The sequence below is a fragment of the Cetorhinus maximus genome, unplaced genomic scaffold, assembly GCF_964194155.1.
Source record: "Cetorhinus maximus unplaced genomic scaffold, sCetMax3.hap1.1 HAP1_SCAFFOLD_457, whole genome shotgun sequence".
NCBI lineage: Eukaryota > Metazoa > Chordata > Chondrichthyes > Lamniformes > Cetorhinidae > Cetorhinus > Cetorhinus maximus.
In genome coordinates this window covers 207,443-331,297 of record NW_027596401.1, presented here as the reverse complement: position 1 = coordinate 331,297, position 123,855 = coordinate 207,443, and the positions used below count along the sequence as shown (strand labels likewise).

The window sequence follows — 123,855 nt, the reverse complement described above, 5'->3', positions numbered from 1 at the left end:
CCCCACACACTCTCTCTCTCTCTCCCCACACACTCTCTCTCTCTCTCCCCACACACTCTCTCTCTCTCTCCCCACACACTCTCTCTCTCTCTCCCCACACACTCTCTCTCTCTCTCCCCACACACTCTCTCTCTCTCTCCCCACACACTCTCTCTCTCTCTCCCCACACACTCTCTCTCTCTCTCCCCACACACTCTCTCTCTCTCTCCCCACACACTCTCTCTCTCTCTCCCCACACACTCTCTCTCTCTCTCCCCACACACTCTCTCTCTCTCTCCCCACACACTCTCTCTCTCTCTCCCCACACACTCTCTCTCTCTCTCCCCACACACTCTCTCTCTCTCTCCCCACACACTCTCTCTCTCTCTCCCCACACACTCTCTCTCTCTCTCCCCACACACTCTCTCTCTCTCTCCCCACACACTCTCTCTCTCTCTCTCCCCACACACTCTCTCTCTCTCTCCCCACACACTCTCTCTCTCTCTCCCCACACACTCTCTCTCTCTCTCCCCACACACTCTCTCTCTCTCTCCCCACACACTCTCTCTCTCTCTCTCCCCACACACTCTCTCTCTCTCTCCCCACACACTCTCTCTCTCTCTCCCACCACACTCTCTCTCTCTCTCCCCACACACTCTCTCTCTCTCCCCACACTCTCTCTCTCTCTCTCCCCACACTCTCTCTCTCTCTCTCCCCACACTCTCTCTCTCTCTCTCCCCCACACTCTCTCTCTCTCTCCCCACACTCTCTCTCTCTCTCTCCCCACTCTCTCTCTCTCTCTCTCCCCACTCTCTCTCTCTCTCTCTCCCCACTCTCTCTCTCTCTCGCTCCCCACTCTCTCTCTCTCGCTCCCCACTCTCTCTCTCTCGCTCCCCACTCTCTCTCTCTCGTCCCCACTCTCTCTCTCTCTCGCTCCCCACTCTCTCTCTCTCGCTCCCCACTCTCTCTCTCTCGCTCCCCACTCTCTCTCTCTCGCTCCCCACTCTCTCTCTCTCGCTCCCCACTCTCTCTCTCTCGCTCCCCACTCTCTCTCTCTCGCTCCCCACTCTCTCTCTCTCGCTCCCCACTCTCTCTCTCTCGCTCCCCACTCTCTCTCTCTCGCTCCCCACTCTCTCTCTCTCGCTCCCCACTCTCTCTCTCTCGCTCCCCACTCTCTCTCTCTCGCTCCCCACTCTCTCTCTCTCGCTCCCCACTCTCTCTCTCTCGCTCCCCACTCTCTCTCTCTCGCTCCCCACTCTCTCTCTCTCGCTCCCCACTCTTCTCTCGCTCCCCACTCTCTCTCTCGCTCCCCACTCTCTCTCTCTCGCTCCCCACTCTCTCTCTCTCGCTCCCCACTCTCTCTCTCGCTCCCCTCTCTCTCTCTCGCTCCCCACTCTCTCTCTCGCTCCCCACTCTCTCTCTCGCTCCCCACTCTCTCTCTGCTCCCCACTCTCTCTCTCTCCCCCCACTCTCTCTCTCTCCCCACTCTCTCTCTCTCCCCACTCTCTCTCTCTCTCTCTCCCCACTCTCTCTCTCTCTCTCCCCACTCTCTCCCTGCCCCCTCTCTCTGTCCCTCCCCTCTTTCTCTCCCCTCTGTCTCTCCCCAGGTCTCTCTCCCTCTCCCCCCTCTGTGGCTCAGGGTCAAATTTTTTCTGATAATTCCCCCCTGTGAAGTGCCTCGAGGATAGTTTAGTAAAACGGTAAAGGTGCTATACAAAGGCACATTGTTGTTATCGAGTGTGGTGCCTTAGAGAAACTCTATGGCGAGTTGCACATTTGAGAGAGTTGCGATAATTCCACCTGACCTTATCTCGGAGCATCGGGGGAAAAAAACACCAGGAGTAGGCCACTCGGCCCATCTAGCCTTCTCTGCCATTCAACCAGATCGTGGCTGATCACCTACCTGAACACCGCCTTCCCTCAACGTCATCTGCCTCCAGAAATCTGCCAGTCTCTGTCCTGGACATGCCCAATGGCGGAGTCTCTGGGGGGGTAGAGAATTCCAAAGAGTCACCACCCTCTGAGTGAAGAGATTCCTTCTCATCTCAGTCCTAAATCGCCCGGCCCCCTTATCATGAGACTGTTCCCCCCCCCCCCCGGTTCTAGACCCACCACCACCACCCCAGCCGGGGGGGAGCATCCTTCCTGCATCTACCCTCCCCCCACCTCCAGAAGAATTTCGTACAACGAGACCAAGAGCCTTCAAAAAATCCAGATACACCACATCCACTGGCTCTCCCTTATCTACGCTGCAAGTGACACCCTCAAAAAAAACACCTCCCAACAAGTTTGTCGAGCGTGGTTTCCTTTTCACACATCCACGTTGACTCTGCCCCACTTGGCCATTCTTTTCTAAACGTGCTTATAAATCTCTTCACCCAGAGCCTGTGCAATTTGCAACCACAGGAAAGCAGTTGAGGCCAAAACATTGTATGGTTTTCCAGAAGGAGTTCGATATAGCTCTTGAGGGGGGTGGGGGGTGGCGAAAGGAATCAAAGGGTAGGGGGAGAAAGCAGGAGCAGGCTATCGAGTTGGACGATCGTATCGAATGGCGGAGCAGGCTCGAAGGGCCGAATGGCCTACTCCCGCTCCTATTTTCTACCTTTCTATGTCCGGTTGTCACATCCTTTTGAGCACATGCTAACATTTTCCCTACCTACTGACGTCAAGCTAATGGGCCTGTTGCTCTCCATTCTCCCTCTCCCTCCCTCCGGAAGTAGCGGGGTTACATTTGCTTCTGTCCCAGTCCACAGGAGCCTTTCCAGGGCCTAGGGATTATTGAAAGGTAACCACCCATGCATCCGCTATCTCTACAGCCACCTCCTTCAATAACCTGGGGTGTAGGCTCACACCTGGTAGAGGGGATTCATCAACCTTCAATCCAGTTAACTATTCACGTGCTGCCTCTTTAGCGGTACTGAGCTCCTTCCGTTCCTCAGTTCTACCCCAGCGTCTCCGGGGGACTTCCTGTACCTTCCTCTGTGAAGACAGACGCAAAGTAAACTGTTTAGTTTCTCCGCCATTTCCCTGGTTTCCCCCGCTATAAATTCTCCTGCCTCCACCTGCAATGGACCCGTGTTTGCCCTCGCTAATCTCTTCCATTTGGCATACATAATGAAGCTTTTACCGTCCTCCCTTACGTTCCTCGCTAGTTAGCATTCATGTTCTCTTTTCCCATTTTTCCCTTTCACTATCAGCTTCTTGGTCCTCCTTTGCTAGTCTCTGAATCGCCCTCGGTCCTTAGGCTCACCACCTTTTCCGGCAGCCCTTATAAGCCACTTGCCTTTGATCTACTGTAACCTTTAGCTTCTTTTGTCAGCCACGGTTGATTTAACTTTCCCCTTTGCATGTTTGTGACTTAGAGGAAAGTATATCCGCTGTCGACAGTGTGGTATTTCTTTAAACACTAGCCGTTGCCTGTCTATTGTCAAGTCCATTGGTGTATTTTCCCAATCCACCATCGCCAACCTGCCCCTCATGCCTTCATCATTTCCTTTCTTAAGATTTAAGACCCTAGTTTCAGAATGAACTATATCGCATTCGAACTTGATGCACAATTCCATCATGTTATGATCACTATTTCCCAAAGGCTCCTTTCCAGCAAGACTATTAGTTAAGACCCTAGGTTCAGAATTAACTATATCGCATTCAAGCTTAATGCAAAATTCCATCATATTATGATCACTATTTCCCAAAGGCTCCTTTCCAGCAAGGCTATTAATTAAGATCCTAGTTTCAGAATGAACTATATCGCATTCAAGCTTAATGCAAAATTCCATCATATTATGATCACTATTTCCCAAAGGCACCTTTCCACCAAGGCTATTAATTAAGACCCTAGTTTCAGAATGAACGATATCGCATTCGAACTTGATGCACAATTCCATCATATTATGATCACTATTTCCAAAAGGCTCCTTTCCAGCAAGGCTATTATTTAAGACCCTCGTTTCGGAATGAACTGTATCGCTTTCAAGCTAAATGGCGGCTCCTTTTCTGCAGACCATGAGTATCCTGTTCAAGTGCTGCACTGTTCGAACTGTTCCATCAGCTCCGTGAGCTGCAACTGGCCAATGCTCTGTCAAGGTAAGGAGCCTCCCTCCGCTCTGTGCGTGACTCGCTGTGTCTGTCGGCTGCCGTTTCAGCAGGGGTGGGGGCAATGGTGGGCGCCGGGGTCAATCTGTGCGTTAGAAGTTATCCAGTTGGTGAAGCCAGGCGCAGACGCCTGTGCCGCATCGTTAACCGCGCCTGCCTGGTTTATCCGGTGATGCCAGCCCCAGTCAAATACCCTCCCAGCTGGCAGAACAGCCGGCCTGGTTCCGGAGAGTCACTGGCGCCGGAGGGAGGCGGCAGAGTTTTGCCGCACTCCGCCATTGTCCCAGGGAGACGCCTCAGTTCGTCACGGGCAGAAGCCCCTTCGTAGGAGGAGCCCAGGTGAGACGACAGGTGGGGATTTACTGTCAAACGCTGGACTCCCCGTCTGAGGTGACTGTGAGCACCGGTCTGGACCTCCTCTGGTCTGACCGTCTTCTGTACCTTACAGGGTCATTCCTGTTTCACACCCGCTCCCGGAATGTGTGGGGAAACTGAGATGCCCCTTTCCCTCTCTGCCCCACTCTGCCTCTCTCTCTCTCTTTCTCCGGCCCCTGACATTCTCTCTCTCTTACCCCCCATCAACCCCGCCCATGTGCCTGCCTCGCCCCCTCAGCCTGCCTCTCTCTCTCTCTCTCCCCCCCTCCGCCTACCTCTCTCTCTCTCTCTCCCCCCCTCCACCTGCCTCTCTCTCTCTCTCTCCCCCCCTCCGCCTGCCTCTCTCTCTCTCTCTCTCCCCCCCTCCGCCTGCCTCTCTCTCTCTCCCCCCCTCCGCCTGCCTCTCTCTCTCTCTCTCCCCCTTCACCTGCCTCTCTCTCTCTCTCTCTCTCGCCCCCTCAGCCTGCCCCTCTCTCTCTCTCCCCCCCTCCGCCTACCTATCTCTCTCTCTCCCCCCCTCCGCCTACCTCTCTCTCTCTCTCCCCCCCTCCGCCTACCTCTCTCTCTCTCCCCCCCGCCTGCCTCTCTCTCTCTCTCCCCCCCGCCTGTCTCTCTCTCTCTCTCTCTCTCTCTCTCCCCCTTCACCTGCCTCTCTCTCTCTCTCTCCCCCCCTCCCTCCGCCTGCCTCTCTCTCTCTCTCTCCTCCTCCCTCCACCTGCCTCTTTCTCTCTCTCTCTCCCCCTCCACCTGCCTCTCTCTCTCTCTCTCTCTCTCCCCCTCCACCTGCCTCTCTCTCTCTCTTTCTCTCCCCCCCTCCCTCCACCTGCCTCTCTCTCTCTCTCTCTCTCTCCCCCTCCGTCCGCCTGCCTCTCTCTTTCTCTCCCCCCCTCCCTCCGCCTGCTTCTCTCTCTCTCTCTCCCCCTCCCTCCACCTGCCTCTCTCTCTCCCCCTCCCTCCACCTGCCTCTCTCTCTCTCTCTCCCCCTCCCTCCACCTGCCTCTCTCTCTCTCTCTCTCTCTCCCCCTCCCTCCACCTGCCTCTCTCTCTCCACCCCTCCCTCCACCTGCCTCTCTCTCTCTCTCTCTCCCCCCCTCCCTCCACCTGCCTCTCTCTCCCCCCCTCCCTCCGCCTGCATCTCTCTCTCTTTCTCCCCTCCTCCACCTGCCTCTCTCTCTCTCTCTCTTTCCCCCGTCTCTCTTTCTCTCCCCCTCTGTCGCTCTCTCTCCCTCGCTCTCTCACTCCCTCTGTCGCTCTCTCTCCCTCGCTCTCTAGCTCCCTCTGTCCCGCTCTCTCTCTCACCCCCATCTGACTCTCACCTGCCTCACTCACACTCTCTCTCTCTCTCTCTATCACCCCATTTCTTTCCCTCGCTGTCTCTCTCTCGCTTGCTCTCTCTCTCACCCTCCGTCCAACTTTCTCTCTCTCACCCCCGTCTCAGACAATTTCTCTGTCTCCCTCTCTGTTGCCCTTAATCCCGATCTCTTTCACTGTCTCTCTCGCTCTCTCTCGCTCTCTCTCTCTCGCCCTCTGTCCCTCTCTCTCTCTTTCCCTCGCCTTCGGTCCCCACCTTCCAACCCCCTCTCTGTCTGTCTCTCTCTCTCCCTCACTCACTCTCTCCATTCATCTCTTTCTTTCACTCTCTCTCCCGTATCTTTCTCACGTTCATTCCCTCCCCATTTCTACTTCCTGTGGGTAGACGTTACCTCCATTCCTCGTGGTCTGGGCCTTGCTGACCAGACCCGCAGCTAATGCCCACTGCCCGCAGGGATGTCCAACACTACCCCATGCCTATTAGATTGAGAGAGGGCAGAGACCAGGGTCCCACTGGCTGCCAATTGGCGAACTCCTCATATCTTCCAGGCTTTCAGACCCACCAGAGGAAGAGGATCAGACGAGCGATCGAAGGAAGTGACCCACAGTTGGCAGAGAAGTGGAGAGTGGCTGAAATGATTATGTTCCCCATGATTGCGATTCTTCTGATCGGGGTGTAAGTTCATGATAAAAGCCTGGCCTCCTCCTAATCCGCTCGACGCCCTATCTCTGTAACTTTCTCCGTCACCCTTCCCTCCCTATCGCTGTAACTTCCTCCAGCCACTACAACCCTCCCTAACTCCTTAAAATGCTCAAGCGCCTACAACCCTCCCTATCTCTGTAACCTCCTCCAGCATCAACACTCCTCCCTATCGCTTTATCCTCCCCCAACACCGACAACTCTCCCTTACACTGTAACCTCCTCGGCCCCTACAACCCTCCCTATCTCTGTAACCACCTCCAGCCCTCACAACCCTCCCCATCTCTGTAACCTCCTCCAGCCCCTACAACCCTCCCTATCTCTGTAACCTCCTCCAGCCTCTACAACCCTCCCTATCTCTGTAACCTCCTCCAGCCACCACAACCCTCCCTATCGCTGTAACCTCCTCCAGCCCCTACAACCCTCCCTATCTCTGTAACCTCCTCCAGCCCCTACAACCCTCCCTATCTCTGTAACCTCCTCCAGCCCCAACAACCCTCCCTATCTCTGTAAACTCACCCAGTCGCGACAACGCTCCCTATCTCTGTAACCTCCTCCAGCCCCTACACCCCTCCCTAACTTTGTAACCTCCTCCAGCCCCTACAACGCTCCCTATCTCTGAAACATCCTCCAGCCCCTAAAATCCTCCCTATCTCTGTTACCTCCTCCAGCCCCGGCAACCCTCCTTATCTCTGTAACCTCCTCCAGGCCCCTACACCACTCATTATCCAGTAAACTCCTCCGGCCCCTTTAACCCTCCCTATCTCTGTAAACTCCTCCAGCACCTACAACCCTCCCTATCCCTGTAACCTCCTCCAACCCCTACACCACGTCCTATCTCTGTAACCGCTTCCAGGCCCTACAAACCTCGCTATCTCTGTAAACTCCTCCAGCCCTATTAACCCTCCCTATCTCTGTAAACTCCTCCAGCCCCTACAACCTTCCCCATCTCTGTAAACACGTCCAGCCCCTACAAACCTCCCTATCTCTGTAAACTCCTCCAGCCCCTACAACCTTCCTTATCCCTGTAAACACCTCCAGCCTCTACACCATTCCCTTGTCTCGGTAACCTCCTCCAACCAGTACAACACTCCCTATCCTTGTAAAATCCTACGGACACTACAACATTCCTATCTCTGTAAACACCTCCAGCCACTACCACCCTCCCTATCCCTGTAAACTCCAGCAGCAACTACAGCCCTCCCTATCTCTGTAACCTCCACCAGCCCTTACAACCCTCCCTATCTCTGTAACCTCCTCCAGCTCCTACAAACCTCCCAATCTCTGTAGATTACTCCGGCCCATACAACCCCCCTTATTTCTGTAACCTCCTCCAGGCCCTAATACCCTCCCTATCTCTGTAACCTCCTCTAGCCCCAATAACCCTCCCTATCTCTGAAACCTCCTCCAGCCCCTACAACCCTCTCTATCTCTGTAACCTCCTCCAGCCCCTACACCCCTCCCTAACTTTGTAACCTCCTCCAGCCCCTACAACCCTCCCTATCTCTGAAACATCCTCCAGCCCCTAAAAACCTCCCTATCTCTGTAACCTCCAACAGCCCCTACACAACTCAGTAACCAGCAAACTGCTCCAGCCCCTACACCCCTCCCTATGTCTGTAACCTCCACCAGCCCTTACAACCCTCCCTATCTCTGTAAGATCCTCAAGCCACTACAACCCTCCCTAACTCAGTTACTTCCTCCAGCCCCTACAACCCTCGCTATCGCTGCAAATTCCTCAAGCCCCTACAACCCTCGCTATCGCTGCAAATTCCTCAAGCCCCTAAAACCCTCCCTATCTCTGTAACCTCCGACAGCCCCTACAACCCTCCCTATCTCTGTAACCCCCTCCAGCCCCTACACCACTCCCGATACCTGTAAAATCCTCCAGCCCCTACAAACCTGCCCATCTCTGTAACCTCCTCCAGCCACTACAGCCCTCCCTATCTCTGTAACCTCCTCCAGCACCTAGAATCCTCCCTATCCCTGTAACCTCCTCCAGCCCCTACAACGCTCCCTATCTCTGTAACCTCCTCCAGCCACTACAACCCTCCCTATCTCTGTAACCTCCTCCAGCCCCTACAACCCTCCCTATCTCTGAAAACTCCTCCAGCCCCTACAACGCTCCCTATCTCTGTAACCTCTTCCAGCCCCTACAACCCTCCCTATCCCTGTAAACACCTCCAGCCGCTAGAACTTTCCCTATCTCAGTAACCTCCTACAGCCTCTACACCATTCCCTTGCCTCTGTAACCTCCTCTAAGCACGACAACCCTCCCTATCTCTGTAAAATCCTCCGGACCCTACAACCCTCCCAATCTCTGTAAACTCCTCCAGACCCTACAACCCTCCCTATCTCTGTAACCTCCTCCAGCCCTGTTAACCCTCCCTATCTCTGTAACCTCCTCCAGCCCCTACAACCCTCCCTATCTCTGTAACCTCCTCCAGCCCCTACACCCCTCCCTATCTCTGTAAACTCCTCCAGCCCTTACAACCCTCCCTATCTCTGTAAGCTCCTCCAGCCCCTAAATCACTCCCTTTCTCTGTAACCTCCTCCAGCCCCAACAACCTTCCCTATCTCTGGAACCTCCTCCAGCCCCTACAATCCTCCCTATCTCTGGAACCTCCTCCAGCCCCTACAATCCTCCCTATCTCTGGAACCTCCTCCAGCCCCTACAATCCTCCCTATCTCTGTAACCTCCTCCAGCCCGTACACCCCTCCCTATCTCTGTAAACACCTCCAGCCTCTACACCACTCCCTATCTCTGTAACCTTCTCAAACCACAACAACCCTCCCTATCCCTGTAAACTGCTCCAGAGCCTAAACCCTCCCAATCTCTGTAAAATCCTCTGGACCCTACAACATTCCCTATCTCTGTAACCTCCTCCAACCCCTACAACCCTCCCTATCTCTGTAACCTCCTCCAGCCTCTACAACCCTCCCTATCTCTGTAACCTCCTCCAGGCCCCACAACCCTCCCTATCGCTGTAACCTCCTCCAGCCCCTACAACGCTCCCTATCGCTGTAACCTCCTCCAGCCCCTACAACCCTCCCTATCTCTGTAACCTCCTCCAGCCCCTACAACTCTCCCCATCTCTGTAACCTCCTCCAGCCCCAACAACCCTCCCTATCTCTGTAAACTCACCCAGTCGCTACAACTCTCCCTATCTCTGTAACCTCCTCCAGCCCCTATACCCCTCCCTAACTTTGTAACCTCCTCCAGCCCCTACAACCCTCCCTATCTCTGAAACATCCTCCGGCCCCTAAAATCCTCCCTATCTCTGTTACCTCCTCCAGCCCCGGCAACCCTCCTTATCTCTGTAACCTCCTCCAGGCCCCTACACCACTCATTATCAAGAAAACTCATCCGGCCCCTTTAACCCTCCCTATCTCTGCAAACTGCTCCAGCACCTACAACCCTCCCTATCCCTGTAACCTCCTCCAACCCCTACACTACGTCCTATCTCTGTAACCGCTTACAGGCCCTACAACGCTCCCTGTCTCTGTAACCTCCTCCAGCCACTACAACGATCCCTATCTCTGTAACCTCCTCCAGCCCCTACAGCCCTCCCTATCTCTGTAAACTCCTCCAGCCTCTACAACCCTCCCTATCTCTGTAAGCTCCTCCAGCCCCTAAATCATTCCCTTTCTCTGTAACCTCCTCCAGCCCCTACAACCTTCCCTATCTCTGTAACCTCCTACAGCCCCTACAACCCTCCCTATCTCTGTAACCTCCTCCATCCCGTATACCCCTCCCTATCTCTGTAATCTCCTCAAACCACAACAACCCTCCCTATCCCTGTAAACTGCTCCGGACCCTAAACCCTCCCAATCTCTGTAAAATCCTCTGGACCCTACAACATTCCCTATCTCTGTAACCTCCTCCAGCCGCTACAACACTCCCTATCTCTGTAACCTCCTCCAGCCACTACAACCCTCTCTATCTCTGTAACATTCTCCAGCCCCTACCACCCTCCCTATCCCTGTAAACTCCAGCAATTACAGCCCTCTCTATCTCAGTAACCTCCACTAGCCCTTACAACCCTCCCTATCTCTGTAACCTCCGCCAGCCCATACAGCTCTCCCTATCTGTGTAACCCCCTACAGCCCCTAGACCCCTCCCTATCCCTGTAACCTCCTCCAGCACCTACAAGCCTCCCAATCCGTGTAACATGCTCCAGACCCTACACCCCTCCCTATCTCTGTAAACTCCTCGAGCCCCTACAAACCTCCCTATCTCTATAACGTCCTCCAGCCCTTACAACTCTCCCTATCTCTGTAACCTCCTGCATCCCCTACAACGCTCCTTTTCTCTGTAACCTCCTCCAGCCCCTACAACCCTCCCTATCTCTGTAATCTCCTCCAGCCCCTAAAACCCTCCGTATCTCTGTAACCTCCTCCAGCCCCTAAAACCCTCCGTATCTCTGTAACCTCCTCCAGCCCCTAAAACCCTCCCTATTCCTGTAAGCTCCACCAGCCCCTCGACCCTCCTTACCTCTGTAACCTTCCCCACCCCTACACCACTCCCTATCTCTGTAGCCTCCTCCATCCCCTACACCCCTCCCTATCTTTGTAACCTCCTCCATCCCCTACACCCCTCCCTATCTCTGTAACCTCCTAAAGACCCTACAAACCTCCCTATCTCTGTAACCTCCTCCAGTCCCTGCACCCCTCCCTATCTCTGTAACTTCATCCAGCCCCTACAACCTTCCCTATCTCTGTAACCTCCTCCAGCCCCTACACTCCTCCCTATCTCTGTAACCTCCACCAGCCCATACAACCCTCCCTATCTCTGTAACCTCCTCCATTCCCTACAGCCTTCCCTATCCCTGTAAACTCCTCCGGCCCCTACAACCCTATGTATCTCTATAACCTCCTCCAGACCCTACAACCCTCCCTATCTCTTTAACCTCCTCTAGCCCCTACAACCCTCCCTATTCCTGTAACCTCCTCCAGCCCCTACAACCCTCCCAATCTCTGTAACCTCCTCCCGCCCCTACAACCCTCCCTATTCCTGTAACCTCCTCCAGCCCCTACAACCCTCCCAATCTCTGTAACCTCCTCCCGCCCCTACAACCCTCCCTATTCCTGTAACCTCCTCCAGCCCCTACAACCCTCCCTATCTCTGTAACCTCCTCCAGCCCCTACACCCCTCCCTTTCTCTGTAACCTCCTCCATCCCCTACACCCCTCCCTTTCTCTGTAACCTCCTCCATCCTCTACACTCCTCCCTATCTCTGTAACCTCCTCCAGCCCCTACACCCCTCCCTATCTCTGTAACCTCCTCCATCCCCTAAACCCCTCCCTATCTCTGTAACCTCCTCCTGACCCTACAACCCTCCCTTTCCCTGTAAACTCCTCCAGCCCCTACAACCCTCCCTATCCCTGTAAACTCCTCCAGCCCCTACAAACCTCCCTATCACTGTGACCCAGTGGTTTGTTGTGATCTGGAAGTCGCTGCCTGAAAGGGCGGTGGAAGCAGATTCGATAGAAACTTTCAAAAAGGGAGATTTGGAGAAATACTTGAAGGGGAAAAATTTGCAGGGCTGTGGGGGCACGAGTGGGGTGTAGGGGAGATAGGGGATGAATTTGATCTTTCAAAGTGCAGGAACAGGCACGATGGGCCAAAAGGCCTCCTCCTGTGCTGTGTGCTTCAATGTCACAGGCTGTCCCAAGTGTAAATGTAAATGCACACGCATGGAAACACTCGGAACTATTACCCACCCCCGCACCCCCACCCCACCTCCACCCCCTCCCGGCACTAACCCCGGGTCAGTCAATCTACTTCGAATGTAGAGCCCATCAAGACGGAGCTGCAAACCTGGGGGAAATCAGTCTGAGCTGACTGCTCCCCCTACCTCAGAGCTGTACCTACATGCAGGTTCACACACACACACAGACACACACATACTGACACACACACACTCACAGACACACACACACACTGACACACACGCACACTGACACACACGCACACACACATATACACACAAACACAAACACACACACATACACAGACACACACACACATACACAGACACACACGCACATACACACACACGCAAATACACACATATACACAGACACACACATACACACACACACACATACACAGGCACGGACACACACACATACACACAGACACAATAAAAGACAGACAGATTAACACACGGACAGAATAACACAGACACACACACACACAATAACACACACTGACACAATAACACACACTGACACAATAACACACACTGACACAATAACACACTGACACACAGAATCAATAACACACACAGAGACACACAAACACAGACAGACACACCATTCACTCTTGCTCAGGCTGCAGTCTGAGCGGGGGTGAGGTTAGTTCCTGTAATAGCAGCGACCGGTCACCAGGGGGTGGCGCTGTACAGCACATAATAGAACGGCAGACAGAGCTGCATGACTCTGCCGCCTTTCCCCACCACCAGAGGGCGGCATTTCACAGCCCAACGAAGCACAGTTTTTCCACTGTGGTCGCTGTTGTTATAGAGGAAACAAGGCAGCCATTTTGTACACAGCAAGATCCCACAAAGCAATGTGATAATGACCCAGATCAACGCTTCTCCATTTTAGTGACGTTGATTAAGGGATAAAAACAGGTACCGGGTCTCCGGGGAGAACCCGCCCATTACCCTCATCCCCCCGCCCTACACCCCACCCACTCCCCTCACAAACCCCTCCCACACCCCTCCCTACCCCCTCACACCCAGCTCTTCTTCCACATAGTGCCCGTGGCATCATTTACGCCCACACGATAGCGCTTCCTCAGTACTGACCCTCCGACAGTGCGGCACTCCCTCAGCACTGACCCTCCGACAGTGCAGCACTCCCTCAGCACTGACCCTCCGACAGTGCGGCACTCCCTCAGTACTGACCCTCCGACAGTGCGGCACTCCCTCAGTACTGACCCTCCGACAGTGCGGCACTCCCTCAGTACTGACCCTCCGACAGTGCAGCACTCCCTCAGTACTGACCCTCCGACAGTGCAGCACTCCCTCAGTACTGACCCTCCGACAGTGCAGCACTCCCTCAGTACTGACCCTCCGACAGTGCAGCACTCCCTCAGTACTGACACTCCGACAGTGCAGCACTCCCTCAGTACTGACCCTCCGACAGTGCAGCACTCCCTCAGTACTGACCCTCCGACAGTGCGGCACTCCCTCAGTACTGACCCTCCGACAGTGAGTCACACCCTCACTACTGACGATCCAACAGTGCGGCATTCCTACACTACTGACCCTCAGACAGTGCGGCTCTCCCTCACTACTGACCCTGCGACAGTGCAGCAGTCCCTCAGTACTGACCCTCCGACAGGGCAGCACTCCCTCAGTACTGACCCTCCGACAGTGCAGCACTCCCTCAGTACTGACCCTCTGACAGTGCAGAACTCCGTCAGTACTGAACCACCGACAGTGCAGCACTTCCTCAGTACTGACCCTCCGACAGTGCAGCACTCCCTCAATACTGACCCTCCGACAGTGGAGCACTCCCTCAGTACCGAACCTCCGACAGTGCAGCATTCCCTCAATGCAGACCCTCCGAAAGTGCAGCACTGCCTCAGTACTGACCTTCCGACAGTGCAGCACTCCCTCAGTACTGACCCTCTGACAGTGCAGAACTCACTCAGTACTGAACCGCCGACAGTGCAGCACTTCCTCAGTACTGACCCTCCAACAGTGCAGCACTCCCTCAATGCAGACCCTCCTACAGTGGAGCACTCCCTCAGTACTGACCCTCCGACAGTGCAGCATTCCCTCAATACAGACCCTCCGACAGTGCAGCACTGCCTCAGTACTGACCCTCCGACAGTGCAGCACTCCCTCAGTACTTACCCTCCGACAGTGCAGCACTCCCTCAGTACTGACCTCCGACAGTGCAGCACTCCCTCAGTACTGACCCTCTGACAGTGCGGCGCTCCCTCAGTACTGACTCCCTGACAGTGCAGCACTCCCTCAGTACTGACCCTCCGAAAGTGCAGCACTCCCTCACTACTGACCATCCGACAGTGCGGCGCTCCCTCACTACTGACCCTCCGACAGTGCAGCACTCCCTAACTACTGACTCTCCGACAGTGCGGCACTCCCTCAGTACTCACTCTTTAACAGTGCAGCGCTCCCTCAGTAATAACCCTCCGACAGTGCAACACTCCCTCACTACTGACCTTCCGACAGTGCAGCACTCCCTCAGTACTGACCCTCCAACAGTGCAGCCCTCCCTATCTCTGTAGCCTCCTCCAGCCCCTACAGCCCTCCCTATCTCTGTAACCTATTCCAGCCCCGACACCCCTCCCTAACTCTGTAACCTCCTCCAGCCACTACAACCCTCCCTATCTATGGAAACTCCTCCAGCCCCTACAACCCTCCCTATCTCTGTAACCTCCTCCAGCCCCTACAACCCTCCCTTTCTCTGTAACCTCCTCCAGCCCCTAAAACCCTTAATTTTTCTGTAAACTCCCCCAGCCCCTACAAAAATCACTATCTCTGTAAACTCCTCCAGCCACTACAACACTCCCTATCTCTGTAAGATCCTCCAGCCCCTACACCCCTCCCTTTCTCTGTAACCTCCTCCATCCCCTACACCCCTCCCTTTCTCTGTAACCTCCTCCATCCTCTACACTCCTCCCTATCTCTGTAACCTCCTCCAGCCCCTACACCCCTCCCTATCTCTGTAACCTCCTCCATCCCCTAAACCCCTCCCTATCTCTGTAACCTCCTCCAGCCCCTACAACCCTCCCTTTCCCTGTAAACTCCTCCTGACCCTACAACCCTCCCTTTCCCTGTAAACTCCTCCAGCCCCTACAACCCTCCCTATCCCTGTAAACTCCTCCAGCCCCTACAAACCTCCCTATCACTGTGACCCAGTGGTTTGTTGTGATCTGGAAGTCGCTGCCTGAAAGGGCGGTGGAAGCAGATTCGATAGAAACTTTCAAAAAGGGAGATTTGGAGAAATACTTGAAGGGGAAAAATTTGCAGGGCTGTGGGGGCACGAGTGGGGTGTAGGGGAGATAGGGGATGAATTTGATCTTTCAAAGTGCAGGAACAGGCACGATGGGCCAAAAGGCCTCCTCCTGTGCTGTGTGCTTCAATGTCACAGGCTGTCCCAAGTGTAAATGTAAATGCACACGCATGGAAACACTCGGAACTATTACCCACCCCCACACCACCCCCCTCACCCCACTGCACTAACCCCGGGTCAGTCAATCTGCTTCGAATGTAGAGCCCATCAAGACGGAGCTGCAAACCTGGGGGAAATCAGTCTGAGCTGACTGCTCCCCCTACCTCAGAGCTGTACCTACATGCAGGTTCACACACACACACAGACACACACATACTGACACACACACACTCACAGACACACACACACACTGACACACACACACACTGACACACACACATACACAGACACACACACACACACTGACACACACACGCACACACACATATACACACATACACAAACACACACACATACACAGACACACACACACACACACATACACAGACACACACACACATACACAGACACACACGCACATACACAGACACACACGCACATACACACACACGCAAATACACACATATACACAGACACACACATACACACACACACATACACAGGCACGCACACACACACATACACACAGACACAATAAAAAACAGACAGATTAACACACGGACAGAATAACACACAGACACACACACACACAATAACACACACTGACACAATAACACACACTGACACAATAACACACTGACACACAGAATCAATAACACACACAGAGACACACAAACACAGACAGACACACCATTCACTCTTGCTCAGGCTGCAGTCTGAGCGGGGGTGAGGTTAGTTCCTGTAATAGCAGCGACCGGTCACCAGGGGGTGGCGCTGTACAGCACATAATAGAACGGCAGACAGAGCTGCATGACTCTGCCGCCTTTCCCCACCACCAGAGGGCGGCATTTCACAGCCCAACGAAGCACAGTTTTTCCACTGTGGTCGCTGTTGTTATAGAGGAAACAAGGCAGCCATTTTGTACACAGCAAGATCCCACAAAGCAATGTGATAATGACCCAGATCAACGCTTCTCCATTTTAGTGACGTTGATTAAGGGATAAAAACAGGTACCGGGTCTCCGGGGAGAACCCGCCCATTACCCTCATCCCACACACCCCCCGCCCTACACCCCACCCACTCCCCTCACAAACCCCTCCCACACCCCTCCCTACCCCCTCACACCCAGCTCTTCTTCCACATAGTGCCCGTGGCATCATTTACGCCCACACGATAGCGCTTCCTCAGTACTGACCCTCTGACAGTGCGGCACTCCCTCAGTACTGACCCTCTGACAGTGCGGCACTCCCTCAGTACTGACCCTCTGACAGTGCGGCACTCCCTCAGTACTGACCCTCCGACAGTGCAGCACTCCCTCAGTACTGACCCTCCGACAGTGCGGCACTCCCTCAGTACTGACCCTCTGACAGTGCGGCACTCCCTCAGTACTGACCCTCCGACAGTGCGGCGCTCCCTCAGTACTGACCCTCCGACAGTGAGTCACACCCTCACTACTGACCATCCAACAGTGCGGCATTCCTACACTACTGACCCTCAGACAGTGCGGCTCTCCCTCACTACTGAGCCTCCGACAGTGCAGCAGTCCCTCAGTACTTAACCTCCGACATGCGGCGCTCCCTCAATACTGACCCTCCGACAGTGCGGTGCTCCCTCAGTACTGACCCTCCGACAGTGCAGCACTCCCTCAGTACTGACCCTCCGACAGTGAGTCACACCCTCACTACTGACCATCCAACAGTGCGGCACTCCTACACTACTGACCCTCCAACAGTGCGGCTCTCCCTCACTACTGACCCTCCGACAGAGCAGCAGTCCCTCAGTACTGAACCTACGACATGCGGCGCTCCCTCACTACTGACCCTCCGACAGTGCGGTGCTCCCTCACCACTGACCCTCCGACAGTGCAGCACTCCCTCACTACTGACACTCCAACAGTGCGGCGCTCCCTCACTACTGAGCCTCCGACAGTGCGGCACTCCCTCAGTACTGACTCTCTGACATGCAGTGCTCCCTCAGTACTGACCCTCCGACAGTAGAGCACTCCCTCAGTACTGACCCTCAAACAGTGCAGCAATCCCTCAGTACTGACCCTCCGACAGTGCAGCACTCCCTCAGTACTGACCCTCCGACAGGGCAGCACTCGCTCAGTACTGACCCTCAAACAGTGCAGCAATCCCTCAGTACTGACCCTCCGACAGTGCAGCACTCCCTCAGTACTGACCCTCCGACAGGGCAGCACTCGCTCAGTACTGACCCTCCAACAGTGCAGCACTCGCTCAGTACTGACCCTCCAACAGTGCAGCACTCCCTCAGTACTGACCCTCTGACAGTGCAGAACTCCCTCAGTGCTGACCCTCCGACAGTGCAGCACTCCCTCAGTACTGACCCTCCGACAGTGCGGCACTCCCTCAGTACTGACCCTCCGACAGTGAGTCACACCCTCACTACTGACGATCCAACAGTGCGGCATTCCTACACTACTGACCCTCAGACAGTGCGGCTCTCCCTCACTACTGAGCCTCCGACAGTGCAGCAGTCCCTCAGTACTTAACCTCCGACATGCGGCGCTCCCTCAATACTGACCCTCCGACAGTGCGGTGCTCCCTCAGTACTGACCCTCCGACAGTGCAGCACTCCCTCAGTACTGACACTCCGACAGTGCAGCACACCCTCATTACTGACCCTCTGACAATGCGGCACTCCCTCAGTACTGACCCTCCGACAGTGAGTCACACCCTCACTACTGACCATCCAACAGTGCGGCACTCCTACACTACTGACCCTCCAACAGTGCGGCTCTCCCTCACTACTGACCCTCCGACAGAGCAGCAGTCCCTCAGTACTGAACCTACGACATGCGGCGCTCCCTCACTACTGACCCTCCGACAGTGCGGTGCTCCCTCACCACTGACCCTCCGACAGTGCAGCACTCCCTCACTACTGACACTCCAACAGTGCGGCGCTCCCTCACTACTGAGCCTCCGACAGTGCGGCACTCCCTCAGTACTGACTCTCTGACATGCAGTGCTCCCTCAGTACTGACCCTCCGACAGTAGAGCACTCCCTCAGTACTGACCCTCAAACAGTGCAGCAATCCCTCAGTACTGACCCTCCGACAGTGCAGCACTCCCTCAGTACTGACCCTCCGACAGGGCAGCACTCCCTCAGTACTGACCCTCTGACAGTGCAGAACTCACTCAGTACTGAACCGCCGACAGTGCAGCACTTCCTCAGTACTGACCCTCCAACAGTGCAGCACTCCCTCAATGCAGACCCTCCTACAGTGGAGCACTCCCTCAGTACTGACCCTCCGACAGTGCAGCATTCCCTCAATACAGACCCTCCGACAGTGCAGCACTGCCTCAGTACTGACCCTCCGACAGTGCAGCACTCCCTCAGTACTTACCCTCCGACAGTGCAGCACTCCCTCAGTACTGACCTCCGACAGTGCAGCACTCCCTCAGTACTGACCCTCTGACAGTGCGGCGCTCCCTCAGTACTGACTCCCTGACAGTGCAGCACTCCCTCAGTACTGACCCTCCGAAAGTGCGGCACTCCCTCACTACTGACCATCCGACAGTGCGGCGCTCCCTCACTACTGACCCTCCGACAGTGCAGCACTCCTTAACTACTGACTCTCCGACAGTGCGGCGCGCCCTCACAACTGACCCTCCGACAGTGCAGCACTCCCTAACTACTGACTCTCCGACAGTGCGGCGCGCCCTCACAACTGACCCTCCGACAGTGGGGCACTCCCTCAGTACTCACTCTTTAACAGTGCAGCGCTCCCTCAGTAATAACCCTCCGACAGTGCAACACTCCCTCACTACTGACCTTCCGACAGTGCAGCACTCCCTCAGTACTGACCCTCCGACAGTGCAACACTCCCTCACTACTGACCTTCCGACAGTGCAGCACTCCCTCAGTACTGACCCTCCAACAGTGCAGCCCTCCCTATCTCTGTAACCTCCTCCAGCCCCTCCAACCCCCCTTATCTCTGTAACCTCCTCCAGCCCCTACAGCCCTCCCTATCTCTGTAACCTCCTCCAGCCCCGACACTCCTCCCTAACTCTGTAACCTCCTCCAGCCACTACAACCCTCCCTATCTATGGAAACTCCTCCAGCCCCTACAACCCTCCCTATCTCTGTAACCTCCTCCAGCCCCTACAACCCTCCCTTTCTCTGTAACCTCCTCCAGCCCCTAAAACCCTTAATTTTTCTGTAAACTCCCCCAGCCCCTACAAAAATCACTATCTCTGTAAACTCCTCCAGCCACTACAACACTCCCTATCTCTGTAAGATCCTCCAGCCCGTACAACACTCCCTATCTCTGTAACCTCCTCCAGCCCTTACAACCCTCCCTTTCTCAGTAACCTCCTCCAGCCCTTACAACTCTCCCTATCTCTGTAACCTCCTCCATCCCTTACAACTCTCCCTATCTCTGTCACCTCCCTTAGCCTCTGCAACCCTCCCTATCTCTGTAAACTCCACCAAACCCAACAACCCTCCCTATCTCATTAACCTCCTCCAGCCCCTACAACCCTCCGTATCTCTGTAACCTCCTCAAGCATGTACACCCTTCCCTATCTCTGTAACCCCCTCCAGCCTCTACAACGCTCCCTATCTCTGCAACCTCCTCCAGCCCCACAACACTCCCTATCTCTGTAACCTCCTCCAGCCACTACAACCCTCCCTATCTCTGTAACCACCTCCAGCCCCTAAAAAACTCACTTTCACCGGAACCTCCTCCAGCCCCTATAACCCTCCCTATCTCTGTAATGTCCCCCAGCCCCTACACCCCTCCCTATCTCTGTAACCTCTTCCAGCCCCTACAAGCCTCCATATCTCTGTAACCTCCTCCAGCCCCTACAACACTCCCTATCTATGGAAACTCCTCCAGCACCTACAACCCTCCCTATCTCTGTAAACTCCTCCAGCCCCTACAACCCTCCCAATCTCTATAACCTCCTCCAGCCCCTACAACCCATAATTTTTCTGTAAACTACCCCAGTCCCTACAATCCTCCCTATCTCTGTAAACTCAACCAGCCCGTTCAACACTCCCTATCTCTGTAACATCCTCCAGCCCTTACAACAATCCCTATCTCTGTAACCTCCTCCAGCCCTTACAATCCTCCATATCTCTGTAACCACCTCCAGCCACTACAACCCTCCCTATCTCCGTAACCTCCTCCAGCCCTTACAACGCTGCGTATCTCTGTAACCTCCTCCATCCCTTACAACCCTCCCTATATGTGTAACCTCCTCCAGCACCTACAACCCTAATGATCACTGTAACATCCTCCTGCCCCTACAACACTCCCTATCTCTGTAACCTTTTGCAGCCCCTACAACTCTCCCTATCTCTGTAACCTCCTGCAGCTCCTACAACCCTCCCTATCTCTGTAACCTCCTGCAGCTCCTACAACCCTCCCTATCGCTGTAACCTCCTCCAGCCCCTACAACCCTCCATAACTCTGTTACCTCCTCCAGCACCTACAACACTCACTACCTCTGTAACCTCCTCCAACCCTACAAACCTCACTATCTCTGTAACCCACTCAAGCCCCTACAACCCTCCCTATCTCTGTAACCTCCTCCAGTGCCTACACCCCGCCCTATCTCTGTAACCTCCTCCAGCCCCTACAACCCTACCTATCTCTGTAACCTTTTGCAGCCCCTACAACTCTCCCTATCTCTGTAACCTCCTGCAGCTCCTACAACCCTCCCTATCGCTGTAACCTCCTCCAGCCCCTACAACCCTCCATAACTCTGTTACCTCCTCCAGCACCTACAACACTCACTACCTCTGTAACCTCCTCCAACCCTACAAACCTCACTATCTCTGTAACCCACTCAAGCCCCTACAACCCTCCCTATCTCTGTAACCTCCTCCAGTGCCTACACCCCGCCCTATCTCTGTAACCTCCTCCAGCCCCTACAACCCTACCTATCTCTGTAAACTCCTCCAGTCTCTACTACCCTCCCTATTTCTGTAAACACTTCCAGCCCTTACAAATCTCCCTATCTCTGTCACCTCCCTCAGCGCTTGCAACCCTCCCTATCTCTGTAACTCCCCCAGCCCCCACAACCCTCCCTTTCCCTGTAACCTCCTCCAGCCTCTACAACCCTCCGTATCTCTGTAACCTCAAGCATTTACACCCTTCCCTATCTCTGTAACCCCCTCCAGCCTCTACAACGCTCCCTATCTCTGCAACCTCCTCCAGCCACTACAACCCTCCCTATCTCTGTAACCTCCTCCAGCCCCTAAAACACTCACTTTCTCTGGAACCTCCTCCTGCCCCTGTAACCCTCCCTATCTCTGTAACATCTCCCAGCCCCTACACCCCTCCCTATCTCTGTAACCTCTTCCAGCCCCTACAACCCTCCATATCTCTGTAACCTCCTCCAGCCCCTACAACCCTCCCTATCTACAGAAACTCCTCCAGCCCCTACAACCCTCCCAATCTATGTAACCTCCTCCAGCAACTACAACCCATAATTTTTCTGTAAAATTCCCCAGCCCCTACAATCCTCCCTATCTCTGTAAACTCCTCCAGCCCCTTCAACACTCCCTATCTCTGTAACATCCTCCAGCCCTTACAACATTCCCTATCTCTGTAACCTCCTCCAGCCCTTACAATCCTCCCTATCTCAGTAACCACCTCCAGCCACTACTACCCTCCCTATCTCCGTAACCTCCTCCAGCCCTTACAATGCTGCCTATCTCTGTAACCTCCTCCATCCCTTACAACCCTCCCTATCTCTGCAACCTCCTCCAGCCCTTACAACTCTCCCTATTTGTGTAACCTCCTCCAGCCCCTACAACCCTAACGATCGCTGTAACATCCTCCAGCCCCTACAACACTCCCTATCTCTGTAACCTTTTGCAGCCCCTACAACCCTCCCTATCTCTGTAACCTCCTGCAGCTCCTACAACCCTCCCTATCACTGTAACCTCCTCCAGCTCCTACAACCCTCCCTTTCTCTGTAACCTTCTCCAACCCCTACAACCCTCCCTATCTCTGTAACCTCCTCCAGCCCCTACAACCCTCCCGAACTCTGTTACCTCCTCCAGCCCCTACAACCCTCCCTATCTCTGTAACCTTCTCCAGCCACTACAACCCTTCCTATCTCTGTAACCTCCACCAGACGCTTCAACCCTCCCTATTTCTGTTACCTCCTCCAGCCATGCAAACTTCCCTATGTACAGACACACACACACGCACTGACTCACACACAGACACACACCGTTCATTCGTGCACAGGCTGCAGTCTGAGTGGGGATGAGGTTAGTCCCTGTAATAGCAGCGGCCGGTCACCAGGGAGTAGTACTGCACAGCACATAAGTGAACGGCAGAGTGAGCTGCATTACTCTGCTCCCTTTCCCCACCACCAGAGGGCGGAATTTCACAGCCCAACGAAGCACGGTTTTTGCCCTGTGGTCGCTGTTGTTATCGAGGAAACAAGGCAGCCAATTTGTGCACAGCAAGATCCCACAAACAGCCATGTGATAATGACCCAGATCATCGCTTCTCCATTTTAGTGAGGTTGATGAAGGGATAAAAACTGGTCCCGGGTCACCGGGGAGAACCCGCCCATCCCCCAACACCAACCACACCCCTCCCCACCCCCTCCCACCCTCCTCGCTACCCCCACCCTCCCCCCTTCACACCCCCTCCCTGCCCTCTCCCACCCCTCTCACGCCCAGCTCTTGTTCCACATAGTTGCATCTTTTACGCCCACACAAGAGCACTCCCTCAGTACTGACCCTCCGACAGTGCAGCACTCCCTCAGTACTGACCCTCCGACAGTGCAGTACTCCCTCAGTACTGACCCTCCGACAGTGCAGCGCTCCCACAGTACTGACCTTCCGACAGTGCGGCACTCCCTCAGTACTGACCCTCCGACAATGTAGCACTCCCTCAGTACTGACCCTCCGACAGTGCGGCAATCCCTCAATTCTGACCTTCCGACAGTGCAGCACTCCCTCAGTACTGACCCTCCGACAGTGCAGCACTCCCTCAGTACTGACCCTCCGACAGTGCAGGAACTCCACCCCTCCCTCTCGCTGTAAACACCTCCGGCCCCTACAACCCTCCTTATCTCTGTAAACTCCTCCGGCCCCTAAAACCCTCCCTATCTGTGTAAACTCCTCCAGCCCCTACAGCCCTCCCTATCATTTTACCTCCTCCAGCCCCTACCACCCTCCCTATCTCTGTAACTTCCTCCAGCCGCTACAACCTACCCTATCTCTGTAACCTCCTCCAGCCCCTACACCCCTCACTATCTCTGAACTCCCTCCAGCCCCTACAACCATCCCTATCTCTGTAAACTCCACCAGCCCCCACAACCCTCCCTATCTCTGTAAACTCCTCCAGCTCCTACAACCCTCCCTATCTCTGTAAACTCCTCCAGCTCATACAACCCTCCCTATCTCTGTAACCTTCTTCAACCCCTACCGCCCTCCCTATCTCTGTAAACTCCTCCAGCCCCTACAACCCTCCCTATCTCTGTTACCTCCTCCAGCCCCTACAACCCTCCCTATCTCTGTTACCTCCTCCAGCCATGCAAACTTCCCTAAATACAGACACACACACACACACACACCGTTCACTCGTGCACAGGCTGCAGTCTGAGTGGGGATGAGGTTAGTCCCTGTAATAGCAGCGGCCGGTCACCAGGGGGTAGTACTGCACAGCACATAAGTGAAAGACAGAGAGAGCTGCATTACTCTGCCCCCTTTCCCCACCACCAGAGGGCGGCATTTCACAGCCCAACGAAGCACGGTTTTTGCACTGTGGTCGCTGTTGATATAGAGGAAACAAGGCAGCCAATTTGTGCACAGCAAGATCCCACACAGCCATGTGATAATGACCCAGATCATCGCTTCTCCATTTTAGTGACGTTGATTAAGGGATAAAAACTGGTCCCGGGTCACCGGGGAGAACCCGCCCATCCCCCAACACCAACCACACCCCTCCCCACCCCCTCCCACCCTCCTCGCTACCCCCACCCTCCCCCCTTCACACCCCCTCCCTGCCCTCTCCGACCCCTCTCCCGCCCGGCTCTTGTTCCACATAGTTGCATCTTTTACGCCCACACAAGAGCACTCCCTCAGTACTGACCCTCCGACAGTGCAGCACTCCCTCAGTACTGACCCTCCGACAGTGCAGCACTCCCTCAGTACTGACAATCCGAAAGTGCAGCGCTCCCACAGTACTGACCTTCCGACAGTGCAGCACTACCTCAGTACTGACCCTCCAACAGTGCGGCACTCCCTCAGTACTGAACCTCTGACAGTGCGGCACTCCCTCAGTACTGACCCTCCAACAGTGCAGCACTCCCTCAGTAATGACCCTCCGACAGCGCGGCACTCCCTCAGTACTGACCCTCTGACAGTGCGGCACTCCCTCAGTACTGACCCTCCAACAGTGCAGCACTCCTTCAGTACTGACCCTCCAACAGTGCAGCGCTCCCTCAGTACTGACCCTCTGACAGTGCAGCACTCCCTCAGTACTGACCCTCTGACAGTGCAGCGCTCCCTCAGTACTGACCCTCCGACAGTGCGGCACTCCCTCAGTACTGTCCTTCTGACAGTGCGGCACTCCCTCTGTACTGACCCTCCAACAGTGCAGCACTCCCTCAGTACTGAACCTCCGACAGTGCGGCACTCCCTCAGTACTGACCCTCTGACAGTGCGGCACTCCCTCAATACTGACCCTCCAACAGTGCAGCACTCCCTCAGTACTGACCCTCCGACAGTGCGGCACTCCCTCAGTACTGACCCTCTGACAGTGCGGCACTCCCTCAGTACTGACCCTCTGACAGTGCAGCACTCCCTCAGTACTGACCCTCCAACAGTGCAGCGCTCCCTCAGTACTGACCCTCTGACAGTGCAGCACTCCCTCAGTACTGACCCTCTGACAGTGCAGCGCTCCCTCAGTACTGACCCTCTGACAGTGCAGCACTCCCTCAGTACTGACGCTCTGACAGTGCAGCACTCCCTCAGTACTGACCCTCCGACAGTGCGGCACTCCCTCAGTACTGACCCTCCGACAGTGCGGCACTCCCTCAGTGCTGACCCTCTGACAGTGCAGCACTCCCTCAGTACTGACCCTCCAACAGTGCAGCACTCCCTCAGTACTGAGCCTCCAACAGTGCAGCACTCCCTCAGTACTGACCCTCCAACAGTGCAGCACTCCCTCAGTACTGACCCTCCAACAGTGCAGCACTCCCTCAGTACTGACCCTCCGACAGTGCAGCACTCCCTCAGTACTGACCCTCTGACAGTGCGGCACTCCCTCAGTACTGACCCTCCGACAGTGCAGCACTCCCTCAGTACTGGCCCTCCAACAGTGCAGCACTCCCTCAGTACTGACCCTCCGACAGTGCAGCACTCCCTCAGTACTGACCCTCTGACAGTGCAGCAATCCCTCAGTACTGACCCTCCGACAGTGCGGCACTCCCTCAGTACTGACCCTCTGACAGTGCAGCACTCCCTCAGTACTGACCCTCCAACAGTGTAGCACTCCCTCAGCACTGACCCTCTGACAGTGCGGCACTCCCTCTGTACTGACCCTCCAACAGTGCGGCACTCCCTCAGTACTGACCCTCCAACAGTGCAGCACTCCCTCAGCACTGACGCTCCGACAGTGCGGCAGTCCCTCAGTAATGACCCTCCGACAGTGCAGCACTCCCTCAGTACTGACCCTCCGACAGTGCAGGAACTGCACCCCTCCCTATCTCTGTAAACACCTCCGGCCCCTACAACCCTCCTTATCTCTGTAAACTCTTCCGGCACCTACAACCCTCCCTATCTGTATAAACTACTCCAGCCCCTACAGCCCTCCATATCTCTGTAAACTCCTCCAGCCCCTACACCCCTCACTATCTCTGTAACTTCCTACAGCCTCTACAACCCTCCCTATCTCTGTAACCTCCTCCAGCCCCTACACCCCTCCCTATCTCTGAACCCCCTCCAGCCCCTACAACGCTCCCTATCTCTGTAACCTCGTCCAGCCCCTACAACCATCCCTATCTCTGTAAACTCCACCAGCCCCCACAACCCTCCCTATCTCTTTAACCTCATCCTGCCCCTACAACCCTCCCTATCTCTGTAACCTCGTCCAGCCCCTTCCACCCTCCCTATCTGTGTAACCTCCTCCAGCTCCTACAACCCTCCCTATCTCTGTAACATCCTCCAGCCCCTACAACCCATAATTTTTCTGTAAACTAACCCAGCCCCTACAACCCTCCCTATTTCTGTAAACTCCTCCAGCCCCTTCAACACTCCCTATCTCTGTAACATCCTCCAGCCCTTACAACACTCCGTATCTCTGTAACCTCCTCCAGCCCCTACAATCCTCCATATCTCTGTAACCTCCTCTAGCCCCAATAACCCTCCCTATCTCTGTAACCTCCTCCAGCCCCTTCAACCCTCCCTATCTATGAAACCTCCTCCAGCCCCTACAACCTTCTCTTTCTCTGTAAACTCCTCCAGCCACTACAACCCTCCATATCTCTGAAACATCCTCCAGCCCCTAAAAACCTCCCTATCTCTGTAACCTCCAACAGCCCCTACACCACTCAGTATCCAGCAAACTGCTCCAGCCCCTACACCCCTCCCTATGTCTGTAACCTCCACCAGCCCTTACAACCCTCCCTATCTCTGTAACCTCCTGCAGCCCCTAGAGCCCTCCCTATCTCTGTAACCTCCTCCAGCCCCTACAATCCTTCCTATCCCTTTAACCTCTTCCAGCCCCTACAACCCTCTCTATCTCTGAAAACTGCTCCAGCCCCTACACCCCTCCCTATGTCTGTAACCTCCACCAGCCCTTACAACGCTCCCTATCTCTGCAACCTCCTCCAGCCACTACAATGCTCCCTATCTCTAACCTCCTCCAGACCCTACAACCCTCCCTATCTCTGAAAACTCCTCCAGCCCCTACAATGCTCCCTATCTCTAACCTCCTCCAGCCCCTACAACCCTCCCTATCCCTGTAAACACCTCCAGCCGCTGGAACTTTCCCTATCTCAGTAACGTCCTCCAGCCTCTACACCATTCCCTTGCCTCTGTAACCTCCTCAAACCACAACAACCCTCCCTATCCCTGTAAACTCCTCCGGACCCTAAACCCTCCCAATCTCTGTAAAATCCTCCGGATCCTACAACATTCCCTATCTCTGTAACCTCCTCCAGCCCCTACAACCCTCCCTATCTCTGTAACCTCCTCCAGCCACTACAACACTCCCTATCTCTGTAACATTCTCCAGCCCCTACAACACTCCCTATCTCTGTTACCTCCTCCAGCCACTACAACACTCCCTATCTCTGTAACATTCTCCAGCCCCTATCACCCTCCCTATCCCTGTAAACTCCAGCAGCAACTACAGCCCTCTCTATCTCAGTAACCTCCACCACCCCTTACAACCCTCCCTATCTCTGTAACCTCCGCCAGCCCATACAACTCTCCCTATCTGTGTAACCCCCTACAGCCCCTAGACCCCTCCCTATCCCTGTAACCTCCTCCAGCCCTTACACCCCTCCCTATCTCCGTAACCTCCTCCAGCACCTACAAGCCTCCCAATCCCTGTAACATGCTCCTGCCCCTACACCCCTCCCTATCTCTGTAAACTCCTCCAGCCCCTACAAATCTCCCTATCTCTATAACGTCCTCCAGCCCTTACAACCTTCCCTATCTCTGTAACCTCCTCCAGCCCCTACAACACTCCCTATCTCTGTAACCTCCTCCAGTCCCTACACCCCTCCCTATCTCTGTAACCTCCTCCAGTCCCTACACCCCTCCCTATCTCTGTAATCTCCACCAGCCCATACAACCCTCCCTATCTCTGTAACCTCCTCCATTCTCTACAGCCCTCCCTATCCCTGTAAACTCCTCCGGCCCCTACAACCCTCTGTATCTCTATAACCTCCTCCAGCCCCTACAACCCTCCCTATCTCTTTAACCTCCTCCAGCCCCTACAACCCTCCCTATTCCTGTAAACTCCTCCAGCCCCTACAACCCTCCCTATTCCTGTAACCTCCTCCAGCCCCTACAACCCTCCCAATCTCTGTAACCTCCTCCCGCCCCTACAACCCTCCCTATTCCTGTACCCTCCTCCAGCCCCTACAACCCTCCCTATCTCTGTAACCTCCTCCAGCCCCTACAACCCTCCCAATCTCTGTAACCTCCTCCCGCCCCTACAACCCTCCCTATTCCTGTAACCTCCTCCAGCCCCTACAACCCTCCCTATATCTGTAACCTCCTCCATCCCCTACACCCCTCCCTATCTCTGTAACCTCCTCCATCCTCTACACCCCTCCCTATCTCTGTAACCTCCTCCAGCCCCTACACCCCTCCCTATCTCTGTAACCTCCTCCATCCCCTAAACCCCTCCCTATCTCTGTAACCTCCTCCAGCCCCTACACCCCTCCCTTTCTCTGTAACCTCCTCCATCCTCTACACCCCTCCCTATCTCTGTAACCTCCTCCAGCCCCTACAACCCTCCCTTTCCCTGTAAACTCCTCCAGCCCCTACAACCCTCCCATTCCCTGTAAACTCCTCCAGCCCCTACAACCCTCCCTTTCCCTGTAAACTCCTCCAGCCCCTACACCCCTCCCTATCTCTGTAACCTCCTCCATCCCCTAAACCCCTCCCTATGTCTGTAACCTCCTCCAGCCCCTACACTCCTCCCTTTCTCTGTAACCTCCTCCATCCTCTACACCCCTCCCTATCTCTGTAACCTCCTCCAGCCCCTACAACCCTCCCTTTCCCTGTAAACTCCTCCAGCCCCTACAACCCTCCCATTCCCTGTAAACTCCTCCAGCCCCTACAACCCTCGCATTCCCTGTAAACTCCTCCAGCCCCTGCAACCCTCCCTTTCCCTGTAAACTCCTCCAGCCCCTACAAACCTCCCTATCTCTGTAACCCAGTGGTTTGTTGTGATCTGGAAGTCGCTGCCTGAAAGGGCGGTGGAAGCAGATTCAATAGAAACTTTCAAAAAGGGAGATTTGGGTAAATACTTGAAGGGGAAAAATTTGCAGGGCTGTGGGGGCACGAGTGGGGTGTAGGGGAGATAGGGGATGAATTTGATCTTTCAAAGTACAGGAACAGGCACGATGGGCCGAGAGGCCTCCTCCTGTGCTGTGTGCTTCAATGTCACAGGCTGTCCCAAGTGTAAATGTAAATGCACACGCATGGAAACACTCGGAACTATTACCCACCCCCACACCCCCACCCCACCTCCACCCCCTCCCGGCACTAACCCCGGGTCAGTCAATCTACTTCGAATGTAGAGCCCATCAAGATGGAGCTGCAAACCAGGGGGAAATCAGTCTGAGCTGACTGCTCCCCCAACCTCAGAGCTGTACCTATATGCAGGTTCACACACGCACACAGACAGAAACACACACGCTCTCACAGACACACTCTCACACTCTCACACTCACAGACACACAGACACACACTCGCACGCGGGCACACACACTGGCGCACGCGGGCACACACACTGGCACGCGCACACACACACACTGGCACGCGCGCACACACACACTGGCACGCGCGCACACACACACACTGGCACGCGCGCACACACACACACTGGCACGCGCGCACACACACACACTGGCACGCGCGCACACACACACACTGGCACGCGCGCACACACACACACTGGCACGCGCGCACACACACACACTGGCACGCGCGCACACACACACACTGGCACGCGCGCACACACACACACTGGCACGCGCGCACACACACACACACAGGCACGCGCGCACACACACACACGCACGCGCACACACACACAGGCACGCGCACACACACACAGGCACGCGCACACACACACAGGCACGCGCACACACACACAGGCACGCGCACACACACACAGGCACGCGCACACACACACAGAGGCACGCGCACACACACACAGGCACGCGCACACACACACAGGCACGCGCACACACACACAGGCACGCGCACACACACACAGGCACGCGCACACACACAGGCACGCGCACACACACACAGGCACGCGCACACACACACAGGCACGCGCACACACACACAGGCACGCGCACACACACACAGGCACGCGCACACACACACAGGCACGCGCACACACACACAGGCACGCGCACACACACACAGGCACGCGCACACACACACAGGCACGCGCACACACTCACAGGCACGCGCACACACTCACAGGCACGCGCACACACTCACAGGCACGCGCACACACTCACAGGCACGCGCACACACACACAGGCACGCGCACACACACACAGGCACGCGCACACACGCACAGGCACGCGCACACACGCACAGGCACGCGCACACAGGCACAGGCACGCGCACACAGGCACAGGCACGCGCGCACACACACACACGCACACACACATACACAGACACACACACATACAGACACACACACATACAGACACACACTCATACAGACACACACTCATACAGACACACACACATACAGACACACACACATACAGACACACACACATACAGACACACACACATACAGACACACACACATACAGACACACACACATACAGACACACACACATACAGACACACACACATACAGACACACACACATACAGACACACACACATACAGACACACACACATACAGACACACACACATACAGACACACACACACAGACACACACATACAGACACACACACATACAGACACACACATACAGACACACACACATACAGACACACACACATACAGACACACACACATACAGACACACACACATACAGACACACACACATACAGACACACACACATACAGACACACACACATAGACACACACACATACACACATACACAGACACACACACACACAGACATACACAGGCACACACACACACACACACACACACATACACACACATACAAACACACACACACATACACACACAGACACAATAAAAGACAGACAGATTAACACACAGACAGAATAACACACACTGACACAATAACACACACTGACACAATAACACACACTGACACAATAACACACACTGACACAATAACACACACTGACACGATAACACACACTGACACAATAACACAATAACACACACACAGACACACAAACACAGACAGACACACCATTCACTCTTGCTCAGGCTGCAGTCTGAGTGGAGATGAGGTTAGTTCCTGTAATAGCAAAGACAGGTCACCAGGGGGTAGTGCTGTACAGCACATAATAGAAAGGCAGACAGAGCTGCATTACTCTGCTCCCTTTCCCCACCACCAGAGGGCGGCATTTCACATTCCAACGAAGCACGGTTTTTGCCCTGTGGTCGCTGTTGTTATAGAGGAAACAAGGCAGCCAATTTGTGCACAGCAAGATCCCACACAGCAATGTGATAATGACCCAGGTCATCGCTTCTCCATTTTAGTGACGTTGATCACGGGATAAAAACAGGTCCCGGGTCACCGGGGAGAACCCGCCCATTACCCTCAACCCACACTCCCCCCGCCCTACACCCCACCCACTCCCTTCACAACCCCCTCCCACACCCCTCCCTACCCCCTCACACCCGGCTCTTCTTCCACATAGTGCCCGTGGCATCATTTACGCCCACACGAGAGCGCTTCCTCAGTACTGACCCTCCGACAGTGCAGCACTCCCTCAGTACTGACCCTCTGACAGTGCAGCACTCCCTCAGTACTGACCCTCCGACAGTGCAGCACTCCCTCAGTACTGACCCTCTGACAGTGCGGCACTCCCTCAGTACTGACCCTCTGAAAGTGAGTCACACACTCACTACTGACCATCCGACAGTGCGGCACTCCCTCAGTACTGACCCTCCGACAGTGAGTCACACCCTCACTACAGACCATCCGACAGTGCGGCACTCCTACACTACAGACCCTCCGACAGTGCGGCTCTCCCTCACTACTGACCCTCCGACAGTGTGGCGCCCCCTCACTGCTGACCCTCCGACAGTGCAGCAGTCCCTCAGTACTGAACATACGACAGTGCAGAGCTCCCTCACTACTGACACTCCGACAGTGCGGTGCTCCCTCACTACTGACCCTCCGACAGTGCAGCACTCCCTCAGTACTGACCCTCCAACAGTGCAGCACTCGCTCAGTACTGACCCTCCGACAGTGCAGCACTCCCTCAGTACTGACCCTCCGACAGTGCAGAACTCCCTCAGTACTGACCCTCCGACAGTGCAGAACTCCCTCAGTACTGACCCTCCAACAGTGTAGCACTACCGCAGAACAGACCCTCCGACAGTGCAGCACTCCCTCAGTACTGACCCTCTGACAGTGAGGCGCTCCCTCAGTACTGACTCTCTGACAGTGCAGCACTCCCTCAGTAATGACCCTCCGACAGTGCAGCACTTCCTCAGTACTGGCCCTCCGACAGTGCAGCACTCCCTCAGTACGCACCCTCTGACAGTGCAGCACTCCCTGAGTACTGTCCCTCCGAAAGTGCGGCACTCCCTCACTACAAACCCTCCGAAAGTGCGGCACTCCCTCACTACTGACCCTCCGACAGTGCGACACTCCCTCACTACTGACCCTCCGACAGTGCGGCGCTCCCTCACTGCTGACCCTCCGACAGTGCAGCACTCCCTCAGTACTGAGCCTCCGACAGTGCGGCGCTCCCTCACTACTGACCCTGAGACATTGCGGCGCTCCCTCACTACTGACCCTCCGACAGTGCCGCGCTCCCCCACTACTGACCCAACGACAATGCGGCACTTGCTCAGTACTGACTCCCTGACAGTGCAGCACTCCCTCATTAGTGACCCTCCAAATGTGCAGCACTCCCTCAGTAGTGACACTCCCACAGTGCGGCACTCCCTCATGACTGACCCTCCAATGGTGCAGCACTCCCTCAGTACTGACCCTCCGACAGTGCAGCACTACCTCAGCACTGATCGTCAGACAGTGCAGCACTACCTCAGTACTGATCCTCCAACAGTGCAGCACTCCCTCAGTACTGACTCACCGACAGTGCAGCACTCACTCAGTACTGACCCCGCAACGGTCCAGCACTCCCTCAGCACCGACCCTCCGACAGTGCCGGAACCCCACCCCTCCCTATCCCTGTAAATTCCTCAGGACCTAACAACGCTCCCTATCTCTGTAAACACCTCCGGCCCCATTAACCCTCCCTAACTCTGTAACCGCGTGCTCCCCCTACAACCCTCCCTATCTCTGTAAACTCCTACAGATCATACATCCCTCCCTATCTCTGTAACCGCCTCCACCCCCTTCAGCCCTCCCTATCTCTGTAACCTCGTCCAGCCCCTACAACCCTCCCTATCTCTGTAATCTCTTCCAGCCCCTACACACCTCCCTTATCTCTGTAACCTCCTCCAGGACCTACACCCCTCCCTATCCCTGTAAACTCCTCCTGCCCCTATAACCCACGCTATCTATGTAACGTCACCCAGACCCAACACCCCTCCCTATCTCTGTAACGTCCCCCAGCCCCTACAACCCTCCCTATCTCTGTAACCTACTCTAGCCGCTACAACCCTCCCTATGTATGGAAACTCCTCCAGCCCCTAAAACCCTCCCTGTCTCTGTAACCTACTCCAGCCCCAACAACCATCCCTATCTCTGTAACCGCCTCCAGCCCCTACAACCCTTAATTTTTCTGTAAACTATCCCAGCACCTACAACCCTATCTCTGTAAAGTCTCCAGCACCTACAACACTCCCTATCTCTGTATCATCCTCCAGCCCTTTCAAAACTTCCTATCTCTGTAACCTCCTCCAGCCCTTACAATCCTACCAATCTCTGTAACATCCTCCAGCACCTACAACCCTCCCTATCTCTGTAACCTCTCCAGCCCTTACAACCCTCCCTATCTCTGTAACCTCCTCCATCCCTTACAACCTTCCCTATCTCTGTAACCTCCTCCATCCCTTACAACCTTCCCTATCTCTGTCACCTCCATCAGCCCCTACAACCTTCCCTATTTCTGTAAATTCCACCAGACCCCACAAACCTCCCTATCTGTGCAACCTCCTCCAGCCCCTACAACCCTAACGATCGCCGTAACATCCTCCAGCCCCTACAACACTCCCTATCTCTGTAACCTTCTCCAGCCCCTACAGTTCTCCCTATCTCTGTAACCTCCTCCAGCCCCTACAACCCTCCCTATCACTGTAAACTTCTCCAGCCCCTACAACCCTCCCTATCTCTGTAACCTCCTCCAGCCCCTACAATCCTTCCTATCTCTGTAACCTCCTCCAGCCCCTGCAACCCTCCCTATCTCTGTAAACTTCTCCAGCCCCTACAACCCTCCCTATCTCTGTAACCTCCTCCAGCCCCTACAATCCTTCCTATCTCTGTAACCTCCTCCAGCCCCTGCAACCCTCCCTATCTCTGTAAACTCCTCCAGCCCCTACAACACTCCCTATCTCTGTAACATTCTCCAGCCCTTACAACACTCCCTATCTCTGTAACCTCCTCCAGCCATTACAACCCTCCCTATCTCTGTAACCTTCTCCAGCCCCTACAGCCCTTCCTATCTCTGTAACCTCCTCCAGCCCCTACAATCCTTCCTATCTCTGTAACCTCCTGCAGCCCCTACAACACTCCCTATCTCCATAACCTTCTCCAGCCCCTACAACCCTCCCTATCTCTGTAACCTCCTCCAGCCCCTACAACCCTCCCTATCTCTGTAACCTTCTCCAGCCCCTACAGTTCTCCCTATCTCTGTAACCTCCTCCAGCCCCTACAACCCTCCCTATCTCTGTAACCTTCTCCAGCCCCTACAACCCTCCCTATCTCTGTAACCTCCTCCAGCCCCTACAATCCTTCCTATCTCTGTAACCTCCTCCAGCCCCTGCAACCCTCCCTATCTCTGTAAACTCCTCCAGCCCCTACAACACTCCCTATCTCTGTAACATCCTCCAGCCCTTACAACACTCCCTATCTCTGTAACCTCCTCCAGCCATTACAACCCTCCCTATCTCTGTAACCTCCTCCAGCCCATACAACCCTCCCTATCTCTGTAACCTCCTCCAGCCCTTACAACCCTCCCTATCTCTGTAACCTCCTCCATCCCTTACAACACTCCCTATCTCTGTAACCTCCTCCAGCCATTACAACCCTCCCTATCTCTGTAACCTCCTCCAGCCCATACAACCCTCCCTATCTCTGTAACCTCCTCCAGCCCTTACAACCCTCCCTATCTCTGTAACCTCCTCCATCCCTTACAACACTCCCTATCTCTGTAACCTCCTCCAGCCCCTTCAACCCCCCCTATCTCTGTAAACTCCACCAGCCCCCACAACCCTACCTATCTCTGTAACCTCCTCCAGCCTCTACTACCCTCCCTATCTCTGTAACCTTCTCCAGCCCCTACAACCCTCCCTATCTCTGTAACCTCCTCCAGCCCCTAAAACCCTCCCTATCTCTGTTACCTCCTCCAGCCATGAAAAATTCCCTAAATACAGACGCACACACACAGACAGACCGATCACTCGTGCACAGGCTGCAGTCTGAGTGGGGATGAGGTTAGTCCCTGTAATAGCAGCGGCCGGTCACCAGGGGGTAGTGCTGTACAGCACATAATAGAATGGCAGACAGAGCTGCATTACTCTGCCCCCTTTCCCCACCACCAGAGGGCGGCGTTTCACAGCCCAACGAAGCACGGTTTTTGCACTGTGGTCGCTGTTGTTTTTGAGGAAACAAGGCAGCCAATTTGTGCACAGCAAGATCCCACACAGCAATGTGGTAATGACCCAGGTCATCGCTTCTCCATTTTAGTGAGGTTGGTTAAGGGATAGAAACTGGTCCCTGGTCACTGGGGAGAACCCGCCCATCCCCAAACCCCACCCACACCCCTCCCCACCCCCTCCCACCCTCCTCGCTACCCCCACCCTCCCCCCTTCACACCCCCTCCCTACCCTCTCCCACCCCTCTCCTGCCCGGCACTTGTTCCACATAGTGGCATCTTTTACGCCCACGCGACAGCGCTCCCTCAGTACTGACCCTCCGACAGTGCGGCGCTCCCTCAGTACTGACCCTCCGACAGTGCGGCGCTCCCTCAGTACTGACCCTCCGACAGTGCGGCGCTCCCTCAGTACTGACCCTCCGACAGTACAGCGCTCCCTCAGTACTGACCCTCCGAGAATGCGGCACTCCCTCAGTACTGACCCTCCGACAGTGCGGCACTCCCTCAGTACTGACCCTCCGACAGTGCAGCACTCCCTCAGTACTGACCCTCCGAGAGTGCGGCACTCCCTCAGTACTGACCCTCCGAGAGTGCGGCACTCCCTCAGTACTGACCCTCCGACAGTGCGGCACTCCCTCAGTACTGACCCTCCGACAGTGCGGCACTCCCTCAGTACTGACCCTCCGACAGTGCAGCACTCCCTCAGTACAGACCCTCCGAGAGTGCGGCACTCCCTCAGTACTGACCCTCCGAGAGTGCGGCACTCCCTCAGTACTGACCCTCCGACAGTGCAGCACTCCCTCAGTACTGACCCTCCGACAGTGCAGGAACTGCACCGCTCCCTATCTCTGTAAACACCTCCGGCCCCTACAACCCGCCCTATGTCTGTAAACTCCTCCGGCCCCTACAACCCTCCCTATCTGTGTAACCTCCTCCAGCCCCTTCAAACCTCCCTATCTCTGGAAACTCCTCCAGCCCCTACAACCCTCCCTATCTCTGTAACCTCCTCCGGCCACGACAAACCTCCCAACTCTGTAACCTCCTTCATCCCCTACAACCCTCCCTATTTCTGTACCTCCTCCAGCCCCCACACCCCTCCCTATCTCAGTAACCTCCTCCAGCCCCTACAACCCTCCCTATCTCTGCAACCTCCTCCAGCCCCTACAACCCTCCATATCTCTGTAACCTCCTCCAGCCCCTACACCCCTCCCTATCTCTGTAACCTCCTCCAACCCCTCCAACGCTCCCTATCTCTGTAACCTCCTCCAGCCGCTACAACACTCCCTATCTCTGTAACCTCCTCCAACCCCTACAAACCTCCCTATCTCTGTAACCTCCTCCAGTCCCTACAAACCTCCCTATCTCTGTAACCTCCTCCAACCTCTAAAACCCTCCCTATCTCTGTAACCTCCTCCAGCCACTGCCAACCTCCCTAAATACAGAGACACACGCACTCACAAACACACACCTACAGACACACACTCACATCTCACACACTTACAGACACACACGCACAGGCACAGACACACAAACACACACGCACCGGCACACATACAGACACACACTAACAAACACACACACTTACAGACACAAACACACTCACAAACTTACACACCTACAGACACACACACACAGACACACAAACACCGACACACACACAGATACACACACACACGCACACAGACACACACACACCGGTCACTCATGCATAGGCTGCAGTCTGAGTGGGGATGAGGTTACTCCCTGTAATAGCAAAGACAGGTCACCAGGGGGTAGTGCTGTACAGCACATAATAGAAAGGCAGACAGAGCTGCATGACTCTGCCCCCTTTCCCCACCACCAGAGGGCGGCATTTCACAGCCCAACGAAGCACAGTTTTTGCCCTGTGGTCGCTGTTGTTATAGAGGAAACAAGGCAGCCAATTTGTGCACAGCAAGATCCCACACAGCAATGTGATAATGACCCACATCATCGCTTCTCCATTTTAGTGACGTTGATTAAGGGATAAAAACAGGTCCCGGCTCACCGGGGAGAACACCCCCAGCATTCGACCCCTCCCTCCTCTCTACCGCCCTCGCTACCCACCTCGCTACCACCACCCTCCACCCTCCGTACCCCCTCCCAACCCAATCCCACCCTGCTCTTGTTCCACATAGTGGCCGTGGTATCATTTAACCACCTCCAGCCCCTACAACCCTCCCCATCTCTGCAACCTCCTCCAGCCCAAATAATCCTCCCTATCTCTGTAACCTTCTCCAGCCCCTACACCCCTCCGTATCTCTGCAACCTCCTCCAGCCCCTACACCCCTCCCTATCTCTGTAACCTCCTCCAGCCCCTACAACCCTCCTTATCTCTGTAACCTCCTCCAGCCCATACACCCCTCCCTATCTCTGTAACCTCCTCCAGCCCCTACACCCCTCCCTATCTCTGTAACCTCCTCCAGCACCTACAACCCTCCCTATCTCTGTAACCTTCTCCAGCCCCCTACAACCCTCCCTATCTCTGTAACCTCCTCCAGCCCCTACAACCCTCCCTATCTCTGTAACCTCCGCCAGCCCCTACAACCCTCCCTATCTCTGTAACCTCCTCCAGTCCCTACAACCCTCCCTATCTCTGTAACCTCCTCCAGCCCCTACAACCCTCCTTATCTCTGTAACATCCTCCAGCCCCTAAAAACCTCCCTATCTCTGTAACCTCCTCCAGCCCCTACAACCCTCCCTATCTCTGTAACCTCCGCCAGCCCCCTACAACCCTCCCTATCTCTGTAACCTCCTCCAGTCCCTACAACCCTCCCTATCTCTGTAACCTCCTCCAGCCCCTACAACCCTCCTTATCTCTGTAACCTCCTCCAGCCCCTACAACCCTCCCTTTCTCTGTAATCTCCTCCAGCCCCTACAACCCTCCCTATCTCTGTAACCTCCTCCAGCCCGGACAACCCTTCCTATCTCTGTAACCTCCCCCACCCCTACACCCCTCCCTATATCCGTAACACAGAAACACACAGACACACACACACCGTTCACTCGTGCACCGGCTGCAGTCTGAGTGGGGATGAGGTTAGTCCCTGTAGTAGCAACGACCGGTCACCAGGGGGTAGTGCTGTACAGCACATAATAGAAAGGCAGACAGAGCTGCATTACTCTGCCCCCATTCCCCACCACCAGAGGGCGGCATTTCACAGCCCAACGAAGCACAGTTTTTGCCCTGTGGTCGCTGTTGTTATAGAGGAAACAAGGCAGCCAATTTGTGCACAGCAAGATCCCACACAGCAATGTGATAATGACCCAGATCATCGCTTCTCCACTTTAGTGACGTTGATTAAGGGCTAAAAACAGGTCCCAGGTCACCGGGGAGAACACCCCCAGCACCCACCGCCACACTCCCCCCTCTCTACGGCCTCCCTACCCCCCTCACTACCATCACCCTCCCCCCTCCCTAGCCCACTCCCACCCCAATCCCGCCCGGCTCTTGTTCCACATAGTGGCCGTGGTATCATTTAACCTCCTCCAGCCCCTTCAACCCTCCCTATCTCTGAAACCTCCTCCAGCCCCTACAACCTTACCTATCTCTGTAACCTCCTCCAACCCCCTACAACCATCCCTATCTCTGTAACCTCTTCCAGTCCCTACAACCCTCCCTATCACTGTAACCACCTCCAACCCCCACAACCCTCCCTATCTCTGTAACCTCCTCCAGCCCCTACAACTCTCCCTATCTCTGTAACCTCCTCCAGCCCCTACAACCCTCCCTATCACTGTAACCACCTCCAACCCCCACAACCCTCCCTATCTCTGTAACCTCCTCCAGCCCCTACAACCCTCCCTATCTCTGCAACCTCCTCCAGCCCAAACAATCCTCCCTATCTCTGTAACCTCCTCCAGCCCCTACAATCCTCCCTATCTCTGCAACCTCCTCCAGCCCAAACAATCCTCCCTATCTCTGTAACCTCCTCCAGCCCCTACAACCCTCCCTATCTCTGTAACCTCCTCCAACCCCTACAACCCTCCCTATCTCTGTAACCTCCTCCAGCCCCTACAACCCTCCCTAACTCTGTAACCTCCTCCAGCCCCTACAAACCTCCCTATCTCTGTAACCTCATCCAGCCCCTACAACCCTCCCTATCTCTGTAACCTCCTCCAGCCCCTACAACCCTCCCTATCTCTGTAACCTCCTCTAGCCGCTACAAACCTCCCTATCTTTGTAACCTCCTCGAGCCCCTACAACCCTAATGATCTCTGTAACCTCCTCCAGCCCCTACAACCCTCCCTATCTCTGTAAACTCCTCCAGCCGCTACAACCCTCCCTATCCCAGTAACTTCCTCCAGCCGCTACAACCCTCCCTATCTCTGTAACCTCCGCCAGCCCCTGCAACCCTCCCTATCTCTGTAACCTCCTCCAGCCCCAACGACCCTTCCTATCTCTGTAACCTCCGCCAGCCCCTGCAACCCTCCCTATCTCTGTAACCTCCTCCAGCCCCTACAACCCTCCCTATCTCTGTAATCTCCTCCAGCCCCTACAACCCTCCCTATCTCTGTAACACAGAAACACGCAGACACACACTCACAACGAACACTCGTGCACCGGCTGCAGTCTGAGTGGAGATGAGGTTAGTTCCTGTAATAGCAGCGACCGGTCACCAGGGGGTAGCGCTGTACAGCACATAATAGAAAGGCAGACAGAGCTGCATGACTCTGCCGCCTTTCCCCACCACCAGAGGGCGGCGTTTCACATTCCAACGAAGCACGGTTTTTGCCCTGTGGTCGCTGTTGTTATAGAGGAAACAAGGCAGCCAATTTGTGCACAGCAAGATCCCACACAGCCATGTGATAATGACCCAGATCATCGCTTCTCCATTTTAGTGACGTTGATTAAGGGATAAAAACAGGTCCCGGGTCACCGGGGAGAACTCACCCAGCATTGGCCCCCCCACCTCGCTACCACCACCCTCCACACCCCCTCCCTACCCCCTCCCACCCCACTCACGCCCGGCTCTTGTTCCACAAAGTGGCCGTGGTATCATTTAACCTCCACCAGCCCCCACAACCCTCCCTATATCTGTAACCTCCTCCAGCCCCTACAACCCTCCCTATCTCTGTAACCTCCTCCAGCCCCTACAACCCTCCCTATCTCTGTAAACTCCTCCAGTCCCTACAACCCTCCCTATCTCTGTAACCTCCTCCAGCCTCTACAACCCTCCCTATCTTGTAACCTCCTCCAGCCACTACAAACCTCCCTATCTCTGTAACCTCCTCCAGCCCTTACAACCCTCCCAATCTGTGTAACCTCCTCCAGCCCCTACAACCCTCCCTATCTCTGTAACCACCTCCAGCCCCTACAACCCTCCCTATCTCTGTAACCACCTCCAGCCCCTACAACCCTCCCTATCTCTGTAACCACCTCCAGCCCCTACAACCCTCCCTATCTCCGTAACCTCCTCCAGCCCCTTCAACCCTCCCTATCTCTGTAACCTCCTCCAGCCCCTACAACCCTCCCTATCTCTGTAACCTCCTCCAGCCCTTACAACCCTCCCAATCTCTGTAACCTCCTCCAGCCCCTACAACCGTCCCTATCTCTGTAACCACCTCCAGCCCCTACAACCCTCCCTATCTCTGTAACCCCCTCCAGCCCCTACAACCCTCCCTATCTCTGTAACCTCCACCAGCCCCTACAACCTTCCCTATCTCTGTAACCTCCTGCAGCCCATACAACCCTCCCTATCTCTGTAACCTCCTCCAACTCCTACAACCCTCCCTAACTCTGTAACCTCCTCCAGCCCCTACACCCCTCCCTATCTCTGTAACCCCCTGCAGCCTCTACAACCCTCCCTATCTCTGTAACCTCCTCCAGCACCTACAACCCTCCCTATCTCTGTAACCTCCTCCAGCTCCTACATCCCTCCCTATCTCTGTAACCTCCTCCAGCACCTACAACCCTCCCTATCTCTGTAACCTCCTCCAGCCCCTAGAACCCTCCCTATCTCTGTAACCTCCTCCAGCCCGTACAACCCTCCCTATCTCTGTAACCTCCCGCACCCCTACACCCCTCCCTATATCCGTAACCTCCTCCACACAATAACACAGACACACACACCGTTCACTCGTGCACAGGCTGCCATCTGAGTGGGGTTGAGGTTAGTTCCTGTAATAGCAACGTCTGGTCACTAGGTGGTAGTGCTGCACAGCACATAAGAGAAAGGCAGACAGAGCTGCATTACTCTGCCCCCTTTCCCCACCACCAGAGGGCGGCATTTCACAGCCCAACGAAGCACGGTTTTTGCCCTGTGGTCGCTGTTGTTATAGAGGAAACAAGGCAGCCAATTTGTGCACAGCAAGATCCCACACAGCCATGTGATAATGACCCAGATCATCGCTTCTCCATTTCAGTGACGTTGATTAAGGGATAAAAACAGGTCCCGGGTCACCGGGGAGAACCCGCCCATCCCCCAACACCAACCACACTCGTCCCCACCCCCTCCCACCCTCCTCGCTACCCCCACCCTCCCCCCTTCACACCCCCTCCCTAACCCCACCCTCCCCCCTCTCTCCCCCCTCCCTCCCACCTCCCTACCCGGCTCTTGTTCCACATCTTTTACACCCACACGAGAGCGCTGACCCTCCGACAGTGCGGCACTCCCTCAGTACTGACCCTCCGACAGTGCAGCACTCCCTCAGTACTGACCCTCCGACAGTGCGGCACTCCCTCAGTACTGACCCTCCGACAGTGCAGCACTCCCTCAGTACTGACCCTCCGACAGTGCAGCGCTCCCTCAGTACTGACCCTCTGACAGTGCAGCACTCCCTCAGTACTGACCCTCCGACAGTGCGGCACTCCCTCAGTACTGACCCTCCGACAGTGCAGCACTCCCTCAGTACTGACCCTCCGACAGTGCAGCACTCCCTCAGTACTGACCCTCTGACAGTGCAGCACTCCCTCAGTACTGACCCTCCGACAGTGCAGCACTCCCCCAGTACTGACCCTCCGACAGTGCAGCACTCCCTCAGTACTGACCGTCCGACAGTGCGGCACTCCCTCAGTACTGACCCTCCGACAGTGCAGCTCTCCCTCAATACTGACCCTCCGACAGTGCAGCACTCCCTCAGTACTGACCCTCCGACAGTGCAGCACTCCCTCAGTACTGACCCTCTGACAGTGCAGCACTCCCTAAGTACTGACCCTCCGACAGTGCAACACTCCCTCAGCACCGACCCTCCGACAGTGCAGCGCTCCCTCAGTACTGACCCTCCGACAGTGCAGCACTCCCTCAGCACTGACCCTCTGACAGTGCAGCACTCCCCCAGTACTGACCCTCCGACAGTGCAGCACTCCCTCAACACCGACCCTCCGACAGTGCAGCACTCCCTCAGCACCGACCCTCCGACAGCGCGCCGCCTGTTATTGTCAATCTGAGGGGGAACCCGCGGGTTTAAGGCTCTAACGTTCTCACTCCCCGTCTTGTTCCCGTTTGGCAGGGTGGCCGTCCTGATCATTATCCTGTTGTGGTTGAAGCAAACCCGGGAGAACACGGCGGCTTGTAACCTGGGATTCCGCTACCTCAAGGATGAGAGAGTGGTCCCCACATACTGATAACCCGAGGGTCCGAATCTGTCTCTCCCCGAGAGCCGCAATCTGAAACGCCGTGGCCGGCCTGCAGGAGGCGCTACTCCCGCACAGACACAACAACCCCCCATTCCGGATGTAATGGAAATCCCTTCAAAGCCATTGAAAGAATTATTAATAAAGACACAGTCGTGCACACAAAACCCAACGAGAGATCAAGGGGATTGCGATCGCCCACATTTATTCTTAAACCCGAAGCGACAGCGTCCGAGTCGGGGGCGGGGTCCACCCGCTCGGTCGGTAAGGGTGGGGCCCATCGTCGAAAGAGAGCAGGGGCTTAGCGTTCACCTCCAGCAGCTCAGGACACCCCCCAGCCCCACCACGAAGCATCGGCCCAGCCAATGAAGGTCTCTTTGCGAACTGTGGTCAACGCTGGGGGAGGTGGGATAGAAATAGGACGGGACCGGGTTTGGCTGGGGTAGAGAAAATAAAAACGGGGGGGAGAGACGTTCCTTCCAAGCTTTAGGTCTCTGGCACTCGCCAGGGTAGGTCGGCCAGGACGCCGGATCTCCGAGCTGAACAACAATTTACACCGCCTGGGAAGAGAGTGTCGATGGGTTGGCCAGCGGGCCGGGGGCCGTTGCCCTGGGGGACGCATCGGTGGGGGCGACTGACTCTCCTCCGCCGTTATGTTTGAAATTCGGCATTCTTGCACCTGTCCTGAGGGGGGCGAGAGGCGTCACCCAGGCCCAATGGCTCCCTTTCCAGCCGCGTCCAATAGAGGAAATGGAGCAGCCGGTCTGCGCACAACAAGCTCCCACAACAGCAACGTAATAAGGACACAGCTCGTCTGTTTTTAGTGATGGCGTTTGAGGGAACTGTCGGAGGGTCAGTACTGAGGGAGTGCTGCACTGTCAGAGGGTCAGTACTGAGGGAGTGCCACACTGTCGGAGGCTCAGTACTGAGGGAGTGCAGCACTGTCGGAGGGTCAGTACTGAGGGAGTGCTGCACTGTCGGAGAGTCAGTACTGTGGGAGTGCTGCACTGTCAGAGGCTCGGTACTGAGGGAGTGCTGCACTGTCGGAGGGTCAGTACTGAGGGAGTGCTGCACTGTCGGAGGGTCAGTATTAAGGGAGTGCTGCACTGTCTGAGGGTCAGTGCTGAGGGAGTGCTGCACTGTCTGAGGGTCAGTGCTGAGGGAGTGCTGCACTGTCGGAGGGTCAGTACTGAGGGAGTGCTGCACTGTCAGAGGGTCAGTGCTGAGGGAGCGCCGCACTGTCAGAGGGTCAGTACTGAGGGAGTGCCACACTGTCGGAGGCTCAGTACTGAGGGAGTGCAGCACTGTCGGAGGGTCAGTACTGAGGGAGTGCTGCACTGTCGGAGAGTCAGTACTGTGGGAGTGCTGCACTGTCAGAGGCTCGGTACTGAGGGAGTGCTGCACTGTCGGAGGGTCAGTACTGAGGGAGTGCTGCACTGTCGGAGGGTCAGTATTAAGGGAGTGCTGCACTGTCTGAGGGTCAGTGCTGAGGGAGTGCTGCACTGTCGGAGGGTCAGTACTGAGGGAGTGCTGCACTGTCAGAGGGTCAGTGCTGAGGGAGCGCCGCACTGTCAGAGGGTCAGTACTGAGGGAGTGCTGCACTGTCAGAGGGTCAGTACTGAGGGAGTGCTGCACTGTCAGAGGGTCAGTACTGAGGGAGTGCTGCACTGTCAGAGGGTCAGTACTGAGGGAGTGCTGCACTGTCGGAGGGTAAGTACTGAGGGAGTGCTGCACTGTCGGAGGGTCAGTACTGAGGGAGTGCTGCACTGTCGGAGGGTCAGTACTGAGGGAGTGCTGCACTGTCGGAGGGTCAGCACTGAGGGAGTGCTGCACTGTCGGAGGGTCAGTACTGAGGGAGTGCTGCACTGTCGGAGGGTCTCTTCTGAGGGAGTGCTGCACTGTCGGAGGGTCAGTGCTGAGGGAGCGCCGCACTGTCAGAGGGTCAGTACTGAGGGAGTGCTGCACTGTCGGAGGGTCAGTACTGAGGGAGCGCTGCACTGTCAGAGGGTCAGTACTGAGGGAGTGCTGCACTGTCAGAGGGTCAGCACTGAGGGAGTGCTGCACTGTCAGAGGGTCAGTACTGAGGGAGTGCTGCACTGTCAGAGGTTCAGTACTGAGGGAGTGCTGCACTGTCGGAGGGTCAGTACTGAGGGAGTGCTGCACTGTCGGAGGGTCAGTACTGAGGGAGTGCTGCACTGTCAGAGGGTCAGTGCTGAGGGAGCGCCGCACTGTCAGAGGGTCAGTACTGAGGGAGTGCTGCACTGTCAGAGGGTCAGTGCTGAGGGAGCGCCGCACTGTCAGAGGGTCAGTACTGAGGGAGTGCTGCACTGTCAGAGGGTCAGTACTGAGGGAGTGCTGCACTGTCAGAGGGTCAGTACTGAGGGAGTGCTGCACTGTCGGAGGGTCAGTACTGAGGGAGTGCTGCACTGTCGGAGGGTCAGTACTGAGGGAGTGCTGCACTGTCAGAGGCTCAGTACTGAGGGAGCGCTGCACTGTCGGAGGATCAGTACTGAGGGAGTGCTGCACTCTCGGAGGGTCAGTACTGACGGAGTGCTGCACTGTCGGAGGGTCAGTACTGAGGAAGTGCTGCACTGTCAGACGGTCAGTACTGAGGGAGTGCTGCACTGTCAGAGGGTCAGTACTGAGGGAGTGCTGCACTGTCAGAGGGTCAGTACTGAGGGAGTGCTGCACTGTCAGAGGGTCAGTACTGAGGGAGTGCTGCACTGTCGGAGGGTCAGTACTGAGGGAGTGCTGCACTGTCAGAGGGTCAGTACTGAGGGAGTGCTGCACTGTCGGAGGGTCAGTACTGAGGGAGTGCTGCACTGTCGGAGGGTCAGTACTAAGGGAGTGCTGCACTGTCTGAGGGTCAGTACTGAGGGAGTGCTGCACTGTCGGAGGGTCAGTACTGAGGGAGTGCTGCACTGTCGGAGGGTCTGTTCTGAGGGAGTGCTGCACTGTCGGAGGGTCAGTGCTCAGGGAGCGCCGCACTGTCAGAGGGTCAGTACTGAGGGAGTGCTGCACTGTCGGAGGGTCTGTTCTGAGGGAGTGCTGCACTGTCGGAGGGTCAGTGCTGAGGGAGCGCCGCACTGTCAGAGGGTCAGTACTGAGGGAGTGCTGCACTGTCAGAGGGTCAGTACTGAGGGAGTGCTGCACTGTCAGAGGGTCAGTACTGAGGGAGTGCTGCACTGTCAAAGGGTGAGTACTGAGGGAGTGCTGCACTGTCAGAGGGCCAGTACTGAGGGAGTGCTGCACTGTCAGAGGGTCAGTACTGAGGGAGTGCTGCACTGTTGGAGGGTCAGTACTGAGGGAGTGCTGCACTGTCAGAGGGTCAGTACTGAGGGAGTGCTGCACTGTCGGAGGGTCAGTACTGAGGGAGTGCCGCACTGTCGGAGGGTCAGTACTGCGGGAGTGCTGCACTGTCGGAGGGTCAGTACTGAGGGAGCGCTGCACTGTTGGAGGGTCAGTACTGAGGGAGCGCTGCTCTGTCGGAGGGTCAGTACTGAGGGAGTGCTGCACTGTTGGAGGGTCAGTACTGAGGGAGTGCTGCACTGTCTTTCGGATGAGACATTTAACCGAGGCCCCCGTCTGCCCTCTCGGGCGGGTGTGAAATATCCCACAGCTACTATTTGGAAGAAGAGCAGGGGGGAGTTCTCCCCGGGGTCCTGGGGCCAATATTTATCCCTCAACCAACATCACTAAAAAAACAGACGATCTGGGTCGTCATCCTTACATGGCTGTTTGTGGGATCTTGCTGTGCGCAAATCGGCTTGCAGTGTTTCCCGCATCGCGACAGTGACCTCACTTCGAAAACTACCTCAGGGCGTCCTGAGGGCGATGAAAGGCGCTACGCAAATGCAAGGTCTCCGAATCCTCTTTGTCTTTCCTACAGAGGGGAGGTGGTCCTGTCCATTGTCCACGCTCGCAGACCAGTTGGTGCAAATGCCCTCGAGGGGCCAGGCGAGTTTCCATTCCCGAGCCCGTTCCATTTCTTCCCTGTATCTGGAGACTATAAACCCATCAAACGAGGGCAGTTCCTGAGGGGTGAGGAGGTGAGGGGGTGAGGAGTGAGCCTTAGTGCACAGATAACATGTAAACCCTAACAGGCACCCGCACCTCAGGGAGGATATATTGTCCATGGAGGGGGTCCTGTGCAGAGTCACCGGGACGATCCCGGGGCTGAAAGGGTTAAATCCCGAGGACAGGTTGCACAGACCAGTCTTGTGTTCCCCCGAGTCTCAAAGATTAAGGGTTCATCTAATCGAGGGGTTTAAGTTGATTTAAGGATTCGATAGGGTCGACAGAGAGAAACTATTTCCCTCTGGTGGGGGTGAGGTGAGGGGGGTGGGGGTCCAGAACGAGGGGGCTGAACCTTTAAATTGGATCCAGGCCGTTCAGGGGGTGATGTCAGGAAGCACTATCTTCACACAAAGAGGGGGGTGGAAATCTGGAACTCCCTCCCCCAGAAAAAGCTGTCGAGGCTGGGAGGGGTCAATTGGAAATTGCAAAACTGAGATTGAGAGATTTTTGTTGGGTCGGGGGGGTTAAGGGCCACGGAACCGAGGTGGGTGGATGGGTCTAAGACACAGATCAGCCGTGATCTGATTAAATGGAGGAGCTCGAGGGGCTGAATGGGCCTCCTCCTGTTCCTGTGTATCAGGCTCGAGGGGGCTGAATGGGCCTCCTCCTGTTCCTGTGTATCAGGCTCGAGGGACTGAATGGGCCTCTTCCTGTTCCTGTGTATCAGGCTCGAGGGGCTGAATGGCCTCCTCCTGTTCCTGTGTATCAGGCTTGAGGGGCTGAATGGCCTCCTCCTGTTCCTGTGTATCAGGCTCGAGGGGCTGAATGGCCTCCTCCTGTTCCTGTGTAACAGGCTCGAGGGGCTGAATGGCCTCCTCCTGTTCCTGTGTAACAGGCTCGAGGGGGCTGAATGGGCCTCCTCCTGTTCCTGTGTAACAGGCTCGAGGGGCTGAATGGCCTCCTCCTGTTCCTGTGTAACAGGCTCGAGGGGGCTGAATGGGCCTCCTCCTGTTCCTGTGTAACAGGCTCGAGGGGGCTGAATGGGCCTCCTCCTGTTGCTGGTTTGAGTTGAGGAGAGGCTGTTTTGCAGGAGAACTGTGCACTGTGACAGGGAGATGTGCTTCAGCATGTGAGAACTGAGGACTGTGCTTCCTTACTTATCATTCCCAGAGCTGATTAGAAGTTTCTATCAAAAGCAAGAGTAATTGCCCTCTCTGACAGCTACAAAGTAAAATGCAAAGTCCATGGGCTAGTTTTTAATTAGTCTCCTCCAGAGAGACCGCGTTTTGATATCAAACACTGCTTTAATCAGCGGTATCCTGTAATCTTCAAACATTCACAATATCAATAATACATTTATCAAACTGAGAGCGGAATAGAGAGGAGAAATTAACTGTACCTGTTCTGGGAGAGTTTAGTGGGGACAGTGTAGAGGGAGCTTTACTCTGTATCTAACCCTGTGCTGTACCTGTCCTGGGAGTGTTTGATGGGGACAGTGTAGAGGGAGCTTTACTCTGTATCTAACCCTGTGCTGTACCTGTCCTGGGAGTGTTTGATGGGGACAGTGTAGAGGGAGCTTTACTCTGTATCTAACCCCGTGCTGTACCTGTCCTGGGAGTGTTTGATGGGCACAGTGTAGAGGGAGCTTTACTCTGTATCTAACCTAGTGCTGTACCTGTCCTGGGAGTGTTTGATGGGCACAGTGTAGATGGAGCTTTACTCTGTATCTAACCCCGTCCTGTACCTGTCCTGGGAGTGTTTGATGGGGACAATGTAGAGGGAGATTTACTCTGTATCTAACCCCGTGCTGTACCTGCCCTGGGAGTGTTTGACGGGTACAGTGTAGAGGGAGCTTTACTCTGTATCTAACCCCGTGCTGTACCTGTCCTGGGAGTGTTTGATGGGGACGGTGTAGAGGGAGCTTTACTCTGTATCTAACCCCGTGCTGTACCTGTCCTGGCAGCGTTTGATAGGGACAGTGTAGAGGGAGCTTTACTCTGTATCTAACCCCGTGCTGTCCCTGTCCTGGGAGTGTTTGATGGGCATAGTGTAGAGGGAGCTTTGCTCTGTATCTAACCCCGTGCTGTACCTGTCCTGGGAGTGTTTGATGGGGACGGTGTAGAGGGAGCTTTACTCTGTATCTAACCCCGTGCTGTAACTGTCCTGGGAGTGTTTGATGGGGACAGTGTAGAGGGAGCTTTACTCTGTATCTAACCCCGTGCTGTACCTGCCCATGGGGAACACCACCACCTGGAAGTTCCCCTCCAAGCCACTCACCACCCTGACTTGGAAATATATCGGCCGTTCCTTCAACTGTCACTGGGACAAAACCCTGGAACTCCCTCCCTAACAGCATGGTAGGTGTGCCTACACCACACGGGGACTGCAGCGGGTCAAGAAGGCAACTCACCACCCCCTTCTCAAGTGGCAATTAGGGATGGGCAATAAATGCTGGACTCAGCCAGTGGAGTCCACATGCCATAAATGAATAAAAGTTCAATCAGGAACGCTCAATAAATGATAGCCCAGCCATTGATGCCATAAATCAGTTCAACATGAAACCAATCTCCAGACCATTTGTTTCCAGCAATGAGTTACAATCTCGCTGACGGTTAATAGTTAAACCGGTTTTGCTAATTTGTGGATCGTTAACCGTGTCCAGGATGCCCTCACCCCTTAAGCAAAAGGGTAAACCCTCAAACAATCGTGTTAAACGTGGCAACAGACGAATTGCGCCCTCCCCTGTTGCTGTGATGGTGAAGTTGCCGTGGATACCACTCGGAGCTCGATTTGACATGAAAGGGTGTTGCAGTTTGAGGAGGGCGCTGGAGAGAGAGTGAGCGAGATATTGAGAGAGAGAGAGAGAGAGGGACACACACACAAACACAGGCACACAGGCAGTGAGCAGACCTTGACCATAAACTCCGTTCCCGCTCACTCCCCACACAACTGCCCTTCAATCCGACACCCGCCAGTCTAAAACCCGACTGGCTCTGGCGTCGGGAATCATGGGATCCGCCTCGTCAGCTGTTCGGCCGAAGGTCATCCACCTGGATGTGGATGGGAACATCCAGAAGGTGAGTTGTTTGTGCAGCTCGCAGGGTAACCTGTTTCCCTGCCTGTCTGGCTGCTGCACACATTAATGATTAGACAGGGTACGGACGGTAATTAATACCTTCATTGTCCCTTCGAACAATCAATCAGGTTCAGGCTGCCGGGGACAGTTTGTATAGTTCAGCTTCCTCAAAGTGCTAAAAGGACATGGACACAGGCATTTTGGAACCTTACCTGCCCTGGGAGTGTTTGATGGGGACAGTGTAGAGGGAGCTTTACTCTGTATCTAACCCCATGTTGTACCTGTCCTGGGAGGGTTTGATGGGGACAGTGTAGAGGGAGCTTTACTCTGTATCTAACCCCGTGCTGTACCTGCCCTGGGAGTGTTTGATGGGGACAGTGTAGAGGGAGCTTTACTCTGTATCTAACCCCGTGCTGTACCTGTCCTGGGAGTGTTTGATGGGGACAGTGTAGAGGGAGCTTTACTCTGTATCTAACCCCGTGCTGTAACTGTCCTGGGAGTGTTTGATGGGGACGGTGTAGAGGGAGCTTTACTCTGTATCTAACCCCATGCTGTACCTGCCCATGGGGAACACCACCACCTGGAAGTTCCCCTCCAAGCCACTCACCACCCTGACTTGGGAATATATCGGCCATTCCTTCAACTGTCACTGGGTCAAAACCCTGGAACTCCCTCCCTAACGGCATGGTAGGTGTGCCTACACCACACGGGGACTGCAGCGGGTCAAGAAGGCAACTCACCACCCCCTTCTCAAGTGGCAATTAGGGATGGGCAATAAATGCTGGACTCAGCCAGTGGAGTCCACATCCCATAAATGAATAAAAGTTCAATCAGGAACGCTCAATAAATGATAGCCCAGCCATTGATGCCATAAATCAGTTCAACATGAAACCAATCTCCAGACCATTTGTTTCCAGCAATGAGTTACAATCTCGCTGACGGTTAATAGTTAAACCGGTTTTGCTAATTTGTGGATCGTTAACCGTGTCCACGATGCCCTCACCCCTTAAGCAAAAGGGTAAACCCTCAAACAATCGTGTTAAACGTGGCAACAGACGAATTGCGCCCTCCCCTGTTGCTGTGATGGTGAAGTTGCCGTGGATACCACTCGGAGCTCGATTTGACATGAAAGGGTGTTGCAGTTTGAGGAGGGCGCTGGAGAGAGAGTGAGCGAGATATTGAGAGAGAGATAGAGAGAGAGAGAGAGGGACACACACACACACACACACACAGGCACACAGACAGTGAGCAGACCCTGAGCATAAACTCCATTCCCGCTCACTCCCCACACAACTGCCCTTCAATCCGACACCCGCTAGTCTAAAACCCGACTGGCTCTGGCGTCGGGAATCATGGGATCCGCCTCGTCAGCTGTTCGGCCGAAGGTCATCCACCTGGATGTGGATGGGAACATCCAGAAGGTGAGTTGGTTGTGCAGCTCGCAGGGTAACCTGTTTCCCTGGCTGTCTGGCTGCAGCGCTGCTGCACACATTAATGATTAGACAGGGGGGCGGACGGTAATTAATACCTTCATTGTCCCAACGAACAATCAATCAGGTTCAGGCTGCCGGGTACAGTTTGTATAGTTCAGTTTCCTGAAACTGCTGAAAGGGCATTTACACAGGCAGTTTGGAACCTTACCTGCCCTGGGAGTGTTTGATGGGGACAGTCTAGAGGGAGCTTTACTCAATATCTAACCCCGTGCTGTACCTGCCCTGGGAGTGTTTGATGGGGATGGTGTAGAGGGAGCTTTACTCTGTATCTAACCCCGTGCTGTACCTGTCCTGGGAGTGTTTGATGGGGACAGTGTAGAGGGAGCTTGACTCTGTATCTAACCCCGTGCTGTACCTGCCCATGGGGAACACCACCACCTGGAAGTTCCCCTCCAAGCCACTCACCACCCTGACTTGGGAATATATCGGCCATTCCTTCAACTGTCACTGGGTCAAAACCCTGGAACTCCCTCCCTAACAGCGCGGTAGGTGTGCCTACACCACACGGGGACTGCAGCGGGTCAAGAAGGCAGCTCACCATCCCCTTCTCAAGCGGCAATTAGGGATGGGCAATAAATGCTGGACTCAGCCAGTGGAGTCCACATCCCATAAATGAATAAAAGTTCAATCAGGAACGCTCAATAAATGATAGCCCAGCCATTGATGCCATAAATCAGTTCAACATGAAACCAATCTCCAGACCATTTGTTTCCAGCAATGAGTTACAATCTCGCTGACGGTTAATAGTTAAACCGGTTTTGCTAATGTGTGGATCGTTAACCGTGTCCACGATGCCCTCACCCCTCAAGGAATAGAGTAAACCCTCAAACAATCGTGTTAAACGTGGCAACAGACGAATTGCATCCTCCCCTGTTGCTGTGATGGTGAAGTTGCCATGGATACCACTCGGAGCTCGATTTGACATGAAAGGGTGTTGCAGTTTGAGGAGGGCGCTGGAGAGAGAGTGAGCGAGATATTGAGAGAGAGAGAGAGAGAGAGAGAGGGACACACACACAAACACAGGCACACAGACAGTGAGCAGACCCTGACCATAAACTCCGCTCCCGCTCACTCCCCACACAACTGCCCTTCAATCGGACACCCGCCAGTCTAAAACCCGACTGGCTCTGGCGTCGGGAATCATGGGATCCGCCTCGTCAGCTGTTCGGCCGAAGGTCATCCACCTGGATGTGGTTGGGAACATCCAGAAGGTGAGTTGTTTGTGCAGCTCGCAGGGTAACCTGTTTCCCTGGCTGTCTAGCTGCAGCCCTGCTGCACACATTAATGATTAGACAGGGGGGCGGACGGTAATTAAAACCTTCATTGTCCCATCGAACAATCAATCAGGTTCAGGCTGCTGGGGACAGTTTGTATAGTTCAGTTTCCTGAAACTGCTGAAAGGACATTTACACAGGCAGTTTGGAACCTTACCTGTCCTGGGAGTGTTTGATGGGGACAGTGTAGAGGGAGCTTTACTCTGTATCTAACCCCGTGCTGTACCTGTCCTGGGAGTGTTTGATGGGGATGGTGTAGAGGGAGCTTTACTCTGTATCTAACCCCGTGCTGTACCTGTCCTGGGAGTGTTTGATGGGGACAGTGTAGAGGGAGCTTGACTCTGTATCTAACCCCGTGCTGTACCTGTCCTGGGAGTGTTGGATGGGGACAGTGTAGAGGGAGCTTTACTCTGTATCTAACCCCATGCTGTACCTGTCCAGGGAGTGTTTGATGGGGACAGTGTAGAGGGAGCTTTACTCTGTATCTAACCCCATGCTGTACCTGCCCATGGGGAACACCACCACCTGGAAGTTCCCCTCCAAGCCACTCACCACCCTGACTTGGGAATATATCGGCCGTTCCTTCAACTGTCACTGGGTCAGAACCCTGGAACTCCCTCCCTAACAGCGCAGTAGGTGTGCCTACACCACACGGGGACTGCAGCGGGTCAAGGAGGCAGCTCACCATCCCCTTCTCAAGCGGCAATTAGGGATGGGCAATAAATGCTGGACTCAGCCAGTGGAGTCCACATCCCATAAATGAATAAAAGTTCAATCAGGAACGCTCAATAAATGATAGCCCAGCCATTGATGCCATAAATCAGTTCAACATGAAACCAATCTCCAGACCATTTGTTTCCAGCAATGAGTTACAATCTCGCTGACGGTTAATAGTTAAACCGGTTTTGCTAATGTGTGGATCGTTAACCGTGTCCACGATGCCCTCACCCCTTAAGCAAAAGGGTAAACCCTCAAACAATCGTGTTAAACGTGGCAACAGACGAATTGCGCCCTCCCCTGTTGCTGTGATGGTGAAGTTGCCGTGGATACCACTCGGAGCTCGATTTGACATGAAAGGGTGTTGCAGTTTGAGGAGGGCGATGGAGAGAGAGTGAGCGAGATATTGAGAGAGAGAGAGAGAGAGAGAGGGACACACACACACACACAGGCACACAGACAGTGAGCAGACCCTGACCATAAACTCCGCTCCCGCTCACTCCCCACACAACTGCCCTTCAATCCAACACCCGCCAGTCTAAAACCCGACTGGCTCCGGCGTCGGGAATCATGGGATCCGCCTCGTCAGCTGTTCGGCCAAAGGCCATCCACCTGGATGTGGATGGGAACATCCAGAAGGTGAGTTGGTTGTGCAGCTCGCAGGGTAACCTGTTTCCCTGGCTGCAGCGCTGCTGCGCACATTAATGATTAGACAGGGGGACGGAAGGTAATTAATACCTTCATTATCCCATCGAACAATCAATCAGGTTCAGGCTGCCAGGGACAGTTTGTATAGTTCAGGTTCCTGAAACAGCTAAAAGGACATGGACACAGGCAGTTTGGAACCTTACCTGTCCTGGGAGTGTTTGATGGGGACAGGGTAGAGGGAGCTTTACTCTGTATCTAACCCCGTGCTATACCTCTCCTTGGAATGTTTGATGGAGACGGTGTAGAGGGAGATTTACTCTGTATCTAACCCCGTGCTGTACCTGTCCTGGGAGTGTTTGATGGGGACAGTGTAGAGGGAGCTTTACTCTGTATCTAACCCCGTGCTGTACCTGTCCTGGGAGTGTTTGACGGGGACAGTGTAGAGGGAGCTTTACCCTATATTTAACCCCGTGCTGTCTCTGATACGAGAGTGTTTGATGGTTTGACGTGTGCCTAAACATGGAAAATGTGATGCATCGAACATCTCGGAAGTGGGTGACCTTCAGTGAGGCTGATTGCAGTTCGGCTGCTTTTGTGGGGACTGTGTCTCTCTTGATTTTATCAGCATAATCAGAATTTCAAAACCACCTCATGTACTCAGGGTGCAAATTTTCATCTGCTGCAGAAATACCTGTCGATGCAAGTCATTCAGAAACTGACACAGGAAGAACGCTTATCTTAAACAGAAAATCACCCCGGCCTTTTAGTAATAATCTCACCACTGTACCAACTTAGCATTGAGTAAGTTAACAGTCGCATGCCAGATATAATTAGCTCCGTCCACACTGTCCCCATCAAACACCCCCAGGACAGGTACAGCACGGGGTTAGATACAGAGTAAAGCTCCCTCTACACTGTCCCCATCACACACTCCCAGGACAGGTACAGCACGGGGTTAGATACAGAGGAAAGCTCCCTCTACACTGTCCCCATCAAACACTCCCAGGACAGGTACAGCACGGGGTTAGATACAGAGTAAAGCTCCCTCTACACTGTCCCCATCAAACACTCCCAGGACAGGTACAGCACGGGGTTAGATACAGAGTAAAGCTCTCTGCATGTATAATGCTAGAAACATGCAGTTCTTTTCTGACATGTAACCAGCATTTCCGGTTTTCTATATTCAGCAAACACTTTGAAAGGTCTAACCAATTAGCCCCCTCTCTCCCCCTCCACCCCAGCTCTGTCCCCCACAGACCTGCAAATTTTTCCCCTTCGAGTATTTCTCCAATTCCCCCCTTTTTGAAAGTATCTATTGAATCTGCTTCCACCGCCCTTTCAGGCAGCGCCTTCCAGATCACAACAACTCGCTGTGTGTAAAACAAAATCCTCCTCATCTCCCCCTCTGGTTCTTTTCCCCGATTCTCTTCAATCTGTGTTCCTCTGGTTACCGACCCTCCTGCCCACTGGAAACACTTTCTCCTCATCGACTCTATCCAAACCCCCTCCTGATTTTGAACGTCTCAATTCAATCTCCCCCTTAACCTTCTTCGCTCCGAGGAGAACGATCCCGGCTTCTCCCAGTCCCTCCACACGGACTGAAGTCACCTCATCCCCTGGAAACCGTCCCAGTAAATCTCCCTCTCCGCACCCCCTCTCTCCAATTCCCCATCACCTTTCCCAAAGCGTTGGTGGGAGACACATTTCTCCCTCCCCGCCGTCCCCTCTATCGGGTTCCCCGCATTTCCATTGACTCCCTCTGGGCTCCCAGACCCTGAAGGTCTCCAGATGGTCCTGGTCTAGGTCTACCCCGGAAGAGGTGATAGGGAGAGGACCACTCGGGATTTCCAGCAGAAGGACCCTGTGTGAATTGAACAGAATTTTGGGATCTACCTCCGGGTAATTCCCCTGCTCCCCGGGACCCTCCAAGTCCCCCTCCAATCCTGAGTTAGAGTTGGTCTCCTCTGTCCAATTTCCAACTCACCGAGCTGAGCGGTTACCCATGAAATGTTGGATCGGAAAATGCTCTTTAACTCCTGGGTAACTACACAACTGCCCCCCACCCTCCAATTCCCCCACCCCCCCCTCACAAACTGCCCACCCGACCCCGATTAACCACACCCTCCCCCCTCCTGACCCACCGACTGCCCTCCTGACCCACCGGCACCCACAAACCCCGATCCCCCCAACTCCCCCCCCTCGACCACCAACCCCCCGGCCCTCGCATCTGCCCTCCCGCTTCCACGCCAGATCCAACCTGGACCGGGCCCGTGACCAACCCACTGACCACCTGACCTCTCCCCTCACCCGACCTGACCTGACCTGACCCGACCTGACCTGACACGCACCCCCCCTCCCACCTCCCCCCGATCCAACCTGACAACCCCTCCCCACCCAACCCTGCTACCCCCCTTCGCACCTCACCCAGGCGGGGGAGGGGGTGGCGTTGATGGACGGGTCATCCAGCCGCCCAGGGGGACTCTCTGGGGACCCGGGTTCAAATGCCACCCAGGCAGCTGGTGAAGTTTGAGCTCAACAAAAATCTGGAATTCCAAATCGAATGATGCCCACAAATCGATTGTTCCCCATCCTCACTCTCCACCCCCGACACATTTTACCCAGCGATCCACTTACCCACCCTACCCCCTCACCCACCCTACCCCCTCACCCACCCTACCCCCTCACCCACCCTACCCCCTCACCCACCCTACACCCTCACCCACCCTACCCCCTCACCCACCCTACCCCCTCACCCACCCTACCCCCTCACCCACCCTACCCCCTCACCCACCCTACCCCCTCACCCACCCTACCCCCTCACCCACCCTACCCCCTCACCCACCCTACCCCCTCACCCACCCTACCCCCTCACCCACCCTACCCCCTCACCCACCCTACACCCTCACCCCCCTATACCTACCCCCAACCCATTTTACCTCGTTACCCACCCTACCCCCTCACCCACCCTACCCCCTCACCCACCCTACACCCTCACCCCCCTATACCTACCCCCAACCCATTTTACCTCGTTACCCACCCTACCCCCACACCCACCCTAGCCCCTCACCCGCCCTACACCCTCACCCCCCTATACCTACCCCCAACCCATTTTACCTCGTTACCCACCCTACCCCCTCACCCACCCTACCCCCTCACCCACCCTACCCCCTCACCCACCCTACCCCCTCACCCACCCTACCCCCTCACCCACCTTACCCCATCACCCACCCTACCCCCTCACCCACCCTACCCCCTCACCCACCCTACCCCCTCACCCACCCTACCCCCTCACCCACCCTACCCCCTCACCCACCTTACCCCCTCACCCACCTTACCCTATCACCCACCCTACCCCCTCATCCACCCTACCCCCTCACCCCACTTTACCCCCTCACTCACCCTACCCCCTCACCCACCTTACCCCCTCACCCACCCTACCCCCTCACCCCACCTTACCCCATCACCCACCCTACCCCCTCACTCACCCTACCCCCTCACTCACCCTACCCCCTCATCCACCCTACCCCCTCACCCCACTTTACCCCCTCACTCACCCTACCCCCTCACCCACCTTACCCCCTCACCCACCCTACCCCCTCACTCACCCTACCCCCTCACTCACCCTACCCCCTCATCCACCCTACCCCCTCACCCCACTTTACCCCCTCACTCACCCTACCCCCTCACCCACCTTACCCCCTCACCCACCCTACCCCCTCACCCACCTTACCCCCTCACCCACCTTACCCTATCACCCACACTACCCCCCATCCTCCCGACGCCCTTACCCACCCTACCCATTTTACCTAGCTATCCACTTACCCACCCTAGCCCCTCACCCACCCTACACCCTCAACTACCCTTCACCTTCAACCACCCTACCCCCTCAACTACCCTATGCCCTCACCCACTCTACCCCATCACCCACTCTACCCCATCACCCATCCTACCCCGTCACCCACCCTACCCCCTCACCCACCCTACCCCCTCACCCACCCTACCCCCTCACCCACCCTACCCCATCACCCACCTTACCCCCTCACCCACCCTACCCCCTCACCCACCTTACCCCCTCACCCACCTTACCCCCTCAACCACCTTACCCCCTCACCCTCCCTACCCCTTCACCCACCTTATCCCCTCACCCTCCCTACCCCATCACCCACCTTACCCTATCACCCACACTACCCCCCATTCTCCCGACGCCCTTACCCACCCTACCCATTTTACCTAGCTATCCACTTACCCACCCTAGCCCCTCACCCACCCTACGCCCTCAACTACCCTTCACCCTCACCCACCCTTCCCCCTCAACTACCCTATGCCCTCACCCACTCTACCCCATCACCCACTCTACCCCATCACCCACTCTGCCCCATCACCCAACCTACCCCATCACCCATCCTACCCCCTCACCCACCCTACCCATTTTACCTAGCTATCCAATTACCCACCCTAGCCTCTCACCCACCCTATGCCCTCTACTACCCTGCCCCATCACCCACCCTACCCCGTCACCCACCCTACCCATTTTACCTAGCTATCCAATTACCCACCTTACCCCCTCACCCACCCTACGCCCTCAACTACCCTGCCCCATCACCCACCTGATCCCCTCACCCACCTTACCCCCTCATCCAACCTACGCCCTCAACTACCCTGCCCCATCACCCACCCTACCCTGTCACCCACACTACCCATTTTACCTAGCTATCCAATTACCCACCTTACCCCCTCACCCACCCTACGCCCTCAACTACCCTGCTCCATCACCCACCTGATCCCCTCACCCACCTGATCCCCTCACCCACCTGATCCCCTCACCCACCTTACCCTCTCAACCAACATACGCCCTCAACTACCCTGCCCCATCACCCAACTTACCCTGTCGCCCACACTACACCCTCACCCACCCTACGACCTCACCCTCCCAACGCCCTCAACTACCCTTCACCCTCACCCACCCTGCTCCATCACCCACCCTACCCTGTCACCCACACTACCCCCTCATCCTCCTAACACCCTTACCCACTCTACCCATTTTACCTAGCTATCCACTTACCCACCCTCGCCCCTCACCCACCCTACACCCTCAACTACCCTGCTCCATCACCCACCCTACCCCCTCAATCACCCTTCGCCCTCACCCACACTACCTCCTCAACTACTCTGCCCCATCACCCACCCTACCCCATCACCCACTCTACCCCATCACCCACTCTACCCCATCACCCACCCTACCCCATCACCCACCCTACCCCATCACCCACTCTACCCCATCACCCACTCTACCCCATCACCCACCCTACCCCATCACCCACTCTACCCCATCACTCACCGTACCCCATCACCCACTCTACCCCATCACCCACCCTACCCCATCACCCACTCTACCCATCACCCACTCTGCCCTATCACCCACTCTACCCCATCACCCACTCTGCCCCATCACCCACCCTGCCCCATCACCCACCCTACCCCATCACCCACTCTACCCCATCACCCACCCTACCCCATCACCCACTCTACCCCATCACTCACCCTACCCCATCACCCACTCTACCCCATCACCCACCCTACCCCATCACCCACTCTGCCCTATCACCCACTCTACCCCATCACCCACTCTGCCCCATCACCCACTCTGCCCCATCACCCACCCTACCCCATCACCCACCCTACCCATCACTCACTCTGCCCCATCACCCACTCTGCCCTATCACCCACTCTACCCCATCACCCACTCTACCCATCACCCACTCTACCCCATCACCCACTCTACCCATCACCCACTCTGCCCCATCACCCACCCTACCCCCTCAATCACCCTTCGCCCTCACCCACACTACCCCCTCACCCACACTACACCCTCAACTACTCTGCCCCCATCACCCACCCTACCCCATCACCCACCCTACCCCCTCAATCACCCTTCGCCCTCACCCACACTACCCCCTCAACTACTCTGCCCCATCACCCACCCTATCCCCTCACCCACCCAATGCCCTCAACTACCCTTCGCCCTCACCCACCTTACCCCAACACCCACCTTACCCCAACACCCACCTTACCCCATCACCCACCTTACCCCAAAACCCACCTTACCCCAACACCCACCTTACCCCAACACCCATCTTACCCCCTCACCCACCTTATCCCAGCACCCACCTTATCCCAGCACCCACCTTACCCCCTCACGCACCCTACCCCCTCACCCACCTTACCCCCACACCCACCTTACCCTGTCACCCACACTATCCCCTTATCCACCCGATGCCCTCACCCACCCTACCCCATTGTCCACTGTTATGTTCTACTACAGGGGGGGTCACTTATCTGGTGAACTGGCTGCACCTTACTTGTCGACAGGTGAGTCGATTACAATAAACGGCAGACGCAGAGAACAATATGCAATGAAGCGCACGCTATTTATTTACACAGACAACAGAGCACGCACATGACGTGTGCCACTCCGACCAGACCCTACTCCAAACTGACATTCGCACGGTAACCCGGGCGACACAGCTATTGGGTCTCACAGTCACATGGTCAACCTGCTCACATTCTCTTAAAGGTATATCGCACCTCAGGTCACCGCACCCACCCTATCCCTTACCCCCACCCGACGCACTCACCCCCACCCCACCCCCAACCCCATTACCCACCAACGTTACACACTCCCCTGCTTTTCAAAGCAGCTTCGGGGTATGTTACTGATGCCAGCGAGTGCCTCCAAAGAGATGACAGCGTTGGGGGGGTCCCTGCCCTGACTCTCTGCGCCGCTGCACTCGGTCGAATGTCAAGGACCCTCCATCGGACGATCACTCGGATATGGCGGAGGAAGTTCGGTGCCGAGTTTTGTTTGTCTGATCAGGGTCGGAAACACTTCTTGTCCCGAGCGGAGGGTTTGGGTTCAAAGCTTTATCCCTCTCGTACCGTGGTAACCTGGGAGCAGCCTGTGCGCAACAAATTGGGGGAGTAAATCGGCCCTCGGGGTTCACAGGAACAGGAGGAGGCCCATTCACCCCCACTCGAGCCTGTTACACAGGAACAGGAGGAGGCCCATTCACCCCCACTCGAGCCAGTTACACAGGAACAGGAAGAGGCCCATTCAGCCCCCTCGAGCCTGTTACACAGGAACAGGAGGAGGCCCATTCAGCCCCCTCGAGCCTGTTACACAGGAACAGGAGGAGGCCCATTCAGCCCCCTCGAGCCTGTTACACAGGAACAGGAGGAGGCCCATTCAGCCCCCTCGAGCCTGTTACACAGGAACAGGAGGAGGCCCATTCAGTCAGATCACAGCTGATCTGTATCTTAACCCCATCCACCCACCTCGGTTCTGTGACCCTTAACCCCCCGACCCAACAAAAATCTCTCAATCTCAGTTTTGAAATTTCCAATTGACCCCTCCCAGCCTCGACAGCTTTTTCTGGGGGAGGGAGTTCCAGATTTCCACCCCGCCTCCTTTGTGTGAAGATAGTGCTTCCTGACATCACCCCCTGAACGGCCTGGCTCCAATTTTAAGGTTCTGCCCCCTTGTTCTGGACCCCCACCCCCCTCACCTCACCCCCACCAGAGGAAACAGTTTCTCTCTGTCGACCCCATCAAATCCTTTAATCATCTTAAACCCCTCGATTTGATCACCCCTTAATCTTCGAGACTCGAGGGAACACAAGCCTGGTCTGTGCGACCTGTCCTTGGGATTTAACCCTTTCAGCCCTGGGATCGTTCCGGTGAATCTGCGCTGCACCCCCTCCGAGGACAATATATCCTCCCTGAGGAGCGGGACCCAGAACTGAACCCAGTGACTCCGGGTGAGGTCTGAGAGGAGCTTTAGAAAACTGAAGCTTCAGTTGCTCCCACTTTATATTGCATAACTTGTTAGTAATGTTTACTTTTACTGGGATGCTGAAGCAGCCCATGTCCAAATGCAGCAAGACCTGGACAATATCCAGGCTTGGGCTGACAAGTGACAAGTAACATTTGTGCCACACAAGTGTCAGGCAATGACCATCTCCAACAAGAGAGAATCTAACCATCGCCACTTGACATTCAATGGCATCACCATCACTGAATCTCCCACTATTAACATCCTGGGGGTTACCATTGACCAGAAACTGAACTGGACTAGCTACATAAATACTGTGGCTACAAGAGCAGGTCAGAGGCTGGGATTCCTGTGGTGTGTAACTCACCTCCTGACTCCCCAAAGGCTGTCCACCATCTACAAGGCACAAGTCAGGAGTGTGATGGAATACTCCCCATTTGCCTGGGTGAGTGCAGCTCCCACAACACTCAAGAAGCTCAACACCATCCAGGACAAAGCAGCCCCGCTTGATTGGCACCCCATCCACAAACATTCGCTCCCTCCACCACCGACGCACAGTAGCAGCAGTGTGTGTACCATCTACAAGATGCACTGCAGCAACTCACCAAGGTTCCTTCGACAGCACCTTCCAAACCCACGACCGCTACCATCTAGAAGGATAAGGGCAGCAGACACATGGGGAACACCACCACCTGGAAGTTCCCCTCCGAACCACTCACTATCCTGACTTGGAAATATATCGGCTGTTCCTTCACTGTCGCTGGGTCAAAATCCTGGAACTCCCTCCCTAACAGCACTGTGGGTGTACCTACACCACACGGGGACTGCAGTGGCTCAAGAAGGCAGCTCACCCACCACCTTCTCAAGGGGCAATTAGGGGATGGGGCAATAAATGCTGGGCCCGGCCAGCGACGTTCACATCCCGTGATGAAATTAAAAAATGTAACCTCCTGACCGAGCAAAGCAGAGAGACTGAGGAAATTCGACTGTGTGATGATTCTCCCCCTGTGAATTGCTCCAAGTTCTTTCTCTGGATTTCTTCCAGGTGATTTTCAGCCAGCTCTCTAGCCCCTCCGATGTGCGGGAGACCATGTCTGTAGCAGCTGGAGCCCTCAGGTCAGTCCACCTCAAATCAGAAAACCTGCCCCAATGCATAGAAACATCTGGAGCTCTGGGCATTCGCATGGTGGGTTCCATGTGTCTGAGCAAGCCCTGTTCTCCAGAGCCCCCTGTCACTGAGTGACCTACGCTGGCTCCCGGAGACTCAATCCCTCCCTTTTTATAATTCTCAACCTTGGTTACAAATCCTGACAGGGCCTTCCTTCCCTATCTCTGTAACCTCCTCCACCCCCTCCATCCCTCCCTATCTCTGTAACCTCCTCCACCCCCTCCATCCCTCCCTATCTCTGTAACCTCCTCCACCCCCTCCATCCCTCCCTATCTCTGTAACCTCCTCCACCCCCTCCATCCCTCCCTATCTCTGTAACCTCCTCCACCCTCTCCATCCCTCCCTATCTCTGTAACCTCCTCCACCCCTCCACCCCTCCCTATCTCTGTAACCTCCTCCACCCCCTCCATCCCTCCCTATCCCTGTATATTCCTTCACCCCCTCCATCCCTCCCTATCCCTGTAACCTCCTCCACCCCCTCCATCCCTCCCTATCCCTGTATATTCCTTCACCCCCTCCATCCCTCCCTATCTCTGTAACCTCCTCCACCCCCTCCATCCCTCCCTATCTCTGTAACCTCCTCCACCCTCTCCATCCCTCCCTATCTCTGTAACCTCCTCCACCCCCTCCATCCCTCCCTATCTCTGTAACCTCCTCCACCCCCTCCATCCCTCCCTATCCCTGTATATTCCTTCACCCCCTCCATCCCTCCCTATCCCTGTAACCTCCTCCACCCCCTCCATCCCTCCCTATCTCTGTAACCTCCACCACCCCCTCCATCCCTCCCTATCCCTGTAACCTTCTCCACCCTCTCCATCCCTCCCTATCCCTGTAACCTTCTCCACCCCCTCCATTCCTCCCTATCCCTGTAACCTCCTCCACCCCCTCCATCCCTCCCTATCGTTGTAACTTCCTTCACCGCCTCCATCCCTCCCTATCTCTGTAACCTCCTCCACCCCCTCCATCCCTCCCTATCTCTGTAACCTCCTCCACCCCCTCCATCCCTCCCTATCCCTGTATATTCCTTCACCCCCTCCATCCCTCCCTATCCCTGTAACCTCCTCCACCCCCTCCATCCCTCCCTATCTCTGTAACCTCCACCACCCCCTCCATCCCTCCCTATCCCTGTAACCTTCTCCACCCTCTCCATCCCTCCCTATCCCTGTAACCTCCTCCACCCCCTCCATTCCTCCCTATCCCTGTAACCTCCTCCACCCCCTCCATCCCTCCCTATCGTTGTAACTTCCTTCACCGCCTCCATCCCTCCCTATCTCTGTAACCTCCTCGAGCCCCTACAACCCTCCCTATCTCTGTAACCTCCTCCAGCCCCTACAATCCTCCCTATCTCTGTAACCTCCTTCACACCCTCCAACCCTCCCTATCCCTGTAACCTCCTCCCCCCTCCATCCCTCCCTATCCCTGTAACCTCCTTCACCCCCTCCATCCCCCCTATCCCTGTAACCTCCTCCATCCCCTCCATCTCTCCCTATCCCTGTAACCTCCTTCGCCCCCACCATCCCTCCCTATCCCTGTAACCTCCTCCAGCCCCTACAACCCTCCCTATCCCTGTAACCTCCTCCGGCCCCTACAACCCTCCCTATCTCTTAACCTCCTTTACCTCTACAACCCTCCCTATCCCTGTAACCTCCTCCACCCCCTCCATCCCTCCCTATCCCTGTAACCTCCTCCACTCCCTCCATCCCTCCTTATTTCTGTAACCTCCTCCACCCCCCTAACCCTCCCTATCCCTGTAACCTCCTCCACCCCCTCCATCCCTCCCTATCACTGTAACCTCCTTCACCCCCTACAACCCACCCTATCTCTGTAACCTCCTTAACCCCCTCCATCACTCCCTATCCCTGTAACCTCCTCCACCCCTCTACCCCTCCCTATCCCTGTAACCTCCACCCCCCTCCATCCCTCCCTATCCCTGTAACTTCCTTCACCCCCTCCATCCCCCCCTATCCCTGTAACCGCCTTCACCCCCTCCATCCCACCCTATCCTTGTAACCTCCTTCACCCCCTACAACCCTCCCTATCCCTGTAACCTCCTTCACCCCCTACAACCCTCCCTATCTCTGTAACCTCCTCCAGCCCCTATAACCCTCCCTATCTCTGTAACCTCCTCCAGCCCCTACACCCCTCCCTATCTCTCTAACCTCCTCCAGTTCCTACAACACTCCCTATCTCTGTAACCTCCTTCACCCCCTACAACCCTCCCTATCTCTGTAACCTCCTCCAGCCCCTACAATCCTCTCTATCCCTGTAACCTCCTCCACCCCCTACAACCCTCCCTATCTCTGTAACCTCCTTCACCCCCTACAACCCTCCCTATCTCTGTAACCTCCTCCAGCCCCTACAACCCTCCCTATCTCTGTAACCTCCTTTAACTCTACAACCCTCCCTATCCCTGTAACCTCCTCCAACCCCTCCATCCCTCCCTATCCCTCTAACCTCCTCCACCCCTACCCCTCCCTATCCCTGTAACCTCCTCCACCCACTCCATCCCTCCCTATCCCTGTAACCTCGTCCACCCCCTCCATCCCTCCCTATCCCTGTAACCTCCTCCACCCCCTCCATCCCTCCCTATCTCTGTAACCTCCTCCAGCCCCTACAATCCTCCCTATCCCTGTAACCTCCTCCACCCCCTACAACCCTCCCTATCTCTGTAACCTCCTTCACCCCCTACAACCCTCCCTATCTCTGTAACCTCCTCCAGCCCCTACAACCCTCCCTATCTCTGTAACCTCCTTTAACTCTACAACCCTCCCTATCCCTGTAACCTCCTCCAACCCCTCCATCCCTCCCTATCCCTCTAACCTCCTCCACCCCCTACCCCTCCCTATCCCTGTAACCTCCTCCACGCCCTCCATCCCTCCCTATCCCTGTAACCTCGTCCACCCCCTCCATCCCTCCCTATCCCTGTAACCTCCTCCACCCCCTCCATCCCTCCCTATCTCTGTAACCTCCTCCACCCCCTCTACCCCTCCCTATCCTTGTAACCTCCTCCACCCCCTCCATCCCTCCCTATCCCTGTAACCTCCTCCACCCCCTACAAACATCCCTATCCCTGTAACCTCCTTCACCTCCTACAACCCTCCCTATCTCTGTAAGCTCCTTCACCCCCTCCTCCCTCCCTATCCCTGTAACCTCCTCCACCCCCTCAATCCCTCCCTATACCTGTAACCTCCTTCACCCCCTACAACCCTCCTTATCTCTGTATCCTCCTCCACCCCCTCCACCAGCCCTATCTCTGTAACCTCCTCCATCCCTCCCTATCTCTGTAACCTCCTCTAGCCCCTACAACACTCCCTATCTTTGTAACCTCCTCCTACTGAGTGAGCACCGCACTGTCGGTATTGAGGGAGTGCCGCCCTGCCGGTACTGAGGGAGAGCCCCACTGTCGGTACTGAGCGAGTGCCGCACTGTCTGTACTGAGGGAGTGCCGCACTGTCGGTACTGAGGGAGTGTTGCACTGTCATTACTGAGGGAGTGCCGCACTGTCGGTACTGAGGGAGCGCCGCACTGTCGGTACTGATGGAGTGCCGCACTGTCATTACTGAGGGAGTGCCGCACTGTCAGTACTGAGGGAGTGTTGCACTGTCATTACTGAGGGAGTGCCGCAGTGTCGGTACTGAGGGAGTGCCGCACTGTCGGTACTGAGGGAGTGCCGCACTGTCGGTACTGAAGGAGTGCCGCATTGTCGGTACTGAGGGAGTGCCGCACTGTCATTACTGAGGGAGTACCGCATTGTCGGTACTGAGGGAGTGCCGCACTGTCGGTACTGAGGGAGTGACGCACTGTCGGTACTGAGGGAGTGTCGCACTGTCGGTACTGAGGGAGCGCTGCACTGTCATTACTGAGGGAGTGCCGCACTGTCATTACTGAGGGAGTACCGCACTGTCGGTACTGAGGGAGTGCCGCACTGTCATTACTGAGGGAGTACCGCACTGTCGGTACTGAGGGAGTGCCGCACTGTCGGTACTGAGGGAGTGACGCACTGTCGGTACTGAGGGAGTGTCGCACTGTCGGTACTGAGGGAGCACTGCACTGTCATTACTGAGGGAGCGCCGCACTGTCATTACTGAGGGAGTACCGCACTGTCGGTACTGAGGGAGCGCTGCACTGTCATTACTGAGGGAGTACCGCACTGTCGGTACTGAGGGAGTGCCGCACTGTCGGTACTGAGGGAGTGCTGCACTGTCGGTACTGAGGGAGTGCCGCACTGTCGGTACTGAGGGAGTGTCGCACTGTCGGTACTGAGGGAGTGCCGCAGTGTCGGTACTGAGGGAGTGTCGCACTGTCGGTACTGAGGGAGTGCCGCAGTGTCGGTACTGAGGGAGTGCCGCAGTGTCGGTACTGAGGGAGGGCCGCACTGTCGGTACTGAGGGAGGGCCGCACTGTCGGTACTGAGGGAGGGCCGCACTGTCGGTATTGACGGAGTGCCGCAGTGTCGGTACTGAGGGAGTGCCGCAGTGTCGGTACTGAGGGAGGGCCGCAGTGTCGGTATTGAGGGAGTGCCGCAGTGTCGGTACTGAGGGAGGGCCGCACTGTCGGTACTGAGGGAGGGCCGCACTGTCGGTACTGAGGGAGGGCCGCACTGTCGGTATTGAGGGAGTGCTGCACTGTCTGCGACTGCAATTTCTTCCGCGATGTCTGCGGTGTGACAACTCTGGAGCAACAGATGTGGAGTACATGAGGTCTCCTGGACAATCTTTGGAAAAGAGCGGGAGGCAGTGAAACCCGTTGGGATGTCCGGAGGTGGTGGAGGGCTCTAGAGAAATGCAAAGTCTGTTTAAATTCTCTCATCTTTCTTACAGAGGGGAGGTGGTATCGTTGGTTGATCAAGTTGGAAAACCAGTTGTTATAAACCCCGAGATGCCTACCAACTCTGAGAGGTTAGACAACTTGTTGGAGCTGCCAACGAAATGTATAATAGTTTACGAGTATAAAGCGAGATTGTCAGCAATGTCCACAAGGGTCATTTCTTCAACAGTGGGTCTGGGGTTTTGTCTGCACCGGGCAGGAGCACAGAGTCTAATAGTGAAGATCCTACATGGATGGGTAGAACTGTGTGTGTGAATTAACAACACGAAGGACATTGAATGCGTGGTAGTGTCAGTGATAGGGGGAGAGTGTACATGGGGGTGTGGGAGGGTAGAATCAGTGATAGGGGAGAGTGTACATGGGGCTGTGGGAGGGGGATTAAATGGGTGGGTAGAGTCAGTGATAGGGGGAGAGTGTACATGGGGCTGTGGGAGGGGATTAAATGGGTGGGTAGAGTCAGTGATAGGGGAGAGTGTACATGGGGGTGTGGGAGGGTAGAATCAGTGATAGGGGAGAGTGTACATGGGGCTGTGGGAGGGGATTAAATGGGTGGGTAGAGTCAGTGATAGGGGGAGAGTGTACATGGGGCTGTGGGAGGGGGTTTAAATGGGTGGGTAGAGTCAGTGATAGGGGAGAGTGTACATGGGGGTGTGGGAGGGTAGAATCAGTGATAGGGGAGAGTGTACATGGGGATGTGAGAGGGGATTAAATGGGTGGGTAGAGTCAGTGATAGGGGGAGAGTGTACATGGGGCTGTGGGAGGGTAGAATCAGTGATAGGGTGAGAGTGTACATGGGGCTGTGGGAGGGGGATTAAATGGGTGGGTAGAGTCAGTGATAGGGGAGAGTGTACATGGGGCTGTGGGAGGGGATTAAATGGGTGGGTAGAGTCAGTGATAGGGGGAGAGTGTACATGGGGCTGTGGGAGGGGATTAAATGGGTGGGTAGAGTCAGTGATAGGGGGAGAGTGTACATGGGGATGTGGGAGGGGATTAAATGGGTGGGTAGAGTCAGTGATAGGGGGAGAGTGTACATGGGGATGTGGGAGGGGATTAAATGGGTGGGTAGAGTCAGTGATAGGGGGAGAGTGTACACAGGAATACCGCCCAGAGAGTTAATTATTTATATTTCTGCAAAGTCACTAATTCCCCCCATCTTTTTACAGTTTTCCATATAAGGTTACAGCTGTGACAGACCAACAAACAGGTAGGCGATATTCACTGTCATGTAAACCTGGTCAGCTGCGTCCCAATACAGCATTGGCACAGGCTAAAAAATTAATAACCTGCTCTGAGTGTTTCTTCAAAGCCAAAGTTAATATTTAAAACTGATCAAAGGTTCAAAACGTCAAGAACACTCACAGCACGAAATCTTCAAGAGATAGGCACTGTCGGAGCGTCAGTACTGACGGAGTGCTGCACTGTCGGAGCGTCAGTACTGACGGAGTGCTGCACTGTCGGAGGGTCAGTACTGAGGGAGTGCCGCACTGTCGGAGGGTCAGTACTGAGGGAGTGCTGCACTGTCAGAGGGTCAGTACTGAGGGAGTGCTGCACTGTCGGAGGGTCAGTACTGAGGGAGTGCCACACTGTCGGAGGGTCAGTAATGAGGGAGTGCCGCACTGTCGGAGGGTCAGTACTGAGGGAGTGCCGCACTGTCGGAGGGTCAGTACTGAGGGAGTGCTGCACTGTCAGAGGGTCAGTACTGAGGGAGTGCTGCACTGTCGGAGGGTCAGTACTGAGGGAGTGCCACACTGTCGGAGGGTCAGTAATGAGGGAGTGCCGCACTGTCGGAGGGTCAGTACTGAGGGAGTGCCGCACTGTCGGAGGGTCAGTACTGAGGGAGTGCCGCACTGTCGGAGGGTCAGTAATGAGGGAGTGCCGCACTGTCGGAGGGTCAGTACTGAGGGAGTGCCGCACTGTCGGAGGGTCAGTACTGAGGGAGCGCCGCACTGTCGGAGGGTCAGTACTGAGGGAGTGCTGCACTGTCGGAGGGTCAGTGCTGAGGGAGTGCTGCACTGTCAGAGGGTCAGTACTGAGGGAGTGCTGCACTGTCGGAGGGTCAGTACTGAGAGAGTGCTGCACTGTCGGAGGGTCAGTACTGAGAGAGTGCTGCACTGTCGGAGGGTCAGTACTGAGGGAGTGCTGCACTGTCGGAGGGTCAGTACTGAGGGAGTGCTGCACTGTCGGAGGGTCAGTACTGAGGGAGTGCTGCACTGTCAGAGGGTCAGTACTGAGGGAGTGCTGCACTGTCGGAGGGTCAGTACTGAGGGAGTGCTGCACTGTCGGAGAGTCAGTACTGAGGGAGTGCTGCACTGTCAGAGGGTCAGTACTGAGGGAGTGCTGCACTGTCGGAGGGTCAGTACTGAGGGAGTATTGCACTGTGGGAGAGTCAGTACTGAGGGACTGTCGCACAGTCGGAGTGTCAGTACTGAGGGAGTGCTGCACTGTCGGAGGGTCAGTACTGAGGGAGTGCTGCACTGTCAGAGGGTCAGTACTGAGGGAGTGCTGCACTGTCGGAGGGTCAGTACTGAGGGGGTGCTGCACTGTCAGAGGGTCAGTACTGAGGGAGTGCCGCACTGTCGGAGGGTCAGTACTGAGGGTGTGCTGCACTGTCGGAGGGTCAGTACTGAGGGAGTGCCGCACTGTCGGAGGGTCAGTACTGAGGGAGTGCTGCACTGTCAGAGGGTCAGTACTGAGGGAGTGCCGCACTGTCGGAGGGTCAGTACTGAGGGAGTGCCACACTGTCGGAGGGTCAGTAATGAGGGAGTGCCGCACTGTCGGAGGGTCAGTACTGAGGGAGTGCCGCACTGTCGGAGGGTCAGTACTGAGGGAGTGCCGCACTGTCGGAGGGTCAGTACTGAGGGAGCGCCGCACTGTCGGAGGGTCAGTACTGAGGGAGCGCCGCACTGTCGGAGGGTCAGTACTGAGGGAGTGCTGCACTGTCAGAGGGTCAGTGCTGAGGGAGTGCTGCACTGTCAGAGGGTCAGTACTGAGGGAGTGCTGCACTGTCGGAGGGTCAGTACTGAGAGAGTGCTGCACTGTCGGAGGGTCAGTACTGAGAGAGTGCTGCACTGTCGGAGGGTCAGTACTGAGGGAGTGCTGCACTGTCGGAGGGTCAGTACTGAGGGAGTGCTGCACTGTCGGAGGGTCAGTACTGAGGGAGTGCTGCACTGTCAGAGGGTCAGTACTGAGGGAGTGCTGCACTGTCGGAGGGTCAGTACTGAGGGAGTGCTGCACTGTCGGAGAGTCAGTACTGAGGGAGTGCTGCACTGTCAGAGGGTCAGTACTGAGGGAGTGCTGCACTGTCGGAGGGTCAGTACTGAGGGAGTATTGCACTGTGGGAGAGTCAGTACTGAGGGACTGTCGCACAGTCGGAGTGTCAGTACTGAGGGAGTGCTGCACTGTCAGAGGGTCAGTACTGAGGGAGTGCTGCACTGTCGGAGGGTCAGTACTGAGGGGGTGCTGCACTGTCAGAGGGTCAGTACTGAGGGAGTGCCGCACTGTCGGAGGGTCAGTACTGAGGGTGTGCTGCACTGTCGGAGGGTCAGTACTGAGGGAGTGCTGCACTGTTGGAGGGTCAGTGCTGAGGGAGTGCTGCACTGTCGGAGTGTCAGTGCTGAAGGAGTGCTGCACTGTCGGAGGGTCAGCGCTGAGGGAATGCCGCACTGTCGGTGGGTCAGTACTGAGGGAGTGCTGCACTGTCGGTGGGTCAGTACTGAGGGAGTGCTGCACTGTCGGAGGGTCAGTGCTGAGGGAGTGCTGCACTGTCGGAGGGTCAGTAATGAGGGAGTGCCGCACTGTCGGAGGGTCAGTACTGAGGGACTGTCGCACAGTCGGAGTGTCAGTACTGAGGGAGTGCTGCACTGTCAGAGGGTCAGTACTGAGGGAGTGCCGCACTGTCAGAGGTTCAGTACTGAGGGAGTGCTGCACTGTCAGAGGGTCAGTAATGAGGGAGTGTTGCACTGTCGGAGGGTCAGTACTGAGGGAGTGCTGCACTGTCAGAGGGTCAGTAATGAGGGAGTGTTGCACTGTCGGAGGGTCAGTACTGAGGGAGTGCTGCACTGTCGGAGGGTCAGTACTGAGGGAGTGCTGCACTGTTGGAGGGTCAGTACTGAGGGAGTATTGCACTGTTGGATGGTCAGTACTGAGGGACTATCGCACAGTCGAAGTGTCAGTACTGAGGGAGTGCTGCACTGTCGGAGGGTCAGTACTGAGGGAGTGCTGCACTGTCGGAGGGTCAGTACTGAGGGCGTATTGCACTACAGGGATGGAATTGAATGGCAAGTTGTGTTCAACTCCTGTTAACCTGTGGTTAGACCCCACTAGGAGCACTGTGCACAATTCTGGACTTCATATCCCTTGGTTAGACCACACTGGGAGCACTGTGCACAGTTCCAGTCTCCATATCCCTTGGTTAGACCACACTGGGAGCACTGTGCACAATTCTGGACTCATATCCCTTGGTTAGACCACACTGGGAGCACTGTGCACAATTCTGGACTCCATATCCCTTGGTTAGACCACACTGGGAGCACTGTGCACAGTTCCAGTCTCCATATCCCTCGGTTAGACCACACTGGGAGCACTGTGCACAGTTCCAGTCTCCATATCCCTCGGTTAGACCACACTGGGAGCACTGTGCACAGTTCCAGTCTCCATATCCCTTGGTTAGACCACACTGGGAGCACTGTGCACAGTCCCGGTCTCCATATCCCTTGGTTAGACCACCCTGGGAGCACTGTGCACAGTCCCGGTCTCCATATCCCCTGGTTAGACCACACTGGGAGCACTGTGCACAGTTCCAGTCTCCATATTCCTCGGTTAGACCACACTGGGAGCACTGTGCACAGTTCCAGTCTCCATATTCCTCGGTTAGACCACACTGGGAGCACTGTGCACAGTTCTCCTTATTGTAAAAATGATATAGTCACTGGAGAAGTTGTCAAAACAATTTACTTAAATTATACCAGCTGCTTATAACTATCAGGAAAGATTGAACAGGCTGGGGCTCTTTTCTCTAGTAAAGAGAAGGCTGAGGGGGTGACCTGATCGAGGTCTTTAAAATGATGAGAGGGTTTCGATAGGGTAGACGTAGAGAAGATGTTTCCACTTGTCGGAGTGAGACCAGAACTAGGGACCATCGATATAAAATCGTCACTAATAAACCCAATGGGGAATTCAGGAGAAACCTCTTTACCCAGAGAGTGTGGAGAATGTGGGACTTGCTCCCACAGGGAGTGGTCGAGGTGAATAGTGTCGATGTGTTTAAGGGGGGAGCTGGATAAACACATGAGGGAGAGAGGAATAGAAGGATATGGGGATGGGGTGAGATGGAGAGGGGGGTGGGAGGAGGCTCATGTGGAGCAGGTACACCAGCACGGAGCAGATGGGCCAAATGGCCTGTTTCTGTGGTTTCTTAACCATGTGCTGCTGACCCCTCACCACATTAAGGCTATGCTTGACCTTGACTCTGTAAGTGTAACCATTCCGATTGAGAAATTATGAAGAGAGCTCAGGCCTCTGTCTCTTCTCATTAAACTCAAGCATTTTTGTCTCTCAATTTCACAGGTCATGAAAAACTTCTGCAAAATATTTTTGTCGAGGTTGCGCAACATCTTTCCAGGTAAGGCTAGACAGCAACACGGGAACACGGGAACACGGGAACAGGGGGACACGGGAATACAGGAACACAGCAACATGGGAACACAGGAACGCAGGAACAGGGGAACACAGGAACGCAGGAACAGGGGGACACGGGAATACAGGAACACAGCAACATGGGAACACAGGAACGCAGGAACAGGGGAACACAGGAACGCAGGAACAGGGGAACACAGGGACTCAGGAACACGGGAACACAGGAACGCAGGAACATGGGAACACGGGAATGCAGGGACATGGGAACACGGGAACGCAGGGACTCAGGAACACAGGAACGCAGGGACTCAGGAACACAGGAACGCAGGGACACGGGAACACGGGAACGCAGGAACATGGGAACACGGGAACGCAGGAACAGGGGAACACAGGGACTCAGGAACACGGGAACACAGGAACGCAGGAACATGGGAACACAGGAACGCAGGAACATGGGAACATGGGAACGCAGGGACATGGGAACACGGGAACGCAGGGACACAGGAACACAGGAACGTAGGAACATGGGAATACGGGAACGCAGGGACATGGGAACACGGGAACGCAGGGACACAGGAACACAGGAACGCAGGGACATGGGAACATGGGAACGCAGGGACACAGGAACACGGGAACGCAGGAACAGGGGGACACGGGAACACAGGAATGCAGGAACAGGGGAACACCGGAACTCAGGGACACAGCAACATGGGAACACGGGAACTCAGGAACATGGGGACACGGGAATACAGGAACATGGGAACACAGGAACTCAGGGACAGGGGAACACCGGAACTCAGGGACACGGCAACATGGGAACACGGGATCACAGGAACACAGGAATGCAGGAACATGGGAGCATGGGAACTCAGGAACATGGGAACATGGGAATGCAGGAACACAGCAACATAGGAACATGGGAACTCAGGAACACAGCAACATAGGAACACGGGAACTCAGGAACACAGCATCATAGGAACACGGGAACCCAGGAACACAGCATCATAGGAACACGGGAACTCAGGAACACGGGAACTCAGGAACACAGCAACATGGGAACTCAGGAACATGGGAACACGGGAACTCAGGAACACAGCGACATGGGAACACAGCAACACAGGAACTGGGGAATTTTGGAACACGGGAACACAGGAATATGGGAACACGGGAACTCAGGAACAGGCGAACACGGGAACACAGGAACACAGCAACATAGGAACACGGGAACTCAGGAACACAGCAACATAGGAACACGGGAACTCAGGAACACAGCAACATGGGAACACAGCAACACAGCAACATGGGAATACGGTAACTCAGGAACACAGCAACATGGGAACATAGAAACATGGGAACACAGCAACCTGGGAACACAGGAACACAGGAACATCTAACCGAGGGACATAGTCACATGGGAGAGTAGGCTCCCTAAATTCCCCTTATCCCCTTGTTGAGACACGCAGTCTGAGACATCTATTAACTGGGTTACTGACCCTTTCGCCCTGAGGCGTCTGTGCCCTTTTAGCTGTTGCCAGCCCTGGACAGCCAGTCTCGGTGAGCCACTCGACTACAGTGGGCATCGTGGCCTTAATCCAATTCCGTCCTCCAGTGAGCACCCGTGTTCCTGTGTTCCCAGTGTATCTGCCCCCACCCCCCCATCGCCGAGCTGGGGGGGCAGGTGTATGGTCGGGATTGGAGGAGGTGGGGGGGGGTGGGTGTGGTGAGGGGTGGTTTGGAGTGGGTGAGGGTTACACGATGACGAGACATGCCCTGGTAGAATAGCTCCCCGACGCTCACTGTCCACATTTCCCCAAACCCTTCCTCAGCGAGGGTCAAGGTGCTCGGAGAGGAGGGAGGAGACAAGGCATCATGGACACCCACGTCCATAAAAGGGGGACACAGGCATACAAAGGTCAGGAATAGGAGCAGGAGGAGGCCATTCGGCCCCTCGAGCCTGCTGCCCCGTTCAGCACGATCACGGCCGATCTCCTACCTCAGCTCCACTTTCCCGCCCTCTCCCTCGGAGCCTAAAAACCCATCGATCTCGGTCTTGAATAGACTCAGCATCGGAGCGCCCACCGCTCCCTGGTGGGGAGAGAATCCCAAAGATTCGCAACCCTCCGAGTGAAGACATTTCTCCTCGTCTCCGTCCAAAATGGCTGACCCCTTGTCCTCAGACTGTGACCTCCCCACCCACCCTCCGGCCCCACCAAGCCTTGACTCTCCAGCCGCTTTGGTGGGGTATCGGGGAGCGGGGTGGGGGGTGAAGGGAGTGAGAAGCAGCCCCTCAGCATCGAGCGGGTCAAACCTTCCAAGGATTTAACACGTTTCAACGAGATCACCTCTCATTCCTCTAAACCGCGGGGATTTATTTCGAGAGGACTAGAATATAAAAGCCGGGATGTGCTGCTGAGGCTTTATAAGGCTCTGGTCAGACCACATTTAGAACATTGTGAGCAATTTTGGGCCCCGTATCTCAGGAAGGATGTGCTGGGCCCTGGAGAAGGTCCAGAGGAGGTTCACGAGAACGATCCCAGGAATGAAAGGCTTAACATATGAGGAACGTTTGAGGACACTGGGTCTATACTCGATGGAGTTTAGAAGGATGAGGGGGGGGATCTGGTTGAAACTTACAGAATACTGAAAGGCCTGGATAGAGTGGATGTGGGGAAGATGTTTCCATTAGTAGGAGAGACTAGGACCCGAGGGCACAGCCTCAGAGTAAAGGGGAAGACCTTTTAGAACAGAGATGAGGAGAAACTTCTTTAGCCAGAGAGCGGTGAATCGATGGAATTCATTGCCACAGAAGGCTGTGGAGGCCGGGTCATTGAGTGTATTTAAGACCGAGATCGATAGGTTCTTGATTGGTAAGGGGGATCAAAGGTGACGGGGAAAAGGCGGGAGAATGGGGGTTGAGAAACTTATCAGCCATGATTGAATGGCGGAGCAGACTCGATGGGCCGAATGGCCTAATTTCCGCTCCTATATCTTATGGCCTAACACCGGCCCATTCTCCTCGAGCTCTCCTCACGGGGCAGCCCTCTTGGAGCGGGTGTGAAAGATCCCACGGCCCCTTATTTGGAGGGTGAACAGGTGGGGGGGGGAGGAAGTTCTCCCCGGTGTCCCGAGGCCGATATTTATCCCTCGGCCAATGTCACCGAAGACAAGAGAACCCAGTGACCTGGGCCATTATGGCCTGGGCTGTTTGTGGGAGCTTCCTGCGTGCAAATTGGATGCCGCGTTTCCTACAAGACGAATGAAAGCTCCTTCATCGGCCGTGAAAGGCTTTTGGACGCCTCTGAGGCTGGGGGAAGGGAGCCGGGGTGAGGGTGATGGGGGAGAGACACTCGCCAGCCTTTCACTTTTCTCCAACTGGAATGTTTTTCAGGGCCTTAGGAGTCGACGATCTCAGAAGCGAGCTCTCAGCCAAACTGGACACCTTGGAGCGGAGAGTGGACGGTGAGTGGGGGTTGACCTCCCCCGAGCGTTGGCCCCGGGCTAGGTGGCGATTTCCCCCTTGTGTCGGTGGCCGGACCGAGGCATCTCGGAGGTCCCCGTCAGTGCCGCCTGTCCATCGCAGAGTGTGGGAGGAGGCCATTCAGCCCCTCGAAGTCTGCTCTCCCACTCAATGCGATGATCAGCGCCGACCTCCGACCTCCGACCTCAGCTCCACTTTCCCGCCCTCCCCCTCGGTGCCCAAAGGCCCATCGATCTCGGTCTCGAATAGACCCGGAGACGGAGCATCCACCACTCCACAGGGGTGGGGGGTGGTGGGGGGTGGGGAGAGAGAATTCCACAGATTCGCAACCCTCCGAGTGAAGACATTTCTCTTGACCTCCATCCAAAATGGCCGACCCCTTTACCTTGCGTCTCAGTCCCAACCACCCACCAAGGTGATCGTGGAATGTTCCAGAGCTTTTTCCCCCCCTGATTGGCCCTGGATCTTTCTCCCTGGGGTCCTGGCTTTGCCCAAGGATTTGGTGGGGGGGTATTTATTTAAGGCTGTTGGGAGGCAGGCTAGGCCTCGACCACCATCTTGGGTACAGGAACTAACAACGGGAGGGCCACCCTTCCCCCCAGCGCCGTCGGTGGGCCAAACCCAGGCCCCCCACCGGCCGGGTAGAGCCTAACGTCGCGAGACACGGACCCCCACCCCCACCGTAGCGACTCACAGGATTCCTTCCTCTTGGCAGTGGGCAGACAGAAGGCGGCGGAGGTCGGGAGGTGCGCCGAGGACATCAGGAAGCTGAGGGAGGCGGTCGGACAGACGGAAAAGTAAGAGAATGACGCGGCCGCGAGAGCTTGACCTAGGCCCAAATCCCCAGACCGCGACCCTCTGGGTTAGAGGGACGTCTCGGAGGTGGGGGTTGGGGGGGGGAAGGGTGATGGGGTTTAATACCAGCGGGTGGCCTTCCCCAGCAAGGCTGCCGTGGGTTGCCCACCCCTAATTGCCCCTTGGGGACATGACGGCGAGCTAACGCTCCTGAAGGCCGGGAGCTGGTCTCACGTGACTGAGCGTCTCGCTCGGCCATTCCAGAGGGGCAGTTAAGAGTCAACCACTGACCCTCCGACAGTGCGGCACTCCCTCAGCGCTGACCCTCCCACAGTGCAGCACTCCCTCAGTACTGACTCTCCGACAGTGCAGCACTCCCTCAGTACTGACCCTCCGACAGTGCGGCACTCCCTCAGTACTCACCCTCTGATACTGCAGCACTCCCTCGGTACTGACCGTCCGACGATGCGGCACTCCCTCAGTACTCACCCTCCAACAGTGCGGTGGTCCCTCAGCGCTGACCCTCCGACAGTGCGGCACTCCCTCAGTACTGACCCTCCGACAGTGCAGCACTCCCTCAGTACTCACCCTCTGAGTGCCGTGCTGCACTGTCGGAGGGTCAGTACTGAGGGAGTGCTACACTGCTGGAGGGTCTGTGCTGAGGGAGTGCTGCACTGTCGGAGGATCAGTACTGAGGGAGTGCTGCACTGTCGGAGGGTCAGTGCTGAGGGAGTGCTGCACTGTCAGAGGGTCAGTACTGAGTGAGTGCTGCACTGTCTTTCAGATGACACATTAAACCGAGGCCCCCGTCTGCCCTCTCGGGCAGGTGTGAAAGATCCCACAGCCACTATTTGGAAGAAGAGCAGGGGGGAGTTCTCCCCGGTGTCCTGGGGCCAACATTTATCCCTCAACCAACATCACTAAAAAACAGATGATCTGGGTCATCATCACATGTCTGTTTGTAGGATCTTGCTGTGCTCCAATCAGCTGCTGCAGTTCCGACATTGCAACAGTGGCCGCGCGTCAAGGCAAGTCCTTCATTGGCTGTGAAACGCTTTGGGGGGTGGGGGGGGCGTCCCGAGGCAGGGAAAGGCGCTAGGGAAATGCATGTGTTGTGGGAGTCCTACAGCCCTTTGATTCTGGGAGATTTAGCCCTACTCTTTCTCACACGATACGCCAAATCTCTGATACACCTCTCCTGTCTTTGTTTCACTCCCCCAGGTTGGGCTACACGTGTGGCTGTGACTCTCCAGGCATTAACAAAAAAATGTTGACTGCGAGGCGTGATATCCCTACATATCCCAAGGTAGGTCTTCTCCCTTCATTAACCCTGCGAGTCGATCTTAAGGTCATTATAAACAGGAGTAGAGGGGAGGACGCACTCTCTGTGCCTAGCGACGGAAGTTAAAGATAGTATCCAGTTGGAGGAAAGAGCGTATAATTCCACCATGAAGAGAAGATTGGACAGAAACAGCAAAGAGCGACTAAAAGATTATTGAGCAGGGAGAGATTAGAGTTCGACAGAAAGCTAGCTAAAAATATAAAAACAGTAAGAACTTCTACAGGTATTCAGAAAGGAAAAGAGGGAGTAACGTGAGTGTTGGTCTGCCGGAGGGTGAGATTGGGGAATTAATAATTGGAAAATAAGGAGATGGTGGATGAGTTGAACAGATATTTTGCACCTTCACTGTACAGGATGCAAATGACATCCCAGAAATAATTGTGAATCAGGAGGTGGGTGGGAGGAACTTAAAACAATTCCAATCCCCAGGGAAAGGGGGACTGAGAAAACTATTTGAACTAAAAGCTGACAAGTCCCTGGGTCCTGATGGACTTCACCCTCGGGTCTGAAAAGGAGTGGCTGCTGAGATCGTGGATGCATTGGTTTTAATTTTCCAAAGTTCCCTCGGTTCTGGAGAGGTCCCATCAGATTGGAAAATAGGGAATGTGACTCCTGTATTCAAGAAAGGAGGGAGACAGAAAGCAGGAAACTACAGACCAGTTAGATTAACACCTGGTCATAGGGAAAATGCTGGAATCAGTTATTAAGGAGGTTAGAGCATGGCACTTAGAAAATCTCAATGTAATCAGGCAGAGTCTCCATGGTTTAGTGAAAGGGAAATCATGTTTGGCTAATTTATTGACGTTCTTTAAGGAAGTAACCAGCAACGTGGGTAAAGGGGAAGCTGTGGATGTGCTGTACTTAGATTTCCCAAGGCATTTGACAAGGCGCCACATCAAATGTTACTATGCAATATAAGAGCTCATGGTGCAGGGAGTGACATATTAGCATGGATAGAGGATGGGCTAGCTAACAGGAAACAGAGAGTAGGTATAAATGGGTCATTTTCAGCCTGGCAGGATGGGATGAGTGGAGTGCCACAGGGATCAATGCTGGGGCCCCAACAATTTACAATTTATACCAATGGCTTAGATAAAGGAGCCGAATGTATGGTTTCTGAATTTGCTGATGATACAAAGGATAGGCAGGAAAGTAAGTTGTGAAGAGGACATAAGGAGTCTGTAAAGGAATATAGATCAGTTAGGTGAGTGGGCAAGGAATTGGCGGACGGAGTACAAGGTGGGAAAATGTGAACTTGTCCACTTGGGCAGGGAGAATAGAAAAGGAGCAAATGATCTAAACGAAGAGAGGTTGCAGGACTCTGAGGTACAGAGGGATCTGGGTGTCCTGGTACATTAATAAGGAAAAGTTAGTGTGTAGGAACAGCAAATGATCAGGAAGGCAAGTGGAACCCTGTTGTTTATTGCGAGGGAGATGGAATATAAAAGTAGGGATGTTTTGATACAGTTGTACAGGGCGTTGGTGAGGCCACATCGGGAGAGCTGAGGGCAGCTTTGGTCTCCTTAAGGAAGGGTGTAATTGAATCAGAAACAGTTTAGTGAAGGTTAACGCGGCTGATTCCTGATGTGGGGAGGGGTTATCCTATAAGGAAAGGTTGGACAGGCTGGGCCTGTACCCATTGGAGTTTAGAAGAATGAGAGGTGATCTTATTGGAACATAGTTGAATCAAGGGACCGCTCCACTGCCGGAGGGTCAGTACTGGGGGAATGTGACACTGCCGGAGGGTCAGTACTGAGGGAATGCAACACTGTCGGAGGGTCAGTAGAGAGAGTGCTGCACTGTTAGAGTCAGTACTGAGGAAGAGCTGCACTGTCAGAGTCAGTGCTGAGGGAGTGCCGCACTGTCGGAGGGTCAATACTGAGGGAGAGTTGCACTGTTGGAGGGTCAGTATTGAGGGAGTGCTGCACTGTCAGAGAGTCAGTACTGAGGGAGCGCTGCACTGTCGGAGGGTCAGTACTGAGGGAGTGCTGCACTGTCAGAGAGTCAGTACTGAGGGAGCGCTGCACTGTCGGAAAGTCAGTACTGATGGAGTGCTGCACTGTCAGAGGGTCAGTACTGAGGGAGTGCTGCACTGTCGGAGGGTCAATACTGAGGGAGAGTTGCACTGTTGGAGGGTCAGTATTGAGGGAGTGCTGCACTGTCAGAGAGTCAGTACTGAGGGAGCGCTGCACTGTCGGAAAGTCAGTACTGATGGAGTGCTGCACTGTCAGAGGGTCAGTACTGAGGGAGTGCTGCACTGTCGGAGAGTCAGTACTGAGGGAGCGCTGCACTGTCAGAGCCAGTACTGAGGGAGCGCTGCACTGTCAGAGGGTCAGTACCGAGGGTGCGCTGCACTCTTGAAGGGTTAGTACTGAGGGAGTGCTGCACTGTCGGAGAGTCAATACTGAGGGAGAGCTGCACTGTTGGAGGGTCAGTATTGAGGGAGTGCTGCACTGTCGGAGGGTCAGTACTGAGGATGTGCTGCACTGTTGGAGGGTCAGTACTGAGGGATTGCTGCACTGTGGGAGGGTCGGTGCTGAGGGAGTGCTGCACTGTCGGAGAGTCAGTACTGAGGGAGCGCTGCACTGTCGGAGGGTCAGTACCGAGGGAACGCTGCACTCTTGAAGAGTTAGTACTGAGGGAGTGCTGCACTGTCGGAGGGTCAATACTGAGGGAGAGCTGCACTGTTGGAGGGTCAGTACTGAGGGAGTGCTGCACTGTGGGAGGGTCGGTGCTGAGGGAGTGCTGCACTGTCGGAGAGTCAGTACTGAGGGAGCGCTGCACTGTCGGAGGGTCAGTACCGAGGGAGCGCTGCACTCTTGAAGAGTTAGTACTGATGGAGTGCTGCACTGTCGGAGGGTCAATATTGAGGGAGAGCTGCACTGTTGGAGGGTCAGTACTGAGGGAGTGCTGCACTGTCGGAGGGTCAGTACTGAGGGAGTGCTGCACTGTCAGAGAGTCAGTACTGAGGGAGTGCTGCACTGTTGGAGGGTCAGTACTGAGGGAGTGCCGCACTGTCAGAGGGTCAATACTGAGGGAGCGCTGCACTGTCGGAGAGTCAGTACTGAGGGTGTGCTGCACTGTCGGAGGGTCAGTACTGAGGGAGCGCTGCACTGTCGGAGAGTCAGTACTGAGGAAGTGCTGCACTGTCAGAGAGTCAGTACTGAGGGAGTGCTGCACTGTCAGAGGGTCAGTACTGAGGGAGCGCTGCACTGTCAGAGCCAGTACTGAGGGAGCGCTGCACTGTCAGAGGGTCACTACCGAGGGAGCGCTGCACTCTTGAAGGGTTAGTACTGAGGGACTGCTGCACTGTCGGAGAGTCAATACTGAGGGAGAGCTGCACTGTTGGAGGGTCAGTATTGAGGGAGTGCTGCACTGTCGGAGGGTCAGTACTGAGGGAGTGCTGCACTGTTGGAGGGTCAGTACTGAGGGAGTGCTGCATTGTTGGAGGGTCAGTACTGAGGGAGTGCCGCACTGTCAGAGGGTCAGTACTGAGGGAGTGCTGCACTGTCGGAGAGTCAGTACAGAGGATGTGCTGCACTGTCGGAGGGTCAGTACTGAGGGAGCGCTGCACTGTCGGAGAGTCAGTGCTGAGGGAGTGCTGCACTGTCAGAGAGTCAGTACTGAGGGAGCGCTGCACTGTCGGAGAGTCAGTACTGAGGATGTGCTCCACTGTCGGAGGGTCAGTACTGAGGGAGCGCTGCACTGTCGGAGAGTCAGTACTGAGGGCGTGCTGCACTGTCAGAGAGTCAGTACTGAGGGAGCGCTGCACTGTCGGAAAGTCAGTACTGATGGAGCGCTGCACTGTCAGAGGGTCAGTACTGAGGGAGAGCTGCACTGTCGGAGAGTCAGTACTGAGGGAGCGCTGCACTGTCGGAGGGTCAGTACCGAGGGAGCGCTGCACTCTTGAAGGGTTAGTACTGAGGGAGTGCTGCACTGTCGGAGAGTCAATACTGAGGGAGAGCTGCACTGTTGGAGGGTCAGTATTGAGGGAGTGCTGCACTGTCGGAGGGTCAGTACTGAGGGAGTGCTGCACTGTTGGAGAGTCAGTACTGAGGGAGTGCCGCACTGCCAGAGGGTCAGTACTGAGGGAGTGCTGCACTGTCGGAGGGTCAGTACTGAGGGAGCGCTGCACTGTCAGAGAATCAGTACTGAGGAAGTGCTGCACTGTTGGAGGGTCAGTATTGAGGGAGTGCTGCACTGTTGGAGGGTCAGTACTGAGGGATTGCCGCACTGTCAGAGGGTCAGTACTGAGGGAGTGCTGCACTGTCGGAGGGTCAGTACTGAGGGAGTGCTGCACTGTCGGAGGGTCAGTACTGAGGGAGTGCTGCACTGTCAGAGAGTCAGTACTGAGGGAGCGCTGCACTGTCGGAGAGTCAGTACTGAGAGAGTGCTGCACTGTCGTAGAGTCAGTACTGAGGGAGCGCTGCACTGTCGGAGGGTCAGTACTGATGGAGTGCTGCACTGTCAGAGGGTCAGTACTGAGGGAGTGCTGCACTGTCAGAGGGTCAGTACTGAGGGAGAGCTGCACTGTCGGAGGGTCAGTACTGAGGGAGTGCTGCACTGTCAGAGGGTCAGTACTGAGGGAGTGCTGCTCTGTCGGAGGGTCAGCACTGAGGGAGTGCTGCCCTGTCGGACAGGCGCTGTCCGAATGTACATCTTTGTTTTTGTCGGGGTTGGAACAGGGTTAAGGATATTGAGCTGCTACCACACTGACCTGTCTCTCGTGCACTGATCTGGCGATTTCTTGTCCCACAGTACACCCTGTCACAGGAAACCATCGCAGCTCTCAAGAAGCCAACCTTCGACGTTTGGCAATGGGCCCCTAATGAGGTAAATATCAAGACCACACCCTCTCCAGAAACATGGATCTATTCGGGTGAATGTTGGCGCTCGGAACCTCTGCTGGTATGGGGTCGGTCCTAAGACGGGTCACCGGTATTCATTGGCGTCGAATGTTGTGAGCAGGACAGAGGGAGCTAACACAGCCAACCCCCTCTATGGTCAGATTCCTGGCCGGTAACCTGAAAATCGAGTTCAAGAGCAGAGAGACTGGGGATATACACGTGCAGATATTGACGTTAGCAGGGCAGGCTGAGAGCGCTGATTGATAATCCATACGGGATCCGGGTTTTTTATCAATAGGGGCATGGAGCACCTCTTAGTCCAAAAAAACGTATGATAAAATTAGCAAAAGCACCTTACAAAACATTTCAACCTCACCACGCTGCAAAACGCTACTTGTCCTGTCATGAAGCTATTAATGTGTATCATGTTATTGGAAGTTATTTTTTTTTTAAATAGAGGTTTAGCCAGCGGGTGTGTCTATGTGTGTGTCTGTTTTAATTGGACTAAAGCCATCCAGCCTGAGCGCTTTGAAGTATAGTGGTTTTGAGATGGAAACAGAGGTAGAGGTCACATTCGCATTTTGTTGAACAGAACAGTCAAGAGTGGGAGTGAAATCTCGCACCTCGCTAGGGGAAATCAAGCAATGTTTACATAACTCATGAAACTGATACCACGAGAGGAGTTCAAAGGTCCTGAGGATACAGTGAGAATTTACGTCCAAAGAGAAGCGCTGGGTATAACTTCAGCAGTTTTGTGTGTGTAGAGCAGAGGTTTGTAACATCAAAGCAGCTGTAAGCCTACACCTGTCTGCAAAGGAACCACAGTGAAAGGAACCTCATTTGGAATTTGTGAGGTGACAATGCTTTGCCTGGAGTCTGCTTAAGGTCTATGGGTTGTCTTAGAGGAGATTAGTTTGGGAATTTGTTAAAAAGTTATGATAATACTAGTTTGTACCATGTGCATATGTTTAACTTGTGCAAATTAATAAATGTCTCATGTAGTTTGATATAAAACCATCTCGAGACCTGGTGGTCTTATTCCTGAATTTAGAGCTGCATCTCACACATTCCACTGGGAAATATAGGTTATGACAGTTGTTTAAAGTTTCCCTCTGGGATTTTAAATAACTCAGCCTTTTCCAACTGCTGGGTCACAACAGTCTCCATAATAGTGTGTTCCCCACTCATCGCTACCTCTACACAATCGGGGTTCACTTGATATTTACAGTGTACGTTCCTTGTCAGTCATGCAGCCAGGGCTGAGGGGGTGTGGGGGTGCAGACTGGCACTTTCCAAGGTCCAGGACTACGTGCTGAGATATGCAGGAAAGCTTGGGGCAGCTACTGCAGAAACATTATGGGGAGAGGTCAAACCCTCTGAGAATTTTATATGTTTCAAATGGATCGCCTCTCAATCTTCTAAACTCCAGGGAATATTGGCCCATTCTCCTCCATCTCTCCTCATGGGCCAATCCCCCTCACCCCAGGGATACATCATTAGATGCCCTCTGGTAGAATGTACGATCTGTTGTTGAAGGAACGTGGATGAACATTAACGATGCTTGTTTCCAATCATCCCACAGATGCTGAGTTGCATTGAGTATATGTACCACGACCTTGGACTGGTCCAGGAGTTCAACATCAATGCCATCACTCTGAAACGCTGGCTGGTATGTTTCAGTAACCCTAACCCTAACCCTAACCCTAACCCTAACTTAAACCTAACCCTAACCCTAACTTAAACCTAACCCTAACCCCTAATCCCTAACACTGAACGCTGGCTGGTGTGTATCAGTAACCCTAACCCTAACCCTAACCCTAACCCTAACTTAAACCTAACCCTAAACCTAACTTAAAACTAACCCTAACTCCTAACCCTGAATGCTGGCTGGTGTGTATCAGTAACCCTAACCTTAACCCTAATGCCTAACCCCCAACCCCTAAACCCTAAACTCTAAACCCCTAAACCCCGAAATCCCTAAACCCAAGCACTGAATTGCTGGTTGGTATGTATCAGTAACCCTAAACCTAACCCTAACACTAATATTGCCCCTAATCCGAACCCTAACGCTAACACTAACATTACTCCGAACCCTAACCCTAACACTAACATTACTTCGAACCCTAACCTTAACACTAACACTGCCTCTAACCATAACCCTAACACTAACACTAACATTGCCCCTAACCCTAACACTAACATTACTCCGAACCCTAACCCTAACACTAACATTACTCCAAACCCTAACCCTAACACTAACATTACTCCGGACCCTAACCCTAACACTAACATTACTCCAAACCCTAACCCTAACACTAACATTACTCCAAACCCTAACCCAAACACTAACATTACTCCGATCCCTTACCCTAACACTAAGATAACTCCAAACCCTAACCCTAACATAACTCCGAACCCTAACCCTAACACTAACCCTAACCCTAACACTAACATAAATCCGAACCCTAACCCTAACACTAACATTACACCGAACCCTAACCCTAACACTAACACTGCCCCTAACTATAACCCTAACCCTAACACTAACATTACTCCGAACCCTAACCCTAACACTAACATAACTCCGAACCCTAACCCTAACACTAACATTACTCCGAACCCTAACCCTAACACTAACATTACTCCAAACCCTAACCCTAACACGAACATTGCCCCTAACCCTAACCCTAACACTAACATTACACCGAATCCTAACCTTAACACTAACACTGCCCCTAACCCTAACACTAATATTGGCCCTAATCTGAAACCTAACACTAACATTACTCCGAATCCTAACCTTAACACTAACACTGCCCCTAACCCTAACCCTAACACTAATATTGGCCCTAATCTGAAACCTAACACTAACATTACTCCGAACCCTAACCCTAACAGTAACATTACTCCGAACCCTAACCCTAACACTAACATTACTCCGAACCGTAACCCTAACACTAACATTACTCCGAACCCTAACCCTAACACTAACATAACTCCGAACCCTAACCCTAACACTAACATTACTCCGAACCCTAACCCTAACACTAACATTACTCCAAACCCTAACCCTAACACGAACATTGCCCCTAACCCTAAACCTAACACTAACATTACACCGAATCCTAACCTTAACACTAACATTGCCCCGAACCCTAACCCTAACACTAATATTGGCCCTAATCTGAAACCTAACACTAACATTACTCCGAACCCTAACCCTAACAGTAACATTACTCCGAACCCTAACCCTAACACTAACATTACTCCGGACCCTAACCCTAACACTAACATTGCCCCTAACCCTAACACTTACCATGGCCTTAAACCTGAAACGTTGGCTGGTTTGTATCAGTAACCCTAACCCTAATCCTAACCCTAACATTAACATTGCCTCTAATCTGAACCCTAACCCTGACAGTAACCCTGACCTTAACCTTGAAACGCTGCCTGGTATGTATCAGCCAGACTATTGCCCCATTCAACACCTTTTTTCCTGAGTTCCCTCTCTCAAGTTTATCCAACTCTCCCCAAATTTGCTCTCTCCATTTTCCCTTTCTCTGCATTTTCTCCCTCTGTGTCTGTTGGCTGTGTATTCTTTCTTTCTATCCCCCAGTTTACTCTCACTCTCCCTCTATTTTCCTTATGATTTCTGTCTCTCTTACTCTCTCTCTCTCTTTGTTATGAAATAACAACAATCTGCATTTATTTAGCACCTTTAACAGAGTAAAACATCCTGAGGTGCTTCACAGGAGTGATTATCAAAATAAAAAATTGACTCCAAGCCACACAAGGAGATCTTAGGGGCAGGTAACAAAAAACTCAGTCAAAGAGCTCGGTTTTAAAGACCTTCTTAAAGGAGGAGAGAGGCGGAGAGGTTTAGGGAGGGAATTCCAGAGCTCAGGGATCCCAGGCAGCTGAAGGCACGGCTGCCAATGGTGGAGCAATGGGGAATCGGGGGATGGTCAAGAGGCCGGAATTGAAGGAGCGCAGAGACCTCGGAGGGTTGTAGGAGGCTACAGAGATAGGGAGGGTTGTAGGGGCTGGAGGAGGTTACAGAGATAGGGAGGGTTGTAGGGGCTGGAGGAGGTTACAGAGATAGGGAGGGTTGTTGGGGCTGGAGCAGGTTACAGAGATAGGGAGGGTTGTAGGGGCTGGAGGGGGTTACAGAGATAGGGAGGGTTGTAGGGGCTGGAGGAGGTTTCAGAGATAGGGAGGGTTGTAGGGACTGGAGGAGGTTTCAGAGATAGGGAAGGTTGTAGGGATTGGAGGGGGTTACAGAGATAGGGAGGGTTGTAGGTGCTGGAGGATGTTTCAGAGATAGGGAGGGTTGTAGGGACTGGAGGAGGTTACAGAGAGAGGGAGAAGTGTGAATCCATGGAGGGAGTTGAAAAGAAGGATGAGAATTTTGAAATGGTGAAATGACTGGACTGGAGGCCAAGATCAGTGAACATACGACTGAGTTAAACTCATCACCTCCTCGGGCCTACCCCTGGATCAGTGGGTGAAAGTAAAGGACGACCCAGGCCGCTTCCTGTGGTAATTATGGTTTGGTTAAACGTTGGACTGTGCCTTGAAGAATAATCCTGTGATGTAAGATCACATGATCTGTGTTATCCAATGTATTAGCAGCACGGGCTACCTCCACAGTCAGTGCAGAGATAGAGATGGAGTTGAAAGCACACGTGTAGTTGCCTCTGGCTAAATAAACCGAATGTTTCCACTTAGAAAGTTGCCGGCAGATCAACTCTCTTACAAATAGGCGACTTGGCCAAGCTACAACACTCCCTCAACCCTTTTGTTATAACTATCAGGAAAGGTTGAACAGGCTGGAACTCTTTTCTCTAGAAAAGAGAAGGCTGAGGGGAGGGGTGACCTGATCGAAGTCTTTAAAATGGTGAAAGGGGTTTCGATGGGGTAGACGTAGAGAAGATGTTTCCACTTGTCGGAGTGAGACCAGAACTAGGGGGACCATCGATTATAAGATCGTCGCTAATAAACCCAATGGGGAATTCAGGAGAAAGTTCTTTACCCAGAGAGTGGGGAGAATGTGGGACTCGCTCCCACAGGGAGTGGTCGGGGTGAATAGTGTCGATGTGTTTAAGGGGGAAGCTGGATAAACACGCGAGGGGGAGAAAGGAACAGAAGGATATGGGGATGGGGTGAGATGGAGAGGGGGGGTGGGTGGGAGGAGGCTGGTGTGGAGCAGGAACACCAGCACGGAGCAGATGGGCCAAATGGCCTCTTTCTGTGCGTCGGACCTGATGTTTTCTTTCCCTCTCTTGCAGCTTTGCATCCAGGAGAATTACAGGGACAACCCCTTCCACAATCTGAGGCACTGTTTCTGCGTGACACAGATGATGCACGGGATGATCCACTTGTGCAACCTCAAGGTGGGTCTCGTAGAGCTGGATGAGACCCGGAGATCCTGCGCTCTCGTTTGGATCCCAGCGGCATTCGGCCTTACAGTACCGAGGGAGGGCCCTACTGTACCCCCACATTGGAATTTCCAGTGAACCTGACTTTGGTCTCGCTGAAAAAAAGAGACACCTGTTGTCGAAGCTTTTCATCTTAGACTCATCAGGACAGACGCGAGAATTCCAAATCTCAAACTCTCACAACAATTTATACTGCATGAGAAAACGCTGCTGATCGGTTGACAAGTTAACTCGGGTTGGCTTAGACATTGCCAGGCAGAAGGCACCCAGGGAACTGTTGTTTCCCCCCACCCCCCCACCGCCCCCCCACCCTCCCCGGCCAGGCTTTTTTTTGTCAAAAAAAGGTGCAACGCCTGGACATGTTCCTTTTGCCTGCAGAGGAGAGGTCCCCGTGTACGAATACACGTAGCCTCTAGCAAGCATAAGTGAGCCACATTGCAGAGCCCGACTGATCCCCTGAAATTGGTTGTTAGCGTCACGGCTGGCGCGCTTGGGATTGGTCGGTAAGTGCTGTCCAAGAGCGGAATCGCATCTAATGTCAGGTATAAAATGCTCTGGGTTTTGCAAGTGTGGCCTGGACGGACATGGCCGGACCTCTGCCTTTGGCGAACGGCCGAAGGGACAAGATGTGGTCAGGGAGTGCGGCCTATGTGCCAACTGGCGCCTTTTATTCTCGTGCGGTGTAAATTGTTGCTCCCTTTGAGAGTCGGGTTTTCCTGCAAACCTGTCCTGATGAGTGAAAGTCGCAAAGCTTGGGCAGAATGTCTCTCTTCTCAGCAAAACTCAAGTTCTGATTTGACCAAGCGAATATTTGCAGATAAAAGCAAAATACTGCGGATGCTGGAAATCTGAAACGAAAACGAAAATACCTGAAAAAAACTCAGCAGGTCTGACAGCATCTGCGGAGAGGGATACAGTTGACGTTTCGAGTCCGTATGACCCTTCATCAGAACTAAGACATAGAGAAATGAGATGAAAGATAAGCTGGTAGAAGGGGGTGGGACAAGAGAGCACCAGTGATAGGTGGAGGCCAAGAAGAGATTCCCAAGAAGTCATAGACAAAAGGACAAAGGGGTGTTGACGGTGGTGATATTATCTTAAGAATGTGCTAATGGGGACATTAAGGGTAGCAAGCTAGTGGCAGATGGCCCTAGTGGGGGTGGGGGTGGGGGGAAGGGATCGAAATGGGCTAAAAGGTGGAGATGAAACAATGGATCGAAATAAATTTCAAAATAGGTGGGAAAAGAAAAATATATATTTGTTAAAAAATTATAAATTATTGGGAAAAAGGGGGACCGGAAAGGGGGTGGGGATGGAGGACAGAGTTCATGATCTGAAATTGTTGAACTCAGTATTCAGTCCGGAAGGCTGTAAAGTGCCCAGTCGGAAGATGAGGTGCTGTTCCTCCAGTTTGCGTTCACTGGAACGTTGGAATGTTTGTAGAACTTGACTTTCTCCTTATCCCTCCACAGGACAAGCTGAGCATGCTAGACATCGTAGTCCTGATAACCTCGGCTGTGTGTCATGACCTGGACCATCCCGGCTACAACAATGCGTGAGTCCGGCTGCCCAGTTGTTAAGTGGCGCCATCCCTGTCCCGGTGTGTGAGGGGACAGTGTCCAAGTTCGGGACGCTGAGTCGTTGTCCAGTGGGATTCCTACGTGCGCTGGATGACATTGACCCTTGGCCCCGTCATCAGGGGAGCGGAAGCAGGTTGACCCCGAGCAGTGACGTCACTGTCGCTGGGTGATGATTGGCCGCAGCCATGGTCTGTCCAGTCCGCAGGCTGTAACCATATTCATCCCGATACACTCACGATGATACAAAAACAATAAAGACGCCAACAAGCCACATGGTTAAACGGCTGGTGTCGCTGGCTCAGGGGATGCCCACTCTTGCTTCAGAGTCAGCAGGTTCTGGTTTCAAACCCACCCTCGGAGGGTCAGTACGGAGGGAGTGCTGCACTGTTGGAGGGTCAGTACCGAGGGAGCGCTGCACTGTCGGAGGGTCAGTACTGAGGGAGTGCTGCACTGTCAGAGGGTCAGTACGGAGGGAGTGCTGCACTGTCGGAGAGTCAGTACTGAGGGAGTGCTGCACTGTCGGAGGGTCAGTACTGAGGGAGTGCTGCACTGTCGGAGGGTCAGTACTGAGGGAGTGCTGCACTGTCGGGGGGTCTGTGCTGAGGGAGTGCTGCACTGTCAGAGAGGCAGTACTGAGGGACCGCTGCACTGTCGGAGGGTCAGTACTGAGGGAGTGCCGCACTGTCAGAGGGTCAGTACTGAGGGACCGCTGCACTGTTGGAGGGTCTGTGCTGAGGGAGTGCTGCACTGTCGGAGGGTCAGTACTGAGGGAGCGCCGCACTGTCGGAGGGTCAGTACTGAGGGAGTGCCGCACTGTTGGAGGGGTCAGTGCTGAGGGAGTGCCACACTGTTGGAGGGTTAGTACTGAGGATGTGCCGCACTGTCGGAGGGTCTGTAACGAGGGAGTGCTGCACTGTTGGAGCGTCAGTACTGAGTGAGTGCTACACTGTCGGAGGGTCAGTACTGAGGGAGTGCTACACTGTCGGAGGGTCAGTACTGAGGGAGTGCCACACTGTTAGAGGGTCAGTACTGAGGGAGTGCTCCACTGTCGGAGGGTCAGTACTGAGGGAGTGTGGCACTGTCTTTTAGATGAGACACTAAACCGAGGCCCCCGTCTGCCCTCTCGGGCGGGTGTGAAAGATCCCACGGCCACTATTTGGAAGAAGAGCAGGAGGGGGTGGGGGAGTTCCCCCCGGTGACCTGGGGCCAATATTTATCCCTCAACCAACACCACTAAAAAAAAAACCAGACAATCTGGGCCAATATCACATGGCCATTTGTGGGATCTTGCTGTGCGCAAATTGGCTGCCGCGAATCCTACATTGTGACAGTGACCTCGCTTCGAAAAAAGCCCCTCGTTGGCCCTGAAAAGCTTTGGGACGTCCTGAGGTGGGGAAAGGCGCTAGGGAAATGCAAGTCTGTCTTTTTTTTTCCCCCTGTCTCGTGAACCCTTTCCCCGCATCATTCTGTTCTCCAGCGGAATTGCGTGTCATGAGAAAATAAAGGGATAAAGGGCTGAAGTAGGCATTATACTAGAAAGGCCGGGCATGTGCACACTGGAGTTTAGAAGAATGAGAGATGATCTTTATTGAAACGGATAAGTGGAATTGTCAGGTGGGGTTGGGGATGCTGAGAGGGGCTGAGGAAGTGAGAGACCTTGGGGAGCATGTCCACAGGGTCCTTGAAGGTGGCAGGGACAGGTGGACAAGGTGGTCAAGAGAGCGTGTGGGCTGCTTTCCTTCACTGGGCGAGGTATTGAATGCAAAAGCAGGGAGGTGAGGGTGGAACTGTATAAAACGCTGGAGTTTTGGGTACAGTTCCGGTCACCACAATCACAGGAAGGACATCATTGCTCTGGAGAGAGAGAGAGAGAGAGAGAGAGCAGAGGAGATTTACAAGAATGCGGCCAGGGCTGGAAAATTGCAGCGATGAGGAGAGACTGGATAAGCTGGGGTTTGTTTCCCTCAGAACAGAGGAGGCTGAAGTGGGGGGGTGACCTAACTGAGGTGGACAGAATTATGAGGAGCCGAGATAGCGTAGTCAGTGAAGACTAGTCTCCCTTAGCTGAGGGGGTCAATGACCAGGGGGGGGGCATCGATTTAAGGCGATTGGTAAAAGGGTTAGAGGGGACATGAGGGAAAAACCTTTTCACCCAGAGGGTGGTGAGTGTCTGGAATTCACTGTCTAAATCGGTGGTTGAGGCTGAAATGCTTAATTCATTTAAAAGGTACTTGGATCTGCATCTGAAGTGCTGGAACCTGTGAGGCTACAGACCAGGGGCAGGAAAGCGGGATTAAGACGGGCGGCTAGTTTCTATTACTTCTTCTTGTTGGCTGGTGCAGGTACGATGGGCTGAATGGCCTCTTTCTGCACCACAATGTTTCTATGGTTCTACGATGTTGCCCATTGTGTGGGAAGGGTGACTGAGGGACATGCGTCAAAAACGAGGCGTCTCCCATTCAGGACGAGAGAGGAGGAGGAACTTCCTCTCTCAAAGGGTCGTGGGTCTGTAGATCTCTCCTCCCCAGAGAGCCCCGGAGGCCGGGCCATGCAAGATATTCAAAGCTGAGTTAGCTTTGTGATTGACAACGGAGCCCAGGGCATGAAGATCAGGCTGGAGGGTGGAGGGAAGGCAACCATCGGATTAGCCGTTATCTTAGTGAGTGAGGGAGCAGACTCGAGAGGGGCTGAATGGGCCTCCTCCTGTTCCTGTGTAACAGTCTCGAGGGGGCTGAATGGGCCTCCTCCTGTTCCTGTGTAACAGTCTCGAGGGGGCTGAATGGGCCTCCTCCTGTTCCTGTGTAACAGTCTCGAGGGGGCTGAATGGGCCTCCTCCTGTTCCTGTGTAACAGTCTCGAGGGGGCTAAATGGGCCTCCTCCTGTTCCTGTGTAACAGGCTCGAGGGGGCTGAATGGGCCTCTTCCTGTTCCTGTGTAACAGGCTCGAGGGAGGTGAATGGGCCTAATCCTCTTATTGTGTAACAGGTTCAGGGAGCCTGAATAGCCCTCTCCCTGCTCTTGTACAAGAGGCTTGAGTGGCTGAATGGGCCTCTTCCTGTTCCTGTGTAACAGGCTCGAGGGAGGTGATTGGGCCTAATCTTGTTATTGTGTAACAGGCCCCGATACGTGCTTAGGGACAGGACAGTATCTATAAATGAGATTCATAAGGGATAATGGAGGGGGCTAAACTCAGAATTGGTAATGAACCCCAGCACTAAAACACCGCTCGCTTCCTCGAACAGATACCAGATTAACGCCTGTACCAAGCTGGCAATCCGCTACAACAACATCTCACCCCTCGAGAACCATCACTGTGCTGTTGCCTTCCAAATCTTCTCTGACCCAGAGTGTAACATCTTCGGGAACACCGACCCTGAACTCTTCAAACAGATCCAGGAGGTAGGTTAGAGCTGATATAAGAACATTCTGGGTGGGTGGGCCCCAGGATGGTAAGATATCGATGTGTGAGGAATGGGGGGGGCGCATCTTATCGTCAATGTTACCCGACAGCCTGTCCTAAACATTCGTAGAGGAGGATACAACAGGAGGAGGCCCATTCAGCCCCTCTCGAGCCTGTTACCCAGGAACAGGAGGAGGCCCATTCAGCCCCACTCGAGCCTGTTACACAGGAACAGGAGGAGGCCCATTCAGCCCCCTCGAACCTGTTACACAGGAACAGGAGGAGGCCCATTCAGCCCCCTCGAGCCTGTTACACAGGAACAGGTGGAGGCCCATTCAGCCCCCTCGAGCCTGTTACACAGGAACAGGAGGAGGCCCATTCAGCCCCCTCGAACCTGTTACACAGGAACAGGAGGAGGCCCATTCAGCCCCCTCGAGCCTGTTACACAGGAACAGGTGGAGGCCCATTCAGCCCCCTCGAGCCTGTTACACAGGAACAGGAGAAGGGCCATTCAGCCCCCTCAAGCCTGTTATACAGGAACAGGAGGAGGCCCCATTCAGCCCCATCGAGCCTGTTACACAGGAACAGGGGATGGCCATTCAGCCCCCTCGAGCCTGTTACACAGGAACAGGAGGAGGCCCAGTCAGCTGCTCCAACCTGTTACATCGGAACAGGGGATGGCCATTCAGCCCATCCATCCTATTACACAGGGGAGTTTTTCTTTACCTGAGGGTTATACGACATAGGTTCTGTGTGTGCAATAGGTCACCTGATGTCTGGCTCTCTCTTGATCTAGGGAATCACTGAGCTAATCCTGGCCACAGACATGGCCAGACATGAGGAAATCATGCAGGAATTCACCCAGTGTGTCGACAACTTTGAATACCAGAACAAGGGCCATCTCCGATCTGTGAGTATTGAGGAAGGTTTTACCTGGAGTGCTGGGTTACCATCTGAGGTGCTAAAAACCATAGTGAGTTAGTGGACCCAACTAGGGTCAGTCCTGAGGGAGCGCTGCACTGTCGGAGGGTCAGTACTGAGGGAGTGCCGCACTGTCGGAGGGTCAGTACTGAGGGAGTGCCGCACTGTCAGAGGGTCAGTACTGAGGGAGCGCTGCACTGTCGGAGGGTCAGTACTGAGGGAGTGCTGCACTGTCGGAGGGTCAGTACTGAGGGAGTGCAGCACTGTGGGAGGGTCAGTACTGAGGGAGTGCTGCACTGTCGGAGGGTCAGTACTGAGGGAGTGCTGCACTGTCCAAGGGTCAGTACTGGGAGAGTGCTGCACTGTCGGAGGGTCAGTACTGAGGGAGTGCTGCACTGTCGGAGGATCAGTGCTGAGGGAGTGCTGCACTGTCGGAGGGTCAGTACTGAGGGAGTGCTGCACTGTCGGAGGATCAGTGCTGAGGGAGTGCTGCACTGTCGGAGGGTCAGTACTGAGGGAGTGCTGCACTGTCGGAGGGTCAGTACTGAGGGAGTGCTGCACTGTCGGAGGATCAGTGCTGAGGGAGTGCTGCACTGTCGGAGGGTCAGTACTGAGGGAGTGCTGCACTGTCGGAGGGTCAGTACTGAGGGAGTGCTTCACTGTCCAAGGGTCAGTACTGAGGGAGTGCTCCAAACGTGAGATGCTCAGCATGGACATCCAAAGCAATCCGGGTTCTTGGGCGTTGGAAGGGGAATCAGGGAATTGATTGTGAATGTGTGTTCACCAGCATTGTGCAAACCTCACCTTGTTATCCACGCAGAACCCCCCCCGACAATTTGGGCTCAATTGCGGATAGTCCTTGGAAGTCAGGTGCTCTTTGACCGTGTGGATCCTTCCGGGTATCGGACAGTCTTCTGGGACCCTGGGAATGGGGGGGCGGTGGTGGTTTCTACTGGTGGCGCCTCCTCTGAGGGGGAAGAGAGGGGCAGAGGGGAGAGGAGGGCAGGTGTCCCGGTGCAGCCGACAGGGGAGGGACCTGTGGGAGGGGAGACAAAGGGCCAGCCGTTTACCGCCTCTCACTGAGCTCTCTCCGCCAGCTGAAGCAGACGTTGATAAAATGCTGCGACATTTCCAACGAGGTGCGGCCGATGGAGGTTTCTGAGCCCTGGGTGGACTGCCTCCTACAGGAATATTTTATGCAGGTGGGTGGCTTGGCGTTTCACCGCGTATCTTTCTCAGCAACCCCACCTGACCTCCCCTCCCGCCGACCTTGTATCTTTGACTCGCCTCGAGGCGCGCGGCAGAGACGACACGGGTTCCGTGGAGCGCGGCAGATCCCGACGCAGCTTTGACTGTCGCTACAATGCTAAAACGCCCAACCCGCGCCCCGCTAGCCGCTGTTCAGCTTGCTACAGCTCCTCTCTTCCCTTGGCTCGGAGTCAACGCCCGGGCTCAAACCATCAAGCACTGCGAGCGGGGATCGCTCAGCAGCCTCAGGCAATCGACGCGCGGAACAATTGAACAAGGGAATACTTCAATGGGTGTGCGCAATCGTGGCGATTTTACCTGGACTGTGATGCGCCGCCGTCTCTCATTTTGCTGACCAAGTGGGTGAGCGGGTATGGGGTGTCCTGATTGGGGGCTACACTGCTCAGGGCAGGAATTACTGTCTGTCAATGTTCAAGGCAGTGTCCATTAATCCTTGGCCCATTGCCTGTGAGTCAAGAGGCTGTGCGTCCGACTCTCATTCCAGAGACATGAGCCTCATACTCCAGGCGGACACTGCCCCAGTGAGAGTCTGGAGGAAGCGCCGCACTGTTGGAGGGTCAGTACTGAGGGAGTGCCGCACTGTCGGAGGGTCTGTACTGAGGGAGTGCCGCACTGTCAGAGAGTCAGTACTGAGGGAGTGCCGCACTGTCGGAGGGTCAGTACTGAGGGTGTGCTGCACTGTCGGAGGGTCAGTACTGAGGGAGTGCTGCACTGTCAGAGGGTCAGTACTGGGGGAGCGCTGGCCTCTCAGTTGGATGTGAAGAGACCCTGGAAGGGTACATTTTAAGGGACAAGTCCAACCTTCCTCTCAGAGGGTTAGTAACATGAAACTTTTGAGCCTTTATTGCACTGATTTGTTTGGCTATTTTCCAGAGTGACAGGGAGAAATCGGAGGGTCTGCCTGTGTCTTCGTTCATGGACAGAGACAGGGTCACCAAACCCAACGTGCAAATTGGATTCATCAAATTCGTTCTTCTTCCCATGTTCGAGACAGTGTCCAAGGTAATGGCAACGAAGGCCCAATTTCTGCCCATGCACCAGGGGCAGGTGTCTCCAATTCCGGCCTCTTGACCATCCCGCCAATTCCCATCGCTCCACCATCAGCGACCGGGCCTTCAGCTGCCTGGGGGGCCCCGGAGCTGTAGAATTCCGCCCTTAAACCTCTCCGCCCTTCCCCCTTTCTCTCTCTGCCTCTTTCCCCCATTAAGATGCTCCTTAATAACCGAACCCATTGTCTGAGCCTTTGGCTGCCCTTCCCTCACGCCTGCGTTAGTGACATTACCTTCGATCGTCCTCCTGGGAAGCAGGGTTGAATGTTACTGGCCCCTTTGGGAAACCTGGTGAAGATTCGAGGCCTGGATATCGAGCGGGATCACTGATTGCGGAAGCTCTCCTCTCCTTTTAGCTCTTCTCGCAACTCGAGGAAGTGATGGTTCAGCCCCTGAGGGAGTCGAGAGACCGTTACGAGGAGCTGAACCGGCCGATGGAAGCGCAGAGCAGAGCGACGCAGGAGTTCCGCTCGGAGCTGACTTCAGCATCATTCTCGCTCCAAGCGTGTGACATGGATTAGAGGAGCGCGTTACACCCAGGTTAGGCATGACCACGAGGATTAAGGTGGGCACACACTCCTTTCGTAATGAGCACGGTAAATGAGGTGGACCATCAGGTGGATCCACAGATACAGAGGCACAGGTCCACTCAAAGTACAATCGCAGCTTAATGAGGTCATTGAAAAGGAAATGAAACGCTGGGGTGATTGTCTAAGCTTGAAGAGCAGAGACTTGTATAGAAACTGTGCCCAGTTCCGGTCTCCACTGACCACACTGGGAGCACTGTGCACAGTTCCAGTCTCCATATCCCTTGGTTAGACCACACTGGGAGCACTGACCACAGTTCCGGTCTCCATATCTCTTGGTTAGACCACACTTGAAGCACTGACCACAGTTCCGGTCTCCATATCCCTTGGTTAGACCACAATCAGAACAATGTGCCCAGTTCTGGCCTCCATATCCCTTGGTTAGACCACACTTGAAGCACTGTGCACAGTTCCAGTCTCCATATCCCTTGGTTAGACCACACTGGGAGCACTGTGCACAGTTCCGGTCTCCACATCCCTTGGTTAGGCCACACTGGGAGCACTGTGCACAGTTCCGGTCTCCACATCCCTTGGTTAGACCACACTGGGAGCACTGTGCACAGTTCCAGTCTCATTCCAATTCCCTCCCTGAGACTCTTCGATCCTGAGCGCCGTGCCCAGGATTCGAACTGTCTGCCGGAGACAGAATAAAACCTATTGATCCCCCAGGAGCCCGTCCCACCCTTCGAAACCTCTCGGCTTTGAGGGTCCCCTCTTCCAGACTAACCCAGAGAGCCAGGGAGCAAAAACCCTCGCCCTTTCAAACGTGAATTAATGCTCCTCTTATCTTCTTCATCTGTCAGGAGCTGCGTGTGGAGGAAGGAGGCGAGATTCTCAACGCCGGGGAATGTCCAATCAGCAAAGCCCGCTGCATACCTGCTACCCCAGCACGGACCAATCCTATTGGACGGATAACGGTCAACTGGCTCCAGCCTTTGGCGGTGGATATTGTACGTCTGGGACAGTGACGCGGACTCCATGTTCAAACCAGTGCTCATTCAGCGCTCAGCGCACGGAGAACCAACCTCCTCGAAGGCAGCGGCCGCTTCTCCCAGCTCCCACCATCAGGTTCCCAGGAACCACAACCGAACTGTCGCCCGCGGAAACGAAGCCTTCACGTCTCAGACTGGTTCACGGGAAACCTGAGATTTCGACAACCCGCGCCCCCAGCTTCAAACACAATAAAGAGAAGCAGAGTCTGTATCTAACCCCGTGCTGTACCTGTCCTGGGAGTGTTTGATGGGGACAGTGTAGAGGGAGCTTTACTCTGTATCTAACCCCGTGCTGCACCTGTCCTGGGAGTGTTTGATGGGGACAGTGTAGAGGGAGCTTTACTCTGTATCTAACCCCGTGCTGTACCTGTCCTGGGAGTGTTTGATGGGGACGGTGTAGAGGGAGCTTTACTCTGTATCTAACCCCGTGCTGTACCTGTCCTGGGAGTGTTTGATGGGGACAGTGTAGAGGGAGCTTTACTCTGTATCTAACCCCGTGCTGTACCTGTCCTGGGAGTGTTTGATGGGGACGGTGTAGAGGGAGCTTTACTCTGTATCTAACCCCGTGCTGTACCTGTCCTGGGAGTGTTTGATGGGGACGGTGTAGAGGGAGCTTTACTCTGTATCTAACCCCGTGCTGTACCTGTCCTGGGAGTGTTTGATGGGGACAGTGTAGAGGGAGCTTTACTCTGTATCTAACCCCGTGCTGTACCTGTCCTGGGAGTGTTTGATGGGGACGGTGTAGAGGGAGGTTTACTCTGTATCTAACCCCGTGCTGTACCTGTCCTGGGAGTGTTTGATGGGGACAGTGTAGAGGGAGCTTTACTCTGTATCTAACCCCCCGTGCTGTACCTGCCCTGGGAGTGTTTGATGGGGAGAGTGTAGAGGGAGCTTTACTCTGTATATAACCCCGTGCTGTACCTGTCCTGGGAGTGTTTGATGGGGACAGTGTAGAGGGAGCTTTACACTGTATCTAACCCCGTGGTGTACCTGTCCTGGGAGTGTTTGATGGGGACAGTGTAGAGGGAGCTTTACTCTGTATCTAACCCCGTGCTGTACCTGTCCTGGGAGTGTTTGATGGGGACAGAGTAGAGGGAGCTTTACACTGTATCTAACCCCGTGGTGTACCTGCCCTGGGAGTGTTTGATGGGGACAGTGTAGAGGGAGCTTTACTCTTTATCTAACCCCGTGCTGTACCTGTCCTGGGAGTGTTTGATGGGGACAGTGTAGAGGGAGCTTTACTCTGTATCTAACCCCGTGCTGCACCTATCCTGGGGGTGATTTAAGGGTGTGAATTTGTAGGTCTGTGAAGGAGCCACTGAGGCGGGGTGGGAGAGAATTCCAAAGATTCACAACCCTCCGAGTGAGGACATGTCTCCTCGACTCCGTCCAAAATAGCCGACCCCTTGTTTTGAAATATTGACACCCGGCCCCTCCCCCCCAAGTTCTACACTCTCCAGCCAGGGTGGGGTTGTGGGGAGGTTGTTGTGTGTGGGGGGGAACGGCCTCTCCGCACCGAGCCTGTCAAACCCTCCGAGGGGGGGTTTTTACATGTTGCAATGAGATGTCCTCCCATTGTCCGTAACTCCGGGGAATATCGGCCCACTCCTCTCGATCTCTCCCTCATAGGACAAACGTCCCCTCCCCCCAGCCCCACCAACCAGTTACCTCTCAGATCAGGAACCGGTCTGGTGACCTTCCCTTACACTCCCTCTGTGGAAAGTACATCCTTCCTCAGGCGAGGAGGCTGAAACTGTGCCCAGCGCCCCAGGGCCTGGAGAACTGCAGCAAGACTTCCTCATTCTCGCCCTCCCGCCTCGCATCGCACAGATTGTATCTTTCACGGGCAGTTTCAAATAGTGATACCCTTCAGCAAAGCTGCAGAGGCTGGGTGGCCCCACGTGGTCGATTGTTTTCGTCCGGTAATGATATCTCAGACGAGCGTGACATTTTCCATTGAAGGTTGACTCCAGCTGGTCACTGAAGCCTCTCGCTAGTGCTGCAGCGCACAGTCATTCCGCAACCACTCAACTCAGTGCCAGACGGTGCTGCTGTCCCTGACGTGGCTGACCCTGCACCTCCCTGGCCACGTCGCGGAAACGCCGGGAGGGGGCCATTCAGCCCATCGCGCTTCTGCCGGCCCTCTGACAGGTCTATCCAGTGTAGACCCCACTCTCCGCTCCTTCACCCCCCCGCAGCCCTCTTAAATTTTTTCCCCTTGGGGTATTTCTCCAATTCCCCCCCTCCCACTTTTAGAAAGTTCCTCTTGAATCTGCTTCCACCGACCCTCCAGATCACAGCAACTCGCTGAGTAAATGAGCGCAGTCCAGGATAGACAGGTTATTCCATAATACTGGATAAATCTGCCAGGAGACTAGACTCTATTAATAGCAGCGCAGGTTACTGGAATAAGGAAGTTGGTGTAAAACCATTAATGAGTCATTGCGTCAGCCCGAGCTGCAGGATTGTGTCCAATTCAGAGCACAGCAAACACTTCAGGGAGGGTGCCAGAGGCTTGGAGGGGGAGGCGGAGGAGATTCACTCGAATGGTTCCCAGGGGATGAAGCGACTTCAGTCCGTGTGGAGGGACTGGGAGAAGCCGGGATCGTTCTCCTCGGAGCGGAGAAGGTTAAGGGGGGAGATTGAATCGGGACGTTCAACATCAGGAGGGGGTTTTGGATAGAGTCGATGAGGGAGAAAGTGTTTCCAGTGGGCAGGAGGGTCGGTAACCAGAGGGACACAGATTGAAGAGAATCGGGGAAAAGAACCAGAGGGGGAGATGAGGAGGATTTTGTTTTACACACAGCGAGTTGTTGTGATCTGGAAGGCTCTGCCTGAAAGACACCGACCCTCTGACAGTGCGGCACTCCCTCAGTACTGACCCTCCGACAGTGCAGCACTCCCTCAGTACTGACCCTCTGACAGTGCAGCACTCCCTCAGTACTGACCCTCCGACAGTGCAGCACTCCCTCAGTACTGACCCTCCGACAGTGCGGCTCTCCCTCAGTACTGACCCTCTGACAGTGCAGCAGTCCCTCAGTACTGACCCTCCGACAGTGCGGCACTCCCTCAGTAGTGACCCTCCGACGGTGCAGCACTCCCTCAGTACTGACCCTCCGACAGTGCAGCACTCCCTCAGTACTGACCCTCCGACAGTGCAGCACTCCCTCAGTACTGACCCTCCGACAGTGCAGCACTCCCTCAGTACTGACCCTCCAACAGTGCAGCACTCCCTCAGTACTGACCCTCCGACAGTGCAGCACTCCCTCAGTACTGACCCTCCGACAGTGCAGCACTCCCTCAGTACTGACCCTCCGACAGTGCAGCACTCCCTCAGTACTGACCCTCCGACAGTGCAGCACTCCCTCAGTACTGACCCTCCAACAGTGCAGCACTCCCTCAGCGCTGACCCTGCGACAGTGCGGCACTCCCTCAGTACTGACCCTCCGACAGTGCAGCGCCCCCTCCATTCTGCGGCTGCTCCCTCACTGCGAGTGGCGTCATCGGAGTTTGCACTCCACCCCGCGGACTTGGTGTTGACCACACAGCTTCACGGTGGAGGAGTGACTGAGAGTGGGTCAAGGCCGCTGGTTCTGGGCCCAAGCACGTTGGATGGCAGACGCTGCAGTGAGATCGTCAGCACCACAAACCACATCAGGTGTTTCCTGAGGCTTTAGTTTTCCGTGAAAGGGTTTTGCTTGTCAGCATCGTTGGCATTTGCCCTTTCTCTTACATCGAGATATATATATAATATCGCTGCGCACCACAGGATACGAAGGGGAAGTGCGATAACTGGCACAAAACGAAGGCTGAATGAGCACCCTCTCTCTTCGCAATCGTCCACACGTGTTTTGATTCATGTACCGGATGTGGATGTCACAGAACCACAGAACTGTAATGGTGCAGAAGCAGGCCTTTCGGCCCATCGGGCCCACGTCATCTCTCTGAGCATTTTAACTTGCCTTTTCCCTGTCACCCTGCGCGTTGTTTCTATTGAAATAACCATCCAATGCCCCCTTGAATGCATCAATGGAACCTGCCTCCAGCACATTTCCAGGCAGCGCATTCCAATCCCTAACTACTCGCTGTGTGAAAAATGGTTTTTTCTCACCTCACATTTGCTTCTTTGGCAAAACACACTTTAAAACCGAGCCCTCTGGTTTGTCGATCCGTTTAGGGGCAGGAACAGCTTCTCACTATCTACTCTGTCCAGATCCCTCTCATGATTTTGAAACCTTCTGTCACGTCTCCTCTCAGCCTTCTCCTCTCCAAGGAAAACAGTCCCAATATCTCCAATGTTTCCTCATAACTGAAGTGCCTCATCCCTGGAACCACTCTCATAAACCTCTTCTGCACTCCCTCCAATGTGTTCACATCATTCCTATAGTGAGCGCCCAGAACTGTACACAATACTCCAGCTGAGGTCTATCCAATGTCTTAAATAAATTCTGCATAACCCCCCTGCTCTTGCCCTCGATGCCCCTAATGATGCATTTATTATACACCCCTAGCTGCCCCTTGAGAAGGTGGTGGGTGAGCTGCCTTCTTGAGCCGCTGCAGTCCCTGTGGTGTAGGTACACCCACAGCGCTGTTAGGGAGGGAGTTCCAGGATTTTGACCCAGCGACAGTGAAGGAACGGCCGATATATTCCCAAGTCAGGATGGTGAGTGGCTCGGAGGGGAACTTCCAGGTGGTGGTGTTCCCCATGTGTCTGCTGCCCTTGGCCTAGATGGCGGTGGTCGTGGGTTTGGAAGGTGCTGTCGAAGGAGCCTTGGTGAGTTCCTGCAGTGTATCTTGTAGATGGTACACACACTGCTGTTACTGTGCGTCGGTGGTGGAGGGAGTGAATGTTTGTGGATGGGGTGCCAATCAAGTGGGGCTGCTTTGTCCTGGACGGTGTTGAGCTTCTTGGGTGTTGTTGGAGCTGCACTCAACCAGGCAAGTGGGGAGTATTCCATCACACTCCTGACTTGTGCCTTGTAGATGGTGGACAGGCTTTGGGGAGTCAGGAGGTGAGTTACTCGCTGCAGGATTCCCAGCCTCTGACCTGCTCTTGTAGCCGCAGTATTTATATGGCTGGTCCAGTTCAGTTTCTGGTCAATGGTAACCCCCCAGGATGTTGACCCACACTACTGCCTCCAGATTCATCGTAAACATCAGAACATAACAGAAGGATGAAGCCATTCATTCCCCTCGAGCCTGTTACACAGGAAAAGGAGGAGCCCATTCAGCCCCCTCGATCTTGACACAGGAACAGGAGGAGACCCATTCAGCACCACGAGCTTGTTACACAGGAACAGGAGGAGGCCCATTCAGCCCCCTTGAGCCTGTTACACAGGAACAGGAGGAGGCCCATTCAGCCCCCTTGAGCCTGTTACACAGGAACAGGAGGAGGCCCATTCAGCACCACGAGCTTGTTACACAGGAACAGGAGGAGGCCCATTCAGCCCCCTCGAGCCTGTTACACAGGAACAGGAGGAGGCCCATTCAGCCCCCTTGAGCCTGTTACACAGAAACAGGAGGAGCCCATTCAGCCCTATTGTGCCTGGTGCATAGGAACAGGGGGAGGACTATTCAGCCCATTTGAGAGTGTTGCACAGGAACAGCAGGAGCCCCATTCAGCCCCCTCGATGCCTGTCACAGGAACAGGAGGAGGGCCATTCAGCCCCTCGAGCGTATTACACAGGAACAGGAGGAGGCCATTCAGCCCCCTCGATGCCTGTCACAGGAACAGGAGGAGGGCCATTCAGCCCCTCGAGCCTGTTACACAGGATCAGGAGGCCCATTCAGCCCCTCCAGAAAGTTACACAGTGCACAAGGACCCCATTCAGCCCCATGATCCTGTTACACAGGAACAGGAGGAGGCCATTCAGCCCCATTGTGCCTGGTGCATAGGAACAGGGGGAGGACTATTCAGCCCATTTGAGAGTGTTGCACAGGAACAGCAGGAGCCCCATTCAGCCCCCTCGAGCCTGTCACGGGAACAGGAGGAGGCCCATTCAGCCCCCTCAAGCCTGTTACACAGGAACAGGTGGAGGTTCATTCAACCCCTCGATCCTGTCACAGGAACAGTAGGGGCCCAATCAGCCCCCTGGAGCCTGTTACACAAGAACAGGCGGCGGCACATTCAGCCCCCTGGAGCCTGTTACACAGGAACAGGAAGAGGCCCATTCAGCCTCATTGAGCCTGTTACCCAGGAATAGGCGGAGGCCCATTCAGCCTCATGGAGCCGGTTACGCAGGAACCTGAGGAGGCCCATTCAGCCCCCTCGAGCCTGTCACAGGAGCAGGAGGAGGCCCATTCAGCCCCCTCGAGCCTGTTACACAGGAACAGGAGGAGGTCAGTTGAGCCCCTCGAGCCTGTTGAACAGGAACTGGAAGAGGCCCATTCAGGCCCATCGAGCCTGTCACAGGAACAGGAGGAGGCCCGATCAGCCCCCGGAGTCTGTTAGACAGGAACAGGAGGAGGCCCATTCAGCCCCTCGAGCCTGTTACATAGGAACAGGAGGAGGCCCATTCAGCCACCTCGAGCTTGTTGAACAGGAACAGGAGGAGGCCCCATTCAGCCCCCTCGAGCTTGTCACGGGAACAGGAGGGTCCCAATCAGCCCCCTTGAGCCTGTTTCACAGGAACAGGAAAAGGCCCATTCTGCCCCTCGAGCCTGTTTCACAGGAACAGGAGGAGGCCCATTTAGCTCCCTTGACCCCGTTACACAGGAACAGGAAAAGTCACATTCAGCCTCCTCGAGCCTGTTACACAGGAACAGGAGGAGGCCCGATCAGCCCCGTCGAGTCTGTTAGACAGGAACAGGAGGCGGCCGATTCAGCCCCCTCGAGCTTGTTTAACAGGAACAGGAGGAGGCCGATTCAGCCTCATGAACCTGTTACACAGCAACCGGAGAAGGCCCAGTCAGCCTCTCGAGCCTGTTACACAGGAACAGGAGGAGGCCCATTCAGTCCTCTCGAGCCTGTCACAGGAACAGGAGGAGGCCCATTCAGCCCCATGAACCTGTTACACAGGAACAGTTGGAGGCCCAGTCAGCCTGTCGACCCTATTACACATGAACAGCAGGAGGCCCATTTAGCCCCCTCGACCCTATTACACATACACAGGAGGAGGCCCATTCAGCCCCATTGTGCCTGTTACACAGGAACAGGAGGAGGTCCATTCAGCCCCCTCGATCGTGTCACAGGAGCATGAGGGGCCCAATCAGCACCCTGGAGCCTCTTACCCAGGAATAGGAGGAGGCCCATTCAGCCCCCTCGAGCCTGTTACAGAGGAACAGGAGGAGGCCCATTCAGCCCCCTCGAGCCTTTTGCACAGGAACAGGAGGAGGTCAATTCAGCCCCTCGAGCCTGTTGAACAGGAACCGGAAGAGGCCCATTCAGGCCCATCGAGCCTGTTCCACACGAGCAGGAGGAGGCCCATTCTGCCCCTCGAGCCTGTTACACAGGAACAGGAGGAGGTCAATTCAGTCCCTCGAGCCTGTTGAACAGGAACAGGAGGAGGCCCATTCCGCCCCATGAACCTGTTACACAGCAACAGGAGGAGGCCCAGTCAGCCTCTCGAGCCTATTACACAGGAACAGTTGGAGTTCCATTCAGCCCCCTCGATCCTGTCACAGGAACAGTAGGGGCCCAATCAGCCCCCTGGAGCCTGTTACACAAGAACAGGAAGCTTCCCATTAAGCCCCCTTGAGCCTGTTACACAGGAAAAAGAGGAGGCCCAATCAGCCCCTTCGAGCCTGTCACGGGAACAGGAGGAGGCCCAATCAGCCCCTTCGAGCCTGTCACGGGAACAGGAGGAGGTCAATTCAGCCCCTCGAGCCTGTTGAACAGGAACCGAAAGAGGCCCATTCAGCCCCTCGAGCCTGTTACACAAGAACAGGTGGAGGTCCTTTCAGCCCCCTCGGTCCTGTCAGAGGAACAGGAGGGGCCCAATCACCCACCTGGAGCCTGTTACCCAGGAATAGGAGGAGGCCCATTCACCACCCTCGAGCCTGTTACACAGGAACAGGAGGAGGCCCATTCAGCCCCCTTGAGCCTGTTACAGAGGAACAGGAGGAGGCCCATTCAGCCCCATTGAACCTGTGACCCAGGAATAGGAGGAGGCCCATTCAGCCCCCTCGAGCCTGTCACAGGAGCAAGAGGAGGCCCATTCAGCCACCTCGATCCTGTTTCACAGGAACAGGAGAAGGCCTATTTAGCTCCCTTGACCCTGTTACACAGGAACAGGAAAAGGCCCATTCTGCCCCTTGAGCCTGTTACACAGGAACAGGAGGAGGCCCATTCAGCCCCCTCGAGCCTGTGACCCAGGAGCAGTGGAAGGCCCATTCAGCCCCATTGAGCCTGTCACACGAGCAGGAGGAGGCCCATTCAGCCCCTCGACACTGTTACACAGGAACAGGAAAAGGCCCATTCTGCCTCGAGCCTGTTACACAGGAACAGGAGGAGGCCCGATCAGCCCCGTCGAGTCTGTTAGACAGGAACAGGAGAAGGCCCATTCAGCCCCCTCGAGCTTGTTTAACAGGAACAGGAGGAGGCCGATTCAGCCTCATGAACCTGTTACACAGCAACCGGAGGGTGCCCAGTCAGCCTCTCGAGCCTGTTACACAGGAATAGTTGGAGGCCCATTCAGTCCTCTCGAGCCTGTCACAGGAACAGGAGGAGGCCCATTCAGCCCCCTCGGTCCTGTCACAGGAACAGTAGGGGCCCAATCAGCCCCCTCGAACCTGTTACACAAAAACAGGATGAGGCCCATTCAGCCTCATTGAGCCTGTTACCCAGGAATAGGAGGAGGCCCATTCAGCCACATGGAGCCTGTTACGTAGGAACCAGAGGAGGCCCATTCAGCCCCCTCGAGCCTGTCACAGGAGCAGGAGGAGGCCCATTCAGCCCCTCGAGCCTGTCACGGGAACAGGAGGAGGCCCATTCAGCCGCCTCGATCCTGTTTCACAGGAACAGGAGGAGGCCTATTTAGCTCCCTTGTCCCCATTACACAGGAACAGGAAAAGGCACATTCAGCCTCCTCGAGCCTATTACACAGGAACAGGAAAAGGCCCATTCTGCCCCTCGAGCCTGTTACACAGGAACAGGAGGAGGCCCATTCAGCCCCCTCGAGCTTGCTAAACAGGAACAGGAGGAGGCCCATTCAGCCCCATGGACCTGTTACACAGCAACAGGAGGAGGCCCAGTCAGCCTCTCGAGCCTGTTACAAAGGAACAGTTGGAGTTCCATTCAGCCCCCTCGATCCTGTCACAGGAACAGTAGGGGCCCAATCAGCCCCCTGGAGCCTGTTACACAAGAACAGGAAGTTTCCCATTAAGCCCCCTTGAGCCTGTTACACAGGGTCAGGAAGAGGCCCATTCAGCTCCCCTCGACCCTATTACACAGGAACAGGAGGAGGCCCATTCAGCCCCATTGTGCCTGTTACACAGGAACAGGAGGAGGACAATTCAGCCCATTCGAGCCTATTACACAAGAACAGGAGGAGGTCCATTCAGCCTCCTCGATAGTGTCACAGGAACATGAGGGGCCCAATCAGCACCCTGGAGCCTCTTACCCAGGAACAGGAGGAGGCCCGATCAGCACCCCTGAGTCTGTTAGACAGGAACAGTAGGAGGCCCATTCAGCCCCTCGAGCCTGTTACATAGGAACAGGAGGAGGCCCATTCAGCCCCCTTGAGCCTGTCACGGGAACAGGAGGAGGCCCATTCAGCCCCTCGACCCTGTTACACAGGAACAGGAGGGGCCAAATTAACCCCCTGGTGCCTGTTACCCAGGAATAGGAGGAGGCCCGTTCAGCCTCCTGGAGCATGTTACACAAAACAGGAGGTGGTCCATTCAGCCCCCTTGTCCCTGTTACACAGAACAGGAGGATGCCCATTCAGCCCCCTCAAGACTGTTACACAGGAACAAGAAAAGGCCCATTCAGCCCCATGAGCCGATTACATAGGAACAGGTGGAGGACCATTCAGCCACCTCAAGACTGTGACCCAGGAACAGGAGAAGGCCCATTCAACCTCATTAAGCCTGTCACACAAGCAGGAGGAGGGCCATTCAGCTCCTCGAGCCTGTCACAGGAACAGATAAGGGCCATTCAGCCCAATTGTGCCTGTTACACAGGAAGAGGAGGAGGACAATCAAGCCCATCCGAGCCTGTCACGGAAACAGGAGGGGCCCAATCTGTCCTCTGGAGCCTGTTTCCCAGGAATAGGAGGAGGCCCATTCAGCCCCCTCGAGCCTGTTACAGAGGAACAAGAGGAGGCCCATTCAGTCCAACTGAGCCTGTCTCAGGAACAGGTGGAGGCACATTCAGCCCCCTCGAGTCTGTCACGGCACCAGGAGGAGGCCCATCCTGCCCCCTCGATCCTGTCACAGGAACAGGAGGGGCCCAATCAGTCCCCTGGAGCTTGTTACCCAGGAATAGGAGGAGGCCCATTCAGCCCCCTCGAGCCTGTTACACAGGAACAGGAGGAGGCCCATTCAGCCCCCTCGAGCCTGTTACACACGAACAGGAGGAGGCCCATTCAGCCCCCTCGAACCTGTCACAGGAACAGGAGGAGGCCCATTCAGCCCCCTCGACCCTGTTACACAGGAACAGTAGGGGCCCATTCAGCCCCCTTGAGCCTGTAACACATGAACTGGAGGGTTCCAATCAGACCCCTCGAGTCTGTTGCCCAGGAACAGGAGGAGGCCCATTCTGCCCCTCGTCCCTGTTACACAGGAACAGGAGGGGCCAAATCAATCCCCTGGAGCCTGTTACCCAGGAATAGGAGGAGGCCCATTCAGCCTCCTGGAGCCTGTTACAAAAAACAGGAAGAGGCCCATTCAGCCCCTCGAGCCTGTTACACAGCAACAGGAGGAGGCCCATTCAGATTCCTGGAGCCTGTTTTTCCATTCTATCAGACCTGTTCTGATCTGTATCTTAACTCTATCTCCCCACCTCAAGTTCCCTAACCCTTAGCCCCCCGACCCAACAAAAACCTCTCAGTCTCAATTTCGGAATTTTATTTTGATCAGCCTCACGATGTCACAGGGACGAGGCTCATCTTCGCAAAGACGTATTGATCTTGGAAGGGGCCCAGTGTAAAATCCCCTGGATGATACCGGGTCTCCAAGGGTTAAAGACGAGAGGATAGATCAGGCACAAGCTTGGGCGGCTGCCCTGAAATTTAGACAGTTAAGGTCAGATTTTATCAAAGTTTTCACAGCCTTAATGAAAACAGATAGGGGTGGATCGAAGGAAACTATTTCAGCTGGTTGGGGTGAGTCTGGGATTCAGGGGCAGAGTCTAAAACCTTTCAGGTGCGAAATTGGGAAACGCTCCTGCACACCAAGTTTGCAATAAATTTGGAACTGCACCCCACCTCCCCCGATCTCAATTGGTACCGGGTTCAGTGTTAATATTAAATCTGTGGTGGGTAGGCCTGTGATCAGCTTTCCCACTGAAAGGGAGCTTGGCTTGTGCAACTTCCAAAGGGTTTGACACTGGATCCTTTGTTCACTGTGAATCTGAGATGAACCCCAGTTGCCTCGAGCCTTTGAGCGTATAGGCAGCTCGATTGTGTGTGTGACCCAAGTAAACGTTCGTCAGGCAAATGCGCCGGGCTGTGGTTAAGGATAGAATCGCCTCAACGACGGGGGGAGGGCAAACCCATACAGAAGCAGCTGAGCTGAGAACTAAGGGGGTGGGATTAACGGATGTCAAAGGCTGTAAGATTCTAGGGGAGGCTGCCTGTGTGTTTGTGTGCAGACCCCCCCCTCTGGCCGCAGCTGTGAAGTGGCAGATTGTATCAATGCAGCGATCGCGCAAGCTCGTAGCAAAGGTAGAGAGATGGGCAAAAAGGTAGCGGGGAGATCTCAGTAACACCTCCGGAGAGAAACAGAGTTAACACTTCAGCCCTGTGATCAGTCAAAAAGCAGTGATTTTACCGGGAGATTTTTTTTTTTCATTTTTTCACGGGATGTGGGCTTCGCTGGCTGGGCCCAGCGTTTATTGCCCATCCCTGGTTTCCCCCTTGAGAAGGTGGTGGGTGAGCTGCCTTCTTGAGCCGCTGCAGTCCCTGTGGTGTAGGCGCACCCACGGCGCTGTTAGGGAGGGAGTTCCAGGATTCTGACCCAGCGGCAGTGAAGGATCGGCCGATATATTCCCAAGTCAGGTTGGTGAGGGGCTCGGAGGGGAACTTCCAGGTGGTGGTGTTCCCATGTGTCTGCTGCCCTTGTCCTTCTAGATGGTAGAGGTCGTGGGTTTGGAAGATCTAAGGAGACTTGATGAGTTGGTGCAGTGCATCTTGTAGATGGTACACACACTGCTGCTACTGTGCGTCAGTGGTGGAGGGAGTGAATGTTTGTGGATGGGGTGCCAATCAAGCGGGGCTGCTTTGTCCTGGATGGTGTTGAGCTTCTTGAGTGTTGTTGGAGCTGTACCTATCCAGGCAAGTGGAGAGTATCCCATCACTTGTGTCCAGTGGATGGTGGACAGGTTTTGGGGAGTCAGGAGGTGAGTTACTCACCGCACTGTATTTACATGTAAATTTGGATATGGAGTTAAGTATGTGTTGTACGGAACAGGCCGGACTATGCCAAAGAGCTGGAGATTCCCGTAAATCTACTGTATAATGTGGATGAATGTGAAGTTTTACGCTTTGGTGTGAGAAACAGAAAGGCAGAGTATTGTTTAAATGGTGATATATTGGGAAATGTGGATGTCCAAAGGGATCTGGGTGTCCTTGTGCACCAGTCACTGAAAGTAAACAGGCAGGTGCAGCACAATTCGGAAGGCAAATGGTATGTTAGCCTTCATTGCAAGAGGAATTGAGTTCAGAAGTAGGGATGTCTTACTGCAGTTATACAGGGCCTTGGTGAGACCACACCTGGAGTATTGCGTGCAGTTTAGGTCTTCCTACCTAAGAAAGGGTCTACTTGCCATAGAGGGAGTGCAGCAAAGGTTCACTAGGCTGATACCAGGGGTTGGCAGGACTGTTGTATGAGGAGAGATTGGTTCGACTGGGTCTGTATTCACTAGAGTTTAGAAGAATGAGAGGGGATCTGATTGAAATGTATAAAATTCTAACAGGGCCGGACAGACAGGATGCAGGGAGGATGTTTCCCCTGGTTGGGGAGTCTAGAACCAGGGGCCACAGTCTCAGGATATGGGGCAGGCCAGTTTGGACTGAGATGGGGAAACATTTCTTCACTCAGAGGGTGGTCAATATGTGGAATTCTCTACCACAGAGGCTGTGGAGATCGGGTCACTGAGTGTATTCAAGAAAGAAACTGATAAATTTTTTGGATATTAGGGACATCAAGGGGTATGGAGAGAAAACGGGAATATGGCACTGGGTTAGAGGATCAGCCATGATCATATTGAATAGTGGGGCAGTCTCGAAGGGCCAAATGGCCAACTCCTCCTCCTAGTTTCCATGTTTCTATGTTTACATGGCTAGTTATCTGGTTTATTCTTCATATCTCTGTAACCAGCTCTCTCTGAGAAAAAAAACCCCTGTCAAGAGGAAAAGGGGAAAATCACCAGTAGAGACATTGAAAAGCACGTTTTCAATCAGCGAACCACAGACTGAACGCGCTGGGAGACCATCTCGTGTCATTAACAAAGGACTGCAAGGAATTGGGGAAGACATCAATCAAAATCCACCCTTCTAATCCCGTATTCTGGATTGGTGCTATCAAACTGTTTTATCTCACTCTTAAAATCCATGTTTTGTATGTCTTATGTGTGTGTGTGTATGTGTGTAGGGGTTTAAGAGGGGGTACAGTTTATGATATTGAGTTTAAAGTTCTCAGTCCATATTTCTTTCCTTGGCCACTGGTTAAAGACAATTTGTTTAATAAACAGTTATTTACTTGTTTAGTTTACAAACCTGGTGCCCGTATTCTGTTAACCTAAATGAAACAGTTGGGTAGAATTGGGGTAACCTGGTGGTCTGGTCGAATTTTGCACATGTATCTGGGCTCGGGGAAGCAGCGGGGCTCGATATTACAGTGCACGATCCCCACTGACCCGTGACAAGTGTCAGAAAGGCAGTGATTTGCTTTAGTGTGAATGGGATGGTTTTCTGAACCAGAGATCAGGCCACATTAGATTTCGTGAGGAATAATGAGCCAGGTTTAGGCAACAGTCCCAATGGGGAGTGAACATCGATCGAACAGCCAATCAAAACGTGGCGGAGTTCAACATCGAGTTTGAAAGGGGAAAACAAGAGAGAGTTACTCAGGTACTAGAGTTAGCTGAGGCTGTCTTCAATGGGGAGGGACAGAGTAAACTGGGCAAGATCTGTTCACAAGTGAAATGACTGACGATTAGCAGTGAAGAACTCAACTCGTCGCTTGGCAGTGCAGAACTTGAGTGTGGCTGAGAAAAGGAGAAATGTCGGAGCTTTTCCCCTTGCACTCATCAGGACACTTGGCAAGAATACCAATAAAAGGGGAACAACAACAATTTATACTGCGTGTGAAGAGAGTGCTGATTGGTTGGCAAGTGGACTCTGATTGGCATAGGCATTGCCATGGAGCACGCAGCAGTGATGGTGGCTGACAGTTAACTGACGAGCATTGTTTGACCCTGATTGGTCAAGGCATTCTTGCGTAGAATTCAACGTTATGCAGAAGCAGTTTTTACACCTCAGGGGCAAGAGCTCTACGTGCCAAGGAAGAACAGCCATGGATGACTAAGACAATAGCGGCATTGTCACTGGACTAACAACCCAGAAACCTAGGGTAATGCTCTGTGGGGCTGTTTTGTCCTGGATGGTGTTGAACTTCTTGAGTGTCGTGGGAGCTGTGCTCATCCAGGCAAGTGGGGAGTATTCCATCACACTCCTGGCATGTGCCTTGTAGATGGTGGACAGGCTTCGGGGGAGTCAGGAGGTGAGTCACTCACCGCAGGATTCCCAGCCTCTGACCTGCTCTTGTGGCCACAGTATTGATATGGCTGGACCAGTTCAGGTTCTGGTTCCAGCTGCCATAGTGGGTGGGGGGGTGTGGGGTGGGATTTGAACCCAGGTCCCCCAAAGCTTTAGCTTTGATTTCTGGATTACTCGTCTAGCGGCAGTACTACTACATCACCGTCCCCCTGCAAACCCAGTCAGGATCCACCAAATGACCATGGGGATACCTCTGGGTGTTATTGATGTGGATTTCCAGAAGACATTTGATGAAGTTCCCCCCAGAGGAGACGGCTGGCTGTAGAGGAAGCTCACGGGGTTGAAGGTGAGCTCTTGACCAGGTGAGGACATGGCCTGAACAGCAGGGGACCGGGATGTATGGGTAACAGGCAGGCGCTCTCATTGGCAGAGCGTGACTGGCAGTGTCCAACGGGCATACGTGACGGGTCCAAAAAACATTTCACTGCACCCGTTCGTGGCTTAGCTCCTGACACAGCAAGCCGCAGATTCAACTAGGCCGATGGCACAGGGCTAGGCCGTTTTGTAAACAATATAGAAGGAAGTGAAGTATTACAAAGAGTTATTGATATACCCTGTGAATGGAAATATTGTGGCAAATGGCTCTCTGTGTCGCCAAATGTGATGTCATTGGCATTAGGCAAATAAGGGAGAGAGCAGGGGAATTCCAAAATGGTGCAAAGTTCGGGACAGTGGGGGTTGAAAGAGATTTACTTGGCATGGATCATTGAAATGCTGCCAACAGGAAGAGGGAATAATCTAAAAGGTTGATGGAATAGCTGAAGGACTTGGCTTGCCAGGGGTTCAAAGTCCTCCTTCAGCTGCACAAAGCCCTGGTTAGGCCACACCTGGAGTCACTGTGAAATGGTTCTGGGCCCTCCACACACCTCAGGGAAGGTAAACTGACCTTGGAGAGAGAGAGTGCGGCGTCGACTCAGCAGAACGAGACCGGGACTCCGAGGGTGAAGTCCACGAGGAGGGGCTAAACACACAATCTAGGATTGTATCCCCCGAAACCTGGAAGGCCTATTGGAGAGATCGGGTCACAGTTTTAATGATATTAATGAGAACAGATTGGGGGTCGAGAGAGAGGAAGCTATTTCAGCTGGTTAGGGAGTCCAGGACTAGGAATCAGAGTCTAAAAATGGACACGTGTACACACAAATATATCAATTAGGAATGGGAATAGGCCACTCAGCCCCTCAAGCCTGCTCCGCCAAGCAATAGGATCGTGGCTTATCTAATTTTAACCTCAACTCCACACACTCCGGCCTACCCCTGGTAACCTTTCACTCCCTCGTTTATCAAGAAGCATTTGCCTCCGCCTTAAAGATATTCAAGTCCTCGCCCTCAGTCGCCTTCTGAGGAAGAGAGTTCCTCTAAATTCCTCCCCATCTCTGCCTTAAATGGGCGATCCCTTATTTTTAAACAGCCCTCTGGTTCTAGGTTCTTCCACAAGGGGAAACGTCCTTCCCCACATCCACCCTGTCCAGCCCCCTCAGCATCTTACAGGTTTCAATCAAGCTGCCTCTCACTCTTCTAAACTCCAGCGGATAAAAGTCAAACCTGTTCAGCCTTTCCTCATCAGACAACCCGCCCACTCCAGGCATTAGTCTGGTAAAGCTTCGCTGAACTGCTTCCAACGCATTTACATTCTTCCTTAAATTAGGGGACCAATACTGTACACAATGCTCCAGATTGTGGTCTCACCAGTGCCCTGCACAACTGAGGCGTAACCTCCCTACTTTTATATTCAATTCCCCCTCACAGTAAATGATAACATTCTATCCGCTTTCCCATTTGCCTGCTGTACCCGCACACTAACCTTTTGTGATTCATGCACTGGGACACCCAGATCCCTCTGCATCTCAGAGCTCTGCAATCTCTCACCGTTTAGATAATAAGCTACTTTTTTATTCTCCCTGTCAAAATGGACACATTTCACCTTCCCCCCCAAATCGAGAGGCCGGAGGAGTGAAATGAGGAAATACTCCGACACACAAAGTGGAGGGGCGGGGGTGGGAGAAATCCGGAACTTTCTTCTGCCGCTGACGCTCGATCGAATCTTTCAATTGAAATCTGAGATTGAGAGATCTTTTTTTTCAGCCAAAGGTATTGAGGGAAGGCAAGTATATAGAGTTAAGCCGCAGATCTGCCCTGATCTCATTGAATGGCAGGACAGGTTCGAGGGGCTGAATGGCCTCCTCTTATTCCAATTTTCTTATATTCACTTCAGTCCAAGAAGATGAAGGGGTGACCTAATCGAGGGGGTTTAAGATGATTCAAGGATTCGATGGGGTCGATAGAGAGAAACTATTTCCTCTGGTCTGGGGTGGGTCGGGGGTCCAGAACAAGGGGGCAGAACCTTAAAATTGGAGCCAGGCCGTTCAGGGGGGGTGATGTCAGGAAGCACTATCTTCACACAAAGAGGGTGGGGTGGTTGGAAATCTGGAACTCCCTCCCCCAGAAAAACGCTGTCGAGGCTGGGAGGGGTCAATTGGAAAATTTCCAAACTGAGATGGAGAGATTTTTGTTGGGTCGAGGGGGGGGATTAAGGGTCACGGACCGAGGCGGGTGGATGGAGTTAAGACACAGGTCAGGCACAATCTGGTCAGACGATAGGATGGTTTCGAGGGGCTGAATGGCCTCCTGCTGTTCCTCATTGTACTGGGTAGTCGGTGATGCCAAGCCGGTGGGGGAGACAGGGGGTTTAGTTGAGTGAACAACACTTTCACAACTTGTTTATAAATATTTACTACAAATGGCCTTGTGGAAAATGTGAGCTGCTAAGACCACAGTAATGTGACTGTGGTTAACCTGATAACCAGATTTGCTTGCAACCTATCTCGGCTGTGCATCGGTGAAAGCAATAGCTCAGACAGATATTTAAATCAGTCACTTCCTCCTCCCACTTCTCCACCTCCTCACTTTGCCAGTTCACTCACAGCTCAAGTTTAGCTGCAGACCAAGGTTTGGACCTACCAAGTGGACCTGCACACCCGTGCGGCTTTATATAACCGCACCCCCCAACCGAGTCTGGGGTGCAGGGGGATGTTGTTGACTCTCTCTCTCCTGGACGGTGAAGACAGCCTCGTCGCTCTGCTCCCAGGGTAGGTCATGAATCTTCAGCATCTCTCCAGTCAGTGTGATCGTGCCAGGTAGAGTGAATAAGGGGAAAGCGTTTCCAGTGGGCAGGAGGGTCGGTGACCAGAGGGGACACAGATGGAAGAGAATCGGGGGGAAAAGAACCAGAGGGGGAGGAGACGAGGAGGATTATTTTCCGCGCGTTCGATCATTCTGCGGCTTTCGGAGAGGACATGCTTTCACTAAACTGTCGCTCTGCCGGTGAAGCCCTTCACTCAGTCAGCGACTGTCACTCCGTGTCTCGCTCGCTCGCTCGCTCTCTGCCTCATTTGCTCTCTCTGTGTCTCTGTCTCCATCGCTCGGACTGTGACACCCCGTCTCCAGCGCTCTCTTTCTGCTCTCTTCCCCGTTCTCCCGTCCTCTCCGAGGAATCGGCAGTGGTAAATCCTAGTCGACGCTCCAATGCAGGGGGTTCACTAAGGTCCGCACTGAGGGAGAGCCGCACTGTCGGAGGGTCAGTACTGAGGGAGCGCTGCACTGTCGGAGGGTCGGTACTGAGGGAGCGCTGCACTGTCAGAGGGTCAGTACTGAGGGAGCGCTGCACTGTCGGAGGGTCAGTTCTGAGGGGGCGCTGCACTGTCGGAGCGTCAGTACTGAGGGAGTGCTGCACTGTTGGAGGGTCAGTACTGAGGGAGCGCTGCACTGTCGGAGGGTCGGTACTGAGGGAGCGCTGCACTGTCAGAGGGTCAGTACTGAGGGAGTGCTGCACTGTTGGAGGGTCAGTGGTAAGGGAGCGCTGCACTGTCGGAGGGTTGGTACTAAGGGAGTGTTGCTCTGTCGGAGCGTCAGTACTGAGCGAGTGTTGCACTGTCAGAGGGTCAGTACTGAGGGAGTACTGCATTGTCGGAGGGTCAGTACTGCAGGAGTGCTGCACTGTCGGAGGGTCAGTACGGAGAGACTGTTGCACTGTCGGAGGGTCAATATTGAGGGAGTGCTGCACTGTCGGAGGGTCAGTACTGTGGGATTGATGCTCTGTCGGAGGGTCAGTACTAAGGGAGTGCTGCACTGCAAGAGGGTCAGTACTGAGGGAGTGCTGCACTGTCAGAGGGTCAGTACTGAGGGAGTGCTGCACTGTCGGAGGGTCAGTACTGAGGGTGTGCTGCACTGTCAGAGGGTCAATACTGAGGGAGTGCTGCACTGTCGGAGGGTCAGTACTGAGGGAGTGCTGCACTGTCGGAGGGTCAGTACTGAGGGAGTGCCGCACTGTCGGAGGGTCAGTACTGAGGGAGTACTGCTCTGTTGGAGGTTAAAACTGAGGGAATGTTGCACTGTCGGAGGGTCAGTACTGAGGGAGTGCTGCACTGTCGCCGGGTCAGTACTGGGGGAATGTTGCACTGTCAGAGGGTCGGTACTGAGGGAGTGTTGCACTGTCGGAGGGTCAGTACTGACGGAGTGCTGCACTGTCGGAGGGTCAGTACTGAGGGAGTGCTGCACTGTCGGAGGGTCAGTGCTGAGGGAGTGCTGCACTGTCAGAGGGTCAGTACTGAGGGACTGCTGCACTGTCGGAGGGTCAATACTGAGGGAGTGCTGCACTGTCGGAGGGTCAGTACTGAGGGAGTGCCGCACTGTCGGAGGGTCAGTACTGAGGGAGTGCTGCACTGTCGGAGGGTCAGTACTGAGGGAGTGCTGCACTGTCGGAGGGTCAATGCTGAGGGAGTGCTGCACTGTCGGAGGGTCAGTACTGAGGGAGTTCTGCACTGTCAGAGGGTCAGTACTGAGGGAGTGCTGCACTGTCGGAGGGTCAGTACTGAGGGAGTGCCGCACTGCCGGAGGGTCTGTCTGTTGGTGCACCGATTTGGGTTTTCGGGCCCATTGGAACAATTTCGACACTGGATCTAGAGGCCCGTGTGTGACAGAAACCGAGCCCATTGCAAGAGCCTGTTCACCATGGAGGGGCTGTGAGGCGGAACCCACCCTCTCGGAGGTGGCCGTGAGTCTGACCGGGACCCGCCCAGCCACGAGGCAAATGGGGCGATCGGCTCCAAGCGTGGCAATACCCGGGTCTGGGCCGGTGCCGAGGGGGAACGCCACCGGGAAGCGGGAGGGGGTCAGCAACGGGGAGCGAGACCCCTCCCTCCTGCTGGTCAACACCCACAGACGCTGACCTACCCCCGGGGCAGTACTTTGACCTCGGTGGGTATGCTCGATGGTGGGTCTGGGATGGGAGGGTGGTTGGGGGGGGGCGGGGGGGGGGTTGGGGGTGGGAGTGCTGGGTGGGGGCAGGGGTGGGGGATTGAGGGTCTGGGGGGGTGGGGGTGGGGATGGGGGAGTGGTTGGGGGATGGAGGGTCTGGGGTTGTGGGGGTGGGGGTGGGGTTTGGATTGTCTGGGGGGTGGGGGTGAGGGATGGAGGGTCTGGGGGGGTTGCTGGGTGAGGGTGGGTAGTGAGGGTCTGGGGGGTGAGGGTTTGGGGGGTGGGGCTGGGGCTGAGGGTCTGGGGGGGGCGGAGTGTGGGTGGGGGGTGAATTGTCTGGGGGTGAGGGTCTGGGGGTGGGTGTGGGGGGTGAGGGTCTGGGAGGGTGGGGTTGGGGGTGGGGTGTGAGTGTCTGGGAGGGTTGGGGTGGAGGTGGGGGGTGAGGGTCTGGGGGGGTGAGGGTGGGGGTGGGGGGTGAGGGTCTGGGGGTGGGTGTGGGGGGTGAGGGTCTGGGGGTGTGGGGGTGGGGGTGGGGGTGGGGGGTGAGGGTCTGGTGGGGTGGGTGTGGGGGTGAGGGTCTGTGGGTGTGGGTGTGGGGGGTGAGGGTCTGGGGGTGTGGGGGTGGGTGTGGGGAGTGAGGGTCTGGGGGTGGGGGTGGGGGGTGAGGGTCTGGGGGGGATGGGGGTGGGGGTGGAGGGATTGGGGGTGTGGGGGTGGGGGTGGGGGTGAGGGGTGAGGGTCTGGGGGTGTGCTGGGTCAATAGGCTCCGACACTGCTGAGCAGCCAATAGGATGAACGTCCGGCATTTCCCCTGGCCCGAGGCCAGAGTCCCGAATGGTCAGTGGCTCAAGGGCCCTGGTCAGCAGCTCCAGGAAACAGGCTGGAGGAAAACACTCATCCCTCTCCCCCCAACCACCCCCCAACCACCCCCTCAACCCCATCCTCCTCCCCCTCCCCCCAACCCCATCCCCCTCCCCCCAACCACCCCCCAACCACCCCCCCAACACCATCCCCCTCCCCCTCCCCCCAACCCCATCCCCCTCCCCCCAACCACCCCCCAACCACCCCCCCAACACCATCCCCCTCCCCCTCCCCCCAACCCCATCCCCCTCCCCCCAACCACCCCCCACACCCCACACCCCACTCCCCAACCCCCAACCACCCCGCAAACACCTCCCCCCATCCACCCCCCACACCCCACATCCCACACCCCACACCCCCACCCCACACCACACCCCCACCCCACAACCACCCCCCAAACACCTCCCCCCAACCACCCCCCACACCCCAACCCCCAACCACCCCCCAAACACCTCCCCCCAACCACCCCCCACACCCCACACCCCACACACACACCCCACCCCCACCCCACAACCACCCCCCAAACACCTCCCCCCACCAACCCCCCACACCCCACCCCCCAACCCCCAACCACCCCCCAAACCACCCCCCACACCCCACACCCCACACCCCTACCCCCACACCACAACCACCCCCCCACACCCCAACCCCATCCCCCACCCCGCAACCACCCCACCACACCCCAACCCCATCCCCCACCTCCCTACCACCCCCCCACCCACCCCACCCCCCACCCCCCACACCCCAACCCCATCCCCCACCCCGCAACCACCCCCCCACCCACCCCACCCCCCACACCCCAACCCCATCCCCCACCCCCCAACCACCCCCCACACCCCACACCCTACACCCGACACCCCACACCCCCAACCCCCAACCCCCAACCCCCAACCCCATCCCCCTCCCCCCAACCACCCCCCACACCCCACAGCCCACACCCTACACCCGACACCCCACACCCCCAACCCCCAACCCCCCACCCCCAACCCTATCCCCCTCCCCCCAACCAGCCCCCAAACCCTACCCCCCCACCCGCCCACACCCAACCCCACACCCGCCAACCACCCCCGCAAACCCCACACCCTACACCCAACCCCACCCCCACCCCCCACACACACCCACCACCCTCACACCCCCACACTCACCCCCCAACCCCACCACCACCCCCCACACCCTACCCCCCACAGCCACCCCACACCCCACACCCCACACCCCACACCCCACCCCCCACACCCCTCACCCCACCCCAACACCCCAACACCCCACACCCCACAACCCACACCCCACACCCCACACCCCAACACCCCACACCCCAAAACCTCAACACCCCAACACCCCACACCCCAACACCCCACACACCAACGCCCCCACACCCCAAAACCTCAACACCCCAACATCCCACACCCCAACACCCCAACACCCCACACCCCAACACCCCACACCCCAACACCCCAACACCCCACACCCCAACACCCCACACCCCAAAACCCCACACCCCAACACCCCAACAACCCACACCCCAACACCCCAACACTCCACACCCCAACACCCAACACCCCACATCCCAATCCCCAACACCTCAACACTCCTCACTCCACACCCCAACACTCCACATCCCCATACCCCACACCCCAACACCTCAACACCCTCACTCCACACCCCAACACCCCACACCCCAACACCCCATACCCCACACCCCAACACCCCACACCCCAACACCCCAACACCCCCACCCCCACACCCCCACCCCCCACACCCCACACTCCAACACCCCAACACACCAACACCCCACACCCCCATACCCCAACACCACACACCCCAACACCCCACACCCCAACATCCCAACACCCCAACACCCCACACCCCACACCGCACACTCCAACATCCCATCACCCCAACACACCACACCCCACACCCCAACACCCCACACCCCAACGCCCCACACCCCAAAACCTCAACACCCCAACACCCCACACCCCACACCCCAACACCCCAACACCCCACACTGCAACACCCCAACACTCCACACCCCAACACCCCAACACCCCACATCCCAATCCCCAACACCTCAACACCCCTCACCCCACACCCCAACACCCCACACCCCCATACCCCACACCCCAACACCTCAACACCCCTCACCCCACACCCCAACACCCCACACCCCATACCCCACACCCCAACACCTCACACCCCAACACCCCACATCCCACACCCCACACCCCAACACCCCACACCCCTCACCCCACACCCCAACACCCCAAACCCCCATACCCCACACCCCAACACCTCAACACCCCTCACCCCACACCCCAACACCCCACACCCCAACACCCCACACCCAACACCCCAACACCCCACACCCCAACACCCCACACCCCAACACCCCAACACCCCCACCCCCCACACCCCCACCCCCCACAGCCACACTCCAACACCCCAACACCCCACACACCCACACCCCAACACCCCACACCCCAACACCCCACACCCCAACATCCCAACACCCCAACACCCCCACACCCCACACCGCACACCCCCAACATCCCATCACCCC

At 55.0% G+C, this 123,855-nt stretch overlaps 1 protein-coding gene and 1 long non-coding RNA gene across 2 annotated transcripts; both read left to right on the top strand.

Moving 5' to 3' along the window:
- Nucleotides 1-52,308: 52,308 nt before the first annotated feature.
- Nucleotides 52,309-100,456, top strand: LOC144673740 (high affinity cGMP-specific 3',5'-cyclic phosphodiesterase 9A-like). The gene is made up of 18 exons (XM_078535441.1): nt 52,309-52,377; nt 63,962-64,032; nt 68,905-68,982; nt 70,075-70,115; nt 74,477-74,531; nt 77,934-78,004; nt 78,739-78,820; nt 80,040-80,124; nt 84,919-84,993; nt 86,590-86,676; nt 90,296-90,400; nt 91,918-92,000; nt 95,267-95,423; nt 96,221-96,334; nt 97,443-97,547; nt 98,488-98,616; nt 99,020-99,228; nt 100,054-100,456. Exons 1-17 carry the CDS (start codon nt 52,309-52,311, stop codon nt 99,182-99,184), a joined length of 1,572 nt encoding a protein of 523 aa, XP_078391567.1. The 3' UTR covers nt 99,185-99,228; nt 100,054-100,456.
- Nucleotides 100,457-105,968: 5,512 nt separating this feature from the next.
- LOC144673737 (uncharacterized) lies at nt 105,969-110,765 on the top strand. Its single transcript, XR_013574411.1, has 3 exons — nt 105,969-106,022; nt 106,535-106,581; nt 110,675-110,765. It is a non-coding gene; the product is annotated as an uncharacterized LOC144673737 (long non-coding RNA).
- Nucleotides 110,766-123,855: the final 13,090 nt, after the last annotated feature.

What these genes read in the sequence shown, in the direction of transcription:
- LOC144673740 (XM_078535441.1), top strand. Translation starts at nt 52,309, where the DNA reads ATGGGATCCGCCTCGTCAGCTGTTCGGCCGAAGGTCATCCACCTGGAT. An exon ending in GTAGCAGCTGGAGCCCTCAG is followed by an intron (nt 64,033 to 68,904) that starts GTCAGTCCACCT and finishes TCTTTCTTACAG; the next exon opens with AGGGGAGGTGGTATCGTTGG. An exon ending in ATATCCCTACATATCCCAAG is followed by an intron (nt 80,125 to 84,918) that starts GTAGGTCTTCTC and finishes CTTGTCCCACAG; the next exon opens with TACACCCTGTCACAGGAAAC.